General features: G+C 43.1%; 1 pseudogene; it reads left to right on the top strand.

Moving 5' to 3' along the window:
* The first annotated feature begins 16,663 nt into the window (after positions 1–16,663).
* Positions 16,664–119,024, top strand: LOC126335736 (60S ribosomal protein L3-like; annotated as a pseudogene).
* The last annotated feature ends 25,155 nt before the right edge of the window (positions 119,025–144,179 follow it).

Here is a 144,179-nt window from a genome sequence, read left to right on the forward strand (position 1 = left end):
TAGCGGCAGAGAGTTGCAACGTGCATCAGCGACACGGAAAAGTCGACCGAGTAAAACGCACGACATGTAACACGTCAACCGATGTTCAGTACAGAATAAAAATTTCGGTGGCATTACTTTTCAGCACACCCTTGTAAGAACTGCACACAGTAATCTCTGTTCATAATCCAGTAATTTTCTTCGAAGCTGTTTTGAACTCCGTTTGTGGTGTACATAAAGTCAGGGAACATTTTCAATTACTCGTATTTATTGCACAAGAACCAAACATTGTACAGATATTATACATTTATCATTTTGAGGAGAAAACTTGAAAGTTTTTTATGTGTACCGCCACAGCGTAGCTTAGTAATTTGCCGATGTCAGCGCTAGTCGCAAACACGGCGAGAGCAGCTGCCGTGCTACAGAAGGGGGCAGCCGTTTCACGAAATGGACTGCCCGATGAACAGATCTCACTCCGTGTGACTTTTTTCTGTGGGAACACATTAAAGATCTGTACCGCCTCTACCACGTGATGTAGCAGAGCTCCGGGAGAGAATACGGGAAGCTACTGCCACAGTCCACGCTGGGACGGGTATGGCAAGAATTGGTCCAAATGGTTCAAACGGCTCTTAGAACTATGGGACTTAACATCTGAGGTCATCATCCCCCTAGATCTTAGAACTACTTAAACCTAACTAACCTAAGGACATCATACACATCCATGCCCGAGGTAGGATTCGAACCTCTTACCGTAGCGCTAGGGCGGTTCCAGACTGAAGCGCCTAGAACCGCTCGGCAACCACGGGTGGCGGCAAAAATTCGATTACTGTATTGACGTCTGCCGGGTCACACTTATGGTTCGCATATCGAATGTTTGTAAATCAAAACTTTCAGAGTTTCTCTTCAAAATGCAATATGGATGATACAAATGGTTCAAATGGCTCTAAGTACCATGGGACTTAACATCTGAGGTCATCAGTCCCCTAGACTTAGAAGTACTTAAACCTAACTAACCTAAGGACATCACACACATCCATGCACGAGGCAGGATTCGAACCTGCAACCGTAGTGGTCGCGCGGTTCCACACTGAAGCGCCTAGAACCGCTCGTCCACAGCGGCCGGCTACAATATGGATGACAAGGTTCCAAAGAAAAAGATTTAGCACATTCCCTACTTTCGTGCTAAATTTGCAATCTCGCAGTCATGGAGCACGTGAAATATTGGGCAGCACGAATAGAAAATTTTTGAAGACGGACATATTATTCCGCTGTCAGTTGCAACAGTTTCCGATGAAACTGAAGAAAGAGTATGGAGACTTTATATGTTACTGCATAATACATTGATCAAGCCATAGGGCACGCCTGGAACGATTCTGCTATTTAAAACTCGCTCTTGTTCAATTTATGAAGGAAAAAAGAATTCAAGAACGAACACTACAATATCCGGAATGGATTGCAGACTTCGCATTTTAAGTGGACTTGACTGTACAAGAGAGCATCTCAGGATGCATCTAAAAAGAAAATCGCGTTCTAGAAAGGACATATTCTAAGCAACATAGTCCAGTTCCCCAGGCTCACTGGCGTTAAAGAAAAGGCTACGTTTGAAGAACTCATTGTGACCTTGAAAGAATGACAAGAATAGTTTCCAACACGTATTGAGGACACTGTCAATCTCACATGTGTTTTCTAGGTGTTTTAGAGACCCTTTGCCGTTTATGTTGAAATAGCCTCTGTGCATTAGCAGATGTAACTGACTGATCTGCTGTGAAATGCCTGTTTTAAAGACAAAACCTTTTACCGTTAACACTGTCCAGGACGCCTACGCTGCTTTCTTTAAGTAGAGTTTCCACGACTTCATAGTTAGGTCTCAAAAGTGATACAATAGTTCGATCAACATGCGTGAAAGACGTTATGAAAATAAATCAGTCACGATTACGTGGCACCCTGAGCCCGAAAACCCGTCAAATTTTCTGCTTCTGCCAGTATGCTGACAGTTTGTATCAGATAAAAATTATATGTCTTCGCCTTGCGAAAAATACTCTAATAATACTAAAAATTTATTTTATTTTTGATCTGTGTTGCTGAGAAACGTGAAGTGTAAAACAAGTGCGTTCGAAGTTTAACCGTCCTCGCGTTCAGACAGCGTGGCGTGGCGGTGGCGGAAACCTGCTCCTCCTGTACTGTAACGGATGTACGGTTTTCGCATCACATCATTGGCCTTTAAGACCACCTGAAGTCACGGTATATGGCCCTTTTTAATGGAGGTTGACAGATCACCTGTATCTCTCGCTTTCCAAATATTTTGGATGAACTGCATCAGTGAATGCAGTTACTACCGACATGCTTGCAAAGTATGTGACCGGTTTGGCTGTGGTCTGAATGAAACTTCCTGGCAGACTAAAACTGTGTGCCGCATCAGGACACGAACCTGGGACCTTTACCTACCACGGGCAAGTGCTCTACCAACTGAGCTACGCAAGCACGAGTCATGATCTGTCATCTCAGCTTTACTTCCACCAATACCTCATCTTCCACTCTACACACAACTTCTCCTGCCAAGGAAAACTTCCCATCAGCCCCCTCCCCTCCCTCAGATTTACTGTTAAGATGGCCCAGTGGACAGCTAGTCAAAAATTGAATGCAAATCAAGCATGAAAACAGGAAGAAGGTGCACTGAACTGTGAAAAAAGAAGCAAAATCGAAACAGTGCACCGTCCAAGTGCAATATGTGCAAGATAGAGCGAATCTGAATAGCCAAAACATTATGACCATCTGTTCACGGTGTTGAACTGCGAAGGGAGTGATCTGTGTTCAAAAGGCCTTCGTGCCCCACAATTTTTTTTCCACAAAATTATGAACTGCTCCTCCGGTTGCTGACGTGTCTGTTCGCTGTATTTAAATTTGTGTCTCAGTCGTGCTGTAACGTCCGTCTGCAGCAGCGAGGTGTAAGGAAGCAGCCTCCATACGTACGTACCTCCTATTTGTTCTACACAAGTACCACATGTTATGACTCTTGTGTTCCATTTCGGAAATTTTGAATCTTGATTTCCTTCGTGAAACCTGTTGCTAGGTAACAAGAGAGCGTGTAAGTAGGCTGTTTAGGTTTTCTTATTGGTAACGCACTGTATGAAAAATCACTGGCTGTGCTGTGCGCAGTCTGTGGCTAGTTTGCATTGTTGTCTGCCATTGTAGTGTTGGGCAGCTGCAGCTGGATGTTAACAGCGCGTAGCGTTGCGCAGTTGGAGGTGAGCCGCCAGCTATATATATTATGACTATTAAGGTAAATACATTGTTTGTTCTCTATTAAAATCTTTCATTTGCTAACTGTGCCTCAGTAGTTAGTGACTTCCATAGTTTGAATCTTTTATTTAGCTGGCAGTAGTGGCTTTCGCTGTATTGCAATAGCTTGAGTAACGAAGATTTTTGTGAGGTAAGTGATTTGTGAAACGTATACGTTAATGTTAGTCAGGGCCATTCTTTCGTAGGGATTTTTGGAAGTCAGATTGCGTTGCGCTAAAAAATATTGTGTGTCAGTTTAAGCACAGTCTTGCACAATTTTTCCAAGGGGACGTTTCATATGTCGACCCTTAGCCGAGGATACCTCACTGGAATCTTCTGATTTTTTCCTTGTAGTTTGTGTAATTAGTGTAGCTTTTGTTTATTGCTGGCGTGTAATCATAGAGAGAATTACCTTTGTAGTTGCAGTCTTTCATGGTTGTACAGCAAAATAGTTGTGGCATGCATGTAGTTTTGCACAAAGTATTTCGCAGCTGCGCTTGCAATTAACTAGATATTATTTTCAGTGATATGTTAATGTGTTCTCTTATTTTTGCTTTTCAAATTGTGCTTTTTTGTGTTGTCGTGTGAAATATTGTGACAATAATGGCGTGTGAAAAACGTAATACTAGGCTCCAAAGTAAACTGAGAAATGACAGTGAAGACGAAAGCAGTGTGTTAGCGCCACCATGTAATGAATTAACTAATGTTCAAAGTAGTAATTTGGTAATTGTGCATAGGGAAATGGAGCGGGTTGCAAATAATGGTGTAGGCAGTGAAACAATTAGTGAACAGGAAAGCGTTATCGATCGATCGGTCGGCAACAGCTCGCCTCAGGATTCCGAAATGACAGGACACAATATTGCAAATACTGTAGATTCAGGTTTTGCGTCCTCACTGTTTTCTCAAATAAGTCAAGACACATTTTCTGTTTTTCAAACTGCGAATATTGCCGGTGCAAATGCATTGCCGAATAGGACTAAGGAACATGTTTCAGACACCAGTGCATTGTTATTACAATTAATGCAACAAGTGGGACAAAGGCTACAAAAGTTAGACACAACGCTTGAACAAAATCAGAAACAAATGGGACAAAATCTTCAAAAGTTAGACACAATGGAACAAAATCAGAGACAAACACAGCAACAGTTGGACACAATGGAACATAATCTTCAAAAGTTAGACACAATGGAACATAATCTTCAAAAGTTAGACACAATGGAACAAAATCATCGGAAGTTAGACACCACACTTGATCAAACACGTGAAGATATAACTACTGAGTTACATAACATTGAATCGAAATGTCAAAAAATCTGTAATGACGTAAAAACACAAATTTGTGAGCATTTTCAACCTATTTTTTCGCGGCATGAAAACGCATTACAGAATCATGAAGCAGCCATAAAAGAATTGCAAACTGTTGTTCGTGAAAATCACGACACCTTGCAAGCTAAAATGGACTCAGTTGCATCCACCGATTCGGTTACGCAACTTGCAAGAACTCAGGAAAACTTAAAGGACACAGTAAATTCGATTTCAACACAAAGAGACACTGAAACTTGGTTCAGAAAAACACACTAAGGAAATTTGTTCACTATCGGAGAAAGTAGCCGAACTTTCGGATCAGTTCACTAATTTATCTACGAAGGTAGACGATAATCTGAATGTCACAAAACCGGTAGTCTTTAATGACACAGAAGAGTGCGAACAAATTAGGAAATTCAAACAAAGTCTGAATCAAATTAGTACGCAATCCGGGAAGTACAAGATCAGCTGACACAGGTAATACAACAATTACGTATTTCAGAGGACACTCGCGCTCCAATACGGGAAGAGGGACATAGAAATACGGAACAGCCACCAAATAATAACACAGGGCACTTCGGAAATTATGAAAGAAATTGGCAAGGTACACCGAATTTTGAGATGGAACCGCCGAAACGACGTAACAATGACCGACATGCGACTCGCCGACATGATGATTTTGGCTATAAGCTGTTCATTACTACACGTAAATTCAAAACATTTAAGAATTCTGGCAACGACATTCATCCACAAGCGTAGCTTCATCAATTCTCTCATTGTTTTCCTCCCAACTGGTCATTAGAACACAGATTAGAATTTATGTGTGGCTACTTGGAGAATGAACCAGCTGTAAGAATGCGATCGGTCATTCACGATTGTCACAGTGAAGGAGAATTTTATCATGCTTTCCTCTCAGCATATTGGTATCAAGCTACACAAGACCGAGTAAAACATAGCATAATGATGATGAAACACTTTGAACAATCTGAATTTTCCAGTCTTGTCAAATATTTTGAAGACATGTTGCATAAGAACCAATATCTTTCAAACCCATATAGCCCTTCAGAACTCATCCGCACTTGCATAATGAAATTGCCTGAACATTTAAAGAATATTATTTTGGCAGGGCGTTGCAAAGACGACATTGAATCTTTTCATGGACTCTTCCACAAATTAGAAATTAACATTGACAATCGCGGAACGCGAAAACAGGAACGCAACAATTACAGGTCACATCCTTCGCAATTCCGCGATGAAAGAAACAATAACTGGACACGACAAGGCTATTCTCATAATACAAATCGTGACCAAAACAGACACCACCCATATGACAACCACTGGCAGAGTAATAGTTACAGAGAAAGATGACATTTCCGTAGTAATGAATATAACACAGACAATCATAGAAACAGACAATATGGCAACCAGAATTATTATTATCAGGGGAGGCAGAATAATTTCAGACGCAAGGGTCCACCGCGCAGTGATAATTCAGGGAGAAATTCTCCACCACTTAACCGACAAGAAAGAAACTACAGGAACTACTGACATGACGACAGACGATATAATCATAACGACAGACCGGAATTTCGTCAGAACTGGCGGGATTCAAACAGAGCTGGGCCCTCTCGGCAAGGTGAATTTGTAGAAGTTAGGTCTCCTAATCCCAATAACGACGCACGCCAACAAAGAGATAGCAGACAATGACTCGCACCACAGGCAGCCACGTGCGCTGGCTGGCTCAGAGAAAAATAACATAGGCGCTAACCTTGAGAAAAACTCCAGTATTCTTTACCGACGTATACAGCATGATAATTGCGTTCAAGTTGTAAGTCTGAGTACTATGAAGAGCAAAGGATTTCGCCATATTTCACATGTAAAACCGTTTATTGAGAGATAATCTGCTTTTTAACTTAGTCATTGCCATAAAATTTTTCACTTCACGCTGCTAGTACAATTTGTCAGACTTAGAATCTGTTAACATGCAACCATGTTTGAAGTTTACTATCCAGTCTAGAACCTACGGAACATATTTAGACAGTATTTACGAGTGCATTGTTATAGTGAACAGACATCACAGTGTTATTGCGTGTGTACATTCTTGCTTGTTAGTTGCACGATTACTTAACGACTGTAAGGCTCACATACTTAGAACATTTACCAGTATTGCTAATGAGATTTTAATGCAACATTTTGGTTTACTTGAAAATACATTCTGGATTTAAAGTACTTTCTGTGAGATACCAGATGACACAGTGATTAGTTTATGTGACAGCTACACGATTTTATCACGACGCTACTAATGAGTGACAATTTACAATGTTGCTTTTGCAGTTTATCTGTTTTATATCTGCACAGTTTTTCTGAATTTTTCTGGATAGTAGAACATGTTTTAGTAGTAACTTTTGTGGCATAGCTACAAGGAGACAGTCTTTTCTGTAGCACAACAATACGTTACAGCACAGTACTTTCTTCATCACGGCAATAAGCGTAATAACTAAGATATCTATACCCAAAGTATTTCACTTTTGTTTATCATGAGGTCAGTACATTGACTTCCGCAGAACTTAGCTATCGGAGGACGATAACTACGACACATCCACAGAGATTATCTTACAACAAGACGCACAGTTTAGCGCTACAGTACACGTATTTGAGTGATTAATTTTGTACTTAAGACATTTATTTTTAAAGATATTTGAAGTACAATGATACAAAGGTTTTCCGTGATACATTTCATTCCATTGCTGTAACCTGTAACATCTGAGGATACAATTACATTAATCCTCAGGGGGGTACACGCTTACTTTGTGTACCATGTGTTTGGCAAGCACAAGGAGCCCTAGCTAATGTGGTATTTGCTTATACAACTTTACACATCGGTACCATATTTCTCTAACACAGAATTACACAGCTATCTGATTATTTGACAGAGAAACAAACATCGTTTTACTACGTCAGTGACACATATTTAAGCAATTACGCAGGTGGATAACTTCACACTTATGAAATTCTATTTCGTCTGTAGTTTGTGAACTGTTCATATTTTTTCGCAACCATTGTGATACTATGAGAGGTTTGAATGATGTATTTGGTATGGGATCATGATTTTAAAGTACGTTTGAGGTAGATGACACTTTTGACATGAGCAAAGAATTTTTTTTAGGTTTTGAAATTATTGGAGGAAGTTACGACGATTTTGAGATTTGGCTGAGGTTTTATGATGTTATGATGACGATGTGTATTACACTGTTGCGTTATGTTTATGATCAATAAGCTGATGCTATATGAGTTATTCGATTATGCTACGTATCTTTGTGATGAAATATTGAAGAAGTGTCGACGAATAATGTAAGGAATAATGAGTAGTGGTTAGGGACTCTGGTTTATGAAAAAGGTGGTTGGAAACCAAGAATCGTACCTTAAGAGTTATAAAATGTATGTATATGCGTGAATGTATTACAATGCCGACGGAACTTTTTTGGACACTGTTATATCAATAGCATTTTGTTTCTACAGATGTGTAACGCAAATTATTGACCTATGAAATATTTTTTATATGAGACTGCCACTGTAGGGGAAACTGATGTCGTAAATAATTCGGTAAGACAGTTAAGTGACCACCTGCACGTAATACGTCGTGGGCACCCAGCTGTGCGACAGCCACCAGGAAACAAGCCATTAGTGTGTGCCTTTCAGAGGCACAGGTAAAAAAAAAAGGGCCATTATCCTCGCTATTGACATTCCTTTGTAGAAAGCACCGCAAATACAACACGCTCATTACTGAGAAAGATACTTACATCTGACACCTGATTATAATAAACGTCTTTCTACCAGAGTTGAGAGAATTCTACTAACTTATGAAATGTCACATGACTATTGAATGATATTTTTATGCTTTGTCCATAGTTGCTTATTTCATTTGATATCTGTTTTCCAGCTGTGTTGCAGCATTGGTTTTATAAAATTAAATGCATTTACTAATGTGAACACTTTCTGTCTACAGATCTATTAAATAATTATTTTATGATCCACATCCTTCGAAAAATGAGCTCTTGGAATGGAAAGAGCAATAAGAGGCGACTAATAACAGTAACTGTATATATAATTTTCTTTTCAAGTACTTGGTAATTTGTTGTAGCATTAGTTTTTGTGGTGCACCACTTCAATTATATAGACATTAAGATGTGAATATACATTTCCCTTATCTCCATTGTTGTCTTTAGCGTACTATTTTTTCTGCTTGTGGGTTTGTCATGTTTAGGTATAAGTTATAGCATTTCCTGCTGCTGTTTGCCATGCATAGTGCTACTGAATGTCACTTTGTATTACTAGGTTAAGCCAATTTTATTACTGATTTATTTTTCTTGTTTGCTGCGCATTGCCTTATATTAGTTGTAATATTGCTGCCTTTTTTTTGCCAATTTCCATTTTTTTGTTATTGCTGTTTGTATTAATTGTTTTGTGCTGCTGCATTGCCTCGTCCCTTAGTTAAGCATCTGAGCTCAGTAGATTTAAGTTAGCTTAAGAGGGGGTAGACTATATAAGAAACTAACTATGATGAATTGGAAGAGAAGCATTGAGAAGCTATAAGAAAATGGTTTTGCCAAAAAAGTTGTGTACAGTGGAGAAAAACTATTTTTGAAAGAGGATGTGAACAAAATACAGAAAGCATGCTTGGATAGGATATTTTTGGTGGAAACCAATGTTGAGATAAGACGTAAGATCTACAGAATGACGTTTTGGGTTGGACTGCAGTACCAAATGTTACATTGAAAACAAACCCTGTCCTTTCCTTTTGTGTTATCCTGCTATTTGTTTGTTTACCCTAGTGTATTTGTTTTCTTCTTGTCTCTGTGTACTGTTTCATAGAATTTTTTCTCTTCTAATACTAAGCTACATTCACTATGATGAGAAATACTGTTATCCTCAAATATAATTTGCATTAATAACATGCTATTTACTTTGTAAAGATGTTTAAACATTATTTATTCTGTTTAGTTCTAATGCTCATGTGTGAAGTTGATGTTTCAAAAGTTATTCTGATCTTTTATGTATGTACTTATGTCATAATTTTTGTAACACTGATGTATTTGCTATTTCGATTCTTTTGTAAAGCCTGTACTTCTGCAAATGTTATCTGTAGTGTTATGTTCTTTAAAGATGTATTTTGTACCTTTGTTATTGTATTCTTATGTTATAAAATTGTAATTGACACCAGTTCATCAAATTAAGTAACTTGTAAATTACATTTCACTGCACACGTTTCTGTTGGTCATAGTATATGGACAATATGTGAGAAGTAGGGACTGATAGTGTTTGCATGTGTGTTAATAATTCACCAAGGGACTGGATAACAGCATTGCTGGTTCTAAGGACATTTCTAACAAATTCTTTGTGATTGGACAAGTGGTGGTTTATGAACTTGCTATATTCTCTGCAAGACTCTTCGATCGTGATTGTGCACCTGCGCAGTCGCAACAGATGGCTGCTGGCCATCTCTACAAGGACTACAGTGGGTCTGCATCTTTGATGGCCCACCAATACCATTATTTCTACAAGGACTGCAGTGGGTCTGCATCTCTGGTGGCCCACCAATACCCTAATCTCTACCAGGACTACAATGGGTCTGCTCTGTGATGACCTAAGTACCAATAGTCTTCAACTTCGACTGACTCTGCTGTTGGTTTGCTCTGTTGTGGCCCATTACCTGTCTGCATGTCAAGAGTCAGCACTGTCTTTCCGTTGGAAGTACAACACTACTTCTTCAAGACTGCATGGAAATCCACTACTTCCATGTGCATTTTCTTTTACTACTCAGACTTTGAGAAAAACACTGCAATTTTACTTTGATGAATGAACAGGACTGTCTTTATGGACTGTGAGAAAATTTTAGCTTTTGACCAACATTGTATCGATAAGTGTGTGCATTTCATTTCTTTGTTATTGTAATTATGAAAAATTTTTAAAATCTGTATTGGCCACTGCCCAAAACAATTTGTAAATTTTTTTTTCGGGAGCATGGGGGCTATGTAAGTAGGCTGTTTAGGTTTTCTTATTGGTAACGCCACATAGCGCTCTGTATGAAAAATCACTGGCTGTGCTGTGCGCAGTCTGTGGCTAGTTTGCATTGTTGTCTGCCATTGTAGTGTTGGGCAGCGGCAGCTGGATGTTAACAGCGTGTAGCGTTGCGCAGTTGGAGCTGAGCCGCCAGCAGTGGTGGCCGTGGTGAGAGAGATGGCGGAGTTTTGAAATTTGTAAGAATTGGAGTCATGAACTGATATATATACATATATATTATGACTATTAAGGTAAATACATTGTTTGTTCTCTATTAAAATCTTTCATTTGCTAACTATGCCCATCAGTAGTTAGTGCAATCCGTAGTTCGAATCTTTTATTTAGCTGGCAGTAGTGGCTTTCGCTGTATTGCAGTAGCTTGAGTAACGAAGATTTTTGTGAGGTAAGTGATTTGTGAAACGTATAGGTTAATGTTAGTCAGGGCCATTCTTTCGTAGGGATTTTTGGAAGTCAGATTGCGTTGCGCTAAAAAATATTGTGTGTCAGTTTAAGCACAGTCGTGTACAATTGTCCAAAGAGGACGTTTCACACAGACCAATCGTGTATAATTTTTCTAAGGGGACGTTTCAAGCGCACAGAATAAGTTTAAGGGTGTGGATGGGACCGTAAACAGTTAATGTGGGTTGCACAATCAAACACGTAACTTTGTTTTCTAAGATCCACTTATTTACACATTGGCTTAAAAGATCACAATTAAACAATACGGCAGAAGTCCTAGTTAAAGAAAATTGAGTTGCTTTCCAGGCTGAAGGCCCCAAAACCACAGCAAACACAAGAACGGCTGAAGGCCTGGCTTAGAAATCAAAAGCAATTGAAAGTAGAAAGTAAAATAAAAAAAATGCAATGAAAACAATTAGCGGCTGAAGGCCTACACTACACGTATGAAGGACAACTATAATTAAGGCACATTAATAAACAATTTTTCTAACCAAGAAATTTCCTTTTGAACTTGAAATAGAGTGACCAGAGCCGGATTAAGGAAATTAACTTATTGCACGGCTGAAGGCCACAAACAAATTTGAAACAACGGCTGAAGGACTGCACAACAAGTCAGATAAATAAATTTGAATTATTAAAAAAAATATCTTTAAACAATACACAAGGCTGAAGGCCTTATTAAGGGATTCACAAAAATCCTTGGCTGAAGGCCACACATCATACATGGAACAACTAACGTCATAGGGCCTGGATTACAAACAATTTCAGATAGAATAATTTCTAAGAATAATATATATTTTTTAAAAACAATCAATGCTCAAAATTTAAATTTAACATGGCTGAAGGCCTTTATGTAAAATTTAAAAAACTGAATTAATACACGGCCAAAGGTCTTGCACAATACTTCAATTAAAATGAAAATCGCAATTTAAAACAAACAGAGCAAGTGGTGCTCAGAAGTGTTCCATGGGTCGGCCTGGGAAGGTAGCTCAAACGTAAGGTGAGGTGAGATAGGCAGCCAAGAGTTGAAGTTACATAATCGGATGGCAACCCAAACTAGAGATGGCCCAAGGACTGACCAACAGTTCAACCAATTCCCTTCCATCCGACCAATGGCACAATGATGGAGAATATTGGCCGAGGACAAAAATACGAGCAGTACTATGCCTCCAGAAATTGGTGTCTAAAAACAGCCAGAGAAACAATAATCACTCTAAGCAAATAGGAACCAAACAACGTAAAAGGCTGTCGAACGACACGCTGTGCTGAACAACAACAACTCTTTGAGGAAAAGGCACACTGCCTACAAACTAGGCTAATGGCCAGGGCAGGTAACTGGAGCGTTAACGGCCACAGGGCAGAAAATACCGCAGGTGCAATTCACTGATAAGTAACAGTCAATTTAATATTTAATCACAACATAGGAAGACGGCTGCAAGATTTCACATCATGCGATGCTGCTAGCCTGAATGGCCAGTGGGGGAACAACCTGTAAATGAACGAAGAGGTGTCACAATAGTTGAGGTTTCATAACAAGTTAACTGATGACTCAACTTCAGCGTCCAGGTTCAGTGGACAGCGATCTCGTCGCTCTCGCAGCTAGCGCCCCTCGATCTGACAGCGCATGCTTCCCGCCAGCGGGCCCGGCATGGTCTCGCGCTGTGGAGACTTGCCTACTGCTCGGTCCCAACCGACTCACTCGCATCCAACACACAGACAGCGTTACAATAACTGGTCAGTCAAAACCACAAGCTACACACCGGTTTCGTGGAAACACTTCCACAAACAACTCGAACAATACTAAAACCAGTTTCTGGGGAAGAACCAGGACGAATCACAAGTCGACACACACAGAGAACCCAGAAACGATCGGCGATCAAACACACGTCGTCCGACGAGACGACCAACCGAATGACCAGCCAAGGTCGTCCCAGTCAAGTCATGTGTGTCGGTAACGGTCGGGTGAGTCATGGCTGTCCGGACCTCACCGTTGCTTCATCCCGACTCTCTTGACAGTTGGAGTGACCGAGCTGTTCTAGGCGCTACAGTATGGAATCGCGCTACCGCTACAGTCGCAGGTTCGAATCGTGCCTCGGGCATTGATGTATGTGATGTCCTTAGGTTAGTTAGGTTTAAGTAGTTCTAAGTTCTAGGGGACTGATGACCTCAGAAGTTAAGTCCCATAGTGCTCAGAGCCATTTGAACCATTTTGAGCCGACTCCCCTCGGACGCACGCCGACCCAGAGACACTGGCGCGGACCCAGCCATGAAGAGGGAACACTTGGACATTGGCCACCCGACATCTCCGCACAAGCAAGATGACCAACTGAAGGGGACCGGAAATGGTCAGGCGAGTACTAGGTGTCCGGAACTGACTGGTGGTCAATCCCGACGCAGCTCCCGACACACGACGATCCGGGAATACTAGCGGTCGCTCCAAAGATAATACGACAGTGCTCTTATCGACGCTGCTGTTGTCACTCTCGGGCAGGCAACCCAACAACTTAGTGACGCGGCAGTACGGTAAAGACAAGATGACTAGGAATAAACGGCTTGAATACGAGCAGCGCACGGCTCACTTCGTTGTAACGTAGATCACATCATAGTTCTGCCCAGCGACACCGTGGACATGTCACACGATCGGTAGGTCGTCAAAGCCCCTCTTACCCGCATTTCACCCCTTTTTCTGACGTCTCTGCGACAGGGGATAGAACCGCGACTCACAGCGTTGAAATCACTCAGTTTTTTTTTTAATGAGGGAAACGTTCCTGATACACAGCCACCCAGAATCAGCACGGAAAGGCCTCAAAAGCTGGCATAAATGATCTCAACGAAACCACCCCTTTCCCTTTCCCAATCGTTTCTTGATTGACAACGACATTCACAGTAGGATAAGCAACAGGAAGATGTTCTTCACAGCACTGGCACCCTCGGACGTTCAAGCCTCTATTAAAGGTGATCTGACGCCTTTGGAGCAGAGCTCCACCGTTATGTTTGCTCCTGTCTACAGGTGTTTTGTGACCTCCTCTAGTGTGACCACGGTCTTAGCAGGACCCTTTGACGTTTTATTCACTCTTGTGTCCATTTCGCTCTTCCACGCCTCCACCGCTGCCCCACCCCCTCCGCCACTCTCGTGATCAAGCCACAGGAGACTGTAAAGTAGGAGGAATGAAGCAGTATAAGCAGCCTTTGCTGCTTCGGGTGACTTTCAGATTTGGTCGTATGGTACTGAACGGTCCCTAGGGGTTCCAAACTGTACACGAGAGCAAAAACTGTTGCCGCGCTGCGCAGCAAAGGGGTCAGATCACTTTTAACAGGTACACAACCCCACAGTGTCCATAGAGAAGAGCTGAAACGTACAAGGGTATTAGCAGTGTCACAGGTTGTGAAGAAAGTCTCCCAGTTGGTCACCGCACTGCGAACTATCATTCTCGACAGTGATACGTGTGGGAATTAACGACCCAGGGAAACGGTTGGTTTCATTGAGATCCTTTGTCCCACACCTGAGGCCATTTCGTGCCGATTCTGAGTGACAGTGTTTCTGGAATGCTTTCCTCGGCCACTCGTAAGAAAACAGCGTATTTCGGCGTTGGACGTAGTGGTACTGACCTTCATCGCAGAGGCGTCAAAACATGGGGAGAAATGTGGTGTGTGACGACCTTCTACTAACGTAGCATCAATTTTTGTTGTTATTGTTGATGTCTTCAGTCCTGAGACTACTTAGATGCAGCTCTACATGCTACTCTATCCTGTGCAAACTTCTTCATCTCCCAGTACCTACTGCAGCCTACATCCGTCTGAAGCTGCTTTGTGTATTGATCTCTTGGTCTCCCTCTACAATTTTTACCTCCACGCTGTCCTCCAATACTAAATTGGTGATCCCTTGATGCCTCAGAACATGTCCTACCAACCGATCCCTTCTTCTAGTCAAGTTGTGTCACAGACTCCTCTTCTCCCCAATTGTACTCAGTATCTCCTCATTAGTTATGTGATCTACCCATCTAACCTTCAGCATTCTTCTGTAGCACCACATTTCGAAAGCTTCTATTCTCTTCTTGTCCAAACTATTTATCGTCCATGTTTCACTTCCATACATGGCTACACTCCATACAAATGCTTTCAGAAACGACTTCCTGACGCTTAAACCCATACCCGATGTTAACAAGTTTCTCTTCTTCAGAAACGCTTTCCTTGCCATTGCCAAGTCTACATTTTATATCCTCTCTACTTCGACGCCGGCCGCGGTGGTCTCGCGGTTCTAGTCGCGCAGTCCGGAACCGTGCGACTGCTACGGTCGCAGGTTTGAATCCTGCCTCGGGCATGAATGTGTGTGATGTCCTTAGGTTAGTTAGGTTTAAGTAGTTCTACGTTCTACGGGACTGATGACCACAGCTGTTAAGTCCCATAGCGCTCAGAGCCATTTGAACCATTTTGAACCATCTACTTTGACAATCATCAGTTATCTTGCTCCCCAAATAGCAAAACTCCTTTACTACTTTAAGTGTCTCATTTCCTAATCTAATTCTCTCGACATCACCCGAGTTAATTGGACAACATTCCATTATCCTCGTTTTGCTTTTATTTATGTTAATCTTATATCCTCCTTTCAAGACACTGTCCACTCCGTTCAACGGCTCTTCCAAAAACAATGGCTCAATGGCTGTGAGCACTATGGGACTTAACTTCTGAGGTCATCAGTCCCCTAGAAGTTAGAAAAACCTAACTAACCTAAGGACATCACACTGATCCATGCCCGAGTCAGGATTCGAACCTGCGACCGTAGGCTCTTCCAAGTCCTTTGCTGTCTCTGACAGATTTACAATGTCATAGGCGAACCTCAAAGCTTTTATTCCTTCTCCATGGCTTCATTAACCCACCTTATTCGTCACATGAACGTCTGAGCTCAGTCGACTCCTTGCTGTTTGAAGCGTCGCCGAGCACTATTACAGGGTAAGGTCGTACGCATCTCTGAACCAAATTCCGAACTTAATCGTTGCCCTTGGTGGAAAATTACTGGGTTTCGAAAAAGAGATCCTTTAATTGTGTGGCGCAGTGCAGATCTGTTACCCGAGAGCAGGCAGAGGACTCTTACAGCAAGTCACGAAATATCGCAGTGGCAGTGGAAATGGGTTTTAAGCGCTAATTACAGCTGTGCTTCAGATAGCGGAGGAAAATTAATAAAGTCGCGCGTTGCAGACCCTCTGGCCAGGCGTCGAATGACCGCCCAGATTAAAGACACTCTGCGCGGGGGCCGTTTAGGCGAGACGGCGGCCATCCGGCGCGGAATTCCGCCGCGGCTGACGGCCTCTAATTGCGGCCGGCCCCACTGAAACATCTCCAGCAGATATTGCCGGCGCCGCGTGATTAAAAACGAATACAAACTCGCCGACAGTGACGACGTCGAGGACTGTCGATGAGGATAAGCCACGAGCACTCGGACTCCGCGCTAAGACGCCGGCGTGCTGGTGTGACACTACATTATCTTCTAAGCAGGCAAACGTCGTCGCTACGATGGAGGGAATTCGAGAGCCGAGCCTGGCGGCGTAGTAGTCAACTGACTCATTTTGTTCGTGTTGTTAAGATGTCTCATCGAAAGATTTGAGCCTCTCGACCTGGTTCCATGGGATTTGCCGGCCGGTGTCGCCAAGCGGTTAAAGGCGCTTCAGTCAGGAAGAGCGCGGACGCTACGGTCGCAGGTTCGAATCCTGCCTCGGGCATGGATGTGTGTGATGTCCTTAGGTTAGTTAGGTTTAAGTAGTCCTAAGTTCTAGGGGACTGATGACCTCAGGTGTAAAGTCCCATAGTGCTCAGAGCCAATTGAACCATCCACGGGGTTACACCCGCCTAAGAGATCACAAAGGCATCGTGGTAAAGTGATAGCATTTCCATAATATGATCCAATGAAACCAGTTGACCTTACTGCATTTATTGGCTATAAAGCTGTATGACCCACGTGCTGAGAGAAGATGATATACCCGGCTCAAATGTTAGCAAAAAAGAAACTGTGGAAGCTGTGACAAATTTAGAGGCACCACCAGAGATCATAGGTGGTATTGTTGGTTACATTGAAATTCCACATGGTTTAATAGCCCTTCATGTTGAATGCGGCCGGCACTTCTCAGAAGACTGCATGAGCTGTTTCGGCAAGAACTGCTACAAGCCAAAGAAAAAGGCATTTACAAAAACTTCCAAGAAGTGGCAGGACGACCTGGGTCGTAAATAAACTGATCGTGACTTCAAAAAAGTTGAAAGATACTATAAGAGTGTTTGCACACACTCAGATGAAACTTGTAAAGAAAGCTCACGTAATGGATATCGAACTTAATGGTGGTTCCATTGCAGACAAAGTTAAATGGACACGTGAACACCTGGAAAAACTTGTATTTGTTCAGAAATTGCTCCTGGTGAGATGATAAAAGGTGTCACTTCATGTCGGAACACACAGAAACTGCCTCGCTGGACTACCAAGGATTTGCGTAAGTTTGCTTGCCTGGTATCCTAGTGGAGTATCATTCACATTAGATAGAGTTGGTTAAAGGACATAACAGAAATGAAGAAGAAAATATATCGCATTGGTCGGGAAATTCTAGCGAAATATGGAAAGGTGGTGAAAACCATCAGATGCACCGAATACGATTTTACGAAGAAGACCGTTACCCCAATGGGAGGTTTCCCACGTTATGGTGGAGTCAACAATGACTCTGCTATATGTCACCAAAGAAGAGGGCTATAACTCTACGAAAGTCCCTATTTGTGTACACCAAGAGGAAGGCTTTGGAAAAGATCAACTTGGAATTCATTGATACTTCATCCAGTAGATTATGCTTATCCATTACTGATGTTTTAGAATCCGTGACTGTTAATTGGATGTAAATACATAAAACTGCAACCAGTCACATTTTGAATAGTTGTTTATAATTCCATGAACCGGTTTTCGAATCTTTTCAGGTTCATCTTAAGTTTTCTGGAATTTACATCACTATTTCTAGCATAACGCTCTGTGACAAGAAGATGCAAGACGCGTTAATGTATCGCCATAACTATTGTTTATCTTTCGATATAGATGCAAAATTTAGTTTTGTACTTACTGCAACAGTATGGTTGGCTTTTTTCCGTTAGTGTCCATTTGTCTGCTTCCGTTTTGATGGCCAGTTCGTACATCACTTGACACGCTTTTACACAATCTGTACCATTTACACTGTGAAGTGATGTACCAACTGGCTATCAAAATGAAAGCAGACAGATGGACACTAACGGAAAAAAGCCAACCATTCTGTTACAGTAAGTAAAAAACTAAGTTTTGCATCCAAATCGACCGATAAACAATGATCATAATTATATAAATATGGCGGGCAGTGGAACAGCTGAAGGTGTAAAAACAAGTCGGCTGACAGTGGAACAGTTGAAGGTGTTCCTGGCGATTGTTCTGAATCTTTCAGAGGCGTCTATGGTTGTGTGTGTGTGAAAAGGAGGGGGAGAGAGAGAGAGAGAGAGAGAGAGAGAGAGAGAGAGAGAGTGAATGTGACAGTAGGTTTTAGGGTTTATTATTATTATTTTATTTTTATTTTACTTTGTGTGTGTGTGGGTCGGGGGATGGGGTTAGGGGATAGGATGAGATCTTTATAGTTTGGTCTTGTCTAATAATTCTTTGAGGATAAAGAACAGAGTACCATTGCACAGAGCTGTGTATTCATTTATCACTGGTTTGCCTTTCGCTATGGCTTTTTGTATCTGACAATTTTCTTCAATTATTAGTTTTTGTGGGGGGGGGGGGGGGGGGGGAAGACTGTTGCTGCATTTGAGAATTTTCAAATCTGTGTAGATGTTTGTTGGGTTATGTTTCTTGCCCATGTGGCATTCAGCAAATGTGGAATGACAGCTTTTACTTTTTAATGCTCTTCTGTGGTCTGTGTCTCTGATATTAAAGTTTCTGCTTGTCTGCCCTGTATAAACTGCTTTGCAGTCCTGACATGTTAGTTGGTAAATACCAGATGTGTCGTGTTTGTCTGTGCTTGTGGTAGTTGTCCTTAGTTTTCACTGTGTTGAATTGTCCGTCCTGTAGGCAATTTTTACCCCTTGTTTTTTGAGTATTTTGCCTATTCTGTGGGCTACTTTGTTGTTGTAGGTGAGAGTGTACCACCTGTTTTTCATTGTAGTGTTTCTTGTTTGTGTGCGCTCATGTGTGGTTTATGTGTGTTTGTAAGTTGATGAGCAGGCTTTTGTTTTTGTGAGTTGGGTATCCTTTTTAATTTTGTACTAATTTTGTGGTTCAGTTTATCTATAGTGTTTGTGTCATATCATTCTCTACTGCTATTTGTCTGATTGTCTGCAATTCATTCTTGTAGTTGTTGTCAGTGAGTGGGGTTTTGTTTAGTCTTTGTAGCATGTATTGGAAAGCTGTCTAGTTTGTGTGTAATCGGATGATTAGTGTCTTTGTAAATGGCTGTGCTGCTGGTGGTCACTTCCCTGAATATAGAGAAAAGGCGGACCTTATCCAAAAACATACATATTGTTAAAACAAACACGGAAAAAAGACTCTCAACCCCAAGATGAATATCAGATCTGATAACAGAAACATTATCAACACTAGAAGATTATGTAAAGAGGGCGTGCCTCCGAATTTTGTCTGTGAAAACACTAAAACTTTTTGAAACAAAAAAAATGTTATGAGCTATCTATATCTTTATTTTTCATGTCTACATATTTGCTGCCCTCTGCTGTGTCCCCAGTAATAGCGTGTAAGGTGGCGTTGTGTAACGTAACTACACTCCTGGAAATGGAAAAAAGAACACATTGACACCGGTGTGTCAGACCCACCATACTTGCTCCGGACACTGCGAGAGGGCTGTGCAAGCAATGATCACACGCACGACACAGCGGACACACCAGGAACCGCGGTGTTGGCCGTCGAATGGCGCTAGCTGCGCAGCATTTGTGCACCGCCGCCGTCAGTGTCAGCCAGTTTGCCGTGGCATACGGAGATCCATCGCAGTCTTTAACACTGGTAGCATGCCGCGACAGCGTGGACGTGAACCGTATGTGCAGTTGACGGACTTTGAGCGAGGGCGTATAGTGGGCATGCGGGAGGCCGGGTGGACGTACCGCCGAATTGCTCAACACGTGGGGCGTGAGGTCTCCACAGTACATCGATGTTGTCGCCAGTGGTCGGCGGAAGGTGCACGTGCCCGTCAACCTGGGACCGGACCGCAGCGACGCACGGATGCACGCCAAGACCGTAGGATCCTACGCAGTGCCGTAGGGGACCGCACCGCCACTTCCCAACAAATTAGGGACACTGTTGCTCCTGGGGTATCGGCGAGGACCATTCGCAACCGTCTCCATGAAACTGGGCTACGGTCCCGCACACCGTTAGGCCGTCTTCTGCTCACGCCCCAACATCGTGCAGCCCGCCTCCAGTGGTGTCGCGACAGGCGTGAATGGAGGGACGAATGGAGACGTGTCGTCTTCAGCGATGAGAGTCGCTTCTGCCTTGGTGCCAATGATGGTCGTATGCGTGTTTGGCGCCGTGCAGGTGAGCGCCACAATCAGGACTGCATACGACCGAGGCACACAGGGCCAACACCCGGCATCATGGCGTGGGGAGCGATCTCCTACACTCGCCGTACACCTCTGGTGATCGTCGAGGGGCACTGAATAGTGCACGGTACATCCAAACCGTCATCGAACCCATCGTTCTACCATTCCTAGACCGGCAAGGGAACTTGCTGTTCCAACAGGACAATGCACGTCCGCATGTATCCCTTTCCACCCAACGTGCTCTAGAAGGTGTAAGTCAACTACCCTGGCCAGCAAGATCTCCAGATCTGTCCCCCATTGAGCATGTTTGGGACTGGATGAAGCGTCGTCTCACGCGATCTGCACGTCCAGCACGAACGCTGGTCCAACTGAGGCGCCAGGTGGAAATGGCATGGCAAGCCGTTCCACAGGACTACATCCAGCAATCTCTACGATCGTCTCCATGGGAAAATAGCAGCCTGCATTGCTGCAAAAGGTGGATATACACTGTACTAGTGCCGACATTGTGCATGCTCTGTTGCCTGTGTCTATGTGCCTGTGGTTCTGTCAGTGTGATCATGTGATGTATCTGACCCCAGGAATGTGTCAATAAAGTTTCCCCTTCCTGGGACAATGAATTCACGGTGTTCTTATTTCAATTTCCAGGAGTGTATATCCAAACAAAACAGCAACTACTATTTCTCTTATGGTGACTTTATTTTTGCTCGTCCACTTCTGCTTGAAAAAGCATAGTAATTTCTTATATCCTAAAACGTGGCATACTAACGACGATTGTAGATAGCTCGCTAGGTAGCTGAATGCTACGGTCGTCGGTTTCTTCACGGAAGGCAGTACCTGTAACGCGAAGGATGACGAGCTAAAATCGAAAATGACCCAAGAACTGCAGCGCTGAGCGCCATTCAGTGGCCGGCGGCGGCGGCGGCGGCGACGACAGAAAAAGCCGCCTGCGGAGATGTCGCACTGAATGTTTCAAAGTTTTTTCGCCTCCGAGGGGCCGGATTTTCCTGTCATTTATCTTAGTCAGCGGGCGGGCGCGAGAGCGGGCTGCGCCGAAAGAGGCTGTCTGTCAGATCGACCCGTGTAGCCTTATTATCGGCAAACACTGTTGTGCCCCGGGCCGGCGCCAGCCAGTGGTGTGGGGAGGGTGGGGGGCGGCCGTCGGACAGGACAGCGTGTGACGCTTCGACGCCGGCCGGGGGCGGGAGGTTAGCGCCGACGCCCTGCCAGCGGCGGAGGCCTCGTCCACTTCACTCCACGCTGGCAATTTCGAGGGAGACAGCTAGCTTCCCTGCTAGGACGCATAACGTAAATGGACTGCAGGTTTTCTTCTAACAACTCTAAACTTCGATGTAATGGTTGGTGTGGTCTTCACTCTGAAGCCTGATTGGCACAGTTCTTCTGCATCTACATCTACATCTACGTCTACGTGATTACTCTGCTATTCACAATAAAGTGCCTGGCAGAGGGTTTAATGAACCACCTTCATGCTGTCTCTCTACCGTTCCACTCCCGAACGGCACGCGGGAAAAACGAGTACTTAAATTTTTCTGTGAGAGCCCTGATTTCTCTTATTTTATGGTAATGATCATTTATCCCTACGTAAGTAGGTGCCCACAGAATTTTTTCGCAATCAAAGGAGAAAACTAGTGATTGAAATTTCATGAGAAGATCCCGTCGCAACGAAAAACGCCTTTGTTTTAATGATTGCCACTACAATTCAGGTATCATGTCTGTGACACTATCTCCCCTATTTAGCGATAATACAAAACGCGCTGCCCTTCTTTGTACTTTTTTGATGTCATCCGTCAGTCCAACCTGATGCGGATCCCACACCTCACAGCAGTACTCCAGAATAGGGCGGACAAGCGTAGTGTAAGCGGTCTCTTTGGTAGACCTGTTGCACCTTATAAGTCTTCTGCCAATGAATCGCAGTCTTTGGTTTACTCTACCCACAATATTATCCATGTGATCGTTCCAATGTAGGTTATTTGTAATTGTAAGCCCTAAGTATTTAATTGAATTAACAGCCCTCAAATTTGTCTGACTTATGGCGTAATCTAAATTTAGCTGATTTCTTTTAGTACTCATGTGAATAACTTCGCACTTTTCTGTATTCAGGGTCAATTGCCACTTTTCGCACCATACAGATATCTTATCTAAATCATTTTGCAAGTCGCTTTTATCATGTGATGACTTTGCAAGACGATAAATGACAGCATCATCTGCAAACAATCTAAGACGGCTACTCAGATTGTCTCCTATGTCGTTAATATAGATCAGGAACAATAGAGAGCCTATATCACTTCCTTGGGGAACGCCGGATATTACTTCTGTTTTACTTGATGACTTTCCGTCTATTACTGCGAACTGTGACCTTTCTGACAGGAAATCACGAATCCAGTCGCACAACTGAGGCGATACTCCGTAGGCACCCGGTTTGATTAGAACACGCTTGTGAGGAACGGTGTCGAAAGTCTTCTCGAAAACTAAAAATATGGAATCAGTTTGACATCCCCTGTCGATAGCACTTATTACTTCATGAATATAAAGAGCTAGTTGTGTTTCACAAGAACGATATTTTCTGAATCCGTGTTCACTATAAGTCAATAAATCGTTTTCTTAGAAGTAATTCATAATGTTCGAATACAGTATATGTTGTAAAACCTTACTGCAAATCGACGTTAGTGCTATCGGCCTGTAATTCAGAGGATTACTCCTACTTCCCTTTTTGGGTATTGGTGTGATTTGAGCAATTTTCCAGTCTTTAGGTACGGATCTGTCGGTGAGCGAGTGGTTGTATATAATTGCTAAATATGGAGCTATTTTATCGGCATATTCTGAGAGGAACTTGACTGGTATACAACCTGGGCCGGAGGCCTTGCCTTTATTAAGTGATTTAAGCTGCTTTGTTACACCGAGGATATCTACTTCTATGTTTCTCATCTTGGCAGTTGTTCTTGATTGGAATTCAGGAATATTTACGGCAGTATGTGATGTGCAGTCCATTTCATCTCTGCATAAACGCTGAAACCCACATACATTTTCTCTCTCTACAATTTTTACATTCTGCATTTATCTCCAGTTCAAATTGACGATTTCTTGATTCTAAATTTAGTCGGATCCGACCATATATTTCTTTTTTCTATTCTTTTCAGTGACAGTTCTATAGCTATTCGATCTACCCATCGAGTCTTCAACATTCTTCTGTAGCAACACAGAAAAACATTTTCTATTCTTTCCTTGTCTGAACTGCTGTCATCTGAAAGCGCTCAATGATATTTTTAATTTCTTTCTTAGACTCCATAACATAGTTTAGAAAAATAGTGATGTTTTATTGAGTGGGAATAATACTGTTATCACGAGAAAAGAAATCGCTTACTATTTGGACTTGAACCGTAATAACGCTGATTTAAGTCTTACGTCTTTGAGTAAGAAAGAAGAATATTTGTCACTTTTGTGTGAGTTCTTGTTTACTTTTCTCTTGTAATTGTTCTTTTGCTTTCCTTCTTGGGTGTATCTGTGCGGACACATGGTCCATGAATGTCTATTAATCGAATAAAAGTAAAGTGAGATGGAGTGTATTGTATTGTAGTCTTTCATTTTAACCATCTACATCTACATCTACATGACTACTCTGCAATTCACATTTAAGTGCTTGGCAGAGGGTTCATCGAACCACAATCATACTATCTCTCTACTATTCTACTCCCTAACAGCGCGCGGGAAAAACGAACACCTAAACCTTTCTGTTCGAGCTCTGATTTCTCTTATTTTATTTTTATGATCATTCCTACCTATGTAGGTTGGGCTCAACAAAATATTTTCGCTTTCGGAAAAGAAAGTTGGTGACTGAAATTTCGTAAAAATATCTCGCCGCGACGAAAAACGTCTTTGCTGTAATGACTTCCATCCCAATTCGCTTATCATATCTGTCACACTCTCTCCCCTATTACGTGATAATACAAAACGAGCTGCCCTTTTTTGCACCCTTTCGATGTCCTCCGTCAATCCCACCTGGGAAGGATCCCACAGCGCGGAGCAATATTCTCACAGAGGACGAACGAGTGTAGTGTAAGCTGTCTCTTTAGTGGACTTGTTGCATCTTCTAAGTGTCCTGCCAATGAAACGCAACCTTTGGCTCGCCCCCCCCCCCCCACAATATTGTCTATGTGGTCTTTCCAACTGAAGTTTTTCGTAATGTTAACACCCATGTACTTAGTTGAATTGACACCTTTGAGAATTGTACTATTTATCGAGTAATCGAGTTCCAACGGATTTCTTTTGGAACTCATGTGGATCACCTCACACTTTTCGTTATTTAGCGTCAACTGCCACCTGCCACACCATACAGAAATCTTTTCTAAATCGCTTTGCAACTGATAGTGGTCTTCGGATGACCTTACTAGAGGGTAAATTACAGCATCACCTGCGAACAACCAAAGAGAACTGCTCAGATTGTCACCCAGGTCATTTATATAGATCAGGAACAGTAGAGGTCCCAAGACGCTTCCCTGGGGAACACCTGATATCACGTCAGTTTTACTCCATGATTTGCCGTTTATTACTACGAACTGCGACCTTCCTGACAGGAAATCACGAATCCAGTCGCACAGCTGAGACGATACCCCATAGGCCCGCAGCTTGTTTATTACATTTTCACAGCTCATATCGTGAAAGAATGTGCGAGTTTTTGTATTAATCAAACCTAGCTGGCTTGGCTGCGATTTGGTCAGCCGGCATCGTGGCCATCTCACTGAGATAATTATTACCTACATGCATTACATACAACCTGCGTGTTTTTTTTTTGTTTGATGAAATCCGATTCAATAATGCGAACAAAAATTGGCGCAAATATAATTTTCAATTTCATAGGGAAATGATTCATGTTCAAGTTATGTTATGTTATGTTAACTGGGGTCCTCAGTGGTCCGCAACCCCACGACGACTACCGCAGTCCACTTCACCCCTCTGCCGCCCCACACCGAACCCAAGGTTATTGTGTGATTCGGCCCCCGGTGGACCCTCTCTCCCCGAGGGAACGTCTCACACCAGACGAGTGTAACGCCTATGTTTGCGTGGTAGAGTAATGGTGGTGTACGTGTACGTGGAGAACTTGTCTGCGCAGCAATCACCGACATAATGTAGCTGAGGCGAAATAAGGGGAACGCGCCAGCATTTGCCAAGGCAGATGGAAAACCGTCTAAAAACCATCCACAGACTGGCCGGCTCATCGGTCCTCGACACAAATCCGCCGGGCGGATTCGTGCCGGGGACCGACGCTCCTTCCCGCACATAAAGGCGTGCGTTAGACCGCACGGCCAACCGCGCGGGCTTCGTGTTCAAGTTACTGACAGGGCAAGAGAAATGTGTTTTAGTCGTAATGAACAATTTCAACGTAGTCTTCTCTCTCACCGATTTGAAACACATTTTATGTGGCGTAGAGCCCTGTCAGGCTCTTGACTACACAGGCGTTTCTCACAGTGAGGTGTGGATATGGCTGTGCGTGGGATTGGACTCGCTGCTCCCTGGCAGGAATCGGATGGCACCTGGTGCTGAGGCACTACGTCTTACTACTGCCGGCGACAGCAGCGCGACCGCTACGGTCGCAGGTTCGAATCCTGTCTCGAGCATGGATGTTTGTGATGTCAGGTTAGTTAGGTTTAAGTAGTTCTAATTCTAGTGGACTGATGACCTCAGATGTTAAGTCCCATAGTGCTGAGAGACATTTGACCAGCAGGTTGGCGTTGCTGTGTCACCAAGTCCTGTGAGGAACTTAGCGCTGGTGGCGGAAGGCACAGTCCGGTCTTGAACCCATAGCTGCAGCTGGCGGTGCCCGGTCTCCTAGCTGCCCTTTGTTGCCCTTGGCTTCGTGGTGGTGCTGCTCGACTACGGCGACGAGAGAATGCATCTGCCTCAAAATCTAGAGATTTATATCGCTTCGAGGGGCATTTGTTTCGCTAAAACTGGGCCCCTAGTCACGTTCTCCATAAAACTGAGACTTGCCCTCGTTTAGTGATATCATCTAGTCTGCTATATGTATTACCACTGTGTGGAATACTTTTCCTCTGAGTGTGGATAGGCTCGTCTCGCAACGCCCTTATGGGTATGTCATTCCGGTAGTCCTGTGGCTATCAGCCTGCAGGTGTTAATGCTGTGATTCATGGGGGCTTTCTCACTACTGCTCAGTATTTTGGCTAAATCTTGGTAGCTGCCACGCCCGGATCTAGGTGGTGGTGGGGGGGGGGGAGGGACAAAGCGGGTATCTGCCCAAGGCGGCAATTCTTTTATTCCACAAAGCTCCTAGCATCCAGCGCACTTCGGTCCATTGATTATTCATATGATTTTTAATCGCATCCCAGTTTGTTTTTGAGCATTTTTGAACACATTCTAAGTTGATTTCTGAACGAAATCGTAAGTTGATTTTTGAATGCGTGCATAGGGCGTGTGATGTCTTCCAGTGAAATGCCCGCCGCATCAAGAAATAAAAAACTTTACCACAGACGGTTCTATACCAGCTGAGCCGAATAAACCCGAACGGGTGAATGCCAATCGGTGTTTCTTGGTGTGGTTGATTGAGTGTGCGAATGATCAGCGTTGTTATAATTATTAGCGAAGATTCGGACTAAAAGAATGGAAATAAACGACTAACACCAATAACAGGTGAGAAAGATTACATATAATCTTCTTGATATATCCAAGAAAATAAAATTGTGACAGATAATTTTTTGCAAATCGTTACACTACTAAGGGCTAGCTGTACAGTCCTCAGTTAGCAGCCGCTTAAGTTATATTCTCGGAATAGCGCGGAAAACGCGTTGTACGAGCACATAATAACGCCTAGCCGGAGAAGAAACGCGGGACGAGTGAACCAATGATTCTGGCAGGATTAGCGAAGTTAATCGGAGAATACGTTTCGACACGGGCAGCAATTACAGAATTAGTGATGACAATATTGTTTGATAGAACGATGAAGGAAGAGGAACGGAGACACCACTCAAATCATGTAGAAGAATATGACAATTCCAAATTCATATAAAAATTTCGTACTACTACTACTGCTACTTCTCCACCTCGTGCTTGAGGAGCTGAAGCATATGAACGAAACGTGAAAATATTTCCTAATATAAAACTTGTTGCTTTTAGTACGTGTAATAGGCATTTGATACTGGTAATTCGTCAATTATATTCTGTTTTGTTATTTATGTAAATGTGGTAGATAAAAATGACCATTTGTGCCAAAAAAGTCTCACTTATTTGGCATATGTTCCAACTGCTGCAGTATTAGAAAGGCCTATTTCGTTTTACGTAGCATACAGTGACAAAACAGACACAATCAAATAGAAACCACACCATTTTTGGGTACTATACTTATAAACATCTTTTTCAGTATCAGAAACGATATTTTGATTTTTCATGTAGCAAAGCGTTTGACGAATTTTGATGAGGTAGTAGAATTTTTGCGCGGAAAAGAAAGCATGAGGGTGTATAGCTGCAACAAGATTAAGGAGAAAAAAATGTTGGGACCTCAGGATTGAAGACATGTGTACTGTCTTGCTTGTCTCTTGCCTTTACTAGTTTGTTGTTCCCTACATTTAATTTTATGTCACGCCAAAGAGAAAGTTATCATCTAGTAGGGAATAAAGACTGCAAATGTTCTGAAGAGTTCTTGTTTTCCCGGTCACAAATAATCCCACCCAGTATTAATTTTGTTTTTTTAAGGGAGGTAGGATGTCAAACAGGCCGACTGGAAGCAGGAGAGGCAACACAGGACTTTTTTAATTTCCACTGTCCTGAATGGAAGACATTAGAAAATATACACGTTAGAATTCCACAGAGCGAAGTACAGTGACGTGCGATATAAGAATGCTATGTAAAGAGGCGTGACACTGCACTTTGACACACTTGAGTCCAAATAAAGTCTTACGTTTCCTCTGACATATGTACTTTATATATCAGCCTCTTCAGAAAGATATGCGCTACAAAATGAACAATTTTCTGAAAAATCGATTAAAAAAGAACAGGCTCAAGTGGGAAGGGGAGGGCGCCCCTACCAAGTTTTTGCTCCGGTTCGGAAATATCGTAGATCCGAGGCTGGTAGCGGCGTTACACTAAGTAGGAAGTAAATAAATTAGTTGGCACCAATGGCTGCCTTCATCTTCTTCACCTCTTCTCGACCTCCACCGGAGAACCACTCGGCCATATCCTTCCACATCACTACGGTAACACGTTAGTCTACAATGCTTGGTCAAATACGATGACTGAGGCACTGGAATATCTTCAGCTTGTAGTACGGCTATGAGGGGGAATGGATATCTATGACTCTACGAAATCCATTTCGCAGTGCACCATAGTCCTATCAGCAAAAAATGAAGAAATATATATATATATATATATATATATATATATATATATATATATATATATAGGGTGTCCCAGCTATCTTGTCCACCCAAAATATCTCTGGAACAATAGCAGCTATTGGAAAACGACTTTCACCGGTATCAATGCAGGGCTGGGGCCCATGAATGTACATATTTGGAAACATTCTAAAACGAAAGCATATGTGTTTTTAACACAATGTTTTTTTTTAATGGACCTTCTATATTTTTTCTTCAGCAATCCATAGGATGACAAAGCACATACACAATGGCGTTGATTGCATCGCAATATTCCCATTAAATCCCGAGATGTTAAGACGCGAAGTTGACGCTTGAAACATCCGACATGCGCTGCTAGCGCACGTCCTGAGGCTCAGGCGTGAACCCCATACTGCCCGTAATCGCGATGTGATTGACATGCGTAATCACACCTCCATACTTATCAAGAGGTCCGAAACGAATAATACGGTCTGCTGCCATCCTGAATTAACGTCGTACATTCCAGCAGGTATTTATTCCATAGGATAGGGGTGATGCGGTTCTGTAACATATCTGTGTACCGCAACGTTAGTCACAAAGTTAACTTCGCTTATCGTTAATCCGTTACTAAAAAGGTAATGCAGTTCAACCTTAAAACTTTACTTCACTGTAGATCTAGCGCAAGTGACAGTTAATCATTCACTCGTAATAGTAAAATTCATGTTGATGGTTTTAGAGAAACGAAGAAGGGGACTAAAAGTTTTACCGTCGTTTAGGTAAAAATGTTTTGATTTGGGAAGTTCAGGTAGGACATAGAAGATGAATGTAAACATGTTTAACCAATTAGTTTTATTGTCACATAATTATCGATGTTATGTTTAGCTAATGCGTTAAATGACAAATTGTTGCAAACAAATGTTTCTTAACATCACTGGGTAAAATGGCCCTTTGTAGAAACTCCGACTGTGATACAAGCACTACATACTAAACATTGCGTTCACATCTCATGCTCAAAGTGATGCCCATTGGCTTGCATACATATGGTCACTCTGCAGATGGAAGATGCCCTACTTCGTGATACTGTTTCCTCTTTGATGGCTGTACAAGCATCAATAATGCGTTGCTTCATGTCCTCTGGTGTTGTTGGTTCATGTTGGTAAACAGCATCCTTCACTGCTCCCCAAAGAAAATAATCCAGCGGTGTAAGGTCCGGAGATCGGGCAGGCGACCTAACTGGGCCACCTCGTCCAATCCACCTGCCAGGGAACTTAGGTTCGGAAGTCGTCGTGCTCGTAAGGCGTTTTGTGCAGGGCATCCGTCATGCTGACACCACATGACCATTCTCCGGTTCAGAGGTACGGTGTCCAAGAGAACAGGAAGATTGTGTCGTATAAATCTGGAGTATTTTCTGCCATTTTGGATGTCATTTATAAAGAAAGGTCCGATAATGGTATCTCCAATAATCCCACATCAAACATTAACTTTCCACGGACGTTGATGCTCTACCTGACGGAGCCATTTTGGATTGTCTGCGGACCAATAATGCATATTCCTCATACTGATAATTCCTTTGTTGGAGAATGATGCCTCGTCGGTAAGAGAACATCTGCAAAAAAATTTGGATTAGTCAGAAGTTTTTCCTGAGCCCACCGACAAAATGTCATCCTATTGCGGAAGTCATTTCCATGAAGATCCTGGTGTAAATGAACATGGTAAGGATGAAATTTATGACGTTTAAGAATACGCTGTGCACTTGATTTCCACACACCAACTTCACGTTCAATTTGACGTGTGCTGATTTGAGGATTCACAGCTATGGTAGCGAGCACAGCAACTTCAGCACGTTCATCTGTGCGTGTTCTAGGACGATGCCGAGGACTTGGATTTAAGCTTCCCGTTTCACGTAGACGAGATGTGAGACGACCAAACATCCGGCGCGAAGGCGATGGCTTGTCAGGGAATCGTCTTCTGTACAGTCGTTCTGCCTGAACAGCATTTCGTCCATCTACAACAGGGTATAGTACAGGTATGTAGGGTAGAAAACAGACATATTAACTTAATAATTATAATGTTCGCTAACAGTACTATCAAAAAACAAGCAATCTCATAACGTATTTCCCGTCAACGTACATTCTCCATAGATCAGCAGCATTTCTACCATATCTTCATGTGCGTGCATTATACTGTACAGTATAAGTTCCACAACACAACGTTTATTCACAATGTGTACTACCTCCGTGCCATCACTAGATTACTCTGATGCACGACTACACTGGCAAGCGGTGTACTGCACGCCAAAGCAACAACAAATGGTATGGTCGGAGGGTGGTGGAGTACAGGAGTTTGCATGGGTCGCAAATCATAAACAAGGCGAAGTGGTAACTATGGCAGTAGTGGGAACTACGTTGGACACTTGACTAGGTAGAGCCAGGCCCTGCGCGACAGGCACAATGGGTCATACAACGCATTAGATAAACCTTATTTTGGGTGTTCAGCATAAATAAGACAACATTACGGATGTACACCGATCGGTACTGGTCCATATTGTGTACGTAGATACATAAAACGTGCAACAGGGAAACCATTATGTGCTTATGAGAGTTGATGGCAGCAGACCGTATTATTCGTTTCGGACCTCTTGATAAGTATGGAGGTGTGATTACGCATGTCAATCACATCGCGATTACGGGCAGTATGGGGTTCACGCCTGAGCCTCAGGACGTGCGCTAGCAGCGCATGTCGGATGTTTCAAGCGTCAACTTCGCGTCTTAACATCTCGGGATGTAATGGGAATATTGCGATGCAATCAACGCCATTGTGTATGTGCTTTGTCATCCTATGGATTGCTGAAGAAAAAATATAGAAGGTCCATTAAAAAAAACATTGTGTTAAAAACACATATGCTTTCGTTTTAGAATGTTTCCAAATATGTACATTCATGGGCTCCAGCCCTACATTGATACCGGTGAAAGTCGTTTTTCTATAGCTGTTATTGTTCCAGAGATATTTTGGGTGGACAAGATAGCTGGGACACCCTATAAAGGGAACAGTGTTGCCAAATCTGCCATGGAGCTGTCAGATGAATGATTTAGCTAGGGTCCGGAAGTGTGGCTTTTTTTACAATCATTTGATTTTTTATCAAGCTTTCTTTTTTCCTAACCATAGGAAAAAATTAAAATCCACGTCTTTTAAAGGAAACTTATTTACACTGAATTAAGAGTTCACAAAATACGCTTTAATATTCCATGACAATTTATTGTTAAACTAAATTAAAAATCAGAGCAAAGAAAACTTAAGCTGTGTTGGCGTGCTTTCCGGCCTCGTGAGAATACACATACACCAGAAAGAACGCGTAACTACTAAATATAAATAGTTGAGAGAGTTACTGCAGATGCTGTCGTAGCGTAGCTCACATCAGCAAAGGGACGCAACTTCACAGTAATGAAGGAAGCTATTCTACCCAAAGCAGAGTTCAATTTATACAGGATGAATCAGTAGTCAAACGTTTCACAGTTGCAACAGACAATGTGTCAGCGACTGAATTGAGGAGAGGAGTCTTGCGGTTCAAGGCGCTCAGTCCGGAACCGCGCGACTGCTACGGTCGCAGGTTCGAATCCTGCCTGGGGCATGGATGTGTGTGATGTCCTTAGGTTGGTTAGGTTTAAGTAGTTCTAAGTTCTAGGGGACTGATGACCACAGATGTTAAGTCCCGTAGTGCGCAGAGCCATTTGAACCATTTTTTGAGGAGAGGAACAGCGAATTTCTGTTCATTGCAGCAGTTTGCTAAGTTGACAACCACACTACACATGAGTTTGATGAAGCAATACTAAATATAGGTTGTATGGGTACAAATTAATGTTTAAATTAACACTTATCATTCGTTTTTGACTTTAAAAATACAGGTCTATTGTTTTTCTGTCATCAAGGATATGTGATTCACGTAATGTTATACATTTATAGTTAACTGTTGAAATTACTGTAATACTCAGCACATCCAAAACTAAGAAAATAAATATAAATACACGCTAGTCTGTTGCACAGTATAACTATTGCTAATATATAGCTGAGGTAATACATCTCATTTTATTTCAGTTTTTTTCTGGCTTCTTTTTGTAGACACATTTATCTTAATTATTTTCAGAGAGTTGACAATACTGACAGGGAGTGGAGGAGATCGTCGTGCCGCACGTTTATTGCTATGCTTTGTGTGCTCGTGTCTGGTGAAAAATATCAGCGTTTAAAGAGCGCTACGTTTATCAATACAATGTGTACCCCGATTAAAGAAAGAGTGACTTTACGTGTAGCATTGCTTATTAGCCGTCATTAGCCGGTACTATGTTTTGATTTACTGATGCACAGACCGTAAGCTGTGTGCACGCCTTAAAGATATCGTTTTCGTTTGTAGACAGATCAGGCTGCTTAGTGCGTATTACGGACTACGAAATGCAACAGAAAAATTGTGACTTATTTTCTTATTGTATGTTGATACAAAGGACTCCAGAGTTGAATGTACGGTGTACTAACCGCCTCGTGACGGAAGCGATTACAAAGATAATTGTGTATGACATGGATTGTTCGGCATAAACCGCCGAGAAATGTTTTAGTACAATTAACATGATTTACTTCCGCAGTGAGGACGGATATACTGTGAAAAGTGCCTTGTCGCAATCGAATAGTAAACCATATATTTGAGAACTGTGGCCAAACTGTATAAGAAACATTATTTCTACATCTACATCTACAGGACTACTCTGCAATTCACATTTAAGTGCTTGGCAGAGGGTTCATCGAACCACAATCATACTATCTCTCTACTATTGCACTCCCGAACAGTGCGCGGGAAAAACGAACGCCTAAACCTTTCTGTTCGAGCTCTGATTTCTCTTATTTTATTTTGATGATCATTCCTACCTATGTAGGTTGGGCTCAACAAAATATTTTCGCATTCGGAAGGGAAAGTTGGTGACTGAAATTTCGTAATGACGTCAGCACACATATGAAATTAGAAAATATAAAAATGCAACAAAAAGAGGCCCAAGGGAATGCAAACGTCTAAAAAATGAGATGGATTGGAAGTGCAAAATGCCAAAGCACTAGGGGACAAGTGTAAGGATTTACAAGCGTATATCACTAGGGGAAAGGTAGATACTCGCTACAGCGAAATGAAAGAGGCAGTTGGGGAAAAGAGAAGCAGCTGGATGAATATCAGGAATTGAGGGTAAAAACTAGTGCTAAACAAAAAGGGAAAGCTGAAATGTGGAAGGAGTATACAGAGGGTCTATACAAGGAAGATGAACTTGCAGTCAGTATTACAGTAACGGTAGAAGACGAAGAAGAGAGAGGACACATGGTACTGCGTAAAGAATTTGACAGAGCACTGAAAGACCTAAGAAGACACAAGCCCCGGTAGTAGACGACATTCCGTCTGGCATACTGATAGCACTCTGAGACCCAGCCATGACAAAACTATTCCACCTCGTGTGCAAGATATATGAGACAGGTGGAATTACCTCAGATTTCAAGAAGAATGTAGTAATCCCAGTTCCAAAGAAAGCAGGTGCTGACAATTGTGTATATTACCGAAATACCGGTTTAATAAGACAAACTACTAAGACGAATTTTTTACAGAAGAATGGAAAAGCTAAGCCGTTCTCGCGAAAGATCAGTTTGGATTCCGTTGAAACGTTGGCAGACGCGAGGCAGTACTGACCCTACGACTGATTTTAGAAGACAGATTAAGTAAAGGCAAACCTACGTTTATAGCGTTTGTAGACGTAGAGAAAGCTTTTGACAATGATGGTAGGATTACTCTCTTTCAAATTCTGAAGGTTGCAGGGCTAAAATACAGGGAGCAAAAGGCTATTTATATTTTATACAGAAACCAGCTACCAGTTATGAGTCGAGGAGCATGAAAAGGAAGCGGTAATTGAGAAGGGAGTGAGGGGGGGTTGTAGCAGTAAAGGAAACCGAAGAAAAGTTTGGAGTAGGAATTAAAGTTTAGGGAGGTTTACCGATGACACTGTCATTCAGTCAGAGACGGCGAAGGACTTGGATGAGCAGTTGAATAGAATAGTGTCTTGAAAGGTGGATGTAAGGTGATCAACAAAAGCAAAACAAGGATAATGGAATATAGTCGTACTAAATCAAGTGATGCTGAGGGAATTAGATTAGGAAATGAGACACTTAAAATGGCAGATTAGTTTGGGCAGTAAAACGACGTTTGATGGCCGAAGTAAGATGATATGAAATGTACACTGGCAATGGCAAGAGAAGTGTATGTGTAGAAAAGAAATCTGTTAATATCCAGTACAGATTAAGTGTTAGGAAGTCATTTCCGAACACGATTGTATGGAGTGCAGCCATTCACGGAAGTGAAACATGAACGGTGAACATTTTTGACAAGGAGAGAATAGTTTCTGAAATGTGGTCCTACAGAAGAACGCTTAAGGTTAGTTGGCAGGTCATATAACTAATGAGGAGGTGATCAACAGAATTGGGGAGAAAAATTTGTTTCACAACTTGGCTAGAAGAAGAAGTGAGTTGATGGGATACATTCTAAGACATGAAGTGATCACAGTTTTCTATTGGAGGAAAGTGTGAGGGGTAGAAATTGTAGAGCGAGACCAAGAGATGAATACAGCAAGCAGATTCACACAGCAACAACAAAGTAGTTAAAACTTGGTTTCATTTATTGGATTATTTCTTTTCTTATTCATAATAACTTAGCAAATTCATTAACTTACACACAGTTTTAATATTTGCAAACAACTGTTGTCAGTACTAATGGGATAAAAGTTAAACTATTTTATTCCTTTACAGTCACTTTTAATAGGCAATCTTTTTTTATTTGTGTAGTTTGTAAGTGTTTATCTGCTTTGCATGTTTTATTGTTTTGTATTTAATCTAGTGAGAGTTATTGCGCTGTGCCGGTGAAGTACGTGCGCTATGCATTACCTGTTGTTACATTAGCAGGCAGTAGCACGCCACGGCTTGTTTTACGAAAATATCAGTGGTAATCTGCTTAATTGGGACTAGTGGGTGATCACTCGTACTATTATAGTTTTTGGATAATTACTAGCATATGTGAGTGTAATGTTCAGTTAAACGGAGGGAAAGTATAATATTCCTGGTTTTAGTTACCTTAAAATTTTCGTGCGTGAGAAATTAGGGGAGATGGATCGGAGTATTGTCAGTTCGAGTAGTTGAATACTGGCAGTTCTACCTCAGCCGATGTTCGAGCAGGCGCTGTTTCCTTGGCAGTATCAATAAACAAAGCTCAAAGACAGCGACAGTGGAGAAGAGGGGTGGAAGAGAGAGGGAGGGGCGAGGAGGAGATAGAAAGCGTGGATGAGACTTAAGGGCAGGAGTAGGTGCAAAGAGAGGAGGGGACAAGGAGATTAAGATGTACATCCCATTCCCATACATAGTTAGCATTTACAAAGTATTTCTGGATTTAATAATTTGTAATAATGACAACATCTCCAAGCAGCAATGTGTCATGGTTACATATCTTTAATATAACTCCCAGCCTCTCTCTGATATGCAAGATAGATATTTTCTGTGCACATACAATTTTGCTGGATGATCTCGGGACTAATCTGTTCTGGAAACAGATCTTCGAGAGACCAAAGGTTTTCTAAAAGTGAATTAGAGAGTGTCACAAATGACAGAACAAAATGCCAAAATTCATGCAAGCTATGTACTTGTCCCACTTAGAGAGTGAGCATGAAAAAATCAGTGATGATTTAAGATTGCAATCAACCAATTCCGTGGTGGAATGCTGTAGATAATATGGAATAGTGGTAGTATGAGATATCTTATGCACAAAACAGAAATTTCCAAACTCTCTAGACACGAAAGTGGTGGCATTATTACTCTGTTGGACCCCAGTGGGAAAACAAGTCGTCGCAAAAAATATGTATTTTTATTAACATCTTCATACAAAGAAATGGATCCATAAAAACGTTTGCCATTGGCTTCTCTTCATTACTTAAATGGAGAAAACCACTATGAGTATTATGATTATTTCATAAAAAAATTAGTAAAAAACCTGCCACAATTTCAGTACATATGTTTAGCAACTAGTTTCAGACCAACTGGTTCATTCTCAAGCCTGACTTACTGAGGCTAAAAAAATAATACATACTCGTCAGTGAACAGTGAATACAAAATTCTAATTACAACATAAATGGAACTTAATTACTTGAATTCACACATACCTGCACTGAAAATGCTTGATATCAAAAACAAATATCAAAGTAGCAATACATGTTTTATAAAACGATGGCAGATGACTGTCATAGTCAACAGGCAGCTGCTTAGCAAGTCAGAAGCAAGCCAGAAGCCACCACAGCCAAAACTACTAGGGCACTGTCGATGATGCTAGTGCCATGTCTCCCGTACAAGTGCATGACCAATGCCACTTGGTGCGTCGCCTCTTGAATGTAAATGCGTCGAACCACATTTGTTAATTTTTTTATCAATGTAGTGTATGACAATGGAAAATACACAAGTACTAATAGTTTTGCATGCAATTTTGCGCATCCACAGCTAATGGGCAAATCGAATTAAATAAGAGACATCGGAGTGACTGTATTAACCAGTCACAGTCAATATAAAATATAATAAAAATAAATTAAAGATTACATTTGTTGCTCCATTACAAATGTGGCGTCATGTGTACAAGTGGTTGTCATGTCATCTAAAACTTTACATAAATAAAAATTTATGCACATAAAACATTTACCCACTAGGCTTTGTAAAAACATAGTTCTAATAAAACAGCAAAACAGCATCTCATTCCACAAAAACATTACAACATCTCATCACACGTACATTGGAAACGCCTTGTTCTGTAATCTTAGTGCATATCCATTCATGTGAAACCTGTTATTGTAAATTACAGAGGATGACTACTGAAATATGGATACTCAAGCATGTTACATAATTTTAAACAATTATGCAGTACTGATCGTACCATAAACCCACCCATACTGACACAACTAATGAAAGTTGTAATCATCTCCAGCGACAGAAGAAACCCATGATATTGCGCCTATTGAAGGAACCCTTGGAGGAGATAGTGCAGTGTGCGTTAAACACCTTTAAACAGGTAGCGGTGTCCAGTGGATTTAAAAGCAGTGTAGTAAACCAAAGTCACAAGGAAGCATAAAAGCAAAACGTCACGCAAGGATAAAGATAAGAAATTTATCACTTTGCAATATCATGACCCCTTATCTCAAAAATTGGTACATCTGTTCCCTAAGAACTACAGAAACACATTTTGCATTTCTGGACCACTACAAAATGGAATTAGACACAAAATTTTGGATAAAGTCAGCAATAGTTACTTATTTACTCCTTGGTGCTACAGACCATGTGGGGCCTTGACCTCCTAGGCAAGCTCCGCCCACTCTTCTCTACTGAGTGGGTTGGCTCTCTGAATTCTAACTCCATTCTTCTCTACTCCACCTCTTCATTGTTATCACTGCTGAGACAGCTACATGGTAAGTTACACACTGTAGCAGACAAATAGTGTGTTTACAAAATGAGCACCAGTATTCGTTTAGAGTACATTTTAATTTGAATGTAGGTTCAAGTCATTGCATGAGACACACGTAGCCTTTTGTTTCATATATGACCGTAATGTATATGGTTGAATCCCCGAACATCTAAATACTGCCCTAGCACTTAACGAAGATCGACAAATATAGCTAAGGGTCGTGGCAAATGGGTCCTGATAAAGCACATAATCACATGTTGTAGTGACACTGATGATGATGTATGCTTGAGGCTATATGTTAAGCACTTTTCACCTGCAATAGGGAGACACAACGGATGGTCAGCTGTGCACAGTGGGTCTGCAAGGCTGACACACTTTTCACATTTCTACATCCACTCACATTCAATTTCTACCTATACATGTACTCTGCAAGTATATCTGGCTACTATGATGCACCTTCCAAGAAAAAGGTACTCATCTAGTTTATGTGACCATGACGCACCACTGTCGGTGCTTTTCCATGCAGGATGCTGGCATAGTAAGTCATATTATTGCTTATTACAAGGACAGATTCCACATCGTGTGAAGTTTAACATACCGATCTCCATATAGCCAAGGATACACATGACAGATATGTTGGTATGATACATAGGACAACATGATACATACAAATGATACATAGGGCAACGAACGCCCATACACAGTGGTTTATCCTTAGTGTTTTTCCATGTTTTTATCCTCCTCTTTTTAAGTGCAACTTAGGGATTAGTTTTCGTAAATAGCAACATGGGTAGAAGAAGCTACATCCAGGCGTAACATGGCTGTACATAAATCCATTATTCTTATTACTTCAATCGTTTATTATGGTTACATACCCCTGAAGTCCCTTGGGGGCTGGATAAGAAATTATGCTGTACATTGAGGATATAGTGGTTCTATCCACAGGTGTGTTGGTTGACCCTCCGGAGCTTACAGTTGTATACTCATGCTCCTGAAATTGTTTGGGGGCTTGCAATGGCTTGTGTTCTTCGTGTTCTTGGAAACGGCATACTACCTTGCACATGGTCAAGATTACCACGAGGTAAGCACTCTGAACCTGCCTACGGTTTTTGTTATACATTGGCATTACACTGAATGTCTGTTTAACGTGACCAATGTCTTTATTACGAGTCCTAGGGCGTCATTGCCATTTCCCAATAGCTACAAGATGGATGATGTAAAGACATCAAGAGATTGATTGATTGAGAGAGTATAGGACTAAACGATGACGTCATCAGTCCCGCAGTTCCAAAGTCGGTTACATAAGAAGGAGGGTCTGCTAAAAGTGGATGGATTCAGTCGGGAGGAGTCAAATTATAAAAGAATGAACATTAAATACACACAGTAAAGGCGTAAAAAGTGAAACCAAATCGAAAAACAGGAAAAAAAGGAGGCAGTTATGGTGTCATAGACCATGAAGAGTCCCAACCTCAACGAACCTACCCCCATGCTGCAAGACTAAAGGAGAACCTTATATATGGAAATAAAAACTACTTTCACAGAGGAAACCGAGGGCCAGGTCAACCATCTGTGGATCATGTGCTAATATTAAATTTAAGGAAGCAGGAACACTATACTTAGCATGACGGGTCAAAAGAAGGGGACATGCCACCAATATGTGAGATATCGTCAGTATGGCGCCACAACCACATGTTGGGGGTGGGTCGTTATGTAGGAGGAAACAATGGGTGAGCCGGATGCGACCAATGAATAAACGTCATAAAGCAGTGGACTCCTTCCAAGAGGGGCAGAAAAAAAGTGCCCCAAACTGCAATAGATTCCTTGATTAAGCGGATTTTATTACTGTGAGCAGTCTCGCTCCAGAAGGCATTCCTCTGTTGGGCAAAGAGAGATTTGACGTAGATCTGCATATCTGCATTTGGAATCATGAAAGGAAATGGGGGATGGGAGGGGTAAATATCTGCTTCTCAAGCCAAACGGTCAGCCAATTCATTCCCTAGGTTTCCCAGAGAAAGACCAGTGAACAGGTGCCACGCTCAAGGGTAGAGAGAAGGTTATGGATGGCAGAGACCAAGGGGTGGCGAGAATAGCATCGATCAGTAGCCTGCAGGCTTCTCATACAGTGTGAACAAATTAAAACACTATGAAGGGAGGGATGACATTGTAATTCTGTCAGAGACAGCGAAGGACTTGGAAGAGCAGTTGAATGGAATGGACAGTGTCTTGGAAGGAGGATATAAGATGAACATCAACAAAAGCAAAACGAGGATAATGGAATGTAATCGAATTAAGTCAGGTGATGCTGAGGGAATTAGATTAGGAAATGAGACACTTAAAGAAGAAAATGAGTTTTGCTATTTGGGGAACAAAATAACTGATGATGGTCGAAGTAGAGAGGATATAAAATGTAGACTGGCAATGGCAAAGAAAGCGTTTCTGAAGAAGAGAAATTTGTTATCATCGAGTATAGATTTAAGTGTGAGGAAGTCGTTTCTGAAAGTATTTATATGGAATGTAGCCATGTATGGAAGTGAAACATTGACAGTAAATAGTTTGGACAAGAAGAGAATAGAAGCATTCGAAATGTGGTGCTACAGAAGAAATTCTGAAGATTAGATGGGTAGATCACATAACTAATGAGGAATACTGAATAGGATTGGGGAGAAGTTTGTGGCACAACTTGACCAGAAGAAGGGATCGGTTGGTAGGACATGTTCTGAGGCATCAAGGGATTACCAATTTAGTATTGGAATGCAGCGTGGAGAGTAAAAATCGTAGAGGGAGACCAAGAGATAAATACACTAAGCAGATTCAGAAGGATGTAGGTTGCAGTGGGTACTGGGAAATGAAGAAGCTTGCACAGGATAGAGTAGCATGGAGAGCTGCATCAAACCAGTCTCAGGACTGAAGACCACTACAACAACAACAACAATGGAGGGAGGCCTGAGAAACAGATAGGAGGGCCCTTTGAATGGCTAGAAGCTCTACTGTAAATACACTACAAGATCCTGGCACCAAATGGTGCTCGAAGCCAGTAGGAGACATGAAAGCATATCCCATTGGCGAAGAGCACAGGGTACACAGGATGGTCAGGGAATTGGCGAATGGCGACTGCATAGGAAACAAGGAGTTGGTTCCATCGCATGAGTAGAAGGGGAATCCCTGCTTCTGTGAGGAGTCTATCGACAGGACAAGTACGAAAGGCACCAAAAGCCAGACGCCACCCAGAGTGATGGACAGGTTCAAGGAGTTTCAAAGTGGAAGGAGCTGCTGAGCCATAAACCTGACTACTGTAATCGAGTCTGGACAAGACCTGAGTATGGCAAAGACGGAGAAGAGTGGAATGGTCTGCACCTCTGCCAGGAGGCGGAGAGAGTTAAGCTTCCACATACATGAAGTCTTTAGGTGACGAATGTGGGGCAGCCATGACAGCTTGTTATCAAAAATAATGCCCAAGAAAAGGGACTGTGCCACAACATTGAGGAGCGGACTGCCTAAATAAATATCTGGATCAGGGTGTACTATGGGTCGACGACAAAAATGCATAACCCGCATTTTGGAGGAGGAAAACCAGAAGTGATAGGCAGTTTCCCACGCAGAGGCCCATTGGATGGAGCCTTGGAGCTGGCACTCAGCAGACGCCACTGAGTGGGAGCTGCACCAGATGCAAAAATCGTCAACAGGAGTAACCAGAGGCCCAACAGAGGACACAAGTCTATTTATGGCAAAGAGGAAGATTGTGACCTTTAGCACAGAACCCTATGGGATACCATTCTCCTGAATCTGAGGGGTGCTGTGTGAAGTGCCAGCTCGAACCACGAAGAACTAGTAAGATAAAAAATCGTGGATAAAAATCTGAAGGGGACCACAGAAGCCCCAGTCATGGAGGGTAGCGAAAACGTAATGGCGCCAAGCCATGTCATATGCCTTATGTACGTCAAAACTGCGACAATGTGCCGACAGTGATGAAAATCCTGTCAGATAGCGGATTCCAATCGGAGTAAATGGTCAGATGGAGATCGCCCTGCCTGGAAGCCACCCTGACATAGTGAAGGCCCTGAGAGACGAGTACCCAACATAATTTGGATTTGATTATCCTTTCCAGCAGTTGACAATTCACATTTGTAAGGCTAATGGGGCAGTAGCTGTCTAGAGAAGTTGAGGTTTTCCCAGGCTTAAGTAAGGGGGTAGCTATACTGTCTCGCCATTGTGGCGGAGAAGTACCCATGAGCCAGATGTGATTGAAGACCCTGAGGAGCTGTTGCCTCTGGGGAACACTCAAGTGTTGAACCATGTAATTGTGGTTGTGTCTTGTGAAGAGCTAACAGCCTTCACCAATTCCCATTCAGCGAAAGGTACATTATAGTGCTCAGCGTAGAGTGGGATGAAATTGAGGGGATCCATTCAACTCTGCATTTCTATTGGAGACAGGTAGGAGCGTAGGAAGCAGGTGTTCTGCGAGGGCCAATGGTTCAGTACACAGAGCTCCTTGGAGGTTCAGACCCTGGACTGTTGCTGGCAGCCCAGAACGCTACAGCGCTTTGACCAAACCTGTGAGGAAGAGGCGTACATCCTGAGGGAGGAAACATAGCGCTACCAGCATTCCTTTTCATTCTGCTTAATAAGGTATCGAGCTTTAGCTTGGAGATACTTAAAAGTGAGGAGGTTGGACTGAGAGGGGTGTTGCTTAAATCGCTGCAGCGCTCATCAGCGGTCCTGGACAACTTGTTCTCGATATTTTCCACGGAAAAAAAATGGATTTGTGGCGGTGAAAGTGTCCCCATCCGTCCTAGTACAGACAGGTAACGAGGAAAGGGTTTCAGCCCAAGATGGCGAGACTGGGTCTCCTCGCATGGGGTAGCCAGGGAAGGAAAGGCTGGCAGGTCATACGAGGTAGCATTTAAGGATTATTCACCACTTGAGGAGACGGCCGTGTGTGAAAGGGCAGATTTTGCAGCTTGATACGCTTCGTGCGCCAAGCATCCGCCCTGATACCACCCACTCCAAACAGGTGCTCTCCTCATGAGCTCCAGCCAGCCACAGCAAGAGCCGTCTGGCACTGTTGCCGGGAGTTCAGATGTTCCAAGAAGAGAAACAACCACTCCTTGGCATACACAGGGAGGAGAGCGCTCAGGTGTCAGTAGTGTGATCCCTGTGTTGTCAAGGGGTTCAGCCACATGGGTACATAGCAGCCCCACCACACGGACTGGCTATACGTGTGACAAGGCGATTCCAGTGTGGTTGCCTACGATGTCTCTGTGACATGAGACGCAGTTTTTTCAGGATTATATAACTGTTTTTCACATATTGACTAAACCAAAGCAACGTATTGTTTCTAAATGTTTCATTCTGCTTGTCTTATGTTCAAATATGTAATCAATCTTGTATGCACGACAATGTTATTTGTATTTATGTAATACTTGTATGTTTTCTATTCTCATATACTACATTGATAAAAAAATTAATAAATGTGGTTCGACGCGTCCTCAATGCGACACACCCACTGGCAGCGAACTTGCGCTTGTACCTGAGGCGTGACACAAGCGTCATTGAAAGTGTCCTGGTACTTTTGGCTGTGTTTGCCTCCAGTTAGATCCTGACCTGTTACTGTGAAAGTCATCTGATCATTTTATAAAACGAATATCGTTACTTCGATGTTCGTTATTAAGGTCAAGCGTATTCAGTGTAGGTAAGTCTGAATTCAGTTAACTAATTTCCATTTATGTCGTAATTCCACATTTGTACTTACTGTACACTGACAAGTATTTTTTGTAGCTTTAGTAGGACAGGCTTCAGAATGTAACAGTTGGCTCGAAACTAGTCACCTATAGTATGTACTGCAACTGCAGCGAATTTGTTAGCAAACGCCATCAAATGTTAAAAAGGTTGCTGTTCCTGCATCGACAAAATGTTGAAACTGGAATAAAACATTACTCTTATCTTACAGGCCTCACAGTCATTGACCAGCCTTGAAAAACTGAGTTTAGTCCATGTCAGGAAAGACTTGTGAAAATACCGAAAATCCATAGGGACAAAATCCTTGGAGAGACAAATGTTTAATTTTTCATCTTAACTTGTACATTAACAAAAGATCCCTTTGTCAATGAAGTTCTTCTGGGCCACTGGCCGCATTTTCAGTATACAAAAGTGTCCGACGTTTTGGCCACTGTTGCAAGTGGCCTTCCTGAGGGTCAGCAGGCAGTTGCAGACTTCTTCACACAGCGGGACGCTTTGTTTTACCAAACGGGTAACCTCGTGGTTCGGTGGGAAGATTGCCTCAATGCTCAAGGCGATTTCTTCTGACTCGACACCAATTCTGGCCTCTACGACGTTTGAACGGAACTTTCTGGTAGCTCCTTGTATTTGGCGCGGTTAATTTAATGGGTGGACGATTCCCTCGCTGTCGCCACCCCATTACCCCCTAGGATGCAGTAGCTGTACCCATAGTCTCTGCGAGTAGTGTTATGCATGTAAAAGTGAGCGAAAATAGTCTAAATGTTTACCAATGGGGACTAGCGTTACAGACCATTATTCAACAAGTAGGAAGTCGCCTAAAAACCGACTCGAGCCTGGCCGGCACCCCCACCCTCGCCGTTATCCCCCTAGGTGTAATGGAGCCGGGGCCGGCACGTCTCCCCAGCCCCGTCGCGGGACTTTAACACGCACAGCTATCTGCACAGGTAAAGTCGGATTACGGAGAACATGTACTATTCCTTCAGTATCCATGTCCACATGGCTGCACGCACACGTTCATGGTTTTTTGAACACTCAGGTGCCCTATCGTGCCTTGACTGTACCGTTAAATCGCCCGATCTTAACAACTCACGAAAGGTCTAGGACTACTTGAAATTTTTCCAGCGTAAAGAGTATTCCACAAAATTTCAGATTTGCAGCCATATGATGACTTTTTGCCACGATATTTCGGCTGACAACCATTCAGCTGTCATCAGGTAAGAGTTGAGCGCTGGAGATTGCAGGTTCATTTCGCTGACGTTATAGCAAAACACAGGTAACATTTTGAGCAAACTGACAGTGTTACCGTGGGTTGTCCTCCCCCCCTTCCCATCGCCCCTCCCCGGAAGAAAACTTATTTGTGGAAGACTTTGAGGTGAGGGAACTTGATTCAGAAGAACCTAAACCAAAAGCCTTCTGGCGATATGTACATGATGCATTTACAGTGTGCCCCCATCGTGAAGAAGAATTTTTGCACTTTTTGCAGCAACTGAGTTCAGTTCAATGAGATTATCAAAATTAGGACGGAAGTGGAAAAAGGCTGTTGTGTGCGTTCCTGGATATCTTGCTCCGTCGCAAAGTGGACGAATTATTGGGGCATCGCCTTTACTGTAAGCCCACACGTACAGACCTGTATTTTTCGTCGTCTAGCTGCCACCACACATCACAAACTACGTGTGTTCTTTGAATATTGGTCCACCGGGACGGAGACAGCCTTGCAAAGCAGCTGGAACGACTACAGTCTGTGTTAAAGGAAAATGGGGTTTCTCCACGCGACATCTGTACAGCTTTAAGGTGAAAGAAAGGCGACAACGCACAAAATCAAGAAGAGAGGAAACTGTGAAAGTCCAGGGCCTTCTTCCTATATTCCGGTACTATTTCGTCGAAAGTAGGCAGAAACTTACGTAAACATCGTGTCAAAGTAATCTTCCACCCAACTACACAGACTTGTGCTGTACGACAAACGGCGATCTGCGATTGCGGCGAACTGGAATCTACATTACGGCTTGTCAATGTGGCAAAGCCTACATTGGTCAGATTGCGGTGAACTGGAATCTACACAAAGGCTTGCGAATGTGGCAAAGCCTGCTTTTGTCTGATAAATCGCACAGTGAGTGGAAGGTGCGTTGGATTTGATCGCCACATCTCGCCTTTCGCAGCACAGTACGACAGCCATAGCCGAGCACTGTATCTCCACATGACATTCCATCGATTATTCTGCCACAGAAATCTTGCCCGATATCCTTCACCGGTATAATTATAAAGGAATCGCGGAAGTACTTTTGGTGGAAGATCTGTTTAATTGTGATGGCAGCTTGTAACATGGTCTCTTTTTAATGTCTACAGAAAGGAAACATTTAAGACTAGTCACACGTCCGACGACACAATTTTACTAATTTGATGTTGAATTTTAACTCCGCCAGCCCGCGTTGCGACAGAGAAAGATACAGAGTACGTCCACCACGCACCGTACGTTTGCTTGCGGAGTATCCATGTAGATGTAGATATAGATATAGAGAGTGCACATGTCGTATCACCTTCGTGGATGCACCAGTCCGCCATAGATGAAACAATGCTCGAAGAAGGCGTCAGACTCTAAAAAGAACTCTAAAAAGATCGCTCATGTAGCGGCTACCTGCATACTTCAAGGCGAAGTATAAATTCAGCGACATGAACTAGCAATATCCAGTGCTAAACACTTACTTGAAGATGGCTGAATTGTCAGCCGAAATATCGTGGCAGGAAGTCTACGTCATACGGCTGCAATCCTGAAACTGCATGGAATGTCTAGGATTATATGAATAATAGCAATCAACTTCCTGGAAATTTGGTAGCTCTAGGGTATCTGTGAATGGGTAGCTTTAGTTGGATATAGTACACATGAATTAACTTCTCACCGAATTTATAGCAGTATTAGGTATGGAGGCGGTGTATGGAGGCGGTGTTGCAGGGTATTATCATGACTAATTTAATGTTCTGTGTGCATGTTAAGATACGTAGGAGTTTCGGTTATTTTGCTAAACGCTATGAGAGCACCAGTAAAGCTGAGCGCTGCCCACGTCCGACCCTGGCTCTGCAACAGGATACCGAGAGCCCGGGAGAATCCTTCGGCCGGACGGTCGCGCCACCCTCGTGGACTGCCCGCTGCGCCGATTGATCGGTAAATATTGTATGTGCAATCTCATGAGGCACGTGCCGTTAGAGTGCTCGGCAGCCGCTGTGGGACACCGGATCGGCGGCTTGCGTTGCCATATAAATGCAGCCGGCCTACCCGAAAACAGATACCACTTCAACTCCTGTTTACTTTTTCCGTATCCACAACAGTGAATTCGACAACAGGAAAGTACATGGACCAGCATTTACTTGCGTTTTCTGGGTGAACAGATAATGACAATCGACAGTTAGTGTACGATGACCCTCAAACCTGCTTCACACAGAAAAAAAAAGTTTCTCGACGTCTGTTCACGCCTCCCGGACCGACCCAAACTTTCGTATATTTGAGTGTCTACACCCCTATATCATAGCTCCCTACATTCATCAGTTAATGGTTGCAGCTTAACTCCACATTCCCGCAACAGTGAGAACAAGACTGAGGAATCGAGATCTACACTCCTGGAAATGGAAAAAAGAACACATTGACACCGGTGTGTCAGACCCACCATACTTGCTCCGGACACTGCGAGAGGGCTGTACAAGCAACGATCACACGCACGGCACAGCGGACACACCAGGAACCGCGGTGTTGGCCGTCGAATGGCGCTAGCTGCGCAGCATTTGTGCACCGCCGCCGTCAGTGTCAGCCAGTTTGCCGTGGCATACGGAGCTCCATCGCAGTCTTTAACACAGGTAGCATGCCGCGACAGCGTGGACGTGAACCGTATGTGCAGTTGACGGACTTTGAGTGAGGGCGTATGGTGCCCGTCGACCTGGGACCGGACCGCAGCGACGCACGGATGCACGCCAAGACCGTAGGATCCTACGCAGTGCCGTAGGGGACCGCACCACCACTTCCCAGCAAATTAGGGACACTGTTGCTCCTGCGGTATCGGCTAGGACTATTCGCAACCGTCTCCATGAAGCTGGGCTACGGTCCCGCACACCGTTAGGCCGTCTTCCGCTCACGCCCCAACATCGTGCAGCCCACTCCAGTGGTGTCGCGACAGGCGTGAATGGAGGGACGAATGGAGACGTGTCGTCTTCAGCGATGAGAGTCGCTTCTGCCTTGGTGCCAATGATGGTCGTATGCGTGTTTGGCGCCGTGCAGGTGAGCGCCACAATCAGGACTACATACGACCGAGGCACACAGAGCCAACACCCGGCATCATGGTGTGGGGAGCGATCTCCTACACTGGCCGTACACCTCTGGTGATCGTCGAGGGGACACTGAATAGTGCACGGTACATCCAAACCGTCATCGAACCCACCGTTCTACCATTCCTAGACCGGCAAGGGAACTTGCTGTTCCAACAGGACAATGCACGTCCGCATGTATCCCGTGCCACCCAACGTGCTCTAGAAGGTGTAAGTCAACTACCCTGGCCAGCAAGATCTCCGGATCTGTCCCCCATTGAGCATGTTTGGGACTGGATGAAGCGTCGTCTCAGGCGGTCTGCACGTCCAGCACGAACGCTGGTCCAACTGAGGCGCCAGGTGGAAATGGCATGGCAAGCCGTTCCACAGGACTACATCCAGCATCTCTACGATCGTCTCCATGCGAGAATAGCAGCCTGCATTGCTGCGAAAGGTGGATATACACTGTACTAGTGCCGACATTGTGCATGCTCTGTTGCCTGTGTGTATGTGCCTGTGGTTCTGTCAGTGTGATCATGTGATGTATCTGACCCCAGGAATGTGTCAATAAAGTTGCCCCTTCCTGGGACAATGAATTCACGGTGTTCTTATTTCAATTTCCAGGAGTGTATAGTATTATCCTCTTCTGCACGGAGAGCCGAATTGGTTAAGGTGAGCGCTAGGATAAGTTTGTGCTCCCAGTGCGACACAATGTCAGTCATGGGACGTCTAATACCGTGTCGGACCTCATTCTGCCCGACGTAGTGCATCAACTCGACTTGGCACGGATTTAACAAGTTCTTGAAAGCTCCCTGCATAATTACTGGTCCAAGGTGCCTCTATAGTCGTCCATAATTGTGGAAGTGCTACCGGTGCAGTATTTTGCGCACGAATTGACCACTCTATTTTGTTCGATAAATATCGATGGGATAAAGTTGGGCGATGTGTGTGGCCAAATCAGTGCTCGAATTCTCTAGAATGTTCTTCAAACCAATTCTGGTACCGCGCGCCGCGGAATTTGAATCTGCGCCAGACGGCATGGACGCCGAAGACCCTTAGAGGTCACTACACCATCGCCCCGTAAGCTGTGACGGCGCGCGCCTCCTGACCCACGTTTAGTGTGAGGGCGCCACAGTGGAACACGTGGTCCCAGCGGCCAATAGCGGCGCCCCCATCATGTATTTAAGCGCCTGCCTCTCGCTCAGCCAACCCCCCCCCCCCCCCAAATTCTATAAGACCCTCCAGATCCTTGAGCATCATGCCCTCCGCCTCGCCTTCCGTACACGCCTCCTGTCCCTCACGCAGATCCTCTATTATCTCATTCTTTTCCCCCATCTGCTCCTATTCCTTGAACATATCCGCATCTTCTACACCTCCCATCGCCTTGAACCCTCTCACCCCCTGGTTGCTCCTCTCCTCTCCCATCCCCACCCTCTACCACGTCTTCACTGTTGTGTCCTCCCTACCCTCCATCTCTACACCTTACATCTCCTTTCCCAAGGTGGCTTCCATCAACTTCCCCTCCCGGATGATGCCCTCTCTCCCTCCATTTATCTCTCCTATCAACTATGATCCTCACTCCCCCTTTCCTTTGTCCTTTTCCTGGGCTCGCTCTCCCCCTTTTCATCCTCTTTCTTACCCACCTCCCCTTTCTTTGCCCCCTTCTCTCCCTCGAGTCCTTGCATTTCCTTCCTCTTTCTCCTCTCATTCCCTCTTGCGCCTGCCCTTCTCCCCCTTTATTAGTCCTCTCCCTCCTTGGTTTCCCACCCCCTTTTTCGTTTTTTTCCTTCCTCCCTCCTTGTTCTTCACCCTCCTCCAGGTCCCCCCCCCCCCCCCCCCCCCCCCCGGCATTTACCTCTGGCTCGGGAGTGTCATCTTTGTGCCGCCGCTTTCGTGCAGTGTTCTACAGTGAGTGTATTACTGTGAGTGTTCTGTGTTGTGTTTTTTTTGGAAGTGTTGCGAACGGCCATCATACTGTCGCTGGGTGTGCTTTTTATCTCTTGCGAACAGAAACCAGACTGTCACCGTGTTTTTTAATTGTGTGTGTACTGTGTTACTTGTCTGATTCCTGTGTCTTTTATTAACGTTGCCAACCCCTTTTGCTCTCTGTTTTAACTTTCCGCATTTTTCTGCAATTTTACACTTGACGTCATCGTTTTATCGCCTGTTTTTCTTGATTCTTTTCTTCTTCCGTTTTTTAAAATAAAAGTCTGTAGGCTGTAGAGCAGCATACTAAGCCGCTGTCAGCCCGCCCCCTCGGGGGGAATTGAAAATCAATAAAGGAAAAAAAAAGGCATAGCCAGCAAGTCTAATCTCTGCGTGCGTTTCTTGACATGTCGCCTCGGCAGTAGACAGCGTATTTACCATTATCTGTTTTCGTCACGAGTGGACTTCTTGGGTTCGTTTGGTTGTCTCTGTCGCCCTGTTGCTTCTTGCGTGTTGCCGTCGCAAGGTCTCGCTCGATCCTCCGTCGTTGTTTCGTGTCCGTCCTTTTCGTTCATTTGTTTGTTCGCGGGTTGCTCTCCGTTTGGTCTCGCCGCGCTTTCTGGGCCACCCCGCGACCGTTCCGGTCGCGGTTACAACACCAATCGTAGTCAGTTGTGATCCACTGAGACGGAGCATTCTCATCCTCGAAGATTTCATCATTATTTGGGAACATGAAGTTCAAAAGGTCTCCAAGTAGCCACGCACAAGTGTTTCCAGTCAATGATCAGTTGGACCAGAGGTCACAGTCCCATTTCACGTAAACACAGCTCACACCGGTATGGAGCCGCCACCAGCTTGCACTGTTTCCAACTTGTGGCTTCGTGGAGCCTGCACCACACTCGAACCCTACCGTTAGCTTTAATCAACCGAAATCTGAACTCATCTAACGAAGCCACGACTTTCAGTCGTCTACGGTCCAACCGACACGGTAGGCTCATGTCGTGCTGTTAGGCACTCGCGCCCGTCGTCCCTGACATACCCCATTAATGCCACATTTCACTGCACTGATCTAACGGATACGTTCCTCGTAAGTTTCACATTGGTTTCTGCAGTTATCACTTAATGTTGCTTGTCTGTTAGCATTGACAATTCTACGCAAACGTCGGCCAATACATTGTCCACAGTGAGACGTAATGCCTGAAATTTGGTCTCGGTCCACTCTGAACATTGTGGATCTCCTAATATTGAATTCCCTGACGATCCCCAAATGGAATGTCCTAAGCGGCTACCTCCAAGTACGGTTCCGAGTTCAAAGTCTTGATTCCCGTCGTGCGGATATAAGCGCGTCGGAAACCCTTCCTCGTGAATCATTTGAGTAGGAATGATAGCTTCGCCAACGCACTGCCCTTTTGCACCTTGTGTGCGCGAAACTACCGCCTTCTATGTGTGAGCATATCGCTATCTCGACTTTTGTCGTCTCAGTGTACGGTATACTGCGGACTAAATTGCCTGAGGCAAAGAGAACGGACAATTTCTGGGTACGAATAATCAGAACGCGAAGAGAGTGTTTTAAGCTCGCAGGACACAATATTAGTCATCGGGTTAAAAGACCAGAATTGTTCCGTCACCACTTCACTAACATTCACGAAGGAATTATCCAAATGGGACCAAAAGCGTGTGTGGATGAACAGAGATTAATGATAATTGACAGACAGTCGATAACATAGCTCAAACGTGTGTCACAGAGAAGAAACATGATGTTCTCCGAAGTCAGTGTACGCGTCCCGGACCGACTCAAATTTCCGTATGTTAACCGTGTTTACACCTCTATACCATAGCCCGCTGCATTCACTAGTTAATGCTCGCAGCTTTACTCTGTATTTCAGCATCAGTGAGAACGAGACTATGAGGAACCGAGAGCTATGTTATTATCGTCTTGTGCACGTATACCGAAGTGGTTATGGCCACCACCCACGATAAGCGGGAAATCCGGGTCCAATTCTCCGTCCGGCACAAATTTTTGTATGTAAGTAATAGTAGTAATTTTTTACCTAACAACTGATGCTAAGATTTTGGAAGTCGGCGAATTTCTTTCGAATTAATTTCGGACGCCTGTCAGTCGTCATTAATGTCTGTTCATTCAGACATGCAAGTAAATATTACACTCCGAGGCGGGTACAAGACGACAATATCATATGTCTCTATTCCTCATAGTCTCTTTGTCACTAGTGTGGGAATACAGAGTAAAGCTGGGAGTATTAACTGATGAATTTAGGGGGCTGTGGTAAAGAGATGTAGACACTGTGACACGTGGAAGTTTGGGTCTGTCAGGACGCGCGCACGGACGTGGGGAACATCATATTTCTTTCTGTGTGAAACAGATCTCAGTTGTGAACATGGTCCGTAGAAGGCTGTAATGTGACTTTTATTTAATCATGCGTTTACAGATAATTGAATGAATGGGGAGACAGTAAATTATTCTTGTGCATCTAAGTGGTCAGTTTTAAGGAGACAAGTTCAGTGACAGTTCTTGATAAGCAAAACACTAACACGGTTTATGGGCTGTCAAGGTAGGATGACGACACGCCATTTACCGCAGCTAAGTGCTTTTTCCTCAGCCATTTTCCTCAGTCGCGGCTACTTTTGCGACTTATCATTATTACCCAACTCACGTTCCTTAATTCCCAGGAACTTTAAATCAAACCTTCTGTAGTCTAAGAAGGTGAAACTAAAATTCATATCTTCATTGAATGCTCTTTCATAACAAAATATTATATTTTGCGAATATCTCCACTTTTGGTATTGAATTTTTTTAGCATGTATGAGTGATACAAGCTCGTCTTCAGTGATGTAAATTTTTATTTTATATTTCCTCCATATTTTACTACTTATAAATGTATACTTGCGCCTATGTTCATAGGTGTGGATACTGTTTCGCTTTTGCATGGTATTTTGGCAGCCAATATAAGCTCAGCCACTACATTACCATCCAGGTCCAGATAATGGCATAATGGAATGCGGAAAGCGGTTGCCAGTGGAATAAATCAGAGATGAAAATATAGCTGTTGGTTTGTTTATTGCTGGTTATTCAATTATTGTCTTACAACACGAACATCATTCGGGAAAGTTGCTCTTTAACTCTACATACATTTTACAACATGTGGTAAATATTCACATAAGAAAACATTTAATTCCAAATCTCGTAGGAGGAGGAGGGACAGTTATCTAAAAAGTACCAGTTTTAAACAGTAAATTACAAAATCATTTAAACAATGCGATCCTCGATTGGAGGAAGGACACTAGATTTAATTTTCTAAACGTCTACAAAGGTTACACATAATTCTGGTTCCCTAATTTGTACCAGTGCGTGCATAAATTTTACTACCATTATAAACTAAGTCCCTGAGCTTCAAAATATGTAATAGTTTATGTTTAAGGAAATGTTATATATATTAGTTTTTACACTCACTACTTCCAAGCATTGCAAATTTAACTATTTCCAAGCATTGTAAAATAAATTTTTACCTCCTTTCTCCACCCCTATACACTTCTCATGAGTCCACATTTTGCATTTCTTCCAGCTGATCACTTCTTACATGCGAGCTTCCTCGCACAAATCTCTACACCACTACTCAGTTTTACTAATGAGTTTCTCTGGACGATTGCTTGCAGAGTCTCCTAAACACTTCCTTTCGACAGGCAAGTTTTCTCAGGTCCCACCGACGTGCTTAAACCGAACGTCGTTTCTTCAAATGTGTAAATATGTTCTTCCAACTTTTCAGCTTCGTTGGAAAGACTTTACTGGGGCCACAAATTGTTATATTCTAGTTTGCATTAACATTCATTTCATCCATGATCCACATTTGCATATACTGTTAGAGCTAAATGCAATTTATGTGTGTTCCACTTCCCATAACGCCTTTCTGTTGATATGTTATAATACAAAATAACTATTACATTAATAACTTTGGATAAAGAACACATTCAAAAATTCGCCACATCATTATGCTGCTCTAATAATGTTAAATGCATTTTTTAAAGCTCACTGGACGAGAAAGTTCCTTATATTGCACAGGTACATTATCGAAAACTTACAGTGGTACGTTACAGCAATGTGGCAATTTGTCAACTTGCTACAAATGAACAACGAACAGATTCATGACTGTCTGAAAACAGAGTCACCCATAAATAAATCATTTTTATGTCACTTATAACGGTACCTCTCTTCACCACGTACACAAAGTGTTAGATGAAGGGTATAAGAAAATCAACGCACTCGTCAGACGATTTATTCCCAAACACACAGAGCTTACAGATGACAATGTGGCGATACGAAACACGTGTTTAACGCTATGTTATATGTCGGTTAGTACAAGAGGTACGAATTTTATACTAACAGCACAAATTAGGAGCCGATACGACGTAGGCAACTCTCCCCTGTTCGCCATATCCGGCGCTGCAGCGTAATTGGTCTAATTATCAACTGCGGAAAGGTAATTCGGAAAGCAAGGTCCGATCGGTCGCGAAATGGAAACCATTGTGAAAATTAAAAATGTTTTATTTGCAACAGTTAGCAACACCTTCCTTCCAATTCTCTACATAGTCGCCACTCCGACTTAAGACATTTGTCATAACGTTGTAACAACTTCCCAAAACCCTCATCACAAAAGATAGCAGTCTGTGGTTTCCGCCAATTCTCTATGCTAGTCTGCAGCTCGTTGTCCATGTCAAAATGTTATTTTCATAGCCAGCAGTTCATGTGAGCAGAGATGAAACTCGCGGGGAACCAATTACGGGCTGTATTGTGGGTGATCAACCACTTCCCACGAAAACTTGCAGGAGCATCTTCATTCCCCCTGCGGAGTGCGGTCGAGAATTGTCATGAAGAAGGAAACGCATGAAAGTTATGTTATTTGGGCTGCATGACATCAGGCGAAATCTCTTACCAGGCTCTCACACTTGGCGGCAGACGCTCTACGTGCTCAGAAAAGAGCAACGTGATGTGATCGACGGACATACTAGAGACACTGCCCAACACATCTGTGCAAAGTTTAGTCGCATTTTCTCTGTGGTTTCCATTTATCACGCGATTGGACCTTACTTTCCAAACAGACCTCGTACATGTAATTGCGCTATAACTTGATGCTAGTCAAAAATCTACTTAAAGTACAATATATCATCGAATTATGTTTAAATAAACTTAGGAATCAATGAGGTCTCAAACAGAGGTCCTCATGCTAGTTTTAATTCAGTGAATCTCTGTGCATAAATGTTAGTTTATATTCTTCAGTTGTTTATAGCGAATTATTACTTTGTTTAGTAATTAAAGTGACTTATTGAAACTTCTTTATTTAAATGAGTGTGTCTGTCCTTAAATTGCAGCATGACTGAGAAGATGAAATTTCTACATTTTTTGATTCTGAAACAGATGAGTAAAACTGAACATACTGAGCCTTTTTCTTATCATGTCAACACTGACCCACAATAACCTATACATTTCATTAAGCACTTACCTCACAAAAATCTTCATTATGCGAAGTACGGCAATACAGCAGGCGTCAATACTCCCAGCTAAATAAAAGATTCTAACCACTAAAGCCACTAACTGCTAATAGGCATGTGGTTAGCAAAACAAAGATTTTGTTGCAAAGCAATTAATGTGCATTTTACCCTAATAATGTGACATAGAGTTCAAACACGAATATAAATCGTCATTGACATTTAGTGGAAAGGTAAATAATCATGAATAATATTCAATCTCCAAGTCGACCATGTACAGATCGTTAGCCTAGCTTACACTTCAGACCTCTACACTCCATCAACTTCTCACATCTAACATCCATCACTGCTGGCTGTTCACCTCCAACTGCCTAACAGTACTTCCATCACTGCTGGCGACTAACTTCCAGCTGTCCAACACTACTGGCGATTAACATCCTGCAATGAGTCCAACCAGCTACAGAGTCTCTTACAGAGAAAGCGCAGTCAGAGACCCAAAGCAAAGCGCTACACAGCGCTGCCAACACAGAAGCAGCCCACTTACATTAACTTCACTGGTGGTATAGAGAGCATTTAAACGACGTTTCATATGTGTAAATTGCGTATCATACAGTTTTTACGAATTTAAAAAAACAAAAAACAAGCATGCAATAGGCTCATTTAATCTTCTCATTTCTTATTTCATCAGTGCAACTAATTTTTAGCATTCGTCTGTAGCATTACATCTCAATGCTTCAATTCTCTTCCTTTTTGGTTGTCCCGCAGTCCATGACTCACTACCATACAACGTTGTGTAATAAAATTTCATTTTCTGAGATTTCTTGCTCAAGTAGGCTGATGTTTGATTCTACCAGACTTCTCTTGACCAGGTGTGTCTGCTTCTCTAGGACTAATCTGCTTGTAGGGATGTAGTTGTAGGGGACAGAGTAGAAGAATAGTTTACAATAGGGTATTGGTTTTCGACAAGGGATGAGAAAGAGAGACCGAGTTCTGTAATAAATGTCAGTTGGTAATACATAATATTTTGTTCAATAATCACAAGAGGAGGAGGTAAACATGGAAAAGGCCGGGTGATGTATGATTTCAGCTACATTACATCATGGTAAGGCAAATTCCGAAATCAGATACTGGATTGTAAGGCGTGCCCAGGAGCAGATGTATAAGTGATGAAGAGTAGGCTGAAGTTTATGAGATTAGTCACGAAGGATAAATGTGTGAAGAAGTGGGATACAGAAATACTGAGGAATGACGACATACGCTTGGAGTTCTCTAAGGCTATAGAATCAGCAGTAAGGATTAACTAAGCAGACAGTACATTTGAAGACGAATGGACCTCTCTAAAAAGGGCAATCACAGAAGTTGGAAAGAAGAACGTAGGTTCAAAGAAGGTAACCGCGAAAAAACCATAGGTAACAGAAAAAATACTTCAGTTGATCAATGAAAGAAGGAAGCACAACAATGTTCCGGGAAATTCAGGAATACAGAAGTACAAGTCAATGAGGAATGAAATAAATAGGAAGTGCAGGGAAGCTAAGACGAAATTGCTGCATGAAGAATGTGAAGGAATCCGAAAAGAGACGATTTTGGAAGGACCGACTCAGCATATAGGAAAGTCAAAACAACCCTCGGTGACATTAAAAGCAAGGGTGGTAACATTAAGAGTGCAACGGGAATTTCATTGTAAAATCCAGGGGATAGCGCGGATAGGCGGAAACAGTACATTGAAGACCTCTGTCAGGGTAAGATTTGTCTGATGTGACAGGAGAAGAAACAGGAGTCGATAGGGAAGAGATAGGGGATCCAGTATTAGTATCTCAATTTAAAAGAACTTTGTAGGACCTAAGGTGAAACAAGGCATAAGGGATAGATAACAGTGCATCAGGATTTCTAAAATCATTGAGGGAAGTGGCAATAAAACGGCTATTCACGATGGTGTGTAGAATGATGAGTCTGGCAACATACCATCTGAGTCTGGCAACATACCATCTGACTTTTGAAAAAAATATCATCCACACAATTCCGAAGACTACAAGAGTTGACAAGTGCAACAATTGTCGCACTATTAGCTTAACAGCTCATGTATCAAAGTTACTGACAAGAATAATATACAGAAGGATGGAAAAGAAAATTGAGGATGCTTTAGGAAAGGTAAAGGCACCAGAGAAACAATTATGGCTTTGCGATTGATAATGGAAGCAAAACTAATGAAAAAGCAAGACATGTTCATAGGAAACTTCCTGGCAGATTAAAACTGTGTGCCCGACCGAGACTCGATCTCGGGACCTTTGCATTTCACGGGCAAGTGCTCTACCATCTGAGCTACCGAAGAACGACTCAACCCCGCTACTCACAGCTGTAGTTCTACCAGTATCTTGTCTCCTACCTTCCAAACTTTACAGAAGCTCTTCTGCGAACCATGCAGAACTAGCACTCCTGAAAGAAAGGATATTGCGGAGACATGGCTTAGTCACAGCCAGCGGAATGTTTCCAGAATGAGATTTTCACTCTGCAGCGGAGTGTGTCCTGATATGAAACTTCCTGGCAGATTAAAACTGTGTGCCCGACCGATACTCCTTTCTTTCAGAAGTGCTAGTTCTGCATGGTTCGCAGAAGAGCTTCTGTAAAGTTTGGAAGGTAGGAGACAAGATACTGGCAGAAGTAAAGCTGTGAGTACCGGCCGTGAGTCGTGTTTCGGTAGCTCAGATGGTAGAGCACTTACCCGCGAAAGACAAAGGTCCCGAGTTCGAGTCTCGGTCGGGCACAGTTTTAATCTACCAGGCAGTTTCATATCAGCGCACACTCCGCTGCAGAGTGAAAATCTCATCATGTTCATAGGATTTGTCGACCTGGAAAAAGCGTTCAAAGATGTTCGAAATTCTGAGGAAAATATGGGTGAGCTATAGGGGGAGACGGGTAATAAACAACATGTACGAGAGCCAAGAGGGAATAATAAGAGTGGAAGAACAAGAGCGAAGTGCTCGGATTAAAAAGGGTGTAAGTCAGGGATGTAGTCTTTCGCCATTACTGTTCAATCTTAATTTTGGGGAAGCAATGATGGAAAGAAAAAGATTGAGGAGTGGAATTACAACTCAAGGCGAATGGATAAAAATGATACGAATCGCTGATGACATTGCTATCCTAATTGAAAATGAAGAATTACAGGATGTGCTGAATGCAATGAACAGTTTAGTGAGTACAGAGTACTGATTATGAGTAAATCGAAGAAAGATGAAAGTAATGAGAAGCAGCAGAAATGAGAACAGCGAGGAACGTAACACCAGGATTGATGGTCACGATGTAGATGAAGTTAAGGAATTTTGCTACCCACGCAGCAAAATAATCAATGACGGACAGAGCAAGGAGGATATCAAAAACAGACTAGCACGGGCAGAAAGGACATTCCTGCCCAATAGAAGTTAACTAGTATCAATCACAGGCCTTAATTTGAGGGAGAAATTTCTGAGAATGTACGTTTGCAGCACAGCTCTGTATGATAGTGAAACGGACTGAGGGAAAATCGGAAGAGGAGAGAATCGAAGCATTTGAGATGTGGTGCTACAGACGAATGCTGAAAATTAGGTGGACTGATAAGGCAAGGATGAGGAGGTTGCAGATTCCGTCATCTACTTCGTGCTCCTCAGTTTTGAGGTTAAATTTATCGCTAATCTCATTTCAGCTGCACTTCATTACGAAAGATACTCCCGATCCATATTCGTTGCTCATCAGACTGTACATTCCATTCAAGATGCCCTGCAATATATCTTCACTTTAAGTTTTAAACAAGGCTGCGTGGTCAACGACTGTTTACAAAGTAAATTTAAAGCAATAACAGCCCTCGGTCGCAAAAATGAAGTGGTTCGACTTGGTTTCGGCACTTACTGTCGGTGCCTTAATTAGAAGTAAAACATTCAAATTATGGGAAAAATTTTTATGTACAAGTGCTGACTACAGTACAAGAAAGGAACAGTAAATATATATCAAGCGATAAAGCATAGTCACAAAATTTTTAAAGCAGAATACGTGGAAGGCAAGCCGCTGTGGACTGCTCACATATGTCGAGCTACAGGTTGTATCAGACTGAGGCGCCCGCTTTAGCAACTGTGCCGTCTAGTAGTCGCAAATACAAAGTAGCTACTTAACACTCAAAATATAGACAGACGAATATTATGATGAACGTTATTTAGTACATGAAGTTGTAAGTAGGCTGTTTAAGTATTTTTATTGGTAACGCCAACACCACGTAGCGCTCTGTATGAAAAATCACTGGCTGTGCCATGTGCAGTCTGTGGCTGGTTTGCATTGTTGTCTGCCATTGTAGTGTTGGGCAGCGGCAGCTGGATGCTAACAGCGGGTAGCGTTGCGCAGTTGGAGGTGAGCCGCCAGCAGTGGTGGACGTGGGGAGAGAGATGGCGGAGTTTTGAAATTTGTAAGAATTGGTGTCATGAACTGCTATATATATTATGACTAGTGAGGTAAATACATTTTTTGTTCTCTATTAAAATCTTTCATTTGCTAACTATGCCTATCAGTAGTTAGTGCCTTCAGTAGTTTGAATCTTTTATTTAGTTGGCAGTAGTGGCGCTCGCTGTATTGCAGTAGCTTGAGTAACGAAGATTTTTGTGAGGTAAGTGATTTGTGAAACGTATAGGTTAATGTTAGTCAGGGCCATTCTTTCGTAGGGATTTTTGGAAGTGAGATTGCGTAGCGCTAAAAATATTGTGTGTCAGTTTAAGCACAGTCGTGTATAATTTTGTTCAAAGGGGACGTGTCATATGTCGACCCTTAGCCAAGGATACCTCACTGGAATGTTCTGATTTTTTCTTGTAGTTTGTGTAGTTAGTGTAGCTTTTGTTTATTGCTAGCGCGTAATCATAGAGAGAATTTCCTTTGTAGTTGCAGTCTTTCATTGTTGTACAGTAAAACAGTTGTGGCATGCATGTAGATTTGCACCAAGTATTTCGCAGCTTCGCTTGCAATTAACTAGATATTATTTTCAGTGCTATGTTAATGTGTTCTCTTATTTTTGCTCTTCGAATTGTGTTTTTCTGTGTTGTTGTGTGAAATATTGTGACAATAATGGCGTGTGAAAAACGTAATACTAGACTACAAAGTAAACTGAGAAATGACAGTGAAGACGAAAGCAATGTGTTAGCGCCACCATGTAATGAATTCACAAATGTTCAAAGTAGTAATTTGGTAAAAGTGCATAGGGAAATGGAGCGGGCTGCAAATAATGGTGTAGGAAGTGAAACAGTTAGTGAACAGGGAAGCGTTATCGATCGATTGGTCGGCAACAGCTCGCGTCAGGAATCCGATATGACAGGACACAATCTTGCAAATACTGTACATTCAGGTTTTGCGTCCTCACCGTTTTCTCAAATAAGTCGAGACACATTTTCTGCTTCATTCAAACAAAATCAGAATCAAATTAATACACAACACCAAAGAGAAATCCGGGAAGTGCAAGATCAGCTGACACAGGTAATACAAGAATTACGTATTTCAGAGGACAGTCGCACTCCAACACGGGAAGAGGGACTTATAAATACGGAAAAGCCACAAAATAATAACACAGGGCATTTCTGAAATTCTGAAAGAAACTGGCAAGGTGCACCGAATTTTGAGATGGAACTGCCGACACGACGTAACAATGACCGATATGCGACCCGCCGACACGATGATTTTGACTATAAGCTGTTCATTACTACACGTAAATTCAAAACATTTAAGAATTCTGGCAACGACATTCATCCACAAGCGTGGCTCCGTCAATTCTCTCATTGTCTTCCTCCCAACTGGTCATTAGAGCACAGATTAGAATTTATGTGTGGCTACTTGGAGAATGAACCAGCTGTAAGAATGCGATCGATCATTCACGATTGCCACAGTGAAGGAGAATTTTACCATGCCTTCCTCTCAGCATATTGGTCCCAAGCCACACAAGACCGAGTAAAACATGGCATCATGATGATGAAACATTTCGAACAATCTGAATTTTCCAGTCTTGTGAAATATTTTGAAGACATGTTGCACAAGAATCAGTACCTGTCAAACCCATACAGCCCGTCAGAACTCATCCGCATTTGCTTAATCAAATTGCCTGAACATTTACGGCATATTATTTTGGCAGGCCGTTGCAAAGACGACATTGAAGCTTTTCAGGGACTGTTACAAGAACTGGAAATTGACACTGACAATCGCGGAACGCGAAAACAGGAGCACAACAATTACAGGTCACACCTGTCACAATTCCGCGATGACAGAAATAATACACGACAAGGCTATTCGTACAACGTAAATCGTGACCAAAACAGACACCACCCGTATGACAACCGTTGGCAGAGTAGTAATTATTACAGGGAAAGATCACCTCTCCACGGTAATGAACACGACAGAGACAATCATAGAAACAGACAATATGGCAACCAGAACTATTATTATCACAGGAGACAGAATAACTTCAGACGCAACGGTCCACCGCGCAGTGATAATTCAGGGAGAAATTCTCCACCACATGACCGACAAACAAGAAATTACAGGAACTACCGACATGACGACAGACGATATAATCATAATGACAGACCGGAAATCCATCAGAACTGGGGAGCTTCAAACAGGGTAGGGCCCTCTCGTCAAGGTGAATTTGTAGAAGTTAGGTCTCCTAATCCCATTAACGGCGCGCGCCAACAAAGAGACAGACAATGACTCGCACCGCAGGCAGCCGCGTACGCCGGCTGGCTCAGAGAAAAATAACATTGACGCTAACCTTGAGAAAAATTTTAGCATTCCTTACCGACGTAATCACATGATAATTGCTTTTAAGTTGAAACTCTGCGCCCTAGAAAGGGTAAAGGATTGCACCACATTTCACATGTAAAACCGTTTATTTAGAGATAATCTGTTTTTTTTTTTTAACTTTGTCTTTGCCATAAAACATTTCACTTCACATTTCTAGTATGCTGTTTCACACTGAGAAACTGTTAACATGCAACAATGTTTTGAAGTTAACTATCCAGTCTAGAACCTAGGGAACATTTTTAAACAGAAATTACGAATGCGTTGTTATAGTGAACAGACGACATAGTGTTGTTATTTGTACATTCTTGCTTGTTAGTTGCACGATTACGTAACGACTATAAGGCTTACATACTTAGAACATTTACCAGTACTGCTAATGAGATTTTAATGCAACATTTTGGTTTACTTGAAAACACATTCTTTATTTGAAGTTCATTCGGTGAGATTAAAGATGACTTAGCATTTGGTTTCTCTAATAGCTACACGATTATATCACGACGCTACTAATGTGTGCCACTATATACATTGTGCTTTTGCGATGTATCTTTTTTATATCTGCACAGTTTTTCTAAATTCTTCTGGAAAGGAAAACATGTTTTAGTAGTAACTTTGTGGTATAGCTACAATGAGACAGTCTTTTCTGTAGCGTAACAATACGTTACAGTACAGTACTTACTTCATCACGGCAATAAGCGTAGTAACTACGATATATATATGCAAAGCATTTCACTTTTGTTTATCATGAGGTAAGTACATTGACTTCTGCAGAACTTAGCTTTCGGAGGACAATAACTACGACACTTCCACAGAGATTGTCTTACAGTAAGACGCACATTTAGCGCTACAGGACACGCATTAAACTATTTATTTTTCAACATATTTGAATTACAAAGAAAGTTTTCCGTGATACATTTCATTCCATTGCTGTAATCTGTAACACCTGAGGATATAATTACATTATTCCTCAGGGGGGTACACGCTTACTTTGTGTACCATGTGTTTTTTGCAAGCACAAGGAGCCCTAGCTATTATGGTATTTGTTTATACAACTTTACACATCGGTACCATATTTCTCTAACACATAAATTAAACAGCTATCTGATCATTTAACTGAGAGAGACAAACATTTACTTTACTACATCAGTGACAGATTTACGTAATTACACCATTGGATAACTTCACACTTACGAAGTTGTATTTTGTCTGTACTTTGTGAACTGTTCATATTTTTTCGAAAACCATTGTGATACTATGAAAGCTTTGAATGACATATTTGGTATGCGATCATGATTTTTAAAGTACGTTTGAGGTAGATGACACTTTTAACATGAGCAGAGAATTTTTTTAGGTTTTGAAATTATTGCAGAATGCTATGACGTTTTTGAGATTTGACTGAGGTGTTACGATATTATTACGACGACGATGTGAATTATGCTGCTGAGGTATGTTTAAGCTGATGCTATATGAGTTATTTGGTTATGCTACATATCTGTTATGATGAAATATTGAAGAAGTGTCGACGAATATATATATATATGTGTGTAATAAGGTAAGAAATAATGAGTAGTGGTTAGGGACTCTGATTTGTGAAAAAGGATGTTGGAAACCGAGAATCGTACTTTAAGAGTTATGAAATGAGTGTATATGCGTGAATGTATCACTATGCTGGCTAAAATTTTTTGGACTCAATTATGTTTAAATGATTTTATTTCTACAGATTTGTAACGCAAATTCTTGACCTGTGAATTTTTTTTATATGAGACTGCCACTGTAGCGGAAACTGGTGTCGTAAATATTTCGATAAGACAGTTAAGTGACCACCTGCATGTAATGCGTCGTGGGCACCCAGCTGCGCAACAACCACCTGACAAAAGAAAGCCATTAGTGTGTGCCTGTCAGAGGCACAGGTGGAAAAAAAAGAGGCAATTATCCTCAGTATTGAGATTCCTTTGTAGAAAGCATCGCAAATACTACACGCCCAAACTTGAAAACATATGATTACACTGTGGAGCTCTTAATTTATGATATTTACTAAAATGCCTAATGAAACGACGAGAAACATTTCATGGCTATTGTCCTGCTAGTTGAGAGAAATGCCATTTGGCTTGCTTTATGCATTTATTTACTCATTTTGTTTAATATCTAGTTTCTAACTGGACTGAAGCATTGGTTAAAATAAATTTTATGGATGTACTAATATAAATATTTTATGCCTACAGATCCAGTAAATAATAACTTTATGATGTACTTAAAAAAAAACGAAGTAGCACAAAAAGACATTTCCCTTCACAGAAATTGCATACAGAATTGTCTTTTCAAGTACATGGTAATATTTTTTTACAATAAATTTTTGTGGTGCACCACTTTAATTGCATAGACGTTAAGATGTGAATAGACATTGTCCTTATCTGCATTGTTGTCTTTAGTGTAACATTTTTTCTGATTGAGCTTTGTCATGTTTAGGTATAAGTTATAGCATTTGCTGCAGCTGTTTGCCATTCATAGTGCTACTGAATGTCACTTTGTATTACTAGGTTAAGCCAATTTTATTACTGATTTATTTTTCTTGTTTGCTGCGCATTGCCTTATATTAGTTGTAATATTGATGCCTTTTTTTGCCAATTTCGATTTTTTTATCATTGCTGTTTGTGTAAATTGTTTTGTGCTCCTGCATTGCCTCGTCCCTTAGTTCAGCATTTGAGCTCAGTAGATTTAAGTTAGCTTAAGAGGGGGTAGCCTATATAAGAGAATGAGTTGCGATGGATTTGAAGAAATGCACTGAGAGGTTATATGAGAAAAGTACAGAAAGCAGGTATAGATAGGACTTTTTGGAAATAATGAAGAACGAAGGGAGATCTCCGAGAAGTAAAGAAAGTTTGTTTGCAAAATACTGCAGTAAAACAAACCCTGCCCTTTCCTTGTGTTATCCCACTATTTGTTCGTGTACCCTTGTGTATTTATGTTCTTCATGTCTTTATATGTTCATCTGATAAGACTTATGTTGTAGTATTTTCTAATATTCAGCTACATTCACTATGATGAGGAATACTGTTATCCTCAAATATAATTTGCATTAATAATATGTCGTTTTCTTTGTAAATATGTTTAGAAATTATTTATTCTGTTCTGTTTTAATGCTCATGTGTGAAGTTGATGTTTCGAAATTTATTCTGATTTTTTATGTATGTGCTCCTGTCATAATTCCTGTAACACTGATGTATATGTTATTTCGATTATTTTGTAAAGCCTGTATTACTGCAAATGTTATCTGTACTATTATGTTCTTTAATGATATATTTTGTACCTTTGTTATTGTATACTTATGTTATAAAATTGTAATTGACACCAGTTCATCAAATTAAGTAACTTGTAAATTACATTTCACTGCACGCGTTTCTGTTGGTCATAGTATATGGACAATATGTGAGAAGTAGGGACTGATAGTGTTTGCACGTGTGTTAATAATTCAGCAAGGGACTGGATAACAGCATTGCTGGTTCTAAGGACATTTCAAAAACAATTTTTCTGAGTGCACAAGTGGTGGTTATGGACTTGTTATATTATCCGCAAGACTCTTCAATGGTGATTGTGCGCCTGCACAGTCAAACAGATGGCTGCTGGCCATCTCTACAAGAACTACAGTGGGTCTACACATTTGATGACCCACCAATACCATTATTTCTACAAGGACTGCAGTGGGTCTGCACCTCTGGTGGCCCACCAATAGTAATCTCTACCAGGACTACAGTGGATCTGCTCTGTGATGACCTACCTACCGATAGTCTTCAACGTCGACTGACTCTGCTGTGGTCCATTACCTGTCTGCATGTCAAGAGTCAGCACTGTCTTTCGTTGGAAGGACAACACTACTTCTTCAAGACTGCATGGAAATCCACTACTTCCGTGTGCATTTTCTTTTATTGCTCAGTCTGAGAGAAAAACACTTCTATTTCACTGTGATGAATGATCAGGACTGTCTTTATGGACTGTGAGAATATTTTAGCTTTTGACCAACATTGTATCGATAAGTGTGTGCATTTCATTTCTTTGTTATTGTAATTATGAAAAAATTTTTCAAATCTGTATTGGTCACTGCCCAAAGCAATTTGTAAATTTTTTTGTGGGGAGCATGGGGGCTATGTAAGTAGGCTGTTTAAGTATTTTTATTGGTAACGCCAACACCACGTAGCGCTCTGTATGAAAAATCACTGGCTGTGCCATGTGCAGTCTGTGGCTGGTTTCTATTGTTGTCTGTCATTGTAGTGTTGGGCAGCGGCAGCTGAATGCTAACAGCGGGTAGCGTTGCGCAGTTGGAGGTGAGCCGCCAGCAGTGGTGGACGTGGGGAGAGAGATGGCGGAGTTTTGAAATTTGTAAGAATTGTTGTCATGAACTGCTATATATATTATGACTAGTGAGGTAAATACATTGTTTGTTCTCTATTAAAATCTTTCATTTGCTAACTATGCCTATCAGTAGTTAGTGCCTTCAGTAGTTTGAATCTTTTATTTAGTTGGCAGTAGTGGCGCTCGCTGTATCGCAGTAGCTTGAGTAACGAAGATTTTTGTGAGGTAAGTGATTTGTGAAACGTATAGGTTAATGTTAGTCAGGGCCATTCTTTTGTAGGGATTTTTGGAAGTCAGATTGCGTTGTGCTAAAAATATTGTGTGTCGGTTTAAGCACAGTCGTGTATAATTTTGTTCAAAGGGGACGTTTCAAAGTAAAAGGCAATAATTTGTTTGACAGCAGCAGACAAGGTAACATTTTGTCTACATGAGAGCTTAGAAGTACAGTTTAAAGGTTGAAAACGTCATAGAATTACAAAGTGAGCTGAATGACACAGCATGTAGAAAAACAATCTAACGGGAAATACAGCCAGAATAAATCATTTAATAAACAAAAAAACCATGAGTCCACTTAGAAAAAACATTTCGGTATCTGCTAGAGGGAACACGAAATCAAATATCAAGTAACGGCTTTGTAGCGTTGAAGCAGTTTTTATTAGGTAATTGTAGCTGCTAGTTAAGAATGAGACCATCATTTCGAGAAATGACTAAAAATTTCTAATTCTTGGGGAACATCTAATCTACGCCCCTCTTTCCTCAGTGTGTAAAATGCTGATATCGTCAACAGCTTTAGACGCGTGACCTGTAATCATAAGGTGATCGGCAAAAGACGAATTTTGAGCGCTAGTGCAATTTTTTCTTAAAAGATGTTCTTTGTATCTGATTGTAAAGGCACATCCTGTTTGTCTAATTTGGTAAGAAGAGCAGGTGTAAAGCTTGTAGACGCCAGAGTTTTCCAAAGGGGAACGAGTCGATTTTAAATTTGGATCATTTTTTTTTCAAACTATTATCGATTGGAAAAGTGACATTACATTTGTCTTTATTGCGAAGAAGGCGTTCAAACTGATAGGAAATGGGCCCCAATAAAGGAATGGAAAAAACTTTTTTGGGTTGGATTCAGTGATAGAGGTGCCGAGTGTAGTAACTCTTTTAACAGTTTTCAAGGATGTCAACCACTATGCCAGGTTCATATCCGTTATCAACTGCTATCGTTTTGATTAAATTAATTTCTTCATCGAATTTTTCTTTCGAGAGTGGGACAGAAGTAGCTCTATGAATATCAGAGTAAAAGAAAGAGTTTTTCTGAGATTGTGGATGCATGCAAGACGCAGGTACGATCTGATATGTGTATGTTTCTTTACGAAAAACATTGAAAGAGATTTTATTTTTTTCTACTGTAAGCGTCAAGTCAACAAAGTTTAATTGACGGGCCTCGTTTTCGAGTTCACTGGTGAAGGATATTTTCTGGTGAAGTTTATTAAAGCTATTGAAAATACGATCAGGACCATCAGTATATCCTTTGTAGATGATTAAAATATCATCAACATATCTGAAATAGGAGAGAATGCCTACTGCTGTAGCTGAGAAACAGATGAAAAATTTTTCTTCTAGAGAGTTAATGAAAATACCAGCTAACGGATTTCCCATAGTGAGACCGTCGGATTGCTGATATAATTGTTCGTTAAAAATAGCTGTATTTGACTACGACTGTGATTAGATTCAAAAAGTCAGTGATTCGTTCGTCTGAAAGTTCTGTTTTGAAATTAGGTAATTTTTTTTCTACGATCCTATGCGTTTCTTGTACGAGAGCGTTTGTATACAGATTTTTGATGTCTACTGAAAACAACTTAGTACCTGGACTGCTTTCTAAATCTTTTATTTTATGGACTAAGGTGTGACTACTGGGTATGGAATAATTATTCTCGAAGATGAATGATTTTTCAGAGTATCATGCAGAAATTTGGCTAAACCACGGTACGCGCTATTCATACTATTAGAAATCGGGCGTTTAGGATGGTTAGGTTTGTGAATTTTCAATTGAGAACGATGTTTTGGGGGTGAGGACTCATGTTGATAAGCCTTTTCTTTTGAAAAGGTTTGATTAAAAATTTTGTGTCATTTATAGATGACATGACTTCTTTTTGTAATTCCGGAGTCGGATTCTCATGCAGTTCCGAAATTTTATTTTCGTTGCTAACACGAGCGCCTCAGTCTGATGCTACCTGTAGTTCGACATATGTGAGCAGCTCATAGTGGCTTTACTTATTGGACATCCCTTGTAGTATAATTCAAGGTTAATGCTTCACCTAGCCAGTGTCTATTAGAGACTATTGTCTTAAGACTTTTCTTGATTTCTCTTATAGGTACCGCTAAGACAGAAAATTTTTGTAAGCAGTGTACTGCACCGCCAACAGTTTTTACGCGACCTGTTGTGCTAAATCAAAAGAAAGAATTTATAAATCAGTTCAATACTACCAGCTATCAGTTAGTTTTACTAGTTTTATTGTAAATGCTTTTAAATGTTCGTCGGCCGCGGTGGTCTCGCGGTGCTAGGCGCGCAGTCCGGAACCGTGCGACTGCTATGGTCGCAGGTTCGAATCCTGCCTCGGGCATGGTTGTGTGTGATGTCCTTAGGTTAGTTAGGTTTAAGTAGTTCTAAGTTCTAGGGGACTAATGACCACAGCAGTTGAGTCCCATAGTGCTCAGAGCCATTTGAACCATTTTTTTTCAAGTTCTGTTAACTTATTTAGATTTATTTTAACTCCTTAATGTTTTAAGCTATTGCTTTTGAGGTTTATGGTTAGTCGCCTTCTGATTATTAATCTGTTTTCATGTGAATAAATTAGGTTCGGATGATTTTGCTTCACGTTATTTGCATTTAGTTGTATCTTTTGATCTTTAGCATTGTAAGCTTTTCTCTGTTTTAGTTCTTTTATCGAACTGTAGCTAACGATTTGTGTCAATGGGTGGAGGTGGATACTTAAACTTCCGTTGCAGCTCCTATGAAGAATTTTTTTAAATGGGTTAAATTCGAGAGTATGTAAGAACTCAGATTAGCGTCTTTCCAAAGATGCTCTTTGTTATCAAATTTTCAGGACAGTTTGATTCAGTGTGGTTCAGTTTATGTAAACGAATAAAATGTTATGAATTTTTCTGTTACTTGTGAAGTCTCGTAATTACAAATTCAAATAAAGGTTGGCGATATTTCATTAAAATTGATTTATTTGTTGGACTAGTATCTTCGTCTCACCCAAATCCTCTCTAGAAATTTCGCCATTGATATTCTTTTACGCTTGCTAGGCCGTCTCATTTTACTACACCTCCTGAAGTGTCTCAGTCTAGGGAGTGAGTCCATAGTAGATAATATAAGAGGCCTACAGTATGACTGGCCCACTGTTTCATCCGAAATTTTGAGAGATTAGCACAATCCGTTCTTGAAGTAGCTTACTGAACCATCGTGTAAGATTTCTTCTGCCCATTTTGGCTCTAGTGGTCGATGTCCCGTAGCAGCGTCATCGAGTTGCCCGAAAAGTGCAGTTCTTCATCCTGTAATTCTAAGTGACGATGCGGGCAGTTACATTATTGGATATACATCTGCGGATACCATTATGGCGTGTTTATTTGCCAAATCACCATGAGCTGATAATGATGAAACAGTACATCACTTTCCGGGAGCACGGTCTTACCTGAGAGCTTCCTCGGACGGCACCCTGTCAGCGACAGCCGAATGTGTCTCTTCCCGCGCCCGGGTTCCCGGGTTCGATTCCCGGCGGGTTCAGGGATTTTCTCTGCCTCGTGATGACTGGGTGTTGTGTGATGTCCTTAGTTTAGTTAGGTTTAAGTAGTTCTAAGTACTAGAGGACTGATGACCATAGATGTTAAGTCCCATAGTGCTCATACCATTTGAACCTTTTTTTTAAAAAGTGTCTCGCAGTCGAGATCACGTGTTTGCAATAGTGAGACATCGTAGCTCTTCGTGCATCTTGATTACCTTGAATGTTATTCATTTGTTCATTAAAACGACGGATTTCTTGTGTAATAATATTGGTGTAAGAGAGGGCCATGACCTGTAGTCTTCCCCTTATACCTATAGTGGAAAAAGTGGCTCATGTTAATAAACATTTCTTACACAATATCACTTGCTTCGCACCAAAGTGACTGTGGTTCCCTACACAGCGTGCGCTGATGTAGCTGTGTTTTCTTCCGGCTATCCGCTATGCCTCACACCTCTGTCTGCTGGCAACAGCAGTTGGTCTAGCGGTTACTTCAGCTGGTGTGCGAAATGAAACTGTACGCTCTGATAAAGCGTTCTGCAATACTGCTTGAGCTCCTTAAATGACACTGCTACCTGCAGACACGACATAAAAAGTACATTCGGAAAATAAGAGGAAAAATGTGGTTCTAAAGTAAGGAGTACCTTACAACCTGAATTTTAATTGCACTTTTGAACATTACTTTTATTGCTTCTTCGATGTATAGATTGTAGGGGACGAAGACTACACCGCTGAATTATATCTTTTTTAATCCGAACACTTCGTCCTTGGTCTTCCAGTCTTATTGTTCCCTCTTGGTTCTTCTGCAAATAATATATTATCCGTCTTTCTCTATAGCTTACTTCTATTTTACTCAGAATTTTGAACATCTTGCACCATTTTACACTGTCGAATACATTTTAGAGGTCGACAGCTCGACAATTCTTAAGTCTTACTTCCATTATCAAGTGCAACATCATAACTGCCTCTACAATATCCTTAACGTTCCAAAAGCCACACTAATCGTCATCTAAAAGATCCTGAATTTTCTTTTCTATTCGGCATATTAATGTCATCAGATGCTTAGATGTATGAGGCGTTAAATTGGCTGTGTGATAGTTTTCGCACTTTCCCTTGCTCTCTCCAGGATTTTGTGCATGATGTAGTTTGATACTATGCCTCCTATACTACAACCTAACTTGAGTAATTGGCTGATTGCCATTTCCCCTAAGGATTTCAGAAATTCCGAAGGAATGTTACGTGTCCCTTCTACATTATTTGATTTCAGGTATTCCAAAGCGGCATTAAATTCTGATTCTAATACTGGATGCCCTATATCATTAATGTTGACTGCCATTTCTTCCTCCATCACAATATACAGGGTGATTCAAAAAGAAAACCACAACTTTAAAAATGTGTATTTAATGAAAGAAACATAATATAACCTTCTGTTATACATCATTACAAAGAGTATTTAAAAAGGTTTTTTTTCACTCAAAAACAAATTCAGAGATGTTCAATATGGCCCCCTCCAGACACTCGAGCAATATCAACCCGATACTCCAACTCGTTCCACACACTCTGTAGCATATCAGGCGTAAGAGTTTGGATAGCTGCTGTTATTTCTCGTTTCAAATCATCAATGGTGGCTGGGAGAGGTGGCCGAAACACCATATCCTTAACATACCCCCATTAGAAAAAATCGCAGGGGGTAAGATCAGGGCTTCTTGGAGGCCAGGGATGAAGTGCTCTGTTACGGGCTGCCTGGCGGCCGTACAGAACTTTTCCCTTTGCACAAACACCCATTCTCTGTAAACTGTTTATACCAACGTTTAATACACCACCTATCAGGAGGTTTAACACCATACTTCGTTCGAAATGCACGCTGAACAACTGTCGTCGATTCACTTCTGCCGTACTCAATAACACAAAAGGCTTTCTGTTGAGCGGTCGCCATCTTAGCATCAGCTGACGCTGACGCCTAGTCAACACCACCTCAAGCGAACAAATGTAGAACTAAACGAATCTTTATAGCTCCCTTAATTCGCCGACAGATAGTGCTTAGCTCTGCCTTTTGTCGTTGCAGAGTTTTAAATTCCTAAAGTTGTGGTATTCTTTTTGAATCACACTGTATATCCTCCACTTCGCAGACGTCTTCGGTGTACTCATACCAAGAATTCCCAGTCTCTTCTGTGGTTAACAGTGGAACTCTCATTGCACTCTTAATGTTGATGGCCTTGATTGTAAATTCACCGAAAACTGTTTGACTTATCTGTAATCTGAGTCAGTCCTTCTGACGAACATTTCTTTTTCGATTTTTCAATTTTTTCCAGCAGCTTTTGCGAATGTGGCGCGCAGTCGAGATCCCGTGTTTGCAATCGTGAGACATCGTAGCTCTTTGTTCTACTTGATTATCTTGAACGTTATTCATTTGTTTATTTAAACTACTAATTTATTGTGTAGTAAGAGAGGGCTTATGACCTCTAGACTTCTCCTGATACTTATTTCCCTTAACTTCCTATTTATTTTATTCCTAAGATATTTTTCTGTGTTCCTGAATTTCCCTGAACGTTTTTGTATTTTCTTCTACCGTCTATCAGTTAATGTATTCCTTCTGTACCCAAGGCTTCTTCTTCCTTCTTAACTATGTTTTCTTTTCCAACTTACGTAATTGCCCGTTTTAGAGATCCTCTTCAATTGATTCTGCATACTGAGGAATACGTTATTGCAATAGCAATAGAGTATTTCAAGCGCACCTCATTACTCATTTAGTACTTCAGTGACCCACTTATTTGCGCATTGTTTCTTCCGCGCTGGTATCTTAAACTTCAACCAAATCTTAATTATTAGTCAGTTGTGATCCGAGTATGTATCTGCTTCTAAGGATGCCTTACAATTCAGTATCTGATTCCAAAATGTTTGTCTGACCATGATGTAAGCCATTTTGAAATTTTCCGTATTTTCAGGCTTTTTCCATGTATACCTCCTCTTCTTGTAGTTACTGAACAGTGTATTTGATATTATTAACTGAAGTTAAAGGGAGAAAATCATTTCTCTCCATAGACCTTCCTCTCGTTAATGTCAGAACGTTTGTCTACGCATCAGCCATCGTCGATTACAGCTCCAGTTGGCAAGTGTGGTTATCGATAGTGGACCACGTAAAACGTGTCGTCGTTTCGGGTGAATCACGTTTCTTGTTACTCTAGAAATATGATAGTTTTCGGATACGTCGTAATGCGAGCGAACAGCCGCTCGAAACGCGCACTACGTCACGGAAGCAGGCCCGTAGGGACGGTATTATGCTATAGAAGACCCTGACCTGCGCTTCCATGATAAATGGCACAACGTCAGTTGTGGACTACGTGAGCAACTTCTGGGGACATCCTTCCATACTTGATGTGTTTCCCGACTTCGATAGCATCTTCCAGGAAGATAACTGCTCTCGTCACAAGGCCAGAACCGCGATATAGTGATTTGAAGAGCATGATAGCTAACTCACCTTAATGTATCGGCCACCGAATTCGTCTGATCCGAAACCGATGCAATGCATCTTGAACGATTTCGGATGCAAGTGGCAGCTCCGTGACCAGAAATCCAGGCTCGTAATTTATGGGAATTGTGTGACCTCTTCGTAGACATTTGGTGCACGAAAGATTTGTCAGGTGCGTACCACACAGAATCCTTGTTGTATTGTATTCCAATTTTGGTGTAATATGCTGTTACAAAGATGGTCTTAACGTACAGGGTGATTACAATTAAATTTTCAAAATGCTGTAGTAATAATACCACTGGTCAGAATGACATCAAATTGCAACGGAATATTATAGGAGAATGGGGAAAACGTATGGCAGAAGAAAAAAAAATAGTGTGAAAATTGATCAATAGATGGCGCTGTATGTGTCAATACGTAAAGGAAAACAATTGTCAAGCGCACGACACATTGAAGTTTGTATAAACACGCCGGATAGATAGCTTTTCCTCCTCTCGTGCCGGCCGATGTGGCCGAACGGTTGTAGGCGCTTCAGTCTGGAACCGCTTGACCGCTACGGTCGCAGGTTCGAATCCTGCCTCGGGCATGGATGTGTGTGATGTCCTTAGGTTAGTTAGGTTTAAATAGTTCTAGAGGGCTGATGACCACAGATGTTAAGTCCCATAGTGCTCAGAGCCATTTGAACCATTTGAGCCTCCTCTCGCGTCTGCGACGTTCGCCATGACTGTCTCAATCCAGGATCTCACACTGCTTGTAAAGCTGTATTACAAGAATGATCACCGTGCACACGTCGCTCTGCAGAAGTTTAAGACACTGAAGCGTTTGAAAAAAAGACGTTGGTGCAATGACTGCTGTGGGTCTGAAGAAAATGATTCGGAAATTCGAAAAGACGGGTCCTTTTGGTGTGCAGCCTGGGAGAGGGACGAAACGAATTGATTCGACTTTAGTGGAAGCAGTGGCCACAGCAATGCAGGCGGAGACATGTGGTGGGGTGCAAACGTGTAGCGCACGGAGAATTGCCCGAACATTGGACATACCCGTGAGCGCTGTGCGTAAAATCATACGAAACATTATTCTTTGCTATCCATTCAAAATTACTCACGTGCAACGAGTTGCTTCCTGTTGACCTGGCAGCAAGAGAGACCTTTGCTTTAGAATTTCTTGCTCGCATGGAAGTGGACAATGATTCGCCGTGGAAGATTTTGTGCACAGACGAAGCTCACTTCCGTCTGACAGGATATGTCAATATACAGAATCGTTGAGTATGGGCAACGGAAAGTCCACACGAAAATCACCCCGTACCACTTCTTCCTGAAAAGATCACTGCGTGGTGCGGGTTTATGGCATCATTTATCGTAGGGCCAGAGACAGGTGCTTCCATTCCTGTTACCTGTACTGTCACTGGTAAGCGCTATAACTGTCTTTTCCGCATCCACGTCATCCCAGCTCTCCAATAGCGTCGATAGGTGGAAGTTATGTTTTTTAAGCTAGATGGCGCTCCTACGCACATTGCAAATCCAGTTAAGCAGCTGTAGAAGCGCCATTTCAGAAATGCTAGAATTATCAGCCGCATTTTCTCTACAGCCTGGCCGTACCGATCACCTGATCATAATCCGTGTGACTTCTGGTTGTGGGGCTATCTGAAAGATGTGTTCAGTGTTCCAAATGCAAACTTAACTGCACTGAAGACACGTATTGCGTAACACATTCTGAACGTGATCCCGGAAACACTTCGATCAGTTGTAAAACATGCTGTTTCTCGATTTCAACTTGTTGCAGAAAACGGTGGACAGCATGTTGTTGTTGTTGTTGTTGTGGTCTTCAGTCCTGAGACTGGTTTGATGCAGCTCTCCATGCTACTCTATCCTGTGCAAGTTTCTTCGTCTCCCAGTACTTACTGCAACCTGGGGACTTATGACCTCAGCAGTTGAGTTCCATAGTGCTCAGAGCCATTTGGACCATTTGGACTTACTGCTACCTATGTCCTTCTGAATCTGCTTAGTGTATTCATCTCTTGGTCTCCCTATATGATTTTTACCCTCCACACTGCCCTCCAATGCTAAATGTGTAATCGCTTGATGCTTCAGAACATGTCCTACCAACCGGTCCCTTCTTCTTGTCAAGGTGTGCCACAAACTCCTCTTCTCCCCTATTCTTCTGTAGCACCTCATTTTCAAAGCTTCTATTCTCTTCTTGTCCAAACTATTTATCGTCCATGTTTCACTTCCATACATGGCTACACTCCATACAAATACTTTCAGAAATGACTTCATGACACTTCAATCTATACTCGATGTTAACAAATTTCTCTTCTTCAGAAACGCTTTCCTTGCCATTGCCAGTCTAGCTTTTATATCATCTCTACTTCGACCATCATCAGTTATTTTGTTCCCCAAATAGCAAAACTCTTTTACTACTTTAAGTGTCTCATTTCCTAATCTAATTCCCTCAGCATCACCTGACTTAATTAGACTACATACCATTATCCTCATTTTGCTTTTGTTGATGTTCATCTTGTATCCTCCTTTCAAGACACTGTCCATTCCATTCAACTGCTCTTCCAAGTCCTTTGCTGTCTCTGACAGAATTACAATGTCATCGGCGAACTTCAAAGTTTTTATTTCTTCTCCATGGATTTTAATACCTACTCCGAATTTTTCTTTTGTTTCCTTTACTGCTTGCTCAATATACAGATTGAATAACATCGGGGAGAGGCTACAACCCTGTCTCACTCCCTTCCCAACAGCTGCTTCTCTTTCATGTCCCTTGACTCTTATAACTGCCATCTGGTTTCTGTACAAATTATAAATAGCCTTTCGCTCACTGTATTTTACTCCTGCCACCTTTAGAATTTGAAAGAGAGTATTCCAGTCAACATTGTCAAAAGCTTTCTCTAAGTATACAAATGCTACAAACATAGGTTTGCATTTCCTTAATCTTTCTTCTAAGATAATCGTAAGGTCAATATTGCCTCACGTGTTCCAATATTTCTACGGAATCCAAACTGGTCTCCCCAAGGTCGGCTTCTACTAGTTTTTCCATTCGTCTGTGAAGAATTCGCGTTAGTATTTTGCAGCTGTGGCTTATTAAACTGATTGTTCGGTAAATTTCATATCTGTCAACTCCTGCTTTCTTTGGGATTGGAATTATTATATCCTTCTTGAAGTCTGAGGGTATTTCGCCTGTCGCGTACATCTTGCTCACCAAATGGTAGAGTTTTGTCAGGACTGGCTCCCCCAAGGCCGTCAGTAATTCTAATGGAATGTTGTCTACTCCCGGGGTCTTGTTTCGACTCAGGTCTTTCAGTGCTCTGTCAAACTCTTCACGCAGTATCGTATTTCCCATTTCGTCCTCATCTACATTCTCTTCCATTTCCAGAATATTGTCCTCAAGTACATCGCCCTTGTATAGACCATCCATATACTCCTTCCACCTTTCTGCTTTCCCTTCTTTGCTTAGAACTGGGTTTCCATCTGAGCTCTTGATATTCACCTTCTCCAAAGGTCTCTTTAATTTTCCTGTAGGCAGTACCTATCTTACCTCTGGTGAGATAAGCTTCTACATCCTTACATTTGTCCTCTAGCCATGCCTGCTTAGCCATTTTGCACTTCCTGTTGATCTCATTTTTGAGACTGTTGTATTCTTTTTGCCTGCTTCATTTACTGCATTTTTATATTTTCTCTTTTCAGCAATTAAATTCAACGTTTCTTCTGTTACCCAAGAATTGTTACTAGCCCTCGTCTTCTTACCTACTGCTGCCTTCACTACTTCATCCCTCAGAGCTACCCATTCTTCTTCTACTGTATTTCTTTCCCCCATTTGTAACAATTGTTTCCTTATACTCTCCCTGAAACTCTGTACAACCTCTGGTTTAATCAATTTGTCCAGATCCTATATCCTTAAATTCCCACCTTTTTGCAGTTTTTTCAGTTTCAATCTATAGCTCATAACCAATAGATTGTGGTGAGAGTCCACATCTGCCCCTGGAAATGTCTTACAATTGAATACCTGGTTCCTAAATCTCTGTCTTACCATTATATAATCCATCTGATACCTTCTAGTATTTCCAGGATTCTTCCATGTGTACAACCTTCTTTTATGAGTCTTGAACCAAGTGTTAGCTATGAATAAGTTATGTTCTGTGTAACATTCTACCAGACGGCTTCCTCTTTCATTTCTTTCCCCCAATCCATAATCACCTACTATGTTTCCTTCTCTCCCTTTCCCTACTCTCGAATTCCAGTCACCCATGACTATTAAATTTTCGTCTCCCTTCACTAAATGAATAATTTCTTTTATCTCATCATACATTTCATCAACTTCTTCATCATCTGCAGAGCTAGTTGGCATATAAGCTTGTACTTTTGTACTAGGTGTGGGCTTCGTGTCTTTCTTGGCCACAATAATGCGTTCACTATGCTGTTTGTAGTAGCTTACCTGCATTCCTATTTTCCTATTCATTATTAAATCTACTCCTGCATTACCCATATTTGATTTTGTATTTGTAACTCTGTATTCACCTGACCAGAAGTGTTGTTCCTCCTGCCACCGAACTTCATTAATTCCCAGTATATCTAACTTTAGCCTATCCATTCCCTTCTTAAATTTTCTAACCTACCTGCCCGATTAAGGGATCTGACATTCCACGCTCCGATCCGTAGAACGCCAGTTTTCTATCTCCTGGTAACGACATCCTCTTGAGTAGTCCCCGCCCGGAGATCCGAATGGGGGACTATTTTACCTCCGGAATATTTTACCCAAGAGGACGCCGTCATCATTTATACATACAGTAAAGCTGCATGCCCTCGGGAAAAATTACGGCCGTAGTTTCCCCTTGCTTTCAGCCGTTCGCAGTACCAGCACAGCAAGGCCGTTTTGGTTAGTGTTACAAGGCCAGATCAGTCAATCATCCAGACTTTGGCCCCTGCAACTACTGAAAAGGTTGCTGCCCCTCTTCAGGAACCACATGTTTGCTGGCCTCTCAACAGATACCCCTCCGTTGTGGTTGCACCTACGGTACGGCCATCTGTATCGCTGAGGCACGCAAGCCTCCCCACCAACGGCAAGGTCCAGGGTTAATGGGGGGGGGGGGGGGGGCACAGCGTATTGAACATGTTTTGCACCAGTCACACGGAAATTAATAATCCTATTTGATTCTGACTGACGCTTTTTATATAGTTTTTGGACTCAGGACAATCAAAAACCCATGTGACTGATGCTTTTTATGCGGTTTTTGGCCTCAGGACAATTAAAAACCGATGTGATTGATGCTTTTTATGCGGCTTTTCGCCTCAGGACAAATAAAAACCGATTTTTCCCATCCGATGTGGTATGATCTTGACGTGGTGGATCCGCTTACGAAACTAACTGTATCACAACTGTACAGCCATGCTCACTGAATAGTACAGTTTGTTTAACGTCAAACGTACACCTTAGGCACTGTTGTATGATTCATTTGTCATTTGTAGTCGACAACTGTTAACTTATGATGCTTACAGCGTCATATATTGCTACATTTTGTAACTATTTTTCTTCTGCCATACGTTTTCCCCCTCTCCAATAATATTCCGTTGTAATTTGATGTCATTCTAACCAGTGGTGTTATTTCTACAGCGGTTTGAAAGTTTAATTATAATCAGCCTGTATATACATGGTGAAAGTTATTGAACTACATGAAATGAACATAAATTATTTATAAACTTGGCGTGCACTTTTCTTAGTCGACATGTGAACGTCACTACAGATATTCAGATTTAGAGTATGACATGTTCGATATGCCTGCCATCATTGGCGATGATACTTCGCAGACGAATAGCGAAATTCTGCATGACCCGCTGAAGTGTCGGAACATAGATATTGTCGATGACCTCCTGAATTTCTGTTCCCTGCTCAGCGATAGTTTTGGGGTTATTGCTGTATACTTTGACTTTAATACAGCCCCCAAAAAAGGAGTCGCATATTTTCAGATACGGAGAATATGGTGGGCAATCGAGACCCATGACAGTGGCCTCTGGGTACTCCAGAGTCAAATTGCGAGCCCCAAGGTTCTTCTTCAGGACATCAAACAATCTTCTGCTTCGATGGGGTCGAGCTCCGTCTTTCATGAATCACATTTTTTCGAAATCAGGGTCACTTTGAATAGTGGAGATGAAATCATCATCCAAAACCTTCACCTACCGCTCGGTAGTTACCACGCCATCACGGAATGTCACACCGATTATTCCTTGACTGGACACTGCACACCACACAGTCACCCGTTGAGGGTGAAGAGAATTCTCAGTCACAAAGTGCAGATTCTCAGTTGTAACACTTCTGTCACTAAATGTAACTGGGTTTTCTCTTTTGATGCTAGTCAATTGCCAGGAAGAGCATTACTGCAAAGGGCATTTAATTCTAAAGCATTATGTCAGGGTGAAAATACCAAATAAATTAATTTTTCTCTCTTAACAACATGTGGGCAGGGTGGGTTCTTCCTTGGCTCGGGTATGAGGTAGAATGAAACAGCTTTTTTACATAACTTTTATTGAAAGTTTTGTACAACTGTTTCTTACTGGATGTTCTTGCTGGGAGAACGGCAGCTGTGTCGTTTGCGAAGCCTCTGCTGCGGCAGCGGCGGCGTCTTATTACGGTTGGCAGTGTGTATCTCGTGTCGCCGCCTCGCCCAGTTGACTGGAGACGCGCCTCGTGCGGTGGCCCGTTTCATTATTGAGAGCGAAGTCGTGCATCGGATGGTGATACCTTGGGTGTGGCGTCCCAGTGTTTCTCTTCTCTAAGCGGCCGCGTGTGTCAGTGTTGCGTGTCGGCCAGCGGAGCGGCGCGGCGGGGGAAGGCCAGTGTCCCGGACTCGAACAACGGACTCCAGCTTGCCAGTCTTCGGTTGTCCGATCTTCATCCCAACTCACAGGTGACTGATGATGTGAGGCCGCCTCCTTCCCGTCCTCACTAGTCATCCGGGTACGTAAAAATCAGACTTCAAATACCTTTTACTTCTGTCTTCTGGCGCCGAGGCTGCTGCTTGCTATTCCATTACAGCGGCGGACTTGGGGCATCTGTGTATGATGTAGTCTCTTCTTGCATCACGGTCTTCAGCACCGAAACTGACTGAAAACTACTACTACTCTTCTCTCCTGTCGGGCCCACTGCGTCTCGCGTATTTATTCACTTCAATTCACTGAAGGTGAACGACTTCACGGTCATTGCATCTTCTGTCGTGTTGAAAAGCTTCTCGAAGAATCTTCTTAACGTCAGTCATTGGCTCTTGGAATGTAGACGAGGGCCTTTGCTCATATGTGACAACTGAGAAACACGTGAGCCGGTCGGGCGATGCCCTGACGGCTGAATCAACAGCGTCAGCTTATGTGGGAAGGACGATGGCTTTTCCTGAACTTGCTGACTTCACGGTCATTGTCTCTTCTGCTCTGCCCGCTGTTTACCAGTATGTAACTCTATAAACTAAACCAAGTTATTCATTTATTTTTCTAATTTCTTCTTCACTTTGATTTTACTGATTTATTTACTTATCTTAAGTACCACTCAACACAGTCCACCAAATGCGCCAATTTTGCTTATTGACGAGCCTATCCAAAGGAAAGTGGGCTTCGTCGCTACACCAAACTATACAGCGCATACTAATTACCATCATGGCTCGCGGCCAACTGATCAGTTTGCACGTGATAACGCAAAACGTTCAGAAGTTATGACGATTTGATTTCATATAGTTAAAAAATTGTCACGGACTCTTACAATGACAGGAAGTAAAGTCAAACACCTTTCAGCAAGAAGAAATCTACTAATATCAGTATTGCTGGTCCCTGCTTTGACAAGAACCAAGGCGGAATCTTCCTAAACGTCGGTCATGAGCCTGATGATGGCGTAGTAAATCGTCGAAACTGCTAGCCAAATAAAATAAGTTTGGAAACTAGACGGCTGAAAGGTGTTTGAATTGACGTCCTGTATCGAACAGCCGGGTCCCGCAACCATCTCTGAAAAGATGGACATAGAGAGTGTACAAAATCTCTTTAACCTCACTGTTGTTCGTGTGCCTTAGATGTTCTGTCTTAATGTAGTGTCTTCGCAGCATTTAATTATGAGTGCTTCACTGAACGTATGAACCAAGGAGGAAATGAGTTTGGTGATTCAAATGGCTCTGAGCACTTTGGGACTTAACATCTGAGGTCATCCTCCCGTAGAACTTAGAACTACTTAAACGTAACTAACCTATGGACATCACACACATCCATGCTCGAAGCAGGATTCGAACCTGCGACCGTAGCGGTCACGCGGTTGCAGACTGAAGTTTCAGAAGAACGCGAAATCCTGAAGATGGGCTAAAATTTACAGACGCGCGAAATTTGGCACGTACTTCGATGCGAGATGCCTTTAATAGGTTCCACAACGAAACATTGTCTCGAAATTTGGTAGAAAATCCGAAGAAATTCTGGTCGTATGTAAAGTACACAAGCGGCAAGACGCAGTCAATACCTTCGCTGCGCAGTGCCGATGGTACTGTTATCGACGACTGCGCCGCTAAAGCGGAGTTATTGAACGCAGTTTTCCGAAATTCCTTCACCAGGGAAGACGAATGGAATATTCCAGAATTTGAAACACGAACATCTGCTAGCATGAGTTTCTTAGAAGTAGATACCTTAGGGGTTGCGAAGCAACTCAAATCGCTTGATACGGGCAAGTCTTCAGGTCCAGATTGTATACCGATTAGGTTCCTTTCAGATTACGCTGATACTATAGCTCCCTACTTAGCACTCATATACAACCGCTCGCTCACCGATAGATCTGTACCTACAGATTGGAAAATTGCGCAGGTCGCACCAGTGTTCAAGAAGGGTAGTAGGAGTAATCCATTTAACTACAGACCTATATCATTGACGGCGGTTTGCAGTAGGGTTTTGGAGCATATACTGTATTCAAACATTATGAATCACCTCGAAGGGAACGATCTATTGACACGTAATCAGCATGGCTTCAGAAAACATCGCTCTTGTGCAACGCAGCTAGCTCTTTATTCGCACGAAGTAATGGCCGCTATCGACAGGGGATCTCAAGTTGATTCCGTATTTCTAGATTTCCGGAAAGCTTTTGACACCGTTCCTCACAAGCGACTTCTAATCAAGCTGCGGAGCTATGGGGTATCGTCTCAGTTGTGCGACTGGATTCGTGATTTCCTGTCAGGAAGGTCGCAGTTCGTAGTAATAGACGGCAAATCATCGAGTAAAACTGAAGTGATATCAGGTGTTCCCCAGGGAAGCGTCCTGGGACCTCTACTGTTCCTGATCTATATAAATGACCTGGGTGACAATCTGAGCAGTTCTCTTAGGTTGTTCGCAGATGATGCTGTAATTTACCGTCTAGTAAGGTCATCCGAAGACCAGTATCAGCTGCAAAGCGATTTAGAAAAGATTGCTGTATGGTGTGTCAGGTGGCAGTTGACGCTAAATAACGAAAAGTGTGAGATGATCCACATGAGTTCCAAAAGAAATCCGTTGGAATTCGATTACTCGATAAATAGTACAATTCTCAAGGCTGTCAATTCAACTAAGTACCTGGGTGTTAAAATTACAAACAACTTCAGTTGGAAGGACCACATAGATAATATTGTCGGGAAGGCGAGCCAAAGGTTGCGTTTCATTGGCAGGACACTTAGAAGATGCAACAAGTCCACTAAAGAGACAGCTTACACTACACTCGTTCGTCCTCTGTTAGAATATTGCTGCGCGGTGTGGGATCCTTACCAGGTGGGATTGACGGAGGACATCGAGAGGGTGCAAAGAAGGGCAGCTCGTTTTGTATTATCGCGTTATAGGGGAGAGAGTGTGGCAGATATGATACACGAGTTGGGATGGAAGTCATTACAGCATAGACGTTTTTCGTCGCGGCGAGACCTTTTTACGAAATTTCAGTCACCAACTTTCTCTTCCGAATGCGAAAATATTTTGTTGAGCCCAACCTACATAGGTAGGAATGATCATCAAAATAAAATAAGAGAAATCAGAGCTCGAACAGAAAGGTTTAGGTGTTCGTTTTTCCCGCTCGCTGTTCGGGAGTGGAATAGTAGAGAGATAGTATGATTGTGGTTCGATGAACCCTCTGCCAAGCACTTAAATGTGAATTGCAGAGTAGTCATGTAGAGTCATGTAGAAGTGCCTAGAACCGCTTGGCCCCACCGGCCGGCTAATGAGTTTCATGTGTTTTCGGTATTCTGAAGGGACTTGAACTGGGGAGATTATTCACGGAATGCGGTTTCAATATAGTGATAGCTGTCCTAGTGAACGAAACGATTTGCGAGTGGATAAATCGGTTTAAAACTGAACGTATGTTTGCAACGAAGAACGTTCGGGTAGGACATCGAGTTAGAAACGGACAGGAACAAGGATACAGTAATGAAAATGCTTCGTGATAGTCATCTTCCCAAAGGAATTGGGTTCTCAGCAAGTGACAAATGACAGGATTACTGCACAGGTAAAATGTGAGGACTATAATACACTTACAGTCAAAATGAACACTTATCTTTTGTCATACAACTTCTTCTTTGCTGTGACTGTGGGTCAGAACCCAGGTACATTTATATACGTTGACAGAAGCAATCTGACACTTGTGAGGATCTGGACAACGCAACTCGAAGCACTGTTCAAAGTTCACAAACATATGCAAGGACTTGAAGATTAACTTGGAGAGTCTAACTGGTTGTCTGTAAATGGACACGATCTTCTTCCCGCTTCTTGCTGAAGAACTGGCCTCGTGTCCGTATATCGCTCGGTTTCAAGGCAACGAGCCGACGGCGGCGCGGAGAGCTTCTGTGGGCGTGTGTTGCTACTTCCGTCTCATTGGTGCTGCTAGCGAAGCTCCGAAGCAAGGAGCATCTTTGTCTTGTCGATATCAGGCGCTAGCACTACACCTGTCGACTACTCGACAGAAAGGCTGAAACTGCGGAAATCACATTTGAAAAGGAAAAATTTCCCAGTCGTGTAGTAACCGTTGACGAGACCTAGGTCCATTACTACGAACCAAACAGTAAGTGAAAGTAGCATGAAAGGTAAAATGTCAGGCTTGTGGAGGAAGATTCTTGATAGTATTGTGGAATAGAAAGGTACACTCCTAAAGACCAAAGAATGAAGAGAAGCTTCTCACAGGAGCAACTGCTAGATATGAAATCCAAAATTAAAGCGAAGAATGGACCTTACGAAAACTATTTTGTTTCATAGCATTATCACCCTCAGCAAATGACCACTGTATTCAAAACCGAGGTTTTGAGTTGGTGGAGCGCACACGAACCAGTCCTGACTTACGTCCAAGTGATTTTCACCTCCGAAAAAGTAACGAAAGAGCAAATCCAAGCTCTCGGACGACGAGGTAGTGGAGAAGGTGCACGATGACACAGAGCAACTTCTAGGATGGGATTCGGCCTCTTGTCAAGAGACAGTCCAAATGTATAGAAGTTGATATTATTTGAAATGTTCCTTCAATAAAAAGTATATTTTTAAAAAGAAATGTTTTATCTTCACGGCTTTTCCCCCAAGATATTGTGCCTTCACCAGCATTGTGTTCTATCGTCGCTGCCTATGCTAGTTTACCGAGCGGACAAGCCTCCGATTTCTCCGTTATATAATGAGGCGAGGGTGTGCAACATGTTTTCGTCTAATCTCACCTTTCACCTACTCCCCGTAGAAGCTAACGACTCTAGCAAGTGAACAGCAGACCAGCTACGCCAAGATGCTCCTTCCCAATGTCCGAACTATAACAATGTGTCCTTTTGAAACTCCCTTACGTCAATGTAGCTCCATTTGAGGCCCATACTGTAGCTAGAATGACTGCGTATTCTTTTCCGCTCCGCTCACATTCTTTCTACACTGCTTAGCGACTGCAGCGCCACCGGGTGTCATTGAGCCTCACGGTGGGCAACGGTCGCTATATTTAGGCTTATTACCATTACAATAATTTTAAACTCTGTGGATGTCTCAAGAAGCTTTTGGTAAAACAAGAATAACCATTTTCTGCATTTTTAACTCTAGGAATACCTCTTAAACACGTGAACCAAACGGTTGCGTCGCAAAGTAACTGAAAAACACGCCATCGAAATAAAATTGTTCATAATAGTACAGGTGGGGGACATAATGAACAGCAACGCTGCTACTCAACAGCTGCAGTACCAGCTACGTCAGCAGATAGAAATATGATTTCCTGACAACTTTCTTAGCTCCAGTTTCGCAATCTCACTTTCAACAGGCTGCTCCACACCCCACGCAGCAACAGATGGCATGAATGGAAGGCTGCCAGCCGCTTTAATTATTTAGTGATTAGAATCCGAGCCAAGGGTGTCATAAATACGGAAGACCTCCGTGCCTAAGGCAGCTGCGGCCAAAACTTGGAAAAGCAAAAGTGCGACAGCTGGGATGGTGGACGTCCCACTGCAAGGCGCTCAGGGGAAAATAACCGGCTGTTGCTTCCAGACACTACAGTTTCTCTTTCAGAATCCATAGGTAACTTTAATTCGAGTAACTGAATTTCTACATCTAGCCTCCTTCATTGCTTTACCCTTTACATCGGCTCATACATTTTCTTTTGCTGCCATTTCAATTCACTAGACTATGAAATTTTGTATTGTCATTGGAATATGTCAAATTCTTGAAATTACTTTCATTCGATGTCTGAATTTATGTCTTCAATATTTTTCCAATCCCACGCAATATCATTTAAATCTAGTAAATCTGCCTTTTATATTTCTACGGTGTTTAGGAAACGGTATGGTTCACTTTCAAGAGCTGGTAATAAATCCTTCATTGTTACAGCCGGCTTCAGTCCTCAGAACATCACCATTTATCCGTTTACCAAGGGAAAGAACACATGTCAGTATAACGCAAACTGGAGTACATGCTAACTGAAAACGCACTTAAAAAGAGATCATACAGACGAGAATACTAACCAAGGAAAGTCCCCATCGCACTCCCCTCTGATTTAGTGCTAAGATATCCCAGCTCAAGTATGAAACAGAAAGAAGGTGTACTGAACTCTGAAAAAAGAAGCAAAATCGAAACAGTGAACGGTCCAAGCTCAAGATGTGCAACATCGAGCAAATTTGAACAGAAATGGCGTCGTGGTTATGTGGTCACCGTGTTCGACTCCGAAGAAAAAAAAAAAAAAAGTATTCAAATCTCCATCGTGGTCTATATTTTTCTTCTCAAAATTGTGAACTGTCTGTCCCGTCACTGGCGTGTCTGTTCGTTGTATTCTAACTTGTACCTTGTTGTAAAGTCAGTTTGCAACAGGGAGGTAAGGAAGTGACCCCCCGTACGTACGCACCTGCTACTTGCTCTACACAGGTACCACAAGTTATGATTCTTGCTTTCCCTATTGGAAGTGTTGACTCTTGAATTCTTTTGTTGTACCTAGTTCACACCAGTTTATTGGCTGTTTTCGTGTCTGTGAGAGGTCTATGCAGTATCTCGCCTGCACTCGCTATTCATCACATTGACTTTTGACGATAATATATCTTTATCACATGACTGATACTCTATAACCAATCAGTAGTACGAAAATTCCCAAGACTACAGAAGGAGAACAGGCTCGTCAACGGCCAGACGGGTAGTTCATAATTTTGTAAAAATAAAAGCAAAAAATGAGGCAGGAGGGAGATTTGAACACGAATTTCCCAATCTCCAGTCAAATACCGTGACCACAAGACCATGACGCTGTGTTTCAGAAATGGCTCTGAGCACTATGTGAGTTAACATCTGAGGTCATCACCCTAGACATACAACAACTTAAACCTAACTAACTTAAGGACATCACACACATCCATGCCCGAGGCAGGATTCGAATCTGCGTCCGTAGCAGCAGCGCGGTTCCGGACTGAAGCGCCTAGAACCGCTTGGCTACAACAGCCGGCTACAGTGTTTCCTGCAATGCACTCGATGTTGCACATTTTGACCTTGGAACGCTCATTCCTTTTTTCACAGTGCAGTATGACTAGTATGACTGCCTCCTGTTTTCATGCCTGACCTATGTTCAGTTTTTGACGAGCTATCCAATGGGCCAGTTAAATCTGGGGGGGGAGGTGTGGGGGGGGGGGGGGGTGGAATGGGGAATTTCCCTTGCTAGGAACTGTTAGTAGGTCTTGCTGGTTGAGCCGTGGTAAAAACTGCTGTTTTGAAGAGCGCGCCGCAGCGCATGGTGTGAAGCAGTCGCCCTCCGTTTCTGGCGGTGACGCCGCTGTGGCAATCGCAGCTTTGGTGTCTCGCTCTGGTCGGGTAGGGGAAAGGTTGTCTGTTCACGTGCATTTAAGGGGTGTTATGATCTCGCCAGTCGCCAGTCTGGGTCAGTCTCTCGTCCCCAGCTTGCTAATCTGTATCTCTTCCGCATTTGTTAGGCATTTAGTGTCTGTTTGTCGTACGGAGTGCTAGTATGTCTATCGTTTGGATCAACCTTTTAAAGCCGACAAAATGAGACTCTTTCTACTCGGCCAGTAAGAGAAGTCAGCGAGTGGTCGCCCAGACGGGGCTTAGTGCCTACATCTGAGTCTGCTCGAGTTCGCTCAGACAATGGTCATTGGCGGCTGGATCAATCGGTTGGTTGGTCGCGCACTGAGACACGAGATGACTTGTCCGTCTTGAGCGTCGGCGCATGTGAGGTCGCCACGTGAGTCCAGTTGGCCGCGGCGTATAGCGAGGGATAGTGACTTCGCGGTCGACGTGAGAGCAACAGGAGTCACCCACGACATCGGTCTGGCTGGTGCGAGCTGCGATGCCGTGAGACGGGAGATCGGCGCGCCTTCCTGCGTCCGTTGAAGCGGCTGGCAGCGGACGGTTCGGGAGAGCGATTTGGAGGTGCTGCGCCAAGTCTTCTCGAGAAATCGCAGTTTATTAGAGGTGATCGGTGATGTCTTGTTTGATTTACTCTTGTTAAATTCTATTTGTTTTCTAGGTGAGGTCACCAGCCGTTTTACTTTGGAGTCGTCCCATTATTCTTCTCCGTTTGCCCACCCGCGGGAAGGTGGTTGTTTATAAATTGGGTGGTCCGTTTTTCCCTTGTGGAGTAGGGGTGGGTTAGAGCAACAGGCGGTTCGGGTTGTTCGGTAATCTCCCTATCAATCTACCGTACGTAAGTAGCTGCCGCTGTCATATTTGTGGGATTTGGTGTGTTAACGAATTTATTGCTTGGAGTGTAACGGCCTAATACCTGAAATATGTTTTGATCTTCGGAAACCTTGATATTATTGCCTATGATCTTGAGAGGCGGTATCTGTGTACTGTAGAGCATCTTAACTATTGTTTGGCCGACCTTGTAGAATTTCATGGGCTTTTATTTAAATGATCATTTTAGTACATAAAGTTGCCACCCTTTCACCGTAAGACTTTTCTTAGAAGTTAAAATCAAGTTGCACCTACTTTGCCAAAGTTAATATTTTAATTGTTAGTGTCTTGTATCATTTCCATCCCTCCTATGGGGGGTGCATAGTTTGTGTGCTTGTGTAAATTGTTAAAACTCTTAGTTTAAAATTATCTGGTGTGTTGCCGATTTGCACGAGCGTAGTCTTTCAGAGGCTGCTGTGGGCGGTCGTAACTACGGCAGTGTCAAAAGGGAGCGGCAAGGTTCTCTGCCCGAAAGCTCGTACAGTCAAAACTTGTTTCTTTCTGCCTCTGAATAAATTGTAACTTTGATATTTAGAGGGTGCTTTCTAATTTTAAATCTGTTTCTTTTAAAAAATGCTTTTAGGCACTATTGAAGTGAATAACATTCCCATTTGTTAAAAGGAATTTGGTTATGATTTCATCAGGTACTCCGTGGCAACTACTTCCATGCTTACATAGTGTGATTAAATGTGTTAATGTTCTTGACGAATCGCTAGTAAATAAAATAAATTCCTAAGAATATTCTTTGAAAATAAATCACGATTCATTACTGGTAGCAGAGCGTGGTTGCGATCCTCGGACCTCTGGGTAAAGTATGACGTTTTTAAAACGCTTCCGAGCTCTGGAACACCACCTCCATAAAGTATAAAATTATAGGAATCATAAAAGTAAATAATTCACAGTGCTGTAATTGTAAATAGCGTAAGTATAAATGTAACCAAAACTTGCTCCACATCTCACAAAAATATTTATACGTAGTTAAATAATAATTTTCACTCTTTTGTAGACCACCATGGATGTCCAGTATGATTAGACGAAACGGATAACATTTAGTCTTATTTGTATGATAAACACCGTTACAGTAGTTAGTGTACGAACTGCTGCAGATATTAAGAGAATTTGTACAAAAGTGATCGCTCGCGCTTTCCTCCACTGCACCTAAAGGTGTGGTACACCTAAAACACCTAAAAACTGTCAACTGCTGACTCCTAGAATTCTATAAACTTCTTAATCAAATTTCGGAAATAGGTTTCCGTAGATAACATACACTCCTGGAAATGGAAAAAAGAACACATTGACACCGGTGTGTCAGACCCAACACACTTGCTCCGGACACTGCGAGAGGGCTGTACAATCAATGATCATTCGCACGGCACAGCGGACACACCAGGAACCGCGGTGTTGGCCGTCGAATGGCGCTAGCTGCGCAGCATTTGTGCACCGCCGCCGTCAGTGTCAGCCAGTTTGCCGTGGCATACGGAGCTCCATCGCAGTCTTTAACACTGGTAGCATGGCGCGACAGCGTGGACGTGAACCGTATGTGCAGTTGACGGACTTCGAGCGAGGGCGTATAGTGGGCATGCGGGAGGCCGGGTGGACGTACCGCCGAATTGCTCAACACGTGGGGCGTGAGGTGTCCACAGTACATCGATGTTGTCGCCAGTGGTCGGCGGAAGGTGCACGTGCCCGTCGACCTGGGACCGGACCGCAGCGACGCACGGATGCACGCCAAGACCGTAGGATCCTACGCAGTGCCGTAGGGGACCGCACCGCCACTTCCCAGCAAATTAGGGACACTGTTGCTCCTGGGGTATCGGCGAGGACCATTCGCAACCGTCTCCATGAAGCTGGGCTACGGTCCGGCACACCGTTAGGCCGTCTTCCGCTCACGCCCCAACATCGTGCAGCCCGCCTCCAGTGGTGTCGCGACAGGCGTGAATGGAGGGACGAATGGAGACGTGTCGTCTTCAGCGATGAGAGTCGCTTCTGCCTTGGTGCCAATGATGGTTGTATGGGTGTTTGGCGCCGTGCAGGTGAGCGCCACAATCAGGACTGCATACGACCGAGGCACACAGGGCCGACACCCGGCATCATGGTGTGGGGAGCGATCTCCTACACTGGCCGTACACCTCTGGTGATCGTCGAGGGGACACTGAATAGTGCACGGTACATCCAAACCGTCATCGAACCCATCGTTCGACCATTCCTAGACCGGCAAGGGAACTTGCTGTTCCAACAGGACAATGCACGTCCGCATGTATCCCGTGCCACCCAATGTGCTGTAGAAGGTGTAAGTCAACTACCCTGGCCAGCAAGATCTCCGGATCTGTCCCCCATTGAGCATGTTTGGGAATGGATGAAGCGTCATCTCACGCGGTCTGCACGTCCAGCACAAACGCTGGTCCAACTGAGGCGCCAGGTGGAAATGGCATGGCAAGCCGTTCCACAGGACTACATCCAGCATCTCTACGATCGTCTCCATGGGAGAATAGCAGCCTGCATTGCTGCGAAAGGTGGATATACACTGTACTAGTGCCGACATTGTGCATGCTCTGTTGCCTGTGTCTATGTGCCTGTGGTTCTGTCAGTGTGATCATGTGATGTATCTGACCCCCGGAATGCTTTCAATAAAGTTTCCCCTTCCTGGGACAATGAATCCACGGTGTTCTTATTTCAATTTCCAAGAGTGTATGTAAGTGATTAGTTTTGCAAGATTGCAGATTAATGTAAGATCGAGAAAAACCATTGCAAATCTGAAATGCTGGTATGTTAATAATCGTTGTAACCGCCAGACTGTTGAATGAAAGCAAGCAAGCGTGCACGTACTGTGTAGTACAAGTGCCTGATGGCAGTTTATAGGATGGAGTTCCATGCCTGTTTCACTTAGTCGCTCAAAACAGGGACGGTTAATGTCATTCGTGTATGACGCTGGAATTTTCGTCCGAAGATGTCCCATTCGTGCTGGACTGGAGACAGGTCTGGTGATTGTACAGACCAAGGCAACAGGTCGACTCTCTGTGGAGCGTGATCGGTTAGAACAGCGTTATGTGAGCGAGCATTGTCGTGATGGAGAACACTGCCTGGAATTCTCTTCGTAAATGACAGCACAGCAGGTCGAAACACCAGACTGACGTGCAAATTTGCAGTCAGAGTGAGTGGAAACGACGTGAGTGCTCCTGCTGTCATAGAGAATCGCATCCTATATCATAATTCCAGGTGTAAGTCTGGTGTGTCTAGCATGCAGACAGGTTAGTTGTAGGTCCTGTAACAGGATGTCTGTATTGTTTCCAGTCCACTTCATAACATTGTAAATAGCCATAACTACAGCGTTTGTTGTATCGTATTACTACAACCACGTCACGATTACGAACAACGTGCGACTCACTCTCACGTCTCGGGATGTGCGACAGAGGCGCATTTCGTTCATTTCAAGCGCCAAATTTACAGTGCAATTTCTCGGTATGCAATTGACGTATAGCGATGCAAACAACGCCATTCTCCAATATTTTCCATATCATTGATTGCATAAGAAATAGTACGAGGTGCCCATATAAAAAATATGTTTGTTTTGGAAATAATATTTGCTTACGTTTTAGAATGTCTCATGGTATTCGCTTTCATGAGCCCCTGCCTTACATTCACACCCGTGAAAGTCGTTTTTTCAACATCTATTGTTGTTCCAGAGATATTTGCGCAGAAATATTTAAGTGGGCCACCCTATATACACATATATATACACAACTGGCCAGTAAAATTGCTACACCAAGAGAAATGCAGATGATAAACACGTATTCATTGGACAAACATATTATACTAGAAGTGACATGTGATTACATTTTCACGCAATTTGGGTGCACAGATGCTGAGAAATCAGTACGCAGAACAACCACCTCTGGCCGTAATAACGGCGTTGATACGCCTGAACATTGAGTCAAACAGAGCTTGGATGGCGTGTATAGGTACAGTTACCCATGCAGCTTCAACACGATACCACAGTTCATCAAGAGTAGTGACTGGCGTATTGTGACGAGCCAGTTGCTCGGCCACCATTGACCAGACGTTTTCAGTTGGTGAGAGATCTTGGGAATGTGCTGGCCAGGGGAGCAATCGAACATTTTCTGTATCCAGAAAGGCCCGTACAGGACCTGCAACATGCGGTCGCGCATTATCCAGCTGAAATGTAGGGTTTCGCAGGGATCGAATGAAGGGTAGAGCCACGGGTCGTAACACATCTGAAATGTAACGTCCACTGTTCAAAGTGCCGTCACTGTCAACAAGAGGTGACCGAGATGTGTAACCAATGGCACCCCATACCATCACGCCGGGGGATCGCCAGTATGGCGATGACGAATACACGCTTCCAGTGTGCGTTCACCGCGGTGTCGCCATCAGGGATGCGACCATCAGGATGCTGTAAACAGAATCTGGATTCATCCGAAAAGATGACGTTTTGCCATTCGTGCACCCAGGTCGTCGTTGAGTACACCATCGCAGGCGCTCCTGTCTGTGATGCAGCGTCAAAGGTAACCGCAGCCATGGTCTCCGAGCTGATAGTCCATACTGCTGCAGTTCGACGGAACTGTTCGTGCAGATGGTTGTTGTCTTGGAAATGTCCCCATCTGTTGACTCAGGGATCGAGACGTGGCTGCACGATCCTTTACAGCCATGCGAATAAGATGCCTGTCATCTCGACTGCTAGTGATACGAGGCCGTTGGGACACAGCACGGTGTTCCGTATTACCCTCCTGAACCCACCGATTCCATATTCTGCTAACAGTCATTGGATCTCGACCAAAGTGAGCAGCAATGTCGCGATACGATAAACCTCAATCGAGATAGGCTACAATCCGATCTTTATCAAAGTCGTAAACGTGATAGTACGCATTTCTCCTCCTTACACGAGAATATATATATATATATATATATATATATATATATATATATATATATATATATATATATATATATTAAAATAATCCAGAAGGCTAAGGATTTAGTTTCCCTGAAGAAAAACACAAACATGCATTGTGGGATACAGAGTTTGATAAAGCTTTGGGAAAAAGAAAAAAGACTTTTCTTAAATACAACAGAAAGAAAACGCCGGAATATCTTCAATACTTTTATGCAACTAGGAAACAAGTGGCGAAAATCATTAGTCAGACCAAAAGAAAATACCTAAAAAATCCACTGAACTTAATCGAAGAAAACGTCCGAAACTGCAATATACAAGAATTTTACAGAAATTTTGAAGAAAAAATTCGCGCATACAGCCCTCAAAATTTGTGTTTTAAGAAATCTGACGGGAAACTTGCACTCACTAACCAGGAAAACTGCAAGGAACTTGCACTTCTTTTTTTTCAACATTCCTTAGTTGCCCAGATCCTCCTTCGAGATTCCATATTGAAATCCCTACTTACCCGCACCCTGAATCATCCCTACCAACACAAGAAGAAATTCAAAAACACATTTTAGATTAAATAAAAGTAGAACATCTGGTGAGGATGGTATTATTGCTGAGCTACTGAAAACCCTAGGACCAAATTCTCTCAAAGAGTTAACCCAAATCATTGCAGATATTTGAGAGACAGAAAAATTACCCCTGGAATGGAAATGTGTTCTTATTCATCCATTACACAAAAAAGGAGACATATCTGATGAAAATAATTATCGAAGCGTATTCGTGCTTCAGTTGTCACACAAAGTTCTATCAGTCTGTCGTCTTCAAAGAGCACAAGACCAACTGGAAACGAAATTGTTGAATTCCAAGATGGCTTCCGCCACAGTAGATCCTGCACTGAACAAATTTTCAATCTAAAGACCATGCTAAAATACAAAGCAGTCAGAAACAGCCCAACAATTTGCACGTTTGTTGCCTTAAAAGGGCTTACGCCACGGTTGAGCGACAAGCACTTTTTGATATCCTTGAGGAACAAGTGTTAGATCCAAAAACCCTTAACTTCACCAAAGAAACGTTGACCGATACTACTTCCAAGGTGAAATTAATGGGTGAAATGATTGGCGTCCGACAAGGTGATAGTCTGTCATCTCTCCTGTTCGACCTTGTCCTATTCATTCTTGTGCTGGACAAGGTCATCCGCGAATGGGAAAAGGAATTGAAAAATAAAAACTACTGGAAATTTATACAAATGGGGTGAGTCAAGGATGACATAAGGATTTCATATTTAGCTTTTGCTGACCGCCTTAGCCTTACCAGCGGATGAAGAGAGAACAGCAATCTAACAGATTGAAACCCTTAAAGAATGTGTAGAGAAAGTTTGTTTGCAAATATCTTTCTTGAAGTCTGAGTTCATCGCCACAAAAACTGACACCTAACACATGACAACAAAATACGGTCATGTCAATCGACTCCCATATATTAAATACTTAGGTGAAGTCTTTGAACGTACGGTGCGAGATAAAATAGCACAAAACATTCCCCTCCAAAAACTAAAGAGAGCCTGTGGAGGAACCTACAAGGTGTGCGATATAAAATGCTTGGCCAAAGACACTAAAATGAGGCAATGTAATACAATATTGAAACCTGAAGTCCTGTATGCCAGTGAAATCCTGACAGTCCAAATAAAAGGCGACGTAGAAGACATTAAAGGAAGAACGTAAAATCATCAGAAAGATACTGGGGCCAAAGAAAACGCAAGAGGGCTATAGACTTCGATCTCGTCATACAACTGAGAAATTGCCTGACCTTGGAGCAGACATTAGAAAAAGGCGATTAAAATTTAATGTGCACGTCTCTAGGCTTCCGATAACATGTCTTACGCACAACATTCTTAAATACGTAGAAGGACTTACAACTATACAACCTACAAAAAGCTCAGATAAATTATTAAGATATTTCTCACAGAAAGGTATTTAAGCAGAAAGTTCATTCAGAGAACGAAGCTCCGAAGAAAGCAGAACTCCGAGGAAAGCAGGAACAAAACTGACAAAGGAAAAATGAGAGCAGTGTGGAAAAAAAGGAAAAAGAATCAAGAAGCTTTGCGTGGTCCAATAGGATCTAATGGCACATAATATGGTCAGAAAAAGTCCGAAAAACTTGTAAGAATGTTGCAGGGGAGGTTGTACTGAGAAATAAATGTTAAGAAAAAATCTGATACATTGCGCCGTTTCCGAGTTAACTATCATTGAAGCTCGGCAGTCGAGACATTTTCTGCGCAAATTCAAGCGGCCTGCCAGAGACGGTGTCACCAAACATATTCTTCACTTAGTTTCCTAAAAGAGAACAAATAAGCGATACCAAAATCGGACGTGGGAAGGTAGTAAGAATCGAGCCCGGGCCAAGGGCTGAGCAGTCTCGTGCGCTATCATGGTTCAAATGGCTCTGAGCACTATGGGACTTAACATCTGAAGCCATCAGTCCCCTAGAACTTGGAACTACTTAAACCTAACTAACCTAAGGACATCACACACATCCATGCCCGAGGCAGGATTGGAGCCTGCGACCGTAGCGGTCGCGCGGTTCCAGACTGAAGCGCCTAGAACCGCTTGGCCACACAGGTCGGCTGCGCTATCATCTACGTCATGAGAACAACTGACACTAATTGTCCGGTGGCCCACTTCAATCTGAGCGCACAGCGGCTAAATTGCTGCCTACGATACTAATTAACTCGGCAACGCTGCAACGAATCGATTTGTTTGTTAATAATTATTTATCAGCGCAACTCACACCGCAGTAGCCTTGCAAGCTTTCCATACTGTTTCTGATCGCCTTGTATGCGTGTAATGACTTCGGCTAACAATGGCGCAGGGCAACGATTTTTATCGGGAGGAAGGGGATGTCGATTAGAATAATATCTGGAGTCCGATGCTGAAGAAAAAGTGTACCAGTTTCCTCCTTGGGGTAACAGTAATAGTGAGCCACAGCAACCGACAACGGCCGATTGTGCTCGAGTTTTCGATACATGTGATGTCACACCTTTTTGCGGGACCACGCAGAAGCGGAATTTTACTTCAGTCGGTGGGAAGCAAAGCTGTACATTGGACCTTCGAAAAAGCTAAAACCCCACTTGACGATGTCCTCTGTAGACAGGGAAGAAACGTGTTTCAACATGAAATTCATACCACCACAGTATAATGGTATTTATTTTAATAAGTGTCACAATTCTGATCACGAAAATTTAAATTTTATAACCTCGTGGGTTTTGACCGATACATACTCCCCTCCCCTTCCCCACTGAACACTGCCCAGAGGCAAATCAGATCAGAGGATCGATCTGCAGCACCACAGACCACTCTCCTTACCCGACAGGAGGCGCCTCGCAGCTGCTGTCTGACCATCTCGACAATAATTTTGACAAATGTTGTAGAGGTACTCTACAGGGAAACAGAATTTTTCCTATTCTGTGTAATTAACCTTACATTTGTTGTAAAATTTGTGAAGTGTTTGTCCATGTGTATTGTTTTTACTTGCGACTTCCCATTCAAATAGTTTTTCTCCTATTTAATCAGTTATGCGTTATGAAACCACACATGTGTTGTGAAAGGATAGGACTAGTACAGAGTGATGTCAGATTTACAACATGATTTAGTATGTGATTTTTATTAAGATCCCACGACTGTATTGCTCATTAGGACGAAGCTGTTTCAGTTCAAATTTTGTTCATGGCTCTAGTAGTCACATTGAGAGATGTCTGTCCCTATGTCTAGGTATTGCTCCACGTGGAAATGGCAATCCTAGAGCTAAAAGTGCCCTTTCCCATGTCATAAGACATAACAGCTGTAGTGGACGGAGTATGAGAACAGGCTGAATTGTTGCCAGATTCACCCCTTCCCCGCGGGGGGTATTGCTGCCTGTTTTAAGAGGCGACTAACAGGAGTCTCTTACGTTTTTGCCTATCTGTTATAGTCCTCTTTCAGGGTTTGACTTACAAATTTCAAAATTCTAGAGAAGTGCGGGTCGCCTGGGGTAAGGATGCCATACATGTGCATCGTGTATCCATCGTGTGCTGAGACCTTCTGCACCTATTATTGTGATGGAAATGTAATCGCATAATTCAGCCTTTTGGCCAAGGTAGTTTTACAGGGTGCACCCTTTACAGACATTGCGTGCTGTCATCTCCTGCAGCCAGTCTCTTGGTTGTAACCTCCTGACAACACATGGATCGCACCGCTGATGTCTGAGCAGCAAACTCACCAGGTACGCCAAGGAGCAGACGCCGTCTTCTTGGAGCATCCGCCAGGTGGCCTTTGCTGTGGCTGGGTGGCACCTGTGGGGAGAGCGTCTGCTTGGAGTGAGTGGCACCAGGGCAGATCATCCACAGTGAATCGGACGAATTTCTCTTATGCTGGTGGCCGAATGGCCCTAGCAGTCTCTAAGAATCGAAGGCTAGATTTTAACGCTGAGACGCATGACTCCACATCATACTCCTCCCTAGCTACGTCATGGGTGGAATGTAGCGCTGTTCTACATGTTTCTTCTATTGCTATGTTCTTGGAGCTACTGATGTTTTCCTGTATACTACTTTATTAACTAATCTACTCTACCTGCAGCGTTACAGGTGTGCCAGCGTGTTATAAACCTACGTTATTGGGCCTGCCCAGCGTTATAATCCCAGTGGGCATGCCCCTGCCACCGGGCTGGCCCAACATGTTTGAATCGCTGCAATTCTATGCTAATGGGATTGTTCTATTTTGTTCTTACGTCTAACCTAATAGTAATTCCTACTGTCATGTCCGGTGAGTGTCTTGATCAGTTTAAATGTGCACCCTCCCCCTAGTCCGAGACGTGGCGGATCCTAGTCGTGAAGCGGCTGGCCAACTCCACGCCTCGGAGGAACAGGACAGCTGTACGGAGTCTAAATCTGGTTTAATCTATTATTGATTGTTGCGTAAGAATTATTTTAAAACTTTGCTCGATATTTCATTGGAGAGTTTATTTAGGGTTTGAAGATGGTCCTCTTGCCTGAGCAGGCGGTACCTGTCGTGATTTGGTAGTTGTTGTCTTAGTTGTGGAGCTACATCGTCGAAGAGGTGGCACTCATACACCACATGTTCTGGGGTGCCCTTTATGGCCTCACAGTCACACGTTGGTGTAGCCCGCTTCCCAAACCGGCAAAGGTATGCCTGGTGGGGTCCATGTCCGGTGAGGAAGTGCAGCAACCCTCTTGATGGCTTGAAGTATTTGAGCTGTAATCGCTTCTTAATGTTGGGCAGCCATTCGTGCCTTCTACGACCCGTTTCGTCGTTATCCCACTGTTCGCGCCATAGCTCCTCCCCCCTACGTTTGATTTCAGATTTATTCCCTACGTGAATCCCCATTAGTTCGACTATTTTGTCTCTCTTCTCCTTTTATACCCAGTACCATGCTGCCTGTTCTCTGATTTTTATATTAGTACTAGTAATGCTCCCTGCGGAGTTGTCCTATATGCCCCTACAGAACGCAAGAGCATATTTCACTGCACTCTACTTACGGCCATGGCGGGCATGACCCTCGTGAGTCTATGAGCCCAGAATCCTGACCCCTATCCTACAATTGATGTCAGTATAGTATTATGGTAAAGTTTTATTAAGTCTGGTGGAATGTGGAAACGTTTATGTCCAATCCCAATCAAGTTATTAAGCGTTTGTGGGGATTTATGCGTCACAGTCTGATTATGTGATGGATAGTTCCATCTCTCATCGACGTCTGCACCTAGATATCGGGCCTCACGGCGCCGGAGAACTGGTGAGCCATCCATTCTTACTGTTGGATTCCTTGCGAGTTGCCCCTTAAGGGGGTAGGACGTCAAATGGGCCGGCTTGGAGCAGGAGAGGCACCACAGGACATTTTAATTTCCACTGTGTACACTTTTACAAGTAAATTCATAAAACTTTGTCAGCATGACCAGGAAGTATTCAGGATTCACACTCGTAGCAGCGGAAGTTCGAAAACATAACAAAATAAATCTTTTTACATGTGAAATTTCATCATTTTTTCACTTACTATTGGCTGCATTTATTGCTATAGGTACACTTTCCTTCATAAGTAAGAGAGACTGTTCGATGAATTTTGCACAGCATACAAACCATACTTACAGGTGTCTAAAACTCTAGAATCTATTTAATTTATGAAAAATAAATGAGCTGTTACGTTTTAAATTTTATGTTTAGAAACAAATCAAATTTTGTAGTTAATTACCTCAATTATTACCACAGTTTTTAATAGATTTGGAAAATTGTAGAGTTTCATACACCTGCAACTATTGTTTGTATGCTATGCAAAATTCATCATAGAATCTCTCTTACTTGTGAAGAAAAATGTACCTAAAGCAACAATAAGTAAAAAATGATCAAATTTCATATCTAAAAATAATTTATTTTGTTATGTTTTTGCATTTCCACTGCTATGAGTGTGAATCCTGAATCCTTCCTGGTCATGCTGAAAAAGTTTTATGAAATTATTTGTAAAAGTATAGACAGTAGAAAATATAACGTCCTGTGGTGCCCCTCCTGCTCCAAGTCGGCCCGTTTGACGTCCTACCCCCCCTTAAGTAGTAGGAATGTGGACTTGCTAGGTGAGATTGTCATTTTGGTTGCACAGCACCATGTTGTTAGGATGGATATGGCCCTATCGAGTTTCGGTTCCAAGTCCTCGTGGCTACGACCACCAACCAGTAGGAGGAAGTCGTCTGCGTAAGCTATGCCCTTTAGCACATCGTCGCTGTTCTGCAAGTTATTCAAGAGGGGTTTCATATTTATGTCCCAAAAGACTACCCAAGGACAGAGCCCTGTGGACAACCCTTTGTAATTGTTTTACTGATTCTCCCACTAGGGGACGATAGCCAGACCTCACAATAGCTCTTAAGACAGCCAAATAGCGGGAGAAGAGCGAAGGCCATGACAGTTTGGCAAAGGCGCCACTGATATCCACCATAATGCCGACAATGTACTTGTGTGGGGCTGGCCACAGACCTCCGCGGCCAGGGCGATGGTTTCAGACGCCGATCTCCCAGGCCGAAAACCGCACTGCCTGTCACTCATCCCACGCAATATGCAGTGTGCTGCCAGTCTGTCTGCCAGCAACCTCTCAAAAAGTTTCCCCAGCAGGTCCAGTAAACAGATAGGCCTGTATGATTTGGCTTCCTTATCTGGACCTTTCTTGATTAATATTACATCTGACTTTTACCAAATGGGGGGTGGGGAATTTTCTAAGCCTTAGGCACTCGTTGTATAACTTAGTGAGAGGTGCCACCAGCTGGGTGGCCAGGAATTGCACCACCTCCGCTGTGATGCCATCTGGGCCACGAGCTTTGCCCTTCTTAAGGGCCTTTATCTGGGGCCCACCTCCTCTTCAGAGAAGGGATAAGCCATACCATTGTTCCCATAGTCTTGTTGGTCTTCTAATTCGTTGTTCTACTTCTGAATCACCTTCCTCTCTGTAGTCAGGCAACAGGACCTGGAGGAGGACCTCGGCAGTCTCCTGCCAGATTTCTGTCATCCGGCCCCCGTCCCTGACGGTAGTCAACAGCATAGGTAAATAAACTGGAAGCAGTCTGGATCGCTTAATTTTTTTAATGGTGACCAGTTTCGATCTTTTTATCAGATAATCTTTGGACCATGAATGTCTGCTGGAGGTTGTGGCGCATGACAATCCTCTTGTTTGTGGCTGGTGGTGCGCTCACCATAAAAAAACTAAAATATCAAGACTGCTTCTAGTTTATTTATAATAATTACAGATCGCTGTTTTCTTTTATAGGATATATTAAACACCATAGGTGATAGTATCTTTTCCCATACTAGGGGATGCCCCATGGGTCCATAGCCAATTGGCTTTGCACATATTTTTCCCAGCTTTCCAGCTTGACTGCCCTTAGCTCCTGTTGAAACTGTTTCTTTCCCTCCCCGCATATTTGCAGCCAACGTTGCTTTCCTTCCCAGCTGACACTTCTCTGGTAGTACCTTCTCGCCCTCCTTATAGACTGGCGCATCTGTCGCAATTCAGCTGACCGTGGTGACGGGGAAGCCGCAACGGCTCTCCTTTTGGTTGATACAGCTGCTTTTACCGCCTTGATGATTGCTTTCATCAGTTCCTCGGCGTATTCCTCCACACTTTCATCACCTTCTAGGAATGTTGGTATGCCACACTCCCTTGCCAATTGATCCCAATCAGTCCTGTTATAGTTAAAGTGTATTTGCCACCCCATGTCTCAGCGGCATTCACTGTATCCCAGTGAGAGTGTAATTAGATTGTGGTCGCTGGTCGTGATTTGATCCCAGACCATCCAATCGGTTACGAGCTTAGGGGTCACCACGGTAACATCAATATTTGTGCCTTCACCCCGACCATTAGTTGTAATGCCATGATGGTCTCTCCAGCATTTTCTCCTCGGTCGTCTCGGGTGTCGCTGAACCACAAGGGGGACTTCGTATTTATATCTCCTGTGACGACAAATCTTCGCCCCCGCAACGCCGTGGACACTTGAGTTAATTTGTCCAGAAATTCATCAATTCCTCTACCGTACTGGAAGTACATGTAGATAATGTACAGCACTCCAACAGGTGACCGTAATACCACGACGTTGCAGTGGTCATCAGAAAACTGTGCAATAACCGTAGCTCTCAGCGCCTTATTGGTGATCATGTCCACCCCGATAACTGAATGGTCCGCTTGACGGACTGCCGTCATAAGGGGCCCGGGTTTGATTTTCTCCGCTCATAGAGTGGGTGTTGTGTTGTCTTCATCAGCATTTCATCCACATCCGGCGCGCAGGTCGCCCAGTGTGGCGTCGAAAGTAATAAGACCTATACCAATGTGGCCGGACCTGCCCCATAAGGGTCCTCCCGGAGAATGACACCAAACGCTCATTTCCATTTTCCATTGGTGATAATAACTGCAGCCTTTGGTTCCACTTCACTGTGGATTACCTGCCAGTTGGCTGCTGCGAAGGGGATTCTCCCAGCTTGGGAGTTTGGCTCCTGCAGACAGTACACATCCAGTCTTCTCTCCTCCACCAATCTTCGGAGTTCCAGCATTATGCGCGTTTGTCTGTCCTACGTTTATAAGGTTCACATGGAAAATATGTTCTGATGTGGGATTCCGGCCAGTTCTTGCTCCAGTCATGCGCTAGTCTCCATTTTGTGACAAAAGATTGATTGTACAACTCATCTAAATCAAATTTTTCGTTCCGTCTTTCGAGAACTTTTTTAACTAAGTCTCGCAGGGCTCCGAAGTCGGTGGAGAGATTCATCTTCTTAAGCTGTATCCTAACCACAGCCTCCATCACTGAAAAGGTGACGTCCCTACAATACGTACTCATGAGCGATACGCACCGCATGTCTCAGAGCTGTAGTGAGGACAGCCGGCTCCTCCAGACGCGCTAGTTGCATTGCATGTTCTATGTTTGGGTATACCTTTATTAGGTTTACACCCAAACCTCTCGGGAAAGATGGATCTGTAGGTGAACTCGTACTGCTCACAATGTTGACCTGCACTCTCTCTTTAGTGGTCATACCGTTGTGTTTAGTTATCGGAAGACCCCCTATCACGAGATGCCCTTTTGGTCGTTCATGATCTTCAGGCGACCTTAGTCACCGGCCTTAAGGAGAGGGAGCATCTTTCTAACCACAAGGGTCCGTTTGCATACATGCATCTTTCATTTCCACTCTTTCTCAACTACCCCACACTTTCTACTTTCGGGTGATTTCAATGCCCATAACCCTTTATGGGGTGGAAACAAAATTATTGGCCATGGTAAAGATGTCGAGAATCTAATAACTCAAATCAACCTTTGTCTACTAAAGAGAGATGGCTGCACTCATTTCAGCGTGGCACACGGTACATACTCGGCCATATATAAACTGGAGAACTCTCGATGACTTGTGTGGTAGTGACCAATTTCCAATCTTCCTATCCCTTCCCTAGTGTCTTTCACCTGGACGCTTGCCCAGATTGGCTCTTACCGTGCCTGACTGGGACGCTTTCCCCTCTGCTATCACAGTTGGATCTCCACTGCATGGCAACATCGATGTGGTGATCCAGAATGTTACTACGACCATTTGTAACGTAACAAATTATTACGGGTTGTTATTATTCACTGAAAGTGTAACTTGCCGTGGAGAAGGGAGGAGAGCGGATTTTGGTTCTCTCGCTGGCACAGCTAACGCTGGCTACTGGGCCGAGCGAGCCATTTACTTGGCGAACGCTGCGTGCTATTATTACACATATTCTCTACGAATCTGAGGAAATACTATTAAATATTCATCGCGCTTTTCCATACTGTGTATACCAAATTCTATGGATTACACACCCATACTGTTAAAATTTCATATCAATAACTTCAATACATTCAGAGATATTAATTTTTATAGTGCTGGAATTGTGAAACTGAGTTAGGGACCATAGTGTATTCATCTATAGTATCAATTGAAACTACAATCAAGGGGATAGTTTCGTATAACCTAATTTCCTGGAATTTTCTTTAGTTTCATTAGGTGTGTGAACATTTCATGTCGGACACTTTGCGTGGTGTGTTTCGTGCAGATTACTAGAAATTATGGCGAGCACTTCCTTACAAGAGCCCTACTGAACTACTGAGTGTGTTAACTCGCGAGAAGTCGTGGGTCAGTGACTGTTTAGGACGCTCAAAATATGGGGTCGGACTAAATTTCTTCTGGCTGCTTTCGGGTGTGAACTCGTAACAGAGACAGTCAGTTAACATTGCATAACTGATGTCGGGATACGAAATACGGACTTGATAGCCATTTTCGGTGTTTTAAAGACAACAAACCAACTTAAAGGAAATTTTAGACATTTCTTCAAACGATTTGTTCAAGAATCCCGAACGCTCGATAGTTTCACTAACTTTCAGGTATTGCCTATGGATTGGAGTTGTGTGGCCTTTGCGCGGTAGGTATTTTGTCGAATTTTCTTCAACGCGGCTTTATCGGCTAAACTAGTATCTTTGATCATATAGTGAAGGGTCAGACAACCTGAAACCTATCCAGGCAGGGATAGGAAAGTGAAAGACCAACTCTCCCTGCCACACATTCTTTTAGCAGCTGAATCGCTAATCCCTTGTTCCTCAGGTTGCCCCTGGCCGAAGAAAGTGCCTTGATGGCCGCCAGAAATCTCTGCTGCCATTAGAGGTCGTAGGCGGGCCCTCTAACGTCATAAGCGGCACTCTTCGATGGAGCATCTCATTGCCTTCAAACGGCTCCTTTCCCGGGTCCACCAACTAATTAAAAGACGGAATCAGGAGTGCGGGAACCGTGGGTTTCATCCATATGTACACGAATCTTTCCTTTCCAGGTATGGACTAAGATCAGACGCCTATACAGATATCAGAGCCCTACAAGTATACCTGAAATTTCCACACATGGAACTGTGTGTACCAACCCAGACGCAATCGGAGAGCGTTTTGCTGAGCATTATGCTCGAACCTCTCATCTGAGAACTACCACCCCGCCTTCCGTACCCTAAAACAGAGGTTTGTAACAGCACCCACCTTTTACTACACGCCGCCCTGAGTCATACAATACTCTATCCAGTGAATGGGAATTTTGCAGTTTCGGGGCCCTCAGTATCTCCCTTCTTATATGGTAACGACTTTGTTTCTCCTTTTGCTCATCTACTATTGGTGTAGCTGAACGTCGACTGCAGGGAGCAATACGAAAGGCGCAGTCATGAACCCTCACTCACGGCTTTCACTTTTCAGCCACCAGACTGCACATCTGTCGCCATCGTACTGTTCACCAGCACTCAGAATTTCATTTTAATGATTTCAAAATGGTTCAAATGGCTCTGAGCACTATGGGACTTAACATCTGAGGTCATTAGTCCCCTAGAACTTAGAACTACTTAAATCTAACTAACCTAAGGACATCACACACATCGATGCCCGAGGTAGGATTCCAACCTGCGACCGTAGCAGTCGCGCGGTTCCGGACTGAAGCGCTTAGAACCGCTCGGCCACCGCGCTAGGCCTCATTTTAATGATCATCTCCTTGATGTACTTGAGTCTTATCGCTTTATAGGATTGGTTTTCGACGTCCATATTTATTTGCGTCCCCATCTTCGTCAGCTTAAGCAAAAGTACTGGAAGCATTTTAATGATCATCTCCTTGATGTACTTGAGTCTTATCGCTTTATAGGACTGGTTTTCGACGTCCATATTTATTTGCGTCCCCATCTTCGTCAGCTTAAGCAAAAGTACTGGAAGCATCTTAACATTCTTCGTTACCTGAGCCACATCGACTGAGGTGCAGATCTCCCAACACTGTTCCATCTGTACAAAGTCCTTGTACAGTTCTGTCTTGACTGTGCGAGCCTGGCGCATAGTTCAGCATCGCTCCCGGTACAGCGGATACTGGACCCTATACACCACTGTGGAATTCGACTTGCCACTTGCTTCCCGAAAAAATCCTGTGAACTGCTTACATGTGGAAGCTAGGGATCGTTCATTGGGGATCCGGCGACAACAGCTGCTTACCAATTATGCAACACACATTCACAACTCGCCTAAACATCTGAATCAAAATTACTGTCTCCTTTACCCTAACGCGGCGATCCGTCCCCCATAACGGCGGCCCAGGTTGGGAGTTTCAATTGCAGTCTATGTCCAGTCCCTTCTCACTGAAGTCGAGCCTCTACCACCCCTCCACCTCCATGGTGTCCACGTCGACCACACATTCGTCTGGACCTATCACAAGCCCCAAAAATCTCAATTCATCCTGCTGCGCTCCACTGCCTCTTTCTCTCTATTCTTGACGCATCCCAGAATTCAAAGGTAGTTTACGTGGATGGCTCGACGTTTGATCCTCATTTTGGGTTCGCTTCTGCTCATGCAGCACATGCCGAATGCGCTCCTTGCCAGATGGCTGCAGTGGTTTCACTGCAGAGGTGGTAGCCATCTCTTGCACTCTTGAGCATACCTCTTCCTCATTTGTAGCGGCTCCTTGGGCGCCTTACAAACTCTCGACAAGCTCTATTCACGACATCTTTTGGTAATGGTCATCCAACAATTCGTTTACGTCCTCGAACAACGTGGACGGTCAGTGGTCTTCGTATGGACCCCAGGACTTACTGACGGGCTAGCCAGAGTGGCTACTAGTAAACCGAGTCAGGAGACTGGCATATCTGGATCTGATCTCTGATTGTTTTTTTTTCTTTTTTTATGTGTCATCAGTCTTCTCACTGGTTTGAAGTGACCTGCCACGGATTCCTCTCCTGTGTCAACATCTTTATCACAGAATAGTCCGTCATGAGTTATTTTGCTGTCTAGGTAGCAGATTTCCTTAACATCATCTACTTCGTCACCATCAGTGGTGAGTGGTGACGCTGAGTTTATCCCTGTTCTCATTTCTGCTACTTCTTATTTCTTTAGTCTTTCTTCGATTTAGTCTCAGTCCATATTTCGTACTCATTAGATTGTTCAATCCATTCCGTACATCCTGCAATTTTTCTTCACTTTCACTCAGGACATGAGCGAATCTGATCACTAATATCCTTTCACCTTGAATTTTAGTTCCACTCTTGAATCTTTCTTTTAGAGACTCAATAGTCGGGTAGAAAGACTACATCCGTCACTGACACCCTTCTTAATCACAGCATTTCGTTCTTGGTTTTCCACCTTTATTATTCCCACTTGGCTCTTGTACGTGTTGTTTATTACCCATCTCTCCCTGTAGCTTACCCTTAATTTCTTCATAAATTTGAACTTCTTTCACCATTTGACATTAGCGAGCGTTTATGGTTTGATGCGGCCGGCTGCGAATTTCTATCCTGTGCCAACCTCTTCATTTCAAGGTAGCACTTGCAACCTGTTACATTCTGGATTTATTCCCGTCCCTCTGTCTTCCTCTACAGTTTTTGCCCTCTACACCTCCCTCAGTAACGTGGAAGTCGTTGCCTGATGTGTTAAAAGATCATCCTGTCCCTTCTGCTTATCAGAATTTTCCACATTTCCTTTCCTGTCAGGTTCTGCGCAGAACTTCCTTATACATTATCTTATCAGTCCACCTAATTTTCAGTATTCGTCTACAGCACTACATCTGAAACGCTTCGATTCTCTTCTGTTCCGATTTTCCCACAGTCCAGTTTCACTACCATACAATGCTGTGCTCCAAACGTATAATATCAGAAATATCTTCCTCAAATTAAGACCTATGCTTGATATTAGTAGAGTTCTCTTGGCCGTGATGCCCTTTTTGGCAGTGCTAGTCTTCTATTTATGTCTTCCATGCTCCATCCTTCACTGTTTATTTTGCTGCCTAGGTAGTAGAATTCCTTAACTTCATCTGCTTTGTGACCATCAATCCTGGTGTTAACTTTCTCGCTGTTCTCAATTCTATTGCTTCTCATTACATTCATCTTTCTCCAATTTACTCTCAGTCCACATTCTGTACTTATTAAACTGTTCATTCCATTCAGCAGAGCATGTCATTCTTCTTCACTTTAACTCAGGATAGCTATGTCATCTGCGACTCGTATCATTGATATTCTTTCACCTTGAATTTTAACCTACTCTTGAATCTTTCTTTTATTTCCATCATGGTTTCTTCGATGTACAGATTGAAGAGCAGGGGCGAAAGACTAAATCCCTCTCTTACACCTTTCGTTCTTATTATTCGCTCTTTGCTCTTGTACATGTTGTATATTACCCCTCCCTCCCTGTAGCTTACCCAAATTTATCTCAGAATTTCAAACACCTTGCACCATATGACACAGTCAAACGCTTTTGTCAAACGTTTTTCCCGGGTCGGCAAATCCTATGAACGTGTCTTGATTTTTCTTTAGTTTTGCTTCCGTTATCAACCGTAACCTCAGAATTGCCTCTCTAGTTCCTTTACCTTACCTAAATCCAAACTGATCGTTATACATACAACACATTCTCAATTTTCTTTTGCACTCTCCTGTATATTATTGTAGTGAGCAACTTGGCTGCAAGAGCCATTAAGCTGATTGTGTGATAATTCTCTTACTAGTCAGCTCTTCTAGTCTTCGGAATTGTATGGATGATGTTTTTCCGAAAGTCAGATGATATGTCGCCAGACGCATACATTCTACACACCAAAATGAATAGTCGTTTTGTTGCTACTTCTTTCAATCATTTTAGAAATTCTGATGAGATGTTATCTGTCCCTTATAGCTTCGTTGATCTTAAGACCTCTAAAGCTCTCTCAAATTCTGATTCCAATATTCGATCGCCTATCTCTTCTAAATCGACTCCTGTTTATTCTTCTATCACATCCGACAAATCTTCCCCCTCATAGAGTCCTCGAATTGCCTTCCATGCAAGCAAGACCGGGTTCGATTCTGGGCCGTGTTTGAGATTTCCTCCACTCGGGGACTGGGTGTTGTGTTCTTCTCATCATCATTTAATCCTCATCATCGGCGCTCATTTCTTCATATTTTTCATGGTATCATTTCGTCTTAGCTTTCCTGCACTTCCGATTTATTTCATTTCTCAGAAACTTTTATTTCTGTTTTGCTAAATTTCCCTGAACTTTTTGTACTTCCTTCTTTCATCGATCGACTGAAGTATTTCTTCTATTACCCGTGGTTTCTTCGCCTCTTTATTCTCTGTGCCTATGTTTTTCTTTACTAATTCTGAAATTGCCCTTTATAGACACATCGATTCCTGTTCAACGGTACTTCTACTGAGCTACTCCTTGTTGCCTTAGAGAACCTCAAGCGTATGTCGTCATTCCTTAGTACTTCCGTATTCCACTTCTTTGCGTATTGTGACTTCCTGACTAATGTCTTGAACTTCAGCCTACTCTTCATGACTACTATATCGTGATCTGCTCCTGGGTACGCCTTACAATCCAATATCTGATTTCGGAACTTGTCTTACCATGATGTAATGTAACTGAAATCATGCACCACCCGGCTTTTTCCATGTATACCTCCTCCTTTTGTGATTCTTGGACAGAATACTCGCTATTACTGGCTGAAATTTATTACAGAACTCAATTAGTCTTTCTCCTTTCTCAGTCCTTGTCACAAGTCAGGTGCTTACAATAGTTTCCACAACGAAACTCGAAACTCGAAACCTGACAGACAGTCCAAAGACATTCTGGTCGTATGTGAAGTATGCTAGCGGCAAGAGACAAGCAATACATTCTCTGCGAGATTGCAATGGATATTCTATCGAAGGCAGTGCTGCCAAAGCAGGGTCACTACACACAGCTTTCCGAAATTCCTTCACCAAAGAAGACAAAGTAAAGATTCCAGAATTCGAATCAAGAACAGCTGCCAACATGAGTAACTAGACATTCTCGGAATAGTGAAGCAACTGAAATCACTTAGCAAAAGCAAGTAATCTGGTACAGACTTTATACAAGTTAGGTTCCTTTCAGAGTATGCTGATGCAATAGCTTCACACTTAACAATCATTTACAAACGTTCGCTCGACGAAAGATCCGTACCCATAAACTGAAAAGCTGCACAGGTCACACCAATATTCAAGAAAGGTAGTAGGAGTAAGCCACTAAATTACAGGCACATATCATTAACGTCGATATGCCGCAGGATTCTGGAACATATAGTGTGTTCGAACATTATGAGCTACCTCGAAGAAAATGGTCTATTGACATGCAGTCAGCATGGGTTTAGAAAACATCGTTCTTGTGAAACCAACTAGCTCTTTACTCGCACGAAGTGTTGAGTGCTATTGCCAAGGCATTTCAAATGGATTCCGTATTTCTTGATTTCCGAAAAGCTTTTGACACAGTGCCGCCCAAGCTGCTTGTAGTGAAATTGCGTGCTTATGGAATATTTGGTTGTGTGACTGGATTCGTGATTTCCTGTCCGAGACATCACTGTTCGCAGTAATTGACGGAAAGTCTTCGAGTAAAACAAAAGTGATTTCTGGCGTTCCCCAAGGTACTGTTATAGGCCCTTTGTTGTTCCTTATCTATAAAAACGATTTGAAAGACAATATGAGCAGCGGTCTTAGGTTGTTTGCAGATGATGCTGTCGTTTATCGACTAGTAAAGTCATCAGAAGATCAAAGCAAATTGCAAAACGATTTAGAATAGATCTCCGTATGGTGCGAAAATAGGAAATTGATCCTAAATAACGGAAAGTGTGAGGTGAACCACACGAGTGCTGAAAGGAATCCGTTAAACTTTGGTTAGACGATAAACCAGTCTAATCTAAAAGCCGTAAATTCAACTAAATATCTAGGAATTACAATTACGAACAACTTAAATTCTAAGGAACACATAGAAAATGTTGTGGGGAAGCCTAACCAAAGACTGCGTTTTATTGGCTGGACACTTAGAAAGTGTAACAGATCTGTTAAACAGACTGCCAACACTAAGCTTGTCCGTCCTCTTTTAGAATATTGCTGCGCGGTGTGGGATCCTAACCACATGGAATTGACGGAGTACATCGAAAAAGTTCAAAGAAGAGCAGCACGTCTTGTATTATGGCGAAATAGGGGAGAGAGTGTCATACAGGATTTGAGGTGGGTATAATTAAAACAAAGGCGTTTTTCGTTGCGTCACAGGGTGAAACATCACCATAATAAAGTAAGGGAAACCAGAGCATGCACGGAAAGATATAGGCGTTCGTCCATTCCGCGTGCTATACGAGATTGCGAAGGTGGTTCGACGAACCCTCCGCCAGGCACTTGATTTGTAGAGTATCCATGTAGATTTAGATGAATAGATTTGTACAACACAATTTAATGAACTGCAATTTAATAATCTTAGTCAGTATTAGTACATTTCAGTGAGTTAGACTTGACTAGTGAACGAAATGTCGGTGGTCAGAATTATCTCAGGTGAATAAAACACTATCTTTAAATAATTAAATAGTTATTTTACAGCAACACGAGAATATATATACCCTTGTGTTGTATTGCTGCGTATATATACAACCATGTTCAGAATAAACAGAACACCTTGAATGACTATTGATAGGACGTTCACATGCACAGGTCATGTGCGTTAGTATGTTCTGCAGAAATGATTAGCATTTGAACCCTGGTAGTTGTGGTCGTTTCTCCGAAGTTCTGTTTTCCATTTCTGCCCGACGGACTCAGCAAATTCCTTCTGTATGTCTTGTCAGCGACAGCCGTTGTTTGCTTGCCTGTAACCCCCTGGGACTGTTTGCCTTAATTTGGCGTTCTATATTTCAGTTTTATGTGATACGAGTCAGGAGAAATTCATATTTATACTTAGTTTCCCTTATGATTTACTACAGCTGTTTCCTAAATTCCGCTGAAGTAGCTGTGTTCGTAAGCTTGGTGCCTGCCTACCCGCGGAGGAGTATTCAGACGTAAGCTACTTGTCCCATAAAATAATTACTAAAGTGCGTTTTGTATTCTTTCGTGTAAATCCTAAAGCACTTACGCCCGTTGTAAGACTTGTTTCCACGGCCGCCGACTCTTGATTCTATTATCGTGTATCTTTCTTAAATGTTATTAAAGCTTTTTGAGTAGTGAAATTTTGTTCACTTAAGATTGGTCAGGGATACCTTAAGCTAGGCTTTAGGAGATGCATCTTGTTCATTAATGAAATTTTTGTGTTACGTTTAATTACTTGAAAGCGCTTCGCCGTTGTCGGCATTTATCACTTGGCCTTAATCAGTTTGTGCTGTTGCTAACTGTAGTTATTTATTTGATCAATTCAATCTATTGACCTAAACTTGAGGAACAATGCCATATGAAGAATGAGATTTTCACTCTGCAGCGGAGTGTGCGCTGATATGAAACTTCCTGGCAGATTAAAACTGTGTGCCCGACCGAGACTCGAACTCGGGTCCCGAGTTCGACTCTCGGTCGGGCACACAGTTTTAATCTGCCAGGAAGTTTCATATCAGCGCACACTCCGCTGCAGAGTGAAAATCTCATTCTGGAAACATCCCCCAGGCTGTGGCTAAGCCATGTCTCCACAGTATCCTTTCTCTCAGGAGTGCTAGTTCTGCATGTCTCGCAGAAGAGCTTCTGTAAAGTTTGGAAGGTAGGAGACGGATACTGGCAGAAGTAAAGCTGTGAGTACCGGGCGTCAGTCGTGCTTCGGTAGCTCAGTTGGTAGATCACTTGCCCGTGAAAGGCAAAGGTCCCGAGTTCGAGTCTCGGTTGGGCACACAGTTTTAATCTGCCAGGAAGTTTCAATGCCATATGACATTAATTCTTTGTGCAACTGCTTAGTACTATAGATTGTTCCAGTAAGAAAAGGAAGGAGACTTTATTTTGGATCTGCAAACGTGCGGGAATCTTTGATTTCTTTAAATTATCGTCTTGCACTCATATTGCTTATTTTACTACTTGTAAAGTGCTCAGTTGCTCTTTGATAATGAAAAACATTTGAGTAAATGCAATTTTGTTAACAAAGCATCCTGCCACTCCCCAACCAGCTCTCTACCGGCTCGTTGTTAATAGCGGTTTAAATTTAAGTGTTATGTAATTTTTTTTATGAAGATGTTTGTACGAAGTGTAACCATGTACGGGAGATAACTCGAGACGAGAACGAGTTTAGACAGGAAGAGAAGTTTCTGAAATGTTGTGTTACAGAAGAATGCTGACGATTACATGCATAGACCCAATAAGTAATGAGGAGGTTCTGAATAGAATCACGAGGACTAGAAATTTAGGACACAACTTGACTAAAAGAAGGGATCGTTTGATAGCGCTTTACGTCCGCGTCCAACGATCTTCTTCTTTCGTTTTTTATTACTCTCTGCTGTGCTGAGTCTTTAGCCTTGCTTCCAAACAAGGTGCAACGTTTTACAAGTTATGTTCTACATATTTCTCTTGTTCATGCTGCCACTTGGTGTCTATGGATCACGGCACATGTAACTGAACTTTGTCAAAACGAATATACCACTCTGTCGCTAGGTCACTAGCTCGTAATTACCTTAATCCCAATTGTTCCGTTGGGCTAATGGGTTTGGTTGTTTGAATGGGCTATGTAATGTAGTGTCGACAGTTAGTGATAATCTCATGTATATGTACAGTGATTTTGGGTTAAATTTTTAGTAGTACGATTGTGTAAGTTAGCGTTACTTTAGCATTCAATGAACGCTTTTATGAATTAATTCTATCACTGCTCTTTTTACATTTTTATGATAAAGGTTTGATGCTAATTAGTTTTGTCATATGCAGAGGTAACCTAAGACCATACCATGGTTATGAACACTGGCACAGAGTGTTTGTCGTTTTGTCACCGTGAGCATGTCAACATTAGTATTGCAGAAGCAGAAAAATAATGCGTAAATTGTAAGTTGTAATTTTGTCTTCTGAAGGGAAGGGATCGTTTCAAACTCTTACACGAAATGTGAAGCAGCCTGCAACATGTGTTTATGTTACAAAAGTTATAGATTTGTTGTGATTGTTACATTTTTATGCCAAAGAATACATGTTCTAAATTTGTAATATTTTGCTAGAGTGTCTGTCGAATAAAAGTAAAATACGACAGGACTTGAAAAAGAACGATACACATTTGGATGGAGGGCAAGTAGCTTTTATTAATTTTTCACTACCCTTCAAAGTGACATAGATACATAACACTATTTTTCACCGTAGTCACCATGTCGTTGTATACAGTGGTTCAATTCCTTAACGATAGAAATTCGCTGCTTTGTATCGGAGCCATTCGAGAATATCTGTACGAACGTCCTCATCGTTGGAAACTAGAAGTTCTTTCAGCTTGACGAAATGATGGACATCGCATTGTGCAAGGTCTAGACTATGGCAGATCAACATCACCGATGTCCGTGTGATCTTGTTGGCACATTTCTCTGTGGCTGGACGTGACATGGCATTTGGTTCATATGCTGCCAGAGTTTCATAGCGAATATGCGTATAATTTTAGCGTATTCCCCACAAGAATCGTACTGCCCCATGTGCTTCAACTTTGTAGTACGTTTCCAGTTGCTGCGGCACCTGTTACCTGTAATGCATCACAACTGTTTCTGCTGTAAATCCAGAACACGCACTCTCTCCTGAAAAAGCGCCAGTGTTGTTGCGCAACTTTCTGAAGTCTCTATAACAAGCACTCACTCATTACCGTTCCTCACAATATCAAATATGTTGCAGTGAGTCAGAGGTCAATGAAGGTGATCATGTTAGTGTTTACTCTATTACATTTTTGGTGAAAGAGCTTTTTTTTTACCATTTCTTCATCATCAAATATGCCAAAATATTCAGGGAATTCGACTTAATTCATCATTTTGTTACACATTGAGTATGGAAATGGACCACAGACCGGCACTGCTTCAGCTCAGGGATGTTTTAACACAAACCAGCTTCATAGACCTTTTGACACAGTTAGTCGGTCACCGAGAAGGTGATGTAAACACTTCTGTGTAAGAATGCGAGCGAGCTCATTGGAAAAGTGTAAGACAAGGACACACTGAAATGACTTTATTTCCCTCGTAACACTGAGTAAGAACAGCTATTGGGGACCTGATGGAGCCGTTACGGAGCTGAAAGAAACCTGAAAGCAAATGTAGCAGGACTGGAGACAACTGATCACTCCTAATAAATTGGGCAGATTCGGTCATTACATGTGATGTGTCTAGGCAGAGCCTCTCCTCAGTTCAATATAAATATCCCAACCAGCTAGCTTGGAGACAATCTGTTAGTAGGATCATCGGGATCCGTGAAGTTTCCACTCAGGTCTCTGATTATTGGACTGTAACATCTTGTGTAAGATTGTTCAAATATTTTTTTGCTGTGCCAGTAACACTGTCGCTACGTGGTATGATGACAGTAGTTCTTTGTGTAACCACGGAAAACTAATGCCAGAGTCCAGATCGGAAGCACGATTGGTGGATAGTCCATGAGTCCAACAACACCATTCCAGATCTGGGCTCAAGCTGCACTGCTACTTTTGTGTCATTTGGATCAGAGGACCTTCTTAATCGGCAGGCCAGGATCAGCGTACATCACATCAGACTCTATGGCCGTCCATCTGATGGAACAACAGAGGCAGTGACCATCAGTTACGCATGCACCGCGGTCACGTCTCCATCGCAGTGGATCTGCCGCAGGGGAAGCAGATGGGAGTGCAGGCAACCTGCAAGACCAGGTGTCTTTGGGGTATGCTGTGGCTGCAGATTCCGCAACAGCCTACGTAGCAACCAGCCATCGCTTAGGCCACAGTTTTGAGATGTAAACTTCAAGATGAAAAAAAAGAACTGCACCACGATAGAGTTATCGGAATGGGACGGAAATCGTTGGATGTAATGTGCATGTACAGACAAACAAATGATTACAATTTCAGAAAAATTGGTTGAGTTATTCAAGAAAAGAGTCTCACAAATTTAGCAATTCAATAATGCACTGGTCTACCTCTGGCACATATGCAAGCAGTCATTTTGCTTGGCACTGATTGATAGAATTGTTGGACGTCATTCAGAGGTATATCATGCCAAATTCTGTCTAACTGGCTCGGTGTATCATCAAAATCGCGAGATTGTTGGAGGGCCCTGCAAATAATGCTCCAAACGTTCCCAATTGGGAGAGATCTGGTCACATTGCTGGCACGGTAGGGTTGGCAAGATCGAAGAGAAGCAACAGTTTCACGTGTGTGGACGTGCATTATCTTGGGGAAATGTAAGCCCACGATGGCTTGCCTGAAAGGAAACAGAACAGGGCGTAGAATATCGTCGAAGTACCACTGTCCTGTAACAATGAAGCAGGTGACAACTAAAGGGTACTGCCGTGAAAAGAAATGGTACCCCACACCATCACTCCTGATCATTTTGCCATATGGTGGGCGACATTCAGAGTGATATCTCACTACCGTCTGGGCGTGTCCATAAAAGTCTTCGCTGGTCATCGGGGCTCCTTTGAAGTGGGACTCATCACTGAAGACGACGGTACTCTAGTCAATGAGATTCTAGGTCAAAGTAGTGTCTGGGGACGCAACAGATAGAGATGGGATACCAATCTGACTGTCGACTACCATATGGCGTGACGACCAGGAGAGATGGTGTATGGTGCAGAACCTCTTTGGTTGTCATCCACGGTTCCCTCATCCCACAGCGGTATGTCGACGATATTCTACGCCCCGCTTATTTAAGGCGAGAGTTTCTACTGCATGTCTTCGTGCTTGCCAAACCCTGTCTTGGCCAGCAAGGTCACTGGATCTCTCCCCAATTCAGAACTTTTCGAGCATTATGGGCAGAACCCTCCAACCAGCTCTGGATTTGTTACAATCGAAAGCACCAGTCTGACAGAATTTGGCACTATATGCCTTAGGATGACATCCAACAACACTATCATTCAATGTGATGCCGAATAACTGCTTGCTTAAGTGGACCAATCATTATTGACTTCCTCAATTTGTAAAGCTCTTCCTATTGAATGATCATCCAATTCTTCTAAGATAGTTATCGTTTGTTTGTCTGTACATATGCATTACATCTACCGATTTCCGTCTCATTCTGATATTTTTCAAATGGCTTTGAGCACTATGAGACTTAACTTCTGAGGTCATCAGTCACCTAGAACTTAGAACTAATTAAACCTAACTAACCTAAGGACATCACACACATTCACGCCCGAGGCAGGATTCGAACCTGCGACCATAGCGGTCGCTCGGCTCCAGACTGTGGCGCCTAGAACCGCACGGCCACTCCGGCCGGCTCATTCGGTTAATTCCCTCGTGGTGTACCATCATTTTTTCTCCCCCCCCCCCCCCCTTAGAGTAGAATAGGCATTGGAAAAAATGTAGGTAATAAATAATGTTATTTTGTTAACCTACAAACTAAGCCCTAAAAATTCTCAGACCACATATCCTGACAAAAGAAAAGGGCGTTTCCAGACTGGAAGAGTGCGACTAAGTGGAAAAGAATACGACATAGCCTGAGCATTGTTGAAACAGTTCAAAAAATTATTCTAATGTGTGTGAAATCTTGTGGGAGTTAACTGTTAAGGTCATCAGTCTCTAAGCTTACACAGTACTTAACCTAAATTATCCTAAGGACAAACACGCACACCCATGCCCGAGGGAGGACTCGAACCTCCGCCGGGATCAGCCGCACAGTCCATGACTGCAGCGCCTCAGACCGCTCGGCTAATATCGCACGGCGATGAAACAGTCTTTTTACGAACTTTCAGCATGCTGCAGGTGAGAAATAGGCCCGCAACTTGTTTTAAAATTGAAATAAATAGTCGCATCTTCGTCATAAGTTGCATTCAGAAACACTTTTTTTTTAAATTTCTTGATGGTGATTGGTTTTGGACACCTGTGTCCATTTTTAAACCATCTCTATGGTAAGCGTGACAGTACAGGCGATAGCTTATGTGGAAAAGCTAACCCCGCAGTGATGATCAGAGCAGCGCTATGGCCAACTCAACAACAGTAAGTAGACCACGTAGGACGGACGATAGAGAATTCTAAGATAACAACATTACGGAGTGCTCTGCCGCTTGGGGTCGTTCCACGACTGGTGCCGCACGCTGAGATTCAGCCTGGAGGAGTGCAGGGAGTGTGGCAGCGCCGCGGCGGCTGTGGCGGCGGCGCTGTGTGCCGGGCGCAGCCGGCGGCTGATTGGCGGTCGATAGGCTGTCGGTGAGGGCGACATCGCGACCCGCTTTAATTACACCGCAATCACTTCCGCTTTCAGCCCGCCGCCGCCGCCGCCGCCGCCGCCAGCCGCTGCCGGCCCAGCCGCCGTAATAAGGACGGAGCGGCGCCACACTTTGGGAATGTTCCGTCCGCGCTCCCTGCTCCCTGCTCCCTGCTTCCGACTACCATCGCTTCTCGTTCCCCGTCCAGTGGCTCCATCTGGCTGATCTCACAACCTTTGTACGCGTGTCACGGCAGTGCACTTTCTTTCACTTGTGCTAGACGATCGTGATTACCCCCACCACGACCGTCACCAAAATAAGCACTTCGCGAAGCAGGAAGAATTATAAAAATGGCCCCAAGTGTAAATCTGGGCGACACTCGGTGATTTGATACACCGAGGTGGCAGAAGCAAATGGATATCTCTAATATCTCGCAGGACCTCCTTTTGTCCGGCGCGGTGCTGCAGATCAATGTGGCGTGTCTCAACAAGTCACAACAGAAATATTGAGTAATGTTACCTCTGCAGCCGTCCATAATTGCGAAAGTGTTGCCGGTGCACGAGCTGACATCTCAAAAATGCTCAAGTTTGTGTGAAATCTTATGGGACTTAACTGCTAAGGTCGTCAGTCCCTAAGCTTACACACTACTTAACCTAAATTGTCCTAAGGACAAACACACACACCCATGCCAGAGGGAGGACTCGAACCTGCGCCGGGACCAGCCGCACAGTCCATGACCGCAGAGCGTCAGACCGCTCGGCTAATGCCGCTTGGTAGCTGACCTCTCAATCGCATCCCATACATGATGGATGGGACCTATGTCGGGCGATCTGGGTGCTATATCATTCGCTCAAATCATCCATAATGTTCTCCAAACCAATCGTCAACAACAGTGGTCCTAGTGACATGGCACATTGTCATTCATAAAATTTCCATAGTTGTCTGGGGACGTAAAGTGCATGAATGGCTGCAAATGCTCTCCAATGTCCGAAAATAGCCAGGACGTAGTCCATACCATGTTAACACAGCCCACACCATTATGGAGCCACCGACAGCTAGCACACTGCGTTATATGCAAAATGTTCAAATGTGTCTGAGCACTATGGGACTCAACATCTGAGGTCATCAGTCCCCTAGAACTTAGAACTACTTAAGCCTAACTACCTAAGGACATCACACACATCCATGCCCGAGTCAGGATTCGAACCTGCGACCCTATCGGTACCGCGGTTCCGGACTGAAGCGCCTAGAACCGCTCGGCCACCCAAGACGGCCCTTATATGTAGCTTGGGTCCATGGTTCCGTGGCGTCTGCGCCATGATCTAACACTACCATAAGCTCTTACAAAATGAAATTGGGACTCATCTGACCATGACACTGTTTTTCAGTCGTCTCGCGTCCAACCGATATGGTCACGAGCCACGCATATGTCGCTGCTCGCTCTCGTTAAGTGAAGTCCATCTGCCACTGTGTTGCCCGTGGTAAATGGTAATGGCTGCAATTCGGTACAAATTCAGTATTCTCGGTACACTTTTGACATTGTGGGTCTCGGAATATGTAATAATTCCCTAACGATTTTCTAAATGGAATGAGCTCCAACTACTATTCCTGTTGTACAGCCATAATCACGTCGGAAGCCTTTTCACGTGACTCGCCTAAGTACAAATGACATCTCCGCCAATGCACTGACCTTTTGCATCTTGTTTACGTGACACTACCACCATCGTTACGTGTACATATCGCCATCTCATTCCTTTATCACCTCAGTATAACTCTAGTAAAAAACCTTAAAAACGTTTGTTTCCTAAACATCGCACCTTACTTCTTGACACGGTCTCCTTTGACGGATATACACTTGGTCCAGCGATCCTCCAGCGTCTTCAGCGCATCTGCTAAATACTCGTTGACTGAAACTAACGCTTCATCATCTGATGAAAATTTCTTTCCACGAAGTCAAAACTCCATGCTCAGGAACAGGAAGAAGTCAATTAGGGCTAATTCTGATGAAGAGGGTAGATTAGAAACCAATTAAAAGCCAAATTCATGCACCTTCGCCACAAGATGGTGCATTATCCTAGTGAAAGAGCACTTTTTGTGTGCCAACCTTGTTTTTTCTTCAGACAACGTAGGTTTCAAACGATCCAGAAATGAAGCGTAATAGGGTCCTGTTATGGTCCCAGCTATTTCCAGGTAATCTACGAGGATTATTCCTTGGGAAAAGAAAGCACCCGTCACCTTACCAGATAACAAAATGGTCTTTGCTTTCCTCGGTGCACTTTCGCCATCCTTTGACAATTGTTTTGATTGCAATTTTGAAACTGGTGTGTAATGATGGATCCACGTTTCATCAACAGTCACAAATCGGCACCAATTGTATTATGAATTGTGACTAAACATCACCAGATATTATGTTGAAATGTTGTGCCACGTGCGCTTTTGATCGATTATGAGCAATCGCAAAACCAGCCTCGCGCACAGCCTCAGCATAGCCAATTCTCCGTGCAGCACTCGCTCTGTTCAGATGCCCCTAGTCTCAGCAATCTCATTAATTTTTTATTCGGCCGTTTTGCGTTACCATATAATGGATTTTGTCAGTGGCTTACTTTTTGGTGATCTCAATAGGACGGCTGAAGCGCGATTCGAATTGGTTGTTTGTCCGACCACGTTTAAATTCAAAAGTAAATGGTCTTCAGTTATGGTGCAGAGCCAGCGTGAAATTTATCCAATTCCATTATGATTGGGAGGGAGTCCAACACTTCAAATGAAAATGTTTAATAACAGCACGAGAATCGGTGTTCTCCATTTCCAGTCTTAATCGACACACTGGCCAGTTCAGACGGTTGTCAACAATAAAATGTATGCTGTACATTAAAATTCTTTATAAGATCTGAACCGTGACGAAATGTCACGGTTGGTCCTCTGCGTTTCCTACTTGTCTGTAGCGCGTTCCTTTTGAAATTCCCGCTTCGTTCTCTGCTGTTTTCTTACCCTAGCCAGAAGGCTAGCGCGTGGCGTTGCTGCGGCCGGTTGCCTGCCGTGTTTGCGGGAGAGCGTCAGTCGGGAGGAGGAATTCTAATTGCGGACGTCTGGGAGCGTACAGGAGGCCATGGCATTTTGTTGATGGTTCGGCGTGTCTCGTGTCAGCTGTGATGCATCGTTAAAGCCGTGATAGCAGCCAATTTTACTGTCTTGGTCGCAGGTGGTTCCAAGGGGATGAGGCCTGGTTGTCCATTGCAACTCCTATCCTACGGATGTCATCGGACTTACAGTAAGACGTTTTGACCATTACTTGCGTCTTTGCACGCAACTGGGGGTTCCGACGTCTGCAGTAATTCGGCGAAGATTCTTTGTTTCGTCGGTGTGTAAATGATTGAACAAGGAGCAGTTTATTTAATGTTCACCATATGCCCGTGTTCTGCGTGTGCTATTTGCGAGTGTAAACTTGACTCTCATTTTTGTCTGTTGATTTTGAGCGCGTCATCAAATATTGAATCCAAGTTTGTTGTTGGTGTGGTCTTCAGGCCTGAGACTGGTTTGAAGCAGCTCTCCATGCTACTCTATCCTGTGCAAGCTTCTTCATCTCCCAGTACCTACTGCAACCTACATCCTTCTGAATCTGCTTAGTCTATTCATCTCTTGGTCTCCCTCTACGCTTTTTACCCTCCACGCTGCCCTCCAATGCTAAATTTGTGATCCCTTGATGCCTCAGGACATGTCCTACCAAGCGATCCCTTCTTCTAGTCAAGTTGTGCCACAAAATTCTCTTCTCCCCAATCCTATTCAATACCTCTTCATTAGTTACGTGATCCACCCATCTAATCTTCAACATTCTTCTGTAGCACCACATTTCGAAAGCTTCTATTCTCTTCTTGTCCAAACTATTTATTGTCCATGTTTCACTTCCATACATGGCTACACTCCATACAAATACTTTCAGAAATGACTTCCTGACACTTAAATCTATACTCGATGTTAACAAATTTCTCTTTTTCAGAAACGCTTTCCTTGCCATTGCCAGTATACATTTTATATCCTCTCTATTTCGACCATCATCAGTTGTTTTGCTTCCAAATAGCAAAACTACTTTATTACTTTAAGTGTCTCATTTCCTAATCTAATTCCCTCAGCGTCACCCGACTTAATTCGACTACATTCCTTTATCCTCGTTTTGCTTTTGTTGATGTTCATCTTACATCCTCCTTTCAAGACACTGTCCATTCCGTTCAACTGCTCTTCCAAGTTCTTTGCTGCCTCTGACAGAATTACAATGTCATCGGCGAACCTCAAAGTTTTTATTTCTTCTCCCTGGATTTTAATACGAGTAGTGACTTTCAATTAATTAGCTGGATTCTTTCTTTCCTCGTCACGACGCGTGTTAATTGGCAAAGTAGAATTGTAGACCTTAAGTTGCTACCTTATTTGCGTGGCATCAAAAACAAAGTCTAACCTGTTAACTAATTAAGGCTTGTGGTAAACAAAGGTATTTAAATATGTTATTTTAAAATATTGTCTGAAATGTGTCAATGCTTTTTATTGATCTAATGGATCCTGGGGTATGAGCGGAAGTGTTGGCACGTCTCCCGTGTAAGGGAATCCTGCTAGTTTTGATTGTTTTGGAAACTTTAGTTGAGAGAGAAAGTAGTGTGCTTTAGTTCTGCCTTGGGTTAAGGCTATATTCGGGCTCTGGCATTTGTACTGCAAGCTGCAATATCATCCTGCTATTTCATGGTTGTTTGTTCTCAAACTAGGTGTTTGCGCTAAACATACTTTGGGCAGGGCGTTTCGTCGCTCAGCGTTATACGGGGTGATCAAAAAGTCAGTATAAATTTGAAAACTGAATAAATCACGGAATAATGTAGATAGAGAGGTACAAATTGACGCACATGCTTGGAATGACATGGGGTTTTATTAGAAGAAAAAAGAAATACAAAAGTTCAAAAAAATGTCCGACAGATGGCGCTTCACCTGATCAGAATAGCAAAAATTAGCATAACAAAGTAAGACAAAGCAAAGATGATGTTCTTTACAGGAAATGCTCAATATGTCCACCATCATTCCTCAACAATAGCTGCAGTCGAGGAATAATGTTGTGAACACCACTGTAATGCATGTCCGGAGTTATGGTGAGGCATTGGCGTCGGATATTGTCTTTCAGCATCCCTAGAGATGTCGGTCGATTACGATACACTTGCGACTTCAGGTAACCCCAAAGCCAATAATCGCACGGACTGAGGTGTGGGGACCTGGGAAGCCAAGCATGACGAAAGCGGCGGCTGAGCACACGATCATCACCAAACGACACGTGCAAGAGATCTTTCACGCATCTAGCAATATAGGGTGGAGCGCCATCCTGCATAAACTTCGTACGTTCCAGCAGGTGTTTATCAGCCAGGCTGGGGATGATGCGATTCTGTAACATATCGGCGTACCTCTCACCTTTCACGGTAACAGTTACAAAACCAGAGTCACGCATTTCCTCGAAGTAAAATGGCCCGATAACGGTACATGTGGTAAATCCAACCCAAACCGTGACTTTCTCGTCGTGCAATGGAGTTTCCACAACAGTTCTAGGATGTTCGGTAGCCCAAATTCTGCAGTTTTGGGCGTTGACAGACCCTCGGAGGGTGAAATGAGCTTCGTCAGTCCACATGTTACTCAGCCAATCGTCATCTTCCGCCATCTTTTGAAACAAATGCCCTTCGCTTCACTAAATCGCCAGGTAACAGTTCATCATGCCGATGGATTTTGTACGGATAGCATCGGAGGGTACTCCTAGTGCCAACGAAACAGTAGTGTATGGAATGTCGGTGCGACGTGCGACTACACGGGCGCTGACTTCCCCGTGCATAGACGAACCCACTACAGTCTCTATTTCTTCCTGAACTGATTCAGCCTTGAGCTCGGTCGGCCACTACGGGATCTATCGTCTAAACAACCCGTGGCTTCGAAATCATTCTCGCCACAGCTGCATTTGTCAACAGACCTTTACCCGTTCGAACCCTCTTCTTATGGTGATAGGATCGTAAATATGAACTAGCACATTCCCCATTCTGATAATACAGCTTCACCAAAAGCGCCTTTTCAGGTAACGTCAACATGCTGCGACTGCTAGCGCATCTGATTCTCTCTCTCATTACAGCTCCTTTTATACACGATTGTCATGTGCAGTCACTGACGTATTGCTGTACAGCGCCATCTGTCGGCCGTTTTGTGAATTTCGTTTTTTTTTATTCTAATAAAACTCCATGTCATTCCAAGCATGTTTGTCAGTTTTTACCTATCTACACTCCTGGAAATTGAAATAAGAACACCGTGAATTCATTGTCCCAGGAAGGGGAAACTTTATTGACACATTCCTGGGGTCAGATACATCACATGATCACACTAACAGAACCACAGGCACATAGACACAGGCAACAGAGCATGCACAATGTCGGCACTAGTACAGTGTATATCCACCTTTCGCAGCAATACACGCTGCTATTCTCCCATGGAGACGATCGTAGAGATGCTGGATGTAGTCCGGTGGAACGGCTTGCCATGCCATTTCCACCTGGCGCCTCAGTTGGACCAGTGTTCGTGCTGGAAGTTCAGACCGCGTGAGACGACGCTTCATCCAGTCCCAAACATGCTCAATGGGGAACAGATCCGGAGATCTTGCTGGCCAGGGTAGTTGACTTACACCTTCTAGAGCACGTTGGGTGGCACGGGATACATGCGGACGTGCATTGTCCTGTTGGAACAGCAAGTTCCCTTGCCGGTCTAGGAATCGTAGAACGATGGGTTCGATGACGGTTTGGATGTACCGTGCACTATTCAGTGTCCCTTCGACGATCACCAGAGGTGTACGGCCAGTGTAGGAGATCGCTCCCCACACCATGATGCCGGGTGTTGGCCCTGTGTGCCTCGGTCGTATGCAGTCCTGATTGTGGCGCTCACCTGCACGGCGCCAAACACGCATACGACCCTCATTGGCACCAAGGCAGAAGCGACTCTCATCGCTGAAGACGACACCTCTCCATTCGTCCCTCCATTCACGCCTGTCGCGACACCACTGGAGGCGGGCTGCACGATGTTGGGGCGTGAGCGGAAGACGGCCTAACGGAGTGCGGGACCGTAGCCCAGCTTCATGGAGACGGTTGCGAATGGTCCTCGCCGATACCCCAGGAGCAACAGTGACCCTAATGTGCTGGGAAGTGGCAGTGCGGTCCCCTACGGCACTGCGTAGGATCCTACGGTCTTGGCGTGCATCCGTGCGTCGCTGCGGTCCGGTCCCAGGTCGACGGGCAAGTGCACCTTCCGCCGACCACTGGCGACAACATCGATGTACTGTGGACACCTCACGCCCCACGTGTTGAGCAATTCGGCGGTACGTCCACCCGGCCTCCCGCATGCCCACTATACGCCCTCGCTCAAAGTCCGTCAACTGCACATACGGTTCACGTCCACGCTGTCGCGGCATGCTACCAGTGTTAAAGACTGCGATGGAGCTCCGTATGCCACGGCAAACTGGCTGACACTGACGGCGGCGGTGCACAAATGCTGCGCAGCTAGCGCCATTCTACGGCCAACACCGCGGTTCCTGGTGTGTCCGCTGTGCCGTGCGTGTGATCATTGCTTGTACAGCCCTCTCGCAGTGTCCGGAGCAAGTATGGTCGGTCTGACACACCGGTGTCAATGTGTTCTTTTTTCCATTTCCAGGAGTGTATGTACATTATTCCTGGGTTATTAAATTTTCAAATTTATACTGACTTTTTGATCACCCGGTACTTGGGTTTTAGCTGAGTGTTCAGTCTATTGACTGTTCATCGTATGCCTCATCGGTAATTGTCAACCTATCATCAGTTGATTTCAATGCTGTAGTTAGTTGTAAATTAGTACTGGTTCCATTACCTTCTGACCAGGGTTCTTGCTCGACGCTTGTCTTTACACACGTCACTAACCTGGTTAGCGTATGTTGTGTCTAGCTTAAATTAGTTACTGCTCAATAGCCCTCAGAAGCCGTGTATGTATTATTTATTCCTTTATTCTAGTCAACCTATAAGCATGCTATTCCTAATTTTGTTACTCTAGGTAGACATTAAGTTGCCATTTTTGGGGTGTTTAGATGGAGTGCGGCTCCTTTGAGTATCCATTTGTCAATTTCCAATTTATTGTTTTCCTACCATTTCTTAATCGTGCTTATGCGCATATAATGAAGCTTACCAACAATGAAGGCCCAACAAAAACGTTCCATTCTTTCATGGAAATTGACTATACTTACCAAACCACCCTCCTAACAAAAGCGCAGCAAAGGAAAATTTATAAAAACAGGCTCATGTGTCCATACGGGTGCCCTTCCCCATGCAGGTATGGGAGGTGCTGCTGACTTTCGACGAGGACTGTAAATGCTTTTTGAAAGAAGTTAGCACTGACCTGTTGAAGCCGATTTTTAAGTAGTGTGAATACAACGTCGGTTATTGTGCGAACTGGTGTTTATTCTGAACTACAAACCTTAGGTAGGAATGTGAAATCGCTTTCTTTTCGTATCCCTCTGATTAGTTTAAAGTAAACTCACACTGATACCACGAAAGCAGAATACTGAGTTAGTTTTAGAAACACTTTTTTAATCATCCACGCCTTCAGATTATAAGTGACGGTGACTCTTGCTTAGGTGGGGTTAATGTAAATATAGGCCTCACATTTAAACACCTCAGTAATTTCTGGGTGGCTTTAGTTACAATATCTACGTTCCACATATGTCCTGTCACTTGTCAATGGAACGTCATACAAAGATCAGATAATCAGCTGATGTGCTGTCAAGAAGTGATTGTTGAGTTTTTCCGAGGTTGGAGGGAGGGGTACGAAAACCAAAGACTTTCCGAAATGGAAAAATTCAACCCGCGAAACGATGCGATCAGCAGACTCCTGGGACCTACTTCTTGCGGACAGCGATAATGACTTGGATATCAACGATGAGGGCACACCAGGCTAGACCAATGCAACCTGCGCCTTTACTAACGAAATGTTCTTTCACGACACTTGAGTCGTTGCTCGCATTGTCTCAGTGGACTGAAGTGGCAGCGATCGGCCGGGTGTCGTCCTAAGTACTCACCTAGTGGAGCGACCTCTGCTCCATGCTTGAATGGAACGTGCTTTTTGGAAGTAAAGTAACGGTCCACGCTATGGCGCTGCAGTCCGAAATGCGTGTATCACTGACGCTTCCCATGGAGAAACTAGAGCCGCATTTTTCTGTGGTGAAAGCTGAAGTTCCACTTCGAAAGAACTGGCGCGTTTTGAACACAGTCCATACTGTTATGGTTGATATGCCTTGCCCGCCATATTATTGCCGTCTGCGACCGCTAAGGAAGTGCTCCAGCGGAGCCAGACCTCGGACAACTTGCAAACGAAGCCTGTATTGCATGTTTCTGTGGTCGTAGGTGATGTCCTTTGATAAATCACGATTGTCCTTGTTCCTGACTTCCTGATGTTTTAAACGGTCAAAAGTCTTGACCTCTTGTATTTCACATTCCCTGCTTGTGACATGAGAGATCGGTGATCATGCGGAATTGATCCTCCAAAGCACTGATACAGTAAGGCTGTTGCACACATGGGGCATGCCCTGTAGTTGTATAGTGGTCCTCCACAATAACCACATTAAGGTTCATTCTTACAACTAGAAAACATGTGGTCAAATTTCATGCACTTGAAGCACATAATAGCGCTGCTTGGAATCAAGCAGATAAATTATAATCTATATGCAGTGGTAAATCACACTCAAAACGTAATTACAGTCGTGACTACTTTGTTGACTTTAGACCTTCGTTAGACCCAGCGCTGAAAATGAACACCACAATGTTCCAAGCTACATTCTTGAGTGTGAACTGTATGGTACCGAGCAAGGTGACGCAGTAGTAGCACACTGCTCTCGCATTGGGGAGAACGACGGCCACCTAGATTTAGGTTTTCCGTGATTTCCCTAAATCGCTCTGGACGAATGCCGGAATGGGAGGGCCGCGATGGACGAGCGGTTCTAGGCGCTACAGTCTGGAACCGCGCGGCCGCTACGGTCGCAGGTCCGAATCCTGCCTCGGGCATGGATGTGTGTGATGTCCTTAGGTTAGATAGGTTTAAGTAGTTTTAAGTTCTAGGGGACTGACGACCTTAGTTCAGTCCCATAGTGCTCAGAGCCAGTTGAACCATTTTTTGCCGGAATGGTTCCTTTTAAAGGGTACGGCGAATTTCTTTCACCATCCTTGACACAATCCGAGCTTGGCCCAAATGGCTCTGAGCACTATGCGACTTCTGAGGTCATCAGTCACCTGGAACTTAGAACTACTTAAACCTAACTAACCTAAGGACAACACACACATCCATGCCCGAGGCAGGATTCGAACATACGACCGAAGCGGTCGTTCGGTTCCAGACAATCCGAGCTTGTTTTCCGTCTCTAATGACCACGATGTAGACACGGTGTTAATCTTCCTTTTTTTCGTCTTAATTGTATGGTTGCTGTGGGATATTATATTCTTGGTCATGTTTATGTTCCTTTCAGGAGAAGATGTGACAGGGATGTTTTTAACAGCTAAACAATACCAATGATTGTGCTTTGTGAGGAGGAGGCTGTTTCAAGAAGTACCATTCGGTTGCGGTTTTGTCTATTTTACAAAGTGTCCTCGTCTTACTTGTTAGATTCCATCACAAAAATTATAGTTTGGTATTTAACAAGAATTTTCCGTCATACTCGTGCAGACCTGGAATTGAGGCACGAACATCTTTCTCTGTTTGACAATGAAAGGGTCATTAACATTTTATTTGCTTTCCAGTCATACAGAACTCTCTGGCATGCTTGAGTGAATGAATGTGGGTGTGTTTCATTTTGATATACGGTGGTTTGGTCTGCTGCAGAGAATCAGCGGTAGTCGTACAGAATGTTCCAACCCCCGTAGTTTTCAGGTAGGCAAAGAAGTTTGCTCCCCTTGTGTGAAAGTTGTCAGTGTTAGGTTGGTGGCGGAAGCCTCATCTCTGGGTTTTCCTGGCCACGATGTCGCGTGCGAGACGTTGGAGTGTGTCAGACTGTCAGTCTGCTTCCAGCTCGCCGAGGGTTTGCGGCCGAGGGTGAGTTGACCTAACCGCGTAGCGCTTGTCTCATAGAGAGAGGGGAGCTGTTAGTTTTTGGCCTCGCTTTGCATCTTATAAAGACTGTTTTGCTGGGTCGTAGGAATTAATACAAGGCTTTTGCAGACTTTCAGTTTGATTCCCACTGCATACTTTGATCCGTAAGAAGAACTTAGCACACAAAGGTCTTGCATATGTTGAAGCGCCCTCGTTTCACTGTGAATATTTGTGTGCCTGCAATTGCATCTATGTACATTCGAACCTTTCCCTAACCTCGATAATTTTTGCCTTTTAGTGGAATTACTTGTCACATTAGTTTATACCCGTTGGAAACCAATCACGTGGGTTAATATTAGAGCATTATCCTTTGTCTATTCAAATGTGTCAAACTGTTAATTGTTCGCGACTGCGTGGTTTGATATTACTGAAATTTGGCCACGGTACGTAGAAATTGTGTCTCCGCGAACCATGTGGGCACACGAGTCTGTTGAGGCAACAGCAGCTGTATAGCTGCCTTACATTAATGTTTTAAGGAATAAATAATTTACCCTCCGATCTTATCCAGTGTACCGATGTTACGTGTCCGTTACCTACGCCATTTACCTTGTAGTTTTCCTTGTTAGCCCATCCATAGCGTTTCCATGCACACAGGTCCAATAATTAGTGCCCCTTTTTATTTAAAGCAAATGCTTTGGAATAGATCTTCTTTTCATGTATACCGCTGTAAGCGGCACTTATGCACAGTGTCCACGCACTCTTTACTTGATTCAATATTTGCTTCACGTGAACAATGCCTGGATCATATTAAAAATTACAGCCGATTTTTTGTCAGTGACTTTACAATGACTGTTCTTTTGTGAGTTTTTCTTATGAATAAATTAAGTAATTTTCCGACTCAGAGCAACCTCTTATTTGTCGTGTGGCTAGAGTTGGTGGTGACCCAATCTTTTACGTTGATTTCAATGTCAGATAGCATTTTCTTATTCAAAGTGCATGTGGCTCTTTTACCCATCAGGATACATTCAAAGTGCGCTTAACGCTACTTACAACAGGTCTGTTACTGTCTCGATTTGTACCTAGTAGGAGAAACGCTTTGGGGGTGAAATGATCACTGTGATGGGCCTGCTGGTTACATACGGCCGCCGGCGTCGTTCGATTCCCTTTGTTGCGACAGGTCTGCCATGGTACCACCCACTCTAACGATGGTTCTTCTCATGTATGCCATACCGCATAAACTGCGGCCCAAATTATTATATATATATACTCCTGGAAATGGAAAAAAGAACAGTGTATATCCACCTTACGCAGCAATGCAGGCTGCTATTCTCCCATGGAGACGATCGTAGAGATGCTGGATGTAGTCCTGTGGAACGGCTTGCCATGCCATTTCCACCTGGCGCCTCAGTTGGACCAGCGTTCGTGCTGGACGTGCAGACCGCGTGGGACGACGCTTCATCCAGTCCCAAACATGCTCAATGGGGGACAGATCCGGAGATCTTGCTGGCCAGGGTAGTTGACTTACACCTTCTAGAGCACGTTGGGTGGCACGGGATACATGCGGGCGTGCATTGTCCTGTTGGAACAGCAAGTTCCCTTGCCGGTCTAGGAATGGTAGAACAATGGGTTCGATGACGGTCTGGATGTACCGTGCACTATTCAGTGTCCCCTCGACGATCAAAAGAGGTGTACGGCCAGTGTAGGAGATCGCTCCCCACACCATGATGCCGGGTGTTGGCCCTGTGTGCCTCGGTCGTATGCAGTCCTGATTGTGACGCTCACCTGCACGGCGCCAAACACACATACAACCATCATTGGCACCAAGGCAGAAGCGACTCTCATCGCTGAAGACGACACGTCTCCATTCGTCCCTCCATTCACGCCTGTCGCGACACCACTGGAGGCGGGCTGCACGATGTTGGGGCATGAGCGGAAGACAGCCTAACGGTGTGCCGGACCGTAGCCCAGCTTCATGGAGACGGTTGCGAATGGTCCTCGCCGATACCCCAGGAGCAACAGTGTCCCTAATTTGCTGGGAAGTGGCAGTGCGGTCCCCTACGGCACTGCGTAGGATCCTACGGTCTTGGCGTGCATCCGTGCGTCGCTGCGGTCCGGTCCCAGGTCGACGGGCACGTGCACCTTCCGCCGACCACTGGTGACAACATCGATGTACTGTGGAGACCTCACGCCCCACGTGTTGAGCAATTCGGCGGTACGTCCACCCGGCCTCCCGCATGCCCACTATACGCCCTCGCTCAAAGTCCGTCAACTGCACATACGGTTCACGTCCACGCTGTCGCGGCATGCTACCAGTGTTAAAGACTGCGATGGAGCTCCGTATGCCACGGCAAACTGGCTGACACTGACGACGGCGGTGCGCAAATGCTGCGCAGCTAGCGCCATTCGACGGCCAACACCGCGGTTCCTGGTGTGTCCGCTGTGCCGTGCGTGTGATCATTGCTTGTACAGCCCTCTCGCAGTGTCCGGAGCAAGTATGGTGGGTCTGACACACAGGTGTCAATGTGTTCTTTTTTCCATTTCCAGGAGTGTATGTATTTTATTTCTAATTTTTATCTTACCGCATCTTTTCAAATTGATTCTCTAAGAATGAAAACAAGTGACTGATATTTAATTGCTATCCTGGATGTTCATCGATATTATGTATTTTATTTCTTACTTTTAAATTATTCCACCTATTTCAAATTTGATGTTAGGAGTAGCGTATTTCATCTGTCTCACGCCTTCCCAGAAGGAAAGTTGTCTAAAGAAAATGAATGAAAATTGTGGGAGCATGTATTCTCCTCTTAATCCAACACCACCCACACGTACTGCAACCCTATCCTTGCTACAATTTTTGTTACTTCTTGTATCTCAGCTTTGAGATCTTACCACTGCTGGAAGTGACTACTTGCTAGCTGTTCCAAGCGTGAGGTTTGTGGTTTGTGTTAATTCAGACAAGAAAGAGGCGGCAAAGAATACTTGCATACCGACCCAACATTTCAAGGCCATTTTCAATTAACTGAGCCAAAAATTTTGTATCAAGGGTATGTCCACAACCTTGATCGTGATTTAAATTAGTCGAAGCAACGGGTTGAGTTTCTAGATTCGAAATTAAAGTACGGAATTTTTTCTCTACGATACGTACGTGACTGTTTATCGTGAATGTCATGTGGTTTTTTGTATATATCTGTAAAGAAGGTGAATGTCATTTTTTGTAACGTTGTCGAGTCGGGTAACGGTTGTAAAAACTGTTGACCAGTGTAAAGGAATCGTGTTTGTTCATTCAGCAAAGTAATTCTCTATAATGGGAACAGATTTCTTTATGTACCCCTTACTAATGTTGTTAATCCGACGGAGATATATGAGAACTTTAAACGACTACTGACACTTATCTACAGAAATACAAATGACGGGTATGTGGAGATCTCAAGGTAATTGTAATTTCTTTCGACATACAACTCGGGGACACATTTAGACTGCAAGCATTTACAGAAACCATTATGGCATGAATAACTGAAGCGGAAATGCAAGTTACAAAATCAGATCTGGATTCAGGGGCGAACTATCAGAAAAAGTGTACAGAAGTCCCAAAAGAACGTACAGAATCTCTGAAAGTGAATATTTCTCTAATTGAAACACATATAAAGAAAAGTTTATGTTGTCGTATACACTATGATGGTATATGCACAAAATGACCGCTCTCCATAGCAGTATATCGTCGACAACAATTTAGAATAGTGAGACATACCTAATGTATTTTTTTTAATGGAACAGCATTACGGATATGCTCAATTTTCTCTCTTAGGTCGTCACATTTCTGTGGCTACTGGCACTTTATTCCAGGCAGTGAACCAAAGATATAAATCAAAATGGCTAGTTACTCCACAGCTCTTCCTCTTTATACTATTCGGGGGAGTCTGCGATGGAGAAATTACTCACATCAATACTGAGCGTGATAGCGCAATGGTTAGCATACCAGAAGCTATCAGAAGGATGGCGGGTCAAACCAACGTTCGGCCATCCTGATTTAGGTTTTCCGTGATTTCCTTAAATGGCTTAGGGCAAATGCTGTGGTAATTCACTCGAAAGGGCCCAGCCGCTTTCCATCCTTCCCTAATGACCTCGTTGTCGACGGGACGTTAAACACTAATCTGCCTTACATCAAGATGAAAATGACGTGGCGCCCCATTCTGTTGAAAGTAGTAACCTTCATTGAAAGAAATGTCGTTAGTATCTGGAGTTACCATGAGCAGTATTTCTAGGAAAGAGTCATCTGAGACACTCTCTTCAAAGAAATACGGCTCGCTTAGCCTTGTAGTTCAGGATTTCTTATCTGTTTCGATAAATGGAACCCTTTATAATGTCTTGTTTTATTGTGGGACCCCAGATTTTTTTCTGTATTTGTTATTAATCAACGTTCTGTAGAAGGACTGTTTCCAAAGAAAATGGCCGTTATTTCAAGTATTATATAAAGACCCACGGAAGAAACGGGGTAAATCCATTTAATAAGTAATAATTTTCGGCGCGTTCTGATGGCTTGTCGTCTCTATTACAGGGCAGTTACAGTGACTTTCAGTGGTAAGTTACCGAGGTACAGAGGGTTTCACTTTTAGTCGTAACGGAAAGAACATTCTGCATCGGTCTTTTCACGAAAAGGATGGGGCAAGTACAAGGTTTGCTTCCACTGTTCACGTTACACCTTTGAGGTCAGTTGAGTTGCGACTGTAAACATCATGGTTTGTGTTTCTTACACTGTGTCATTTCCTTAGAGTAAAGGTGTTTAGTTAGGAGTGTGATAGTAGTGTGATCCTCTCAGGATTTCCAAAATGTGTGGATTATCCAAGAATGTGAGAAATCATCTGTTAATCAATCAGTTAAAAAAGAAAAAAAGTTTTGGCAGAATGAGTAAGGTTTGTAGGGATCTTAGGACAAGAGTTAGGCAGTGACTCCAAATACTCACAGTCTGAGTGTTTCAGACAAATCTGTGTTCAAGAAAAAGAACAGCTGATAAAGAATATTAATTTGTTAGGTAACTGAAATAACTTCTGTGACATTAATTGCTCTTAGAAGGCCTAGGTATCACGATTCCAGAGCCAGATATTCCCTTTTATAACACATTGTAAGAAGCAAACGAAATGATACGATGAATGAAATTTCTCTTTGCCGAAAGGCTGTTATTGCTTTGCATGAAATAACGAAGCACAAACTGCATACTGTATAGTCGAATACGAAGGATACTGGAATATCTTCCAAGGACAAATGAGTTATACGTGCTTTTAAAGTATCCGAAAAAAAAGGAAGCAGCCGTTACAAACCACACAGGTGCATTTAAGGGAAGAGAGACCCACTATAACAAGGTAAAGACAGACATAATGTACCTTCATGAAGACCTATCAATAAAAAAATGACTTGAGTTGCACAAAGAGAAGTACGTGGAACTTTCTGTTGGCAATTGGACATACCTGAATATATTTAACAGAAAATTCAACTTATCGTTGGGGTATCTGCGTACTGATGCCTACTCAACATGTGACAAAGTTCAAGCAGAATTGAAACGTTGGATGCAAGGTTTTCACAAAACATTTCTGGAAAAAGGAAGTTAGAACTTAAAAAAACAAAGTACTTAGCACAGAAGACCAGGTTCATAAGATAAGGGCTTGTAAGGTGTCAGGCAAATCCAACACCTTCCATGAAAACCCTGACATGATAAGCAAATCCAGTAGTATGTCACATAGCTCCAAATAAATCGTGACATTAAATTAACCAAAGTAATACGAGTAACGAGTGAGCAAATGGAATACGACAGACTAACACAAGAATGCCTAAATGCATGTCGTACCTTCCCACCGTAAGACCGACGCAGTTCCGAGGGGAGAAACGAGAACAGAAGCCGAGAGCAGAACCGTGTTAAGCTAGAAGGCCCTACGATAAGCGATGGACTGGACACCCACGTCGCCAGCCTACAGCTAGACTACACCACCAGTACATTTTAGCGTGAGACTTTTTCGTGTCTCTGTTACGTCAAGGACCACCACCCCCCCCCCCCCCCCCCCCCAGCCCATGTTAAAAGCTAGAGCCCTCCAGAAAAGTAGTATAGATCTTACGATAACACAAAAAGGGCCACTACCACCCTCAAGTTTTAGCGTGAGACTTTTTCGCGTGTCTGTTACATTAGGATCACCCCCCCAGCCCATGTTAAAAGATAGAGCCCTCCAGAAGAACAGTATAGATCTCACGATAACGCTAAAAGGACCACACCAGCTGCAGGTTTTAGCGTGAGACTTTTTCGCGTCTCTGTTACGTTGCAAACTTTAAAAACATTGCCCCACAACGAAAAGTATAACGTTTCTCATTGGATATACAGAATTTTTGTAGGCAGAGCTTAAGGTTAACATTGAGACCCTGATTGGTCAGATGAAAACACAGCCAGATAGCTTTTTTTAAACTAACTTCGGTAAATTGTAGTAAGGAGAAGAGAGTTGCTTTCGAGAGGGCGAGCTGGACGGAGCTGCGCCTGCCGCCGCCCCCCTGACTAAAACAGACAAGGTAATGAACGCACGCGATGCCGCATAACAGCGCATAAAGCTTCACTCAGAACTGCAGAAGTCTCATCTGTTACACCCCCTTTTTGCGTATTACTAGTGTCGATCGTCAATTAAAGCTCATGGTGTTCACATTTGCCACTTGAAGTAAAAATCTGAAACGCGATGATTTCTCTGTTATATAGCTATTGAGAAGCCACATCAGCCACTGTAATTTACGACAACTTAGATAAGTAATTAAAGATAATTGAGGGTCACTATAGACCATTTTGATAGTTTTCTCTTTTGTGAAACTTAATTTAAACCTAGATTATAGATGTGATATGGCATAGTTCATCCTTCGATCCATAGTAGAACTTGGAAACCCACTCAGGGAATATTCGTTTACATTTTTGTTGAACGCAGTTGGTTCTTACCATCCTGTATTAAAACATTTCCTTTTATCAATAGTGCAATTTATAAACAATTTTTTGTGAGTAGAATAAAATTTCCAATGGTAAACTTAACTGCTTTTTCGTCGTTATTTTACCAGCTAACTAAAAATAGGAAAGCCTTGAACCCCTTCCACTAAATTTAGTTAGTATTAAGATTGTTTTACAGGGACTGCAGTGGAGCTGACGCTGAAATCATTACGTATTTGGTTATATCATCGCTAGTCTCACTGAACTCTTCTGAATTCTACATGTCATGTGTGGTCTGTCGTCTCCTTATCAGCAACAGGTCCCAGGTTCAAACTAGTCAATTCCCTAAAAAACACGCTCAGAGCGTCGTTGCGCGAAAGTGGTAGGGAGACACGATATAGAACAAACAGACACCACCATGAATGTTTAGAAAATGGCGACCCTGCCAGGATGGTAAAATACAATGATTGAAGGTCGACCACATGCCTAACTAGGTCAGAAAAACATTCTGCTGAAAAATGTTCATAGTAAAAAAATTTTTTTTAGTTATTCATAGTCGATAACAGTACCTGCAGCGATAGATAGTAAGAAAGTATTCAACAAATAGTGAGACATTGTAGCAGAGGCAATAGCATAGTTAAGTTATGAATTTTGAAAATTGTTAGAATTAAGTTTTCTCCCCAATGCAAGCGCACAGGTGGCGGATACGTCGTTGACAAGTTGGTTCTGACCCAACAAGTAAGTGAATTGTTTGTCAAGTCGTGTGAACAAAAAGTTTATGAAACGTGTCAGATCGTACGAGCGCATGTTGACGCGAAGTAGGGCTCGTGAATTGCTTTTAAAACAGAAAATAAGGGATTCGGAAAGATTAGCAATGGCAGATCGAGACCTTGACCGAATTGAGGTAGAGACCCAGCATGAAAATGGACAGATAATAGAGGACAGTACAACAGACGATGCAGTATCGCGAGAAACAGGACAGATAACGCACCATAACGAGGATAATGTACGCCAAGGCACAGAAAACCTAGGTCACCATACGACAGAGGAGCAGGAAAGTAGAGAGACAGTCGATGAGGATTCTAACTTGCGTCTTGAATACGTAGAACCCATAGTACATGTAATCAGAGCTCCCTCACCACAGAGTACAAGGAATGTGAGCAGAAACGTGTCACAGCACAGTTCAATGCAATCGGTTGCGAACCAACACTATGGCGAAAACACAGAGCGTAGGACGTTGGAAGAAAACGCAATAGGACCCACCAATCCGGCAGAATTATTACAACAAATTACGGAAACCATGACAAGGCAAAATAATGACATAGCGAATCAAATTCAATTTAATGTATTAGTTTTTTTGTACAGTTATGTGCTTGAAATCCTTGATCCAAAAGTAAGTGTTCTTGTAATATTCTGTTATTCGTACTCAGGACAGAATAAGAACTATGCACTGTTTTTATACATTCACTATGTCATTCATACGGCTCAGAGATTAGACAGTACGAAGAGAGAATTTCCAGCATGAGGCCTCTTCTAGTTGGAATGCGATATAGACTGGATTAAGGCTTTTGAAACCAGGAGAGTGAATCCAATGATTTACAAAGCCATTTTTGTTCAGCAAGAAATTATGCGAGATTGGACGACGTTTCCAAAAGCGTGTTACAAATTGAAGAACTCTTTGAAGACATGACCATTCAGAGAAGCTTTGGTGGTGTAGGAAGGTAAGTTGTTCAAATACAGGATTACTTACGATGGAACCTGGCCACCATTATATTTGGAATATTCACATGATCTACACTTAACACCTGTAGTCTGCGAATCAACCGCTGGGACCTGACGATTTCGTATAGCCTCATCGAAGATATAATGATTTGTGTCCCGTTATATGAAACTTTTCGTGAGGTTTTTGGAGATAACTAAGTCTAAGGGTATACTTGCAGAACTCCTACCAATATCTTACACCATGAATACTAGGTGGAGCCTCTGGATGTTTAAAAATATTTATCATAATTTTGCCTCGTTAAAATTCACACCCGTTCATTAACAAATGCATATCTTAGTAAGTACGAACTTGATCGGGAATCCATGAACTGTGACGAAACTAGTAAGAGATACGGACTACGCTCCAAAGTCGGCAGTCGGCGTTAAGAGCTCTTCCTGTCTTGTTCGACGGTATCCATGCTCTCGATTACGAGGAGTTTGTGACATGAGTGTTTCATTATTGATCTAATAGGAATGAAAGTGATATTACGGCATTCTGAATGTTAATTTCGCGTAATACCCCAAAGTTGATCGACAGCAATTTCTAATAATTAGTTTTCACTGACAGAGACATCCAATGCGCCAATGAAGAATCTGCACGGGACGACATTTACGAGAGCTCACCCGCGCACTGGTAGGAGGAAATCCGAAGACACGAACCACCAAAGCGGATCAAGGAGGGTCCGACTTACACTCGCCCCTGCCGGAGTGGCCGTGCAGTTCTAGGCGCCACAGTCTGGAGCCGAACGACCGCTACGGTCGCAGGTTCGCATCCTACCTCGGGCATGGATGTGTGTGATGTCCTTAGGTTAGTTAGGTTTAAGTAGTTCTAAGTTCTAGGCGACTGATGACCCCTTCTCGTGATGACCTTCAAAAACTTAAACAGTATTGTGATGAAGACGCTAGAAATCGCTATCCTAATCTACCACATAACGAACCAAAATTCAAGAAGAATGAAAAGAAACTTCCATAGCTAAACAACACAAAGAGGGGACAAAAGTCTATAAACAGAAAATGGTTTCACCACGTTCTTTTAGTGACAAAGATGTACTTTCTTTGCCTGTATTTTCTTTTTTACCATATAATTACAATTGCTGTGTATTTCTAAGCTACTTCTTCTGCAATAATTAAATTTTAAATCGCAGTTTTATTGTTTACACTTGATTGTAATGTTTTAAGTATTATTTGTGATATTGAAAGTTTAAATTTCCTCTCCTGAATAATGTACTAAATCTTATTTACTCCGCTTTTCTCGGGGCTCTTCATATATCCACACACATCACCCCGGTTCCCACAACTCCTGAAGCTAGACGTTGACTGTGGATATTGTATCACAGACAAAGTGCCTTTGACTGTTCAGAGATGTCACTAAATCCGCCCAAAGATGTAAACAAGCATGCATGAGCAGCGCCTGGTAGACGGAGGGGGTCCGACAGCTAATCAGTTCCAGTCATTCCACCAGGAAGTAGGTAAACGGCTCGTGCTGTCTGTAGTTTAACCATTCCTAGAAGGTGAATACCGCGGTTCGATCGCGTTGTTACTTTGTGCCAGGAAGAGCTCTCAACAAAGGAAGTGTTTATGCGTCTCGGAGTGAACCAAAGCTGTGTTGTTCGGACATGGAGGAGATACAGAGAGACATGTCGATGACACGCCTCGCTCAGGCCACCCAATGGCCACTACTGCAGTGGATGACCGCTACCTACGGATTATGGCTCGGAGGAAATCTGACAGCAGTGCCACCTTGTTGAACTTGAAGCCGCAGGATGTCGTGTTACGACTGAAACTGTGCGCAATAGGCTGCATGGTGCGCATCTTCAATCCAGACCTCCACAGCGAGGTCCATCTCTGCAACCACGACACCATGCAGCGCGGTACTGATGGGCCCATCAACATGCCGAATGGACCGCTCAGGATTGGCATCACGTTCTCTTCACCGATGAGTTTCGCTTATGCCTACAACCAGGCAATCGTCGGAGACGTGTTTGGAGGCAACCCGGTCAGACGGAAGACCTTAGACACACTGTCCAGCGAGTCCAGCAAGGTGGAGGTTCTCTGATGTTTCGGGGTGTCATTATGTGGGCCGACGTACGCCGCTGTACGTGCCATCCTCCGACCGACAGTGCAACCACATTGGCAGCATATTGGCGAGGCATTCGTCTTCATGGACGACAATTCGCGCCTCAATCGTGCACATCTTGTGAATGACTTCCTTTAGGATAACGACATCCATCGAATAGAGCAGCCAACATGTTCTCCAGACGTGAGCCCTGTCGACCATGCCTGGGATAGATTGAAAAGGGATGTTTATGTACGACGTGACCCACCAATCACTCTGAGGGATCTACGCCGAATCGCCGTTGAGGAATGGGACACTCTTGACCATCAGTCCCTAGATGAACTTGTGGGTAGTTTGCCACGACGAATACAGGCATGCATCAATGCAAGAGGACGTGCTACTGGGTATTAGAGGTGTGTACAGCAGTCTGGATCATCACCTCTCAAGCTCTCGCTGTATGGTGGTCAACATGAAATGTGTGGTTTTCATGAGCGATAAAAAGGGGGAAATTATGTTTACGTTGATCTCTATTCCAATTTTCTGCACAGGTTCCGGAACGCTCGGAACCGAGGTGATGCAAAACTTTCTTTGATAAATGTATTTCAAAAAATAATTTAAAAATTAATCCAGATGTTGTTATAGACTGACGGAAGAAAATCGCAATACAAAAAAATAATTAATGTAGAGCAATGAAATTCGTCTAGTTAAGTTATTAACATTGCAAGATCACAGGTTAAAGTAGGCGCGGGATAAGCCACTGCAAATGTGAAATGCTGGTATATTAATAAGCAAGCATGCATAAGTGTATTCATTGTGTTGCACATGTGCCGGATGTTAGTTTATGGGATGAAGTTCCATGCCTGTTGCAATTGGCCGATCAATTCATGACGCTTAGTACTTGTTGTGGGTGACGCTAAAATTATCGTCCGATGGTGTAATATATTGCAGAGAGATCTGGTGATCGAGCCCAAGCCAACATGGACGAAGACTGCAGGTAAGGAGTAACGCTCGTTGGGAGTTTGAGTCGGCCGAGTCCAATATATTTTATCACTCGTTGCCGCTAACTGCACATAAAGATCCGATGCAACTGACATCATCAGTTCCTCCCCTTTCCTTTCTCCCCCTTGCCCCTCCAATTTACATAATATGTCTCACAGCTGCGGATTGAGCGTGCACAGGAAAGCTACGCACACTGGTCCATTTTTCTATAAGGAATCCAACCATCTCCGAAGACAAAAAAGAGGTATCAATAAAAAGTTGGTGGACAAGACTAATAAAATTTGCGAGCTGGTTTATTTACGAGCTGAATCATCTACGATCGGCTTTCAAGATCAGCTGTTACTGCAATAAGGAGGTGGATTGAGCACTCCGTACAAGATCACAAATGTCTGGACTAAAGAGAAACAACGGTTGTCAACTGGAAAAATTTTTCTCCCGATCATTATCAAGATTTCGGATAGGACTGGGAAAGCGTTGGCCAACTATGGAGTGGAAACAATCTTCAGCTCCACCAAGAACGTAAAAGCACACTTGCAAACGGAAAAGACATACGACATCCATCTGCGACACCTGGTGTATACAAAATTCCACGTAGTTGTATTGAAGTATAAATTGGGAGCACAGAAAGAAATATTAACATCCGGTTAGCCGGACACAAAAGGAACTACCATCTGGCATACTGACAAATCGGTTGTAGCAGAACATACCTTCTGAGATGGATGGCACAAAATGATATAATTTTTTTGCAGAAACAGCCAATTGTCATGCGTTTTCAGGGACAGCACAGAGATTCACAAACACTATAATAATTTTCACAGGAAAGACGAAGTTATTAAGTTAGAACAGATGTAGATGTCGATTTTGCATCAATACAATGAGGATCGCTTACTTTTAATTGAGAACGATAGCGTAATCTTTATTGGCATCGCTTGACGAATGGTGGTGCCCTCTATGCGGCACTATAAATTCGGGGGCCCCAGGTCTTTTACCTCCGAAGATGTCTTCTGCATTCGGAGACGGAACGACAGAGAATAATTTTATCTATCGACCACGGCCTCTCATCTAGGAAGTTTAAACTGAAGCAAACACCGGTCGTGGAACCCTACATTGTATGGTGATTTACGCAAGTCAGAAGACAGCAAGGCCAGATAAGTTTGAGAATTATCACGTCATCAGCTTAACATGTCCCGCAGTCAAGTTGCTGACCAGAATAATAACCAGAACAATAGAAAAAAATTGGGGATCTGTTGAAAGATGATCAGTTTATTTTTAAGGAAAGTATAAGGTTATTAAGAAAATGGATTCGCATTTTTTTCTGGTAGGGGCTCAGGGGGCAGAGCGGGCAGCTGTTGAATCCCGAAACCTGGCCATGTCTCCCTCGCATTCACCGAGGCTATGGGGCACAGGGAAGTGGGAGACAGGAATCAATAGAAGTGGAAGGCTTTATGTTTTATTTATTTATTTTTTCTATAATTTTTACTATTACTATGAAATTATGTGTAACCGAAGTTGCCCACATAGAAAAATACAAACGACTGGTAAAAGAAAGGAAAAATGAATAAAATCCGCACATTTACGGGGCGCTATCCCATTCGCGGAGGTCGAGGGTAGAATCGATCATAGGAGGCTTAAAGCGAATCACCACCGGAGGCGTTTGGAAGGGGGAGGTGCCCTCAGCACCAGACGCTCCCAAAGTGAGTGGAGGTCTAACAAAGACACCTCGAAGACAATTGGCAAATAAAAATCGGCTGGCAAAAATGTTCGGCAACGTGGCGTGTGTTCGAGCGCTATATGGGTTGTTGGAGAATGTTTGTCCACCTTGTATAGAAACAACTGCGGTTCTATCGTATCTGGTGGCACTCGGATGTAGTAGGCAATTATTTGCTGCACTAATCGCCTGACGTCGTGGGAAGAGGCGCGGGTCATGCGGTGTTCGTCAGCGTCACGTTGCTGGCAGAGGAGACGAAGAGGCGAATCCGACAAACCAATATTATGTAGTCGCTGTTTTGTGACAAATTTCCTGTTGACAAATTTCCTGTTGGCTATGTGACACAACATTCCCCGGACATCTGTAGGAAGGAAGGGCTGGTGGAACGTACTACACACTATGGGCCACCGGATGGAGGCATATTTGGTCACCATCACATTATGGGAAACTTGACACAGTAGTGGGTTGGAAAAATCTATGATCCTGGGAGGTTAGTGTGTGTAACTATAGGCGACGAAAAAAGCTCGAATTGTGGGACAAATGAGGTGCGATGTGGCCGAGAGACACTGGCGGAGAGGTGGAAGCATGCAGGAGGACCTCGATCAAGCTGTGCCTTATGGATGTGCTCCGTCTGGTCCATTGTCTTCTCGTACTATTCAAATACAAATCCGCAGCTCGCATACTGAAGTTGACGAGTCTGAGG

Source organism: Schistocerca gregaria, chromosome 2 (assembly GCF_023897955.1).
Source record: "Schistocerca gregaria isolate iqSchGreg1 chromosome 2, iqSchGreg1.2, whole genome shotgun sequence".
Taxonomy (NCBI): domain Eukaryota; kingdom Metazoa; phylum Arthropoda; class Insecta; order Orthoptera; family Acrididae; genus Schistocerca; species Schistocerca gregaria.